This window comes from Heterodontus francisci, chromosome 7, assembly GCF_036365525.1.
Source record: "Heterodontus francisci isolate sHetFra1 chromosome 7, sHetFra1.hap1, whole genome shotgun sequence".
NCBI lineage: Eukaryota > Metazoa > Chordata > Chondrichthyes > Heterodontiformes > Heterodontidae > Heterodontus > Heterodontus francisci.
In genome coordinates this window covers 120838286-120982464 of record NC_090377.1, presented here as the reverse complement: position 1 = coordinate 120982464, position 144179 = coordinate 120838286, and the positions used below count along the sequence as shown (strand labels likewise).

At 43.5% G+C, this 144179-nt stretch overlaps 2 protein-coding genes across 7 annotated transcripts; one reads left to right on the top strand and one right to left on the bottom strand.

Annotated features, from left to right (window-relative positions):
* Positions 1 to 27608: 27608 nt before the first annotated feature.
* LOC137372289 (STE20-related kinase adapter protein beta-like) lies at positions 27609 to 73867 on the top strand. 6 transcript variants are annotated; one of them, XM_068036059.1, is made up of 13 exons: positions 27609 to 27641; positions 28207 to 28333; positions 34874 to 34929; positions 36570 to 36650; positions 43376 to 43472; positions 52116 to 52237; positions 56318 to 56426; positions 56555 to 56678; positions 58651 to 58822; positions 61413 to 61517; positions 61652 to 61890; positions 64274 to 64316; positions 66795 to 73867. In XM_068036059.1, exons 3-13 carry the CDS (start codon positions 34918 to 34920, stop codon positions 66942 to 66944), a joined length of 1254 nt encoding a protein of 417 aa, XP_067892160.1. In that variant the 5' UTR covers positions 27609 to 27641; positions 28207 to 28333; positions 34874 to 34917; the 3' UTR covers positions 66945 to 73867. The 6 variants fall into 6 exon arrangements, with proteins under 6 accessions (XP_067892160.1, XP_067892164.1, XP_067892162.1 ...); XM_068036061.1 differs by lacking the exon at positions 27609 to 27641 and adding an exon at positions 27672 to 27707; XM_068036060.1 differs by lacking the exon at positions 27609 to 27641 and adding an exon at positions 27718 to 27850.
* LOC137372288 (biorientation of chromosomes in cell division protein 1-like 1) lies at positions 72552 to 128536 on the bottom strand. The gene is made up of 8 exons (XM_068036057.1): positions 128460 to 128536; positions 127212 to 127289; positions 104764 to 104934; positions 101204 to 101332; positions 94434 to 94553; positions 84202 to 84408; positions 75730 to 75915; positions 72552 to 73889 (listed from the first exon to the last, which is right to left on the bottom strand). The coding sequence occupies exons 1-8, from the start codon at positions 128526 to 128528 to the stop codon at positions 73512 to 73514; spliced, it is 1338 nt and encodes a 445-aa protein (XP_067892158.1). The 5' UTR covers positions 128529 to 128536; the 3' UTR covers positions 72552 to 73511.
* Positions 128537 to 144179: the final 15643 nt, after the last annotated feature.

The following is a 144179-nucleotide window of genomic DNA, read 5'->3' as shown; positions in this document are numbered from 1 at the left end:
GGAATAAAAAACGATACTTGACTAAGGTTATGGAGCTAGCTCGGAACGTTATGGCCATGATGCAGAGCGTCCCTGTTTGTCCAGGGGGCTGTTTGATAGCCTGGATGTACTTTCTGCATTGTTAAACGACAGCGGCTTTCATCAATGAAAGTGATCGCACGTTGCTCCCATGCCCGCTGCCAGCCAATAATAATTTATGTTTAATCATGTGGAAACCAGCTCCCGACACAAAAGTGGAAGTGCCGGCCACTTCTACTTCCGTCGTACTGAATGGCGTGCCACAAATAAAATACCGGCTAATATGTCCTCCCAATCTGAGAATAAATTCCAGAATAAGCTGATGGGCATTGTGGATAAGATTTTCCATTTATGTGCTCGCCAGGCCCCATCCCCACTCAAAAATGTAATCCATTAAATTAAATCAAGGAAAAATTGTGGGCTGATGAGCAAGGAAGTGGAAAATCCTGTCCGATATCTTTTGACTCCCAGAAAGTATTAGGTAATGTCCATCACAGATGTTATGAGGCAAACATGAAAGTTTATGGACCCACAATAGCATATTAGACACACTGCAAACAGGAAAGCTCTGTAGAAGCATAAAAATTTACAGCAAAGAAGAAGGCCATTCAGCCCATTGTGCCTGTTCTTTTTAATTTACATAGAATACCAATGATGTCATTCGAGGTACTTGCCTATTGGAACTATTAAGCCTGACAATGTAAGGCTTTAACACACAATTGAGATTATGATAAAATACTCTGGATTAATGTCATTATCTACTGATGTCCCAGTGTGAATCAAGTTCATTAATATAATCAATATTTACTAAATATAAACTAAATATTTTTTTAAATTAAGACTTGCAGGTTGATGGGTCAATTTACAATGTCCAATTTACCTTAGTGTAGGTAGGTGGTAGGAGAATTGTGGGGATGTGGTAGGGAATATGGGATGAATGTAGGATTAGTATAAATGGGTGGTTGTTGGTCGGCACAGACTTGGTGGGCCATAGGGCCTGTTTCAGTGCAGTATCTCGAAATAAAATTTTTTAAAAAAATAAATAATAAAATAAAAAGACAAACTTATGGTTATGAACAGGTGAGAAAGGGGTCTAGGGGTCACTTTCAGCCTTCATCTGGTCTTACTGTAATAGGGTTTAATTTTAAACACACCATTGTTTTTTAGCTCCCCCTTGGTGAATCCTTGTTCATCGCTTTCCAATTATAAGGCAAAGAAACTAGCACAAACAGGCCTTCTTAGGTTTAAAGAAGAAAAGTTGAAATTTATTAAACTTAAACTCTAATTGTGTTAACGCCGACAGATACACGCCGTGCCCCACGCTAGCATGCACATGCAATACACACATGCAAAGAGACAGAAAAGAGCAGAAGAAAAATAAAGTGGAAAGGTTTGAGGTAATATCTGAAGAGTTGTTGTTAGGATTCTTCGAGCTCACTACAGAGTCCTTGATTGTAGGTAAATCTTGCTTTTTGTTGGAGACCAGTGTTCTTCTTAAACCTTGTTCGCTGTAGGAGACTTTTCTCTCTTGGGATTTATGTGTTTTCCCTGGATTCAGTGGCTTGGGAGAAAGTGAGAGAGTGACAGCCAGGAGAGCGCCTTTCTTGTTCCAGCTTCAGTTGCAAACTCCCATCTCAATTCAAACTGTCCTGTCTGTAGTTCAAAAAGCCTGGATCAGCAGGTTAATCATGTGACCAGCCGCTTTAACCAGTCCTGCATTTGTTGATTGCAAAGCTCTCGGTGGGGGAGGGGGGATGTAGTGCTGTCTCTTACCCTGACAAGATGTGGAACCATTGCCCAGACCAATCTCCGTTCATTGAATCAGTGAGCAATTCTTTTGTCTCTCCAAGCACGAAATTAATAGGCCTCATTCTTGGCAGGTGGAGGTCTGCATGACACCTCCAAACCCAGCAGAATGAAATGCGATTTTTTAAAGGTACATTTCATTAAAAGGGACTAGAGAGAAGATAAGGACAGGAAAACACACATGCATCTCTCTCATTCATTCAGAACCCTAACAATTGTGACAGCCTGTCTTTTCTTGGTGGTAGTGCTGCTTTAAATGGCCCTTTTGGCATCCTAATAGACATGTGGTTTTTGGGGAAGTTTTTTCAGTTTGCACATTTCCATGACTGCCGAGGGTCTCTTTGTTCTTATTGAGGTCTGCAGGGGGATGGTTAGATTTAATTAGCCCGAGTTTGGAGTTCTGCTCGGGGTGGCAGTTCCACTCTGAACTCTCTTTCAGTGCTTTGATGAGTCATGCAAGGGGTTTTCACCTCAGGGGATGGCTGGTTCCCTTTTTTCCTGACTGTGGGGGAGGTTTCTTTGCTAATCTTCCCTTTGTTCTCTGGGACACTTCTACTTCTACTTGCAGGTATTTGCCCAGATTCTGCTGCACTCCCCTGCAGCACTTTGACTAGCTGAGGCATCACTCTCATGGTTTCTCTGCCCTCTTGAGGACTTTCTTTGTCTCTGCAGGTTCCTGTAAATGCTATTATCCACTCTGGTGGGGTACTTCTAGTGTCTGCATTTACATAGGAGGATGTGGGGTTCTAACTTTTCAAATATTTTGGGGTTCGCTGACCGGACAGTAGGGGTTTCCATTCGGGATTTCTCCCGGCCTTCCTTTAACCTGCCCTCTTGGTCCCTTTTTCCCTGTTCCATTCTAACCTGTTACCTGTCTTGTGCCTGCCTGTCCCCTGTTGTTCTCAGCAGGGGCCCCTTGCAGTTCACCAGCCCTCTGCTAATACTGATACAGGACTTAGAGGTGCAGATTTCATTGTAGGTTGGGGTTTCCCTGCAACCTGGCACATGTGGCCATTCCGACAGTACTCCAGCATATTTTTGTGGAGTTTTGGCCAGTCAAACTGGTCTAAAAATAATAGGGTAAGAATAGTAGGGGATTTTAACTTCCCCAATATTAACTGGGATAGTCTTAGCACAAAAGGCTTAAAGGGGGTGGAATTCTTAAAGTGCATCCAGGAGAGCTTTTTCAGCCAGCACGTAGAAGGTCCTACAAGAGAAGGGGTGGTACTGGACCTAATCCTAGGGAATGAAGCCAGACAAGTGATAGAAGGGTCAGTGGGGGAGCATTTCGGGGATAGTGACCATAACTCTGTAAGATTTAAGGTAGTTATGGAAAAGGACAAAGATGGACTGGAAACAAAGGTACTGAATTGGGGGAAGGCCGATTTCAATATGATAAAACAGGATCTGGCCAAAGTGGACTGGGAACAGCTACTTGTAGGAAAGTCTACATCAGACCAGTGGGAGTAATTCAAAAAGGAAATAGTGAGATTTCAAGGCCAACATGTTCCCGTAAAGGTGAAGGGTAGGATCAACAGGTCCGGGGAACCCTGGATGTCAAGGGATATAGAGGATTGGATAAGAAAAAAAAAGGAGGCTTATGGCAGATTCAGAGCGCTGAAAACAGCGGAGGCCCTAAAGGAGTATAGAAAGTGTAGGGGGGGTACTTAAAAAAGTAATTAGGAGAGCGAAGAGGGGGCATGAGATAACACTGGCGGGCAAGATAAAAGAAAATCCCAAGGTGTTTTACAAGTATATTAAGGGCAAGAGGATAACCAGGGAAAGAGTAGGGCCCATTAGGGACCAAAGTGGCAATCTGTGTGTGAAGCCGGAGGATGTCTGTGAGGTTTTAAATTATTACTTTTCATCTGTGGTCACTATGGAGAAGGATGATGTAGGTGTAGAGATCAAGGAGGGGAATTGTGATATACTTGAACAAATTAGCATTGAAAGGGAGGAGGTATTAGCTGTTTTAGCAGGCTTAAAAGTGAATAAATCCCCAGGCCCAGATGAGATGTATCCCAGGCTGTTATGTGAGACAAGGGAGGAGATAGCAAGGGCACTGATGCAAATTTTCAAATCCTCTCTGGCCACAGGAGAGGTACCAGAGGACTGGAGGACAGCGAATGTGGCACCATTATTCAAGAAGGGTAGCAGGGATAAACCAGGTAATTACAGGCCAGTGAGTCTAACATCAGTGGTAGGGAAACTATTGGAAAAAATTCTCAGGGACAGGATTCATCTCCATTTGGAGAGGCAGGGATTAATCAGGAATACTCAGCATGGCTTTGTCAGGGGGAGATCATGTCTAACAAACTTGATTGAATTTTTCAAGGAGGTGACTAGATGCGCAGATGAGGGTAAAGCAGTTGATGTAGTCTACATGGACTTAGTAAGGCTGTGAATCTGAGTTCTTTTTGCCTTCAGTCTGGTTCAGTAAATATACCGAGTCGGATGTGTAGGTAAAATCAATTACTTTATTTGCGCAGTCGCCAGCGGACTTACTCTGAGAACAGCGGCACTGACTCCACCAGAGTCTGTCGGGTCCCCCCCCCCAGAGTAAGTAAAGTTTGTGATACAGGTACCACTGTTTATACATTAAGATTCATGCTACACCTCCTTGTTTAACCAATCAGTGTGGTACAATTCGACTTCACCCACGTGGTGACATGCAGTACATCTGTTACTGAGGTTACAATACACTCCATTCTCAATACATACTTGTTACTAATAAAATATTGTTTTGTACCAGCAAGATAAAACAAAGCGGATAAGCAAGCTAATTAACAAGAGCATAGGAATCATCAATAACCATGCTGGTCTCACTCCCTACATGGATCATGAGTCTGTCTCTACCCTGTGACAAGTAATTGCGGTGCATCCTGCTATCTCTATTAGGTGTACATTCCTGAGTGTTTCGTGCCATCTGCAGCAACATCAAGTAGTGGCAGTTCACGAAGATAAGAGGGGCCTAGCACTCCTTATCACTCACACAGGGATGGACATCATTTGATTCATATGAGTCCATCTACTTCAAACCACAGGGAGTCACACACTCAGGCCATAAAGAACAGATGTCTTTGCAATTACCAGTGTCGGCTAGTCTTTACTGTCTCACACGCTCTGCCTTTACTTTTAACTATTTCATTGTGGTTTCTGCCACTTAAAATCAAAGCTCAGCAAAGCTACTATTCCTAACTTGGCTATATTTCCCATTAAGCATAGTGCCATACCTTTCTGCTCACTTCCACAGTCCCCCCTTTTATCATTCTATGATAACCTTCTCTCTACCGATCAACTTGTATATGATTATATATCGTCACTAGGATTATATGGATCTATTTACTCAAATAACATTTAAACAGTAAAATATAAAAGCAAATAAAGAAAAAACTCAGCAACTGCTGAATCAGAAGGGTAGGCTGAGCCACCCTCTAACAAGGGGGCGTGTATTAGCCTGGTCATTATGTTTTTCATTCTAACTGTTCCCTAGGATTGTCATGTCTGGGTGATAAGAAGAGTGTTGTTGAAGTACAATGTCTCTCTCTCGCTGTACCAGCTGCAAGGCCAAGTTGCCTCTGCAGCCCTGAAGTTATGAAGTCATTTCTGATAAGCTGTCCCTCCCTGCAGCACTGAAGCTAGCTTGTTAGCAATACATGATTGATTAATTGTTCCATCTTAAATGTTCCCATGTAATTCTGTTCTTAAAAATTCTAAAATCTAAATTCTGTTCTCACAGTCCCTAAATTCTGTTCTCACAGTCCCCCCTTTGATTCTTCAAAACATGTGTAAAAATCATTCCCTTGATCCCACCTCGGTGCCTTTAATGGTCTCTATTTGTCTAGAAACAGCCTTCAACACCCAGAGGGGTCGCACTCAATACGTTGCCTGCTTGTGCCATAATAGGGGCCTGCGGGAACTCTGTAAAGGCATAAGTTTTGCAGGGGCTTCAACTATCTGCTTACAAAATAAAAGGTGGTACACTTGTACAATTACAATTTCATTTGCAAAGCATAAGCAGTGTAATATTGAAGAAAGCACAATTTAACCATCACTATTACATAATCAATCAATTGTGCGAACATAATACAGTCGCAATTTCATTCTTAGAGTATACTGATCTTTCACTAATTCATTTTAACAATATATGAATAGGTTATTCATTTACCCTTTTATGGCATAACTAATTGTCCCTCCTTTTACAGAGCAAGTTCGAACACTAATTGCTTTTCGGGTAGCTGTCCAACCTGTGTTCATACATCCTCTTACATCACCTAATTAATTTCTAAAGTTGCCAAATTAAGTAGGTCACATCTAACACCATGATACCCAAAACCACTATCAGGACATGGGAGATAATTCTAAACCAGGGGTGTATCTGCACGTCTGACCCCCAGTTCCATAAGTCCTCCTGCCAGGTAGAATCATTTATCTTGTCAATCTCATCTTGTTGCATCTTCGACTGTTGTTCCAAATTGTAGTACACTACAGCAATGACTTCTAGCTGCTGTCTCTCTTTACCCAAGCGTGTGGGCAATGGCTGAATAGTCAAATCCACCTTAAAACTTTCTGTCACAGTTATTGTTTCTGTCTTTTGCTTATGTATCTGTACCAACGCCATCTTCCCTACTCGGGTTGGTATTTGTGCGTTGAACCAAAATGTACTGTTTTATAGTTAGAATGAGGACGTATGACCACCTGGTTTTCCAGACTACACTCAGACAATGGACAATATTGTTCCAATTACCTCTTTTCCAATTTCCATAACATAGGGTAAAATATCATTGTATTTTATGTAATCTTTTCCCCTTATCACTCCTGTATTTTCTACTTTGTATAATTGCATCCCTAACTTATCTCTCAGAATTACAGGTATTCCCAACACTACTCCAATACTCATAGATCCTGTATTTACACATTCCTGATCTTTCCATACTTTAAATTTTCTGATTGGGCACCTGGTAATTTTATCATGTGTGTGACTAGTTAAGTATTCCAACTGGGTGTCATTGATCCAAACTGGCACCTGTCTTGCATCAATTTGCCTCGAATTTTCTCGAATTTGTTCTAACATTCCCGAACTGTATGTACTACAAACACTCTCATTATTTGAAATGTCACTGTTCACTATTATTATATGTTACTGGTTACTAAAAGAATATTTCTAGATAGACAAATTGTCTCCCTTGCCTTTGCTCTGGTTTTCATCCTCCTTCGCTGCACATATCGCCTGTATGAACGGCAAGCTAGTATGCCCCATATTATGGCCAGTATTAACTGTATTTTACTATGGAGGCACCGGTATTGAATCCGGTAGCAATGTCATTAACTATCCCTCTCCTTGTCTTATAAAGTTGATTCTGACCTCGAAATCTGACGGCACCCATGGCATTGGCAGCCTGCTGCATTACAATCTTACTTAATACACTATACATATTTCTTGCCTGTTCCGTACAATATCCCGGCATTTGCATCCCTGAGATATTGACCAGGACAGGCACAATCGCATGTTTAACATTATCATACAACGCTTCCCCTGGGCTCGATGTACCCACACACATCCATGTTCCTTTCAACTTTCCCTATCATCTGTTGCCCAATGGGAGGGGCACAAACAATTCCAAAGACACAGCTCTCAGTTACCCCGTCCCCTTTCTGTCTGGTCACGCAGTTAGCACGGTCACCTGTGGAACACCGTACACACTTCCCATCCAACATGTTGTGCAATGCCCCATAGTTCATATAGTCCATATTAATACTCCTTTCATTAATCCGTTGTGCATCCATTACCGGGTCTTTGTTCGGCAGGCCCCACAGCCACTGCAGTCCGGTTCTTTCCCATTCGCTACTAGTGGTTATATCTGTAATTTAAACACACTGCCCTGGTGGTCACCAGGTGTTAGTACTTGTCCATGTTGTAAGTATCCTCCAATGAGGGATACATGTCTACCTGTGGGGACCAAACATGTCCTGGGGAACCCAGGAGTTAATTTATATTCTTATCATCTCTACTCTTTTGAAATTATCTATATGGTCCGGTTGTGCTCGGGTTTCATTCCCCACAATCCTTGCCCAGTTAGTAACTCATCTAATAATAATCCAAATGCCCATCAATACTACCATTATTCCCTTGATTATATTTTTTCAGTTGGGACCATGTATTTCTATCGGCCCTTCCCTTTACCATTACTTTGTCTCCCACAACAGGCACCTTTGTCTGTTCCTCTATCATGTTTCTATAGAACCTCCTGCCTCACCTTGTGCAGTTGTCTGCACAGCTCCTTCACAAATCTTTAACCCTTTCTCTTGCGGGTCCTATTTCCTGCTATGACATCCCCAGGCAACCTCATTGCCCTTCCTGTCACCGTATTCATCAAGTCTTTCCTACTTTAGCTACACCACTCTGTCCTTTTTGTTCCTTTTTCAAAATATCCTTTACTAGCTGACTAAGAGTTCTCACATTCTGGTCCACATTTTCCAAATCTATAGTATTGACAATTGAAGTTCCCGTATTAAGGACTGTGGCTGCGTCATTCACTAAACTATGTTTATGTCTCTTTCCCTTTATTATTCCCTCATTACCAAATTCCTGTCTCAGCAATTGTTACAGTAATACCTTGTACAACTCTCGGGTCTTAGGGCACCAGCCAGGTAGCTGGATATCTGAAATATTCAATATTACCGGTACCAACTCAAGTTTTATGTTATCATATACAATTTTATTAGCTTTATTATCGCAAGTCCATTTTCTGGTCCTGTAGTCAAGGCCGGGCAAGGGAGACCAGTCACTTGTGGCTGTTGGGTCGTAACCTTACTCGTTAGTAATTAAAATGTGGGGGTAATCGTGGTAATTGGAGCTTGTTGTCCGTTTAATAAATTTTGAATGCTGGTTTGATTGTTAGCTCCTTCCCTTGTACACCCCTCCCCAATGATTTTGACACAAAAGGTCCCTTGAGGGCCTTTGCTGTCAAAAGCTGACACACCTGGTAGATTAAATTGTCTACTAAAATAAAAGCAAAATATTGCAGATGCTGAAAATTGTCTCATTGATAAAGATGCTGTGATATTTGATGTCTGCAATTAAGGTCTTAAATTCTCAAAGCTGCTGGATCTCTTGCTGTTGGATCAATTCTCACATGGCCTGTCGTCACCTGCTTAAAAACAACCCACAAAGAATCCACTGTGGCTCTGCCTCTGAGCCCAATGGGTTAATTTGTCCAATTCTATCTGTCAATTTAGAAATTTAAAATTTAACAGTGTCCAATATGTATAAATTTTACTTTCAGCAATGCAAAATTGTGTGGTGGGTTAAATGGAAAAACAGCAGCTGCAGCGGGGGTTTTTCAAGGGACGGAGCAAAATCGTCTCAGCTGCGTCACTTTACAAAACCTTTTTCTTCTCTGATCGGAAAAAAACACACTTCATTTTAATCTATCTTTTTCAATCCTTTCGGTATCCTTAGGGTTGCTTGCCTTTGAAGTTGAAAATGCCACGAATGCTTCCGTTACTTTCCAATTAACAAATCACATCTGCACACTTGCACTGGTATCCCACTGTCATGCCACATATTCTGAACTCTCAGGTGATGTTATCAAAAGATCAAATATCAGCGGTGAGGAAAAGGGGGGTGCTGGTGGTGTCTATCTGAGATCTTTGCTTACCTCCCCCTGCAGGGTCCTGATGTCTCAGGTTATGGCCAGACTTTCAAATGTAGCTCTCTTAAAAACTCATATCTCCAAGAGAAAACTATCAATTGCTAGTCTTATCTACACTTTCCTGACATTCACTGGAAAATTCGAGGCTTCTTGGAAATTAGCTGTTTATTTCACTATTTGTTTATCCCCGGAATTCCTTTATTAGCGCTTGCATCAGCCAGATCTGATTGCCAATTCCCATTAATTATAATTCTATTTCATTTTGAGCCCTGGAGAACCTTTACAATTAATATTAATAATTCCTTAAAACAGAAATCGAACATTTCCATTTGATTCCAGACATTAGTGTATATTGTTTATGTTTTTTTTAACCTTAGATGACATTTTAATTCCTTAAATCACTTGCCAAATTAAACTGGATTTTCAACATTTCAGATTATTCCAAATTCAAATAACAGTAAATTTCCCTTTGAATGCTTTAAATAACCACTCATATCAATTTAATTTTGTTTATTGATTCCAATTTCTTATGCCCAGACTTGGTTGTACTTTTTGTACGTTAAAGACAGAAGTGCTTGCAACTATCTCTCCTTCTCAAGCACTTTGTCTCATCGATAAGGATGGTTGCAGCAGGGTTAATTTCTTGCTTGGCTCCAAGGGGGCGGAGCAAAGCATTCTCCGCTGCGCCGCTTTACGTAACCCTTTTTTTTAATGGAAAAGAACTAAACTCCTTTTTAAATGTTTTTTTTTATCCTTAGGATTTTCAAACAACAAAATCCTTAGTAACATTATCAACTTCAAAGGAAACCATCTCCATCAGGAAAGACAGCATTTTAGATTAAACTCCAATTGTTTCCAAACTTATTTTTTCATCTTTTATAAGAGGTTTCTAATCCAAGGATGATTATTTTTTTTAACAAAGATGATTCCAAATTCCAATTCACTGCAATAATATTTAAAATCAAAACTGCCAATGTTATATGAGTGAGTCCTCTGTCCGGAACTGAAGACTCCTCCAAAACATGACATAATAAACTTGAAAGTTCATTGTGGCAACAAATGAAATTTCCAGTTCTTCAACTTAACAGGTCAATTAACCTTAATATTATTAATTCAATTCAGACTTATTAACTTATACTACTTATTAACTACACACAGAACAGAATAGCATGTGCTTATTTTAAAAGATAGGTAAATTATGGCATTTTCTTGTTCTTTCTTCAGGCGCCTTTTCAAATGACTGTAATAAAACCAAAAACTAAAGAAAAAGTTATTTAACATTCTTAACACAAAATAGTTAACACCTGCTTCTTAAACAAACTTTAAACAGACAGAATCTTTCCTATATCTCCTTTGTTTATCCTTCTCTCCCTTAGACCAATATCCAATTCCTGACATTTGCTACTTAAAACAGTCAGTAAAACATGTCTTTAATTTAAACTCAAAAACTAGAACAGATTTTAAACTGGAACTCCAATTAAAGCAGGAGTGGTAAACTTCAAATTGGATTTCTGCCAAACATCTTCAGACCTACAAGGCTGAAGCTTATCTCTTACAAAATTGTTCCTTGCCTTTTCACAGTTGCAAAACCAGCTTTTTAAAAAAAAAAAATTTAACTTAAAATATAATTCAATTTTATATCCCATTCCTGGGTGAACAGCACTAAATCGAAATGAACACACTCAACAACCACTTTTCACACTCATTCAATTCCAAACAACTTCGAAAATTGATTTCTGTAATGGGGAATTCAAAATACCAAATCTCTTTCAAACTTCCCTGTCCCAATGTCAAGGAACACACACAGGTTCAACTAATTCACAACCAAAACATGACTCAAGGTTCCCACAAAATATACACTTGTAAAAATAGAAAAAGTAACAGACTCATTCTCTCATCATTAAGGTCAGATAACAAAGAGTTAACGACAGTCAGTTGTGCAGAACACAAGCTGTACATCCCAGACATTCAATTCTATCGCGGAAGCTTCCAACATTCTCACATTCAAATCAAAGACACAGTAACTTGTTTTTACTCTAAAACATACCTATCTTTAAAACACATTTTTACCGTGGCGCTTCTGCATCTTTCTCAAGGGGTCAAACGGACGTGGGTCGCCTTTCTCCAGAGGACATGATTTACTTGTCCCCGGGGGCAACCCTTCTTCCTTACAAGCCGTCGAGCCCATTCTTCCTTCTACTTTCTCAAACCCTAGTTCTTTTCTATGAATCAAGCAGCATTAAAACGAAAGAAAACAAACAAGACACAAGAAAACGAATAGACACAGTAACACAAACAAAGGACGAACCACACACAAGGAGACGAACAGGCGCAGTCAATGTTGGGATCAACAGAATTTTTAGAGTCTTTTGGTTTCCCCCTTCACTAATCGGTATTCCTAATTTGAGGGCGTTTTCTTGCCAACTTGATAGGAGGATTTTATTTTTTTTCTCCTGACAATATTGTCTCCATAATCCAATTAATTCTTTGGCCCTATTGCCTTTATTTTGGTTCCATATTTTTTCTTGGGTTTTTTTAGTCACTTCCAAATCTTTTGTCCCCCCTAAGGGCCATTGATCTCCTAATTTCTTATTTAAGGCTGCCGATAATTGTCTGAAGTCTTTCCCTTTATCCGGATATTTATCACACAGTACTGGTAATGGACAGGATGAATCACTTGTATTATCTAAACAGTTTCCCATTTTCACAACAATCATCACGAACTATTATTACAAACTACAAACTGTGTTGTTCGCCCCTCCAGTCCAAGAGGTAAAATTTACTTACAAATTATTATCTAAACAGTTAAAATTACTTACAAATTATCTACACACTTATTCACAATAAAATAATAAAACCTTAATCTCAGCCGTTCTAAAACGACCTCACATAACCTTCAGTCGCGACCGACTTTAACTTTAACCTCAGTCCCCATCAGCCGTAGTCTAAACTATCCAACTGAACCTGACATAAAACTTTAACCTCAGTCCCCATCAGCCGTAGTCTAAACTATCCAACTGAACCTGACATAAAACTTTAACCTCAGTCCCCATCAGCCGTAGTCTAAACTATCCAACTGAACCTGACATAAAACTTTAACCTTCAGTCGTACCTACACCGACTGATCCTTGTCTTTCTAATCCGCCAGACTGATCGTTGATCTCGTCCAGACGATCTTACCTGACCATAAGCGAGTGATCAAACTTTTATCAGACTACGAGACAGGGGAAAACCGACGTGGTCACATATCAACTACTCACGTCGGGGGCCCATTTCCTCTCTCTCCGTCCTCTACTAGTCTGATTCTGATTTCGCTGATGATCGGCGGTCGTCTGTTGAGATCCCACTTCTGACACCAAAATGTGAATCTGAGTTCTTTTTGCCTTCAGTCTGGTTCAGTAAATATATCGAGTCGGATGTGTAGGTAAAATCAATTATTTTATCTGCGCAGTCGCCAGCGGACTTACTCTGAGAACAGCGGCACTGACTCCACCAGAGTCTGTCGGGTCCCCCCCCAGAGTAAGTAAAGTTTGTGATACAGGTACCACTGTTTATACATTAAGATTCATGCTACACCTCCTTGTTTAACCAATCAGTGTGGTACAATTCGACTTCACCCACGTGGTGACATGCAGTACATCTGTTACTGAGGTTACAATACACTCCATTCTCAATACATACTTGTTACTAATAAAATATTGTTTTGTACCAGCAAGATAAAACAAAGCGGATAAGCAAGCTAATTAACAAGAGCATAGGAATCATCAATAACCATGCTGGTCTCACTCCCTACATGGATCATGAGTCTGTCTCTACCCTGTGACAGGTAATTGCAGCACATCCTGCTATCTCTATTAGGTGTACATTCCTGAGTGTTTCGTGCCGTCTGCAGCAACATCAAGTAGTGGCAGTTCACGAAGATAAGAGGGGCCTAGCACTCCTTATCACTCACACAGGGATGGACATCCTTTGATTCATATGAGTCCATCTACTTCAAACCACAGGGAGTCACACACTCAGGCCATAAAGAACAGATGTCTTTGCAATTACCAGTGTCGGCTAGTCTTTACTGTCTCACGCGCTCTGCCTTTACTTTTAACTATTTCATTGTGGTTTCTGCCACTTAAAATCAAAGCTCAGCAAAGCTACTATTCCTAACTTGGCTATATTTCCCATTAAGCATAGTGCCATACCTTTCTGCTCACTTCCACAAGGCTTTTGATAAGGTCCTGCATGGGAGATTGATTAAGAAGGTAAGAGCCCATGGGATCCAGGGAAATTTGGCAAATTGGATCCAAAATTGGCTTAATGGCAGGAGGCAGAGGGTGGTGGTCGAGAGTTGTTTTTGCTATTGGAAGCCTGTGACCAGTGGTGTACCGCAGGGTAAAGCATGGCTACCCGACCCAAACACGACTAGACCCGACGACATGTTTCGGGTTCGGGTTCGGGTTTGGGTCCGGGTCCGGTCGGGTCTCTCTTCCGAGTCCAGAATTCGGGCTTGGGTCGGGTCGGGCTGGATGTGGACAGTGCTGCCTTGCTCCGGGAAGTAATCTTCAATTGAACATTCAGGTCAAGGCGGGAAACATGCAGTCCGGACTCCGCATTCTGTGGTGAGCGAGTGAGCATCTCTATGACATCATTGCGCTCATGCTGTAGCTTCCCTGCATCCAAAAGTGATTCTACACTACAGTGCACTATGGATGCTCATGTGTGAAAGTTGCTGGGGAGGGGGATGCATGCCGTTGGTTCCTGGTGACGAGATCAGCTCAGATTCCCAACTCCATCCGCACGATCTTGCAGGAATGGCCTGCTGCTGCAATGGATGAACAGTATCACAATATTTGGACAAGGTAGAGCACAATAACCTATTTGATATCATTAACTTTATTACGGTAGTCGGGCCGGGTTGGGCGAGGAAAAAAATTAAAGGGCCCAGGTCGGGTTCGGGTTGGGTGTGGTCGGGTTTCAATTTTATACCCGAGCAGGCCTTTACCGCAGGGATCAGTGCTGGGACCCTTGCTGTTTGTAGTGTACATTAATAATTTAGACATGAATATACGAGGGATGATCAGTAAGTTCGCAGATGACACGAAAATTGATGGTGTCGTAAATATTGAGGAGGAAAGCCTTAGATTACAGGATGATATAGATGGGTTGGAAGATGGGCAGAGCAGTGGCAAATGGAATTTAATCCTGAGAAGTGTGAGGTGATGCATTTTGAGATGGCTAACAAGGCGAGGGAATATACAATGGATGGTAGGACCCTAGGAAGTACAGAGGGTTAAAGGGACCTTGGTGTACTTGTCCATAGACCACTGAAGGCAGCAGCACAGGTAGATAAGGTGGTTAGGAAGGCATATGGGATACTTGCTTTTATTAGTTGAGGCATAGAATACAAGAGCAGGGAGGTTATGATGGAGCTGTATAAAACGCTGGTTAGGCCACAGCTGGAGTATTGTGTACAGTTCTGCGCACCACACTATAGGAAGGATGTGATTGCACTGGAGAGGATGCAGAGGAGATTCACCAGGATGTTGCCTGGGCTGGAGCATTTCAGCTATGAAGAGAGACTGGATAGGCTAGGGTTGTTTTCCTTAGAGCAGAGAAGGCTGAGGAGGGACCAGATTGAGGTATACAAAATTATGAGAGGCATAGATAGGGTAGATAGATAGAAACTTTTTCCCTTAGCAGAGGTGTCAATAACCAGGGGGCATAGATTTAAGGTAAGGGGCAGGAGGTTTAGGGGGGATTTGAGGAAAGGTTTTTTCACCTAGAGGGTGGTTGGAATCTGGAACACACTGCCTGAAGGGGTGGTAGAAGCAGGAACCCTCACAACATTTAAGAAGTATTTAGATGAGCATTTGAAACGCCACAGTATACAAGGCTACAGGCCAAGTGATGGAAAATGGGATGAGAATAGATAGGCGCTTGATGGCCGGCACAGATTTGATGGGCCGAAGGGCCTGTTTCTGTGCTGTATAACTTTGACTCTATGACTAATGCGGGCTTTGGTTTATCGTATACTGACATGTACAGCCACTGCAATCTCATGGACCCTTCTTAATATTTCTCTCCGGTACCTCTGCGGCACCACTAACTGGTGAACTACTGTCCACTCCTGGTCCTCAGGGCTGTGAGGAGAACTCCATTTCTCCATTTGCTCATCAGTACCTCATTCTTTAAATAGTAGCAGTCAGGGACTCCCTCTGCTTCAATTTCAGATTAGGCAGCCTGTGCTAACTCTCTCAATACTGGGTCAACACACTGAGCCTCAGCTAGGGAAATTTGATTAAATTCATTCCCTGGGTCTTCTACCTTTCCAAAGAAAGTCTCAGATAGACAGACTTCATGGTCATCTGCCTGCAATGCCAATTCAGTCTCCCCTGGGGTAGCTGGTTTGATCATGGCCTCATGCATTACACATTCAGGGAAACTGCAGGGCACCATCTCCTGCCACTGCCCTGTCTCTCTGACCTCCTGCGGTCTTTCTTTCACTACTGGGGAAGCTACCACCTTCATTCCCGCCAGATCATTACGTAGGAGCAGGTCAACCCTGTCCAGAGGCAAACTAGGTACAATCCCTACGGTCACCGGTCCCGAAACTAGGTCGCATTCCAAGTGCACACAGTGTAAAGGTATAGGCATACACTGCCCTCCAATACCATTCACCACCATTCTGGTGTTTACTGCACCCTCTGGGGGAAAGGTCAGGCCTTTTCCCAGTAAAACGGATCTAGTGGCCCCTGTGTCCCTGAGGATTACTATGGGCTTGCTTGCCCCACTCGAGGGGTATGGGGTTACTCTCCCTTCAGACACAAAATCCTGATAACCTTCAGGAATCCTCTTAAATTTTCCTGCATTTGCAGCTGCAAGCTTCCTGAGTCTCACTCTTACTGCAGTTAAAGCCACAGATTGTTCTACTGTGCTTCTTCAGAGTGGGTGTGCCCTGATTAACCCTACAGGTTTTCCCTTTAGTTTCCAGCAGTCAGCTCTTAAAGGCCCTGCTTTATTACAATGGAAGCACACAGGTCTCTGGGTCTCACTCCTACTTACAGAACCCTTTTTGGCTGGAGGAGGGGCCCCTGAGTCTCCTGCTTTTCTTTCCCTCCCAGGACTGCTTGGGCTTCTATCACCTTCCCACCCTTTGACTTTTTCAGATTTGTGGGGGTGATTAGGAAAGGTCTTCCCCTGGGAAACCAACTTATTTTATTTTTATTTAGAGATGCAGCACTGAAACAGGCCCTTCGGCCCACCGAGTCTGCGCCGACCATCAACCACCCATTTATACTAATCCTACATTAATCCCATATTCCTACCACATCCCCACAATTCCCCGACCTATACTAGGGGCAATTTATAATGGCCAATTTATCTATCCACCTGCAAGTCTTTGGCTGTGGGAGGAAACCGGAGCACCCGGCGAAAACCCACGCAGTCACAGGGAGAACTTGCAAACTCCGCACAGGCAGTACCTAGAATTGAACCCGGGTCGCTGGAGCTGTGAGGCTGCGGTGCTAACCACTGCGCCACTGTGCAAACTCATCGGCCAGCACTGCTGCCTGCCAGGCTTTATCAGCCTTCTGTTCCTCTTTGTGTGTCTTTATGGAGAGTGGGAGAAAGATTTTAAATTCCTCTAACAAAATTACTTCCCTGAGATTTTCATAGCTGAGCTGTACTTTAAGAGCCATCAGCCACTGGTCAAAAGCCAGCTGCTTACTTCTCTCAAACTCCAGGTAAGTTCGATCAGCTTGCTTCTTGAGAGTTCTAAACTTTGGCGATAGGCTTCCGGTACTAACTCATATGCCCCGAGGATAGCATTTTTTGTCAGTTCCTAATCAGATGAACTCTCAACTGGCAACATGGAATAAACCTCATGGGCTTTTCCTACTAATTTGCTCTGTAACAGCAGAGTCCAAGCCACAGCTGGTCACTTTAACTGCTTTGCCAATTTTTCAAAAGACACAAAAGACGCTTCCACGTCTCCCTCATTGAATTTTGATATCAGTTCGGAGAGTTTAAACAATTCTGTACCCTGTTCTGAATTACGCTCCTCCATATTGGCCATGCTTTCACTGGGGTTATTCTGTCGCCCCCTAGTTAACTCAAGCCACCTTAGCCCTCTCCCTTCGCATTCTTTCTGGAAGGTTCTTTCTCTCTCCTGTCTCTCCCTTTCTTTCTCCTCTCTCACTTTCTTCACGTTCCTTCTGGAAGGCTCTTTCTTTCTCCCTCTCTTTCCTCAAATTCAAGTTTCCTCTTTGCTAGCAATACCCTGTTGGAGTCTACTTCTAACTCTGTTTCTGCTTCTTCAGATTCAAGGGGAAAATGGTTTGCCACTAGCCTTAAGAGTTCAGACTTCCTAGCCTTGCCATGTGCAGTGATCCCACACTGCACAGCCATTTTCCTCCACTCCTCCATAGACAGTGCTTTTAACTTATCCCAACTGACTTCACTCTGTGTTACAACCGACCGCTCCTGTCAAAGCCCCCAATCAAAATAAACGATTCTGATTGTGGTGGGACCAACGCATTGTTAATTCAATCCCGTTGTTCCACAGATTGGCTAACATATCATTTAAAAATTTCCAAATTAAAGAGAGCCCCAGCCAAATTGTACCATTTATTAACCCCCCGAATGAGGCTAACCAAACCAAGTGTCTTTAAATCAACAAATTAACTCTTTAATTAGAAGAACTAAATTCTTAAACACTATGAAGATATAAACAACATTTAAAATAGAAACAATTAGAGTCCTTGCAAATTTACAGTCCAATGTTGCTTGAAGTCCTCACAGGATGTTGCTCCAGGTCCTCACAGGATGTTGCTTTCCTTCTCCAGCGAATTTCAACAATTACCGACTTGCGAACACTTTCAACAGAATCAATCTGACTTCAGAGTTTTTTGAAGGATAAAAGATTGTCACAGGCTAACTTCACTTTCTTCAATTTAAATTACCAGAGATCTCTGTTTTGGCTTGACTTCCTTTTTTGAATTTTGAGAGATAACAATTAAACAGACTAAAATCCTCTTCCTTCAGTTTAAATGGTTGAGAGCTCTTTTTTAGGTGTGTTCATGTGTCTCTGTCTTTTAGAAGAAACTGTCTTCGTCTCATAAGCCAGTTCAAAACTGAATTGCAACAAATCTATCACATCAGGCTCACTCCCAGTGGCTATATCCATGGTAACGAGAATGCACCCTTTGAATCGCAGTCTCCAAATGGCTGTTGCTAAAGCAATGAAAATGCACTTTCCTATAACTGCTAAGGCTTGCTGTTCTTAAAGCAATACTGATCCCTTGCAAGCCTTAAAGGCAAACCACATATTCCCAAAAAAACTACAGGACCGTGACACCTGGCTTGGGGAGCTACTAGCTTCAGTCGCAGACATGTTAGTATTCTAGCACACCCAATCACAAGAAAACCTGTATTGAAATTTTTTTTGTTTGGGATCAATTTAACTTCCCACTTCCAATTTCCTCATTTGGCTGTGGGTCAAATCCAGGACGCTAGCTCCCAAATTTCTGTTACAAAGAGGTGAGAAGGGGTCTAGGAGTTGCCTCTCAGCCTTTGCCTGGTTTAACTGTAACAAGGTTTAATTTTAGAAACACAGTGTTTTTAGCTCCCCCTCAGTGAATCAAAGAACAAAGAACAGTACAGCACAGGAATTCAGCCCTCCAAGCCTGCGCCGATCTTGATGCCTGCCGAAACTAACACCTTCTGCACTTCCGGGGCCCATATCCCTCTATTCCCTTCCTATTCATATATTTGTCAAGATGTCTCTTAAACGTCGCAATCGTATCTGCTTCCACCACCTCCCCTGGCAGCAAGTTCCAGGCACTCACCACCCTCTGTGTAAAAAACTTGCCTCGCACATCCCCTCTAAACTTTGCCCCTCGCACCTTAAACCTATGTCCCTTAGTAACTGACTCTTCCACCCTGGGAAAAAGCTTCTGACTATCCACTCTGTCCATGCCGCTCATAACTTTGTAAACCTCTATCATGTCGCCCCTCCACCTCCGTCGTTCCAGTGAAAACAATCCTAGTTTTTCCAATCCCTCCTCATAGCTAATGCCCTCCAGACCAGGCAACATCCTGGTAAACCTCCTCTGTACCCTCTCCAAAGCCTCCACATCCTTCTGGTAGTGTGGCGACCAGGATTGCACGCAATATTCTAAGTGTGGCCTAACTAAGGTTCTGTACAGCTGCAACATGACTTGCCAATTTTTATACTCTATGCCCCGACCGATGAAGGCAAGCATGCCATATGCCTTCTTGACTACCTTATCCACCTGCGTTGCCACTTTCAGTGACCTGTAGACCTGTACGCCCAGATCTCTCTGCCTGTCAATACTCCTAAGGGTTCTGCCATTTACTGTATACCTCCCACCTGCATTAGACCTTCCAAAATGCATTACCTCACATTTGTCCGGATTAAATTCCATGTGCCATTTCTCCGCCCAAGTCTCCAACCGATCTATATCCTGCTGTATCCTCTGACAATCCTCGTCATTATCCGCAACTCCACCAACCTTTGTGTCGTCCGCAAACTTACTAATCAGACCAGCTCCATTTTCTTCCAAATCATTTATATATACTACAAACAGCAAAGGTCCCAGCACTGATCCCTGCGAAACACCACTAGTCACATCCCTCCATTCAGAAAGGCACACTTCCACTGCTACCCTCTGTCTTCTATGACCGAGCCAGTTCTGTATCCATCTTGCCAGCTCACCTCTGATCCCGTGTGACTTCACCTTTTGTACCAGTCTGCCATGCGGGACCTTGTCAAAGGCTTTACTAAAGTCCATATAGACAACATCCACCGCCTTTCCCTCATCAATCACCTTCGTCACTTCCTCAAAAAACTCAATCAAATTAGTAAGACACGACCTCCCCTTCACAAAACCATGCTGTCTCTCGCTAATAAGTTCGTTTGTTTCCAAATGGGAGTAAATCCTGTCCCGAAGAATCCTCTCTAATAGTTTCCCTACCACTGACGTAAGGCTCACCGGCCTATAATTTCCTTGCTCACTACTCCAATTGTAAGGCAAAGAAATCAGACAGATTTCCTTAGATTTAAACAAGAAAGGTGGAAGTTTATTAATCTTAAACTCTAATCCGGTCATATGCGATAAACACACATGCAGAGAGAGACAGAAAAAGTAGAAAAGAATAAAGGGGAAAATTTGAGGCAATAGATGGGTTTCTATTTACTGTCATTTGAGTTTGATGTGGATGCTTTGATTGCTGGTATGTCCTGCAATTCTATGGGGCCAGTGCATGCTTCAACTTGTTTCGTTGTCGGAGTCTTTTCTCTCTTGAGGTTTACGTGTCTTCCCTGGGTCCAGTGGCTTGGAAGAAAGCGAGAGAGAGAGACGGCCAGGAGAGTGGCTTTCTTGTTTCAGCTTCAGTTGCAAACTCCCATCTCAATTCAAACTGTCCTGTCTCTACTTCAAAAAGCCTGAATCAGCAGGTTAGTCATGTGACCAGCTGCTTTAACTAGTCCTGTGTTTGTGGATTTCAAAACTCTCGGTGGAGGTGCGGGGCGGGGGGGGGGGGGGGGTAGCGGGGGGGTGTTGTGCTGTCTCTTATCCCGACAAGATGTGGAACCATTGCCCAGAGCAATATCTGTTGATTGAATCAACAAGCAATTCTTTTGTCTCTCCAGTATGCAGATGTTCTTCCAGCCAAGTGTCTTGTGATCTTCAAACAAGTCATTTCTTCACTCCAGCAACAGTTTAAAATCAATATAATAAAAGCAAAATACTGCGGTTGCTGGAAATCTGAAATAAAAACAAAAAATGCTGGAAATACTCAGCAGGTCTGGCAGCATCTGTGGAGAGAGAAGCAGAGTTAACGTTTCAGGTCAGTGACCTTTCTTTGGAACTCATTTCTTCGGAACAGTTCCGAAGAAGGGTCACTGACCCAAAACGTTAACTCTGCTTCTCTCTCCACAGATGCTGCCAGACCTGCTGAGTATTTCCAGCATTCATAGTTCAAAATCAATGTTCATATGACAAAATTAATAGACCTCATCTTGGCAGTTTAGGGTCTGCATGGCAAGTTGTTACGGCGACGTGATGTAACATTGGTGGTTCCCACTGTTCAACTCCACACCTGGCTGCAGCAACTGTATTTGTATTAAGAGTTTAGCCCCTTTGTGTTTTATTTTTTCAAATAAACAGACAGAGACAGGTTTTCTTGTAGGTTTTTAAAAACAGAAAGTCAATTGTTTATTGGTCAATACCCCTTATCGCAAAATTGTCGCAACCACATCCACTCACGCATTTGCTCACACACACATACAAGTAGAGAAGCAAAGAAGGTAGGTGGGTTTTAGTGGAGGGAGAAGGGTTATGATAAACCTGTTGAATTCTCTTGAGCCTCAATTTATAGAGGGTTGCAAGCCTGTGATGATCATGGATTTCTCTCCTGTTTGAAGGTTCTGTTGAAGATGGTGGGTCACTTCTAGCTTTCTCTCTGCTGTGTGATGTAGGTGTCGGATTTTTTCCAGCAGGGCATGTGCTTTCTGCCTTTCTGGAATGCCTGCAGTTACAAGTAGCTTCATCTTCTGGGTCAGTCTCGCTTTCTGTCTTCCTGGCTGTCTTTTTTTAAAAGGTAAAACTGTCACTTCTCACCTCCTGTTAGGAGACATTCTGGCTTCTTTCCCATGGGTGGGAGAGTCACTTACTAGCGGTCATAGGTTTAAGGTGAGAGGGGCAAAGTTTAGAGGGGATGTGCGAGGCAAGTTCTTTACACAGAGGGTGTTAAGTGCCTGGAACTTGCTGCTGGGGGAGGTGGTGGAAGCAGGTACGATAGCGATGTTTAAGAGGCATCTTGAGAAATACATTTCATTTGGGGAATGTGTGAGCAAGATAGATCCAAATTTGGTAGAAAAGGACTGGGACATGATACATGAATAGTCGCTGAGTACCTGCAAAGGTGTGCAACTCTTCATCATAACTGGAATAGAATTTGAAGAAATTTGAGGGAAGGATGAAGTGTGTTGTACATAAGATAGTAAATGGCATGAGAAAAGGCTAATCTGGAATACTAGTAAGAAGTAAGAAAGTCCTTGTCTGGGCACAAATGAACACATCCCATAATTGCAAATGTGATGAGAAAGGAATTGTATTTGTCTTTGCAAAAAAGAATAGCAAGTCCGAGGATTGGGAGTGTTTTAGAAATCAGCAAAGGGCCACCAAAAAGTTGATTTAAAAAAGAAAAAAAAGAATATGAGAGTAAACTAGCCAGTAATAAAAAAAACAGATTGGAAGAGCTTTAATAGGTATATATAAAGGAAGAGAGTAGCTAAAATAAGCATTGGTCCCTTCGAAGCAGAGACAGGAGAAATTATCATGGGAAATGGCAGAGGCATTGAACAAATATTTTGTGTCTGTCTTCACAATGGAAGACACAAATTTCATACCAGAAATAGACGGTAACCCAGGAGCTGGGAAGAGAGAGGAAATTAAGAAAATTAATATCATCAAAGAAAAAGTATTGGGGAAACTTAAGGGACTAAATTTAACAAATGTCCAGGACCTAATGGTCTACACCCTAGGGCTCAAAAAGAGATAGCTGCAGAGATAGTGGGTACGCTCGCTATGATTTTCCAAAATTCCTTAGATTTGGGAATGGTCCCATCAGATTGGATGTTGGCAAAGAAAGGAGAGGGAGAGAAAACAAGTAACTACAGGACAGTTACCCTAACATCAGTCATTGGAAAAATCCTGGAATCTATTATTAAGGAAGTCTTAACAATGCACTTAGAAAAGCACAGTATGATTAGAACAAGTCAACATGGTTTTACTAAAGGGTGGCACAGTGGCGCAGTGGTGAGCACTGCAGCCTCACAGCTCCAGCGACCCGGGTTCAATTCTGGGTACTGCCTGTGTGGAGTTTGCAAGTTCTCCCTGTGTCTGCATGGGTTTTCTCCGGGTGCTCTGGTTTCCTCCCACAAGCCAAAAGACTTGCAGGTTGGTAGGTAAATTGGCCATTATAAATTGCCACTAGTATAGGTAGGTGGTAGGGAAATATAGGGACAGGTGGGGATGTGGTAGGAATATGGGATTAGTGTAGGATTAGTATAAATGGGTGGTTGATGGTCGGCACAGACTCGGTGGGCTGAAGGGCCTGTTTCAGTGCTGTATCTCTAAAACTAAATCCACTTGACAAATTTATTAGAGTCTTTTGAGGATCTAACTAGTAGGGTAGATAAAGGGAACCAGTACATGTAGTTTACCTGAATTTCCAAAAAGCATTTGATAAGGTGCCATGCCATTATTAATAGGCAAGATAAGGGCTCATGGAATTGCGGGTAATATATTAGCATGGATAGAGAATTGGTTAATGGACAGGAAACAACGAGTGGCCAAAAACAGGATATTTTCAAGTTGGCAGGCAATAAATAGTGAAGTGTTGCAAGGATCAGTGCTGGGGCTTCAGCTACATTAATGACTTAGATGAGGAGACAGAGAGTAATGTATCTTAAGTTTGCTGATGATACAAAGGTAGGTGGAAAGTTGAGCTCTGGGGAGGATACAGAGAGGTTGCAAAGAGATAAGAACAGGTTTAGTGAGTGGCAACAAGATGGCAGATGGAGTATAATGTAGGAAAGTGTGAAGTTATTCACTTTGGTCATAAGAATAGAAAAGCAGAATATTTTTTAAAGGTGTGAAACTTATAAGTGTTGATGTTCAAAGAGACTTGGGTGTGTTTGTACAAGGAACACAGAAAGTTAGCGTGCAGGTACAGCAAGCAATTAGGAAGGCAAATGGCATGTTGGCCTTTATTGCAAGGGGATTGGAGTACAGGAATAAAGAAGTCTTGCTGCAATTGTACTGGATTTTGGTGAGACCACATCTGGAGTAATGTGTGCAGTTTTGGTCTCCACATTTAAGAAAGGATATACTTGCATTAGAGGCAGTACAACAAAGGTTCAATAGATTGCTCCCTGGGATGAGAGGCTGAGTAAATCGGGCCTATATTCTCTGGAATTCAGAGGAACGAGAGGCGATCTCACTAAAACATACAGGATTCTGAAGGGGCTGGATAGGGTAGACACTGAGAGATTGTTTTCACTGTTGGAGGAATCTAAAACGTGGGAGCACAGTCTCAGGATAAGGGGTTGATCATTTAGGACTGAGATGAGGTACATACTTTGTTCAAAGGGTTGTGAATCTTTGGAATTCTCTACCCCAGAGGGTTGTGGATGCTTTATCGTTGAGTATATTTAAGGCTGGGATAGACAGATTTTTGGTCTCGCAGGGAATCAAAGAATATGGTGAGCAGCCGGGAAAGTGGAGTTGAAACCTAAGATCAGCCATGATCGTATTGAATGGTGGAGCAGGCTCGATGGGCCATATGGTCTACTCCTGCTCTTATTTCTCGTGTTGATGTGTACTACAATAGATTAAACAGTGACAGTAGGATAACGGGATACACATTTATACTAGTAAAATGCTTTAAGACTGATGTTCTTCCCGCAGAGTGATCAACACTTGGGTTAGACTTTCACGCAGAGTGGTGGAGGCAAAATCTGGAATCATTTATGAAACAGTTAGTTGCAGCAAAGTGGGAGGTGGAGGGTTGTTCTGGATGAATGAATTAAGATGGCCTTCCTTATCCATAAACATCTTGAGTTGGTGACTTGCTTTCATTGAAACAGTGAGGACATTTGATGGCAGGGTAAAATAATAAGATAGTAAATGGCATAGGTAAAGCTAGAGCACTACCATAAATAATACTGTGGAAAAGAACAAGGTGACACAGGGCCAAACGAGCAAAAGGTAACATTAGGATTGATATCAAGTGGATCTTTACCACCACCTCTAAGGATGTTGTCAGCGGAAGTAAAAGGCCCTTTTTTTTGGATAGACTGGTGCCTGCCGAACAAGGCACTGGTCTTGCACTGGCACTTGTCAGCTTGAAGTTATGGTTACCAACTGTGCTTGGACATATTCAAGGAGGTTTCATCACATGACTCCCAACTGTCCAACCACCACGCTCCCGCTATCAGCCATCCTTTAAGACACGCCACCATTCCGATTGGAAAAAGAACAGAGTCTTGATTACTCAATTGGATGAATTTTGACTGTAGGTCAAACAACCATTTTCCCCCATTCCCAAAACTTTTATAACTAAAGAAAGTGTTCAAAGCTAAATGAAAAATCCCAACTTTTTTTAACACTGTGATTTGCCTCCTGGTTTTTGCTTGCAGCGTAGAGTCATAGAATAATTTACGGCACAGAAGGAAGCCATTCGACCCATTGAATCCATGCCGGCTCTTCATGGAGCAATTCAGTCAGTCCCATTCCCCCACTCGATCCTCGTATCCCTGCAAGTCTATTTCCTTCAAGTCTCATCCAATTTCCTTTTGAAGTCATTGATTATCTCTGCATCCACCACCCTCATGGGCAGCGAGTTCCAGGTCGTTACCACTCACTGTGTAAAAAAGTTCTTTCTCATATTCCCCTGCATCTTTTGCCCAAAACCTTTAAACTGTATCCCTTAGTCCTTGTACCATCAGTTAATGGGAACAGTTTTTCCTGGTCTAACTTACCTAAGCCTGTCATAATCTTGTACATTTTTATTAAATCTCCCCCCAATCTCCTTTGCTGTAGAGAGAACAACCTCAGCCTATCCAACCTAATCTTGTAACAAAAATGCCTGGAACCATTCCGGTAAATCTCCTCTGAACCCTCCCAGGGACCCTCACATCTTTCCCAAAGTGTGGTGACCAGAACTGGCGCAATACTCGAGTTGGGGCCTAACCAGACCATTATAAAGGTTCAGCATAACTTCCCTACTTTTGTACTCACCAACTCTATTTATGAAATTCAAGATTCCATATGCTTTACTTACCACCTGGAGACCCCAGGAAAGTCCTGGAGGGTTGGAAACTTGAAGTTGGCTCATTTAATTGGTGATGATTAAAAGATAGACTTGCATTTGTATAGCACCTTTCACGATCACCACGTGTCCCAATGTGCTTTACAGCTAATGAAGTACTTTTGAAGTGTAATCACTGTTGTAATGTAGGAAATGCGGCAGCTAATTTGCACACAGCAAATTCCCACAAAAAGCAATGAGATAATGATCAGATAACATGTTTTTGTGATGTTGATTGAGGGATAAACACCTGGCTAGGTGATAGGTGATAACACCCTTGCTCTTCTTCAAAATAGTGCCATGGGATCTTTTATGTCCACTTGAAAGGGCAGATGGGGCCTCAGTTTAACATCTCATCTGAAAGATGACACCTTTGACAGTACAGCACTCCCTCACTGGAACATCAGCCTAGATTGTTGCGCTCAAGTTCTGGAGTAGGACTTGAACCCACAACCTTCTAATGCAGAGGTGGGAGTGCAACAACTGAGCTATGGTGACATTGGTCTGCTCCTGGGATTGGCCAAGGTGGCCATTAACAGGTCCAGACAGAGCATAGTCAACGGGGGTATGAATCACTCCGCCTGCCTGTCTTCTGTGACTATGTTCATGCCCGGCTATCCTTGGGGATGAGGAACTGCCACTTCGCTTGAAGGCTTTCTGCAACTGGTGGTCACCAGAGGGACTGGATGCTTAGTCATTGAGTGCATTCAAGACAGGGATTGGTATTTTTTTGGATACTAAGGGAATCAAGGGATATTGGAATAGTGCAGGAAGGTGGAGTCGAGGTGGGTAATTAGCCATAATCCTGTTGAATGGTGAAGCAAATGGCCAATTCCAGCTCCTATTTCTTACGTTAGGGCCACAGGGAATAAAATGTATAATCTGACAAGTTTCCCATGTTAACTTTTTCCTAATTTGGGAACTTATTGTTCGTGTCCCTTCCCCCAAAAAAGGAAGTGGTGGGGTGAGCACTTTATGGAAATTCAGCTAGATGATTTACAATCGTCCAGATTGATTGAACAGAAGAGCGGAGAGTAAACGGTCAGAAAGATTTAAACCCGGCTCGAAATATAACGGTCGCCACTCGTGCTTTTTTGAGTACCGCGCGCCTGGAGCCGGCATCTGGTCGAGAATAGGGAGGGGGAGGGGGATAGCCGCGCTCTCGCGAGATTTGGTACGAGGCGATGTTAGTGGGTTGCTGTAAATTGGGGAGGGGGTGTTTTGTGACGTTACAAGAAGCCCGGGGGGGGGGGGCGGAGTCTCTCCCTGGTTCAGGTGAGAGAGAAGCAGCCGGAGAGCAGAGGGACGGGATGGGCTGGAGATACAGGCTTGGGTTATGGGGTGGGTAGTAGGAGCAGGACGTGTGAAGAGTGAAAAGTGAGCGTGGCTGCTGGGATGGAAAGCTCGGCGTCTGTCTGGGCTCCGAGTGTCCCGGTCCCTCGAGCCGGGCCTCTGGCCGCTCCAGGAGGGCTTTTGTCACTGAGGTATCAGAGCGGCAGGCACATGGGTCAGATAGAGAAAGGAATTTAAAGTCGTGCGTGATCCGAGGGAGTGATCTCTCTCGGTGTTGAGGGAAATTTTCTGGGGTGGGTGGTGGGGGTGTCTATGCTTTAAATGTCTTGGATCATTAGAATCTGTGGTAGGCATCTTTTGTACAATTGCAAAACAAAACTCCCGTTCCCTGTGTAGTCAGTCATTCGTTACACATACAAGGTGTCAACTTTTTGTATTGATGTAAGTTGTTGACTTCAATGACCCGCCTCCACTTAATTGGGGTGAGTGAGGCGGCTTATTTTCCATCGAATTCTGTGGTTTAGTGTTTTGTTATATTATTTTACAGTGTCTTCGAATCAAGTAATTGGAAGAAGTTCATTCCATTTTCACGAATCCAGTGTGTTTTTGAAAGGCATAACTACTCTGTTTCCGAGATATTGTTCACATTCCTTACAAATGATGCCGTACATTTAGTAAGTGCACTTAACTGACATGGATACCACACCAATGCTTATTTATATTTTAATAACAGATCAAATTTCAGCAGCTTGGATCTTTATTAGCATAAAATTGTAAAGTCTGGACATATAGGATTATGTATAATATTACATTCACTTTTTAGTACAAGTTAAATAATGTGAGGAAGTAGTTTCTGTAATTAGCCCTGTATATCTGTTTATTTTGTAGCAAAGTGTACGATTTTTGACCTGTTTCTATCGCTATTTTTCTGCTTGACAACAATGGTTTTTGTGGTAGCTTTGGAAAAATGCATCAGTGTGTGTGTGTGGGGTACTGAGTTATAAAAGCCAGGAAGGTGGCAAGTTCAACCCTTGGTCTGTGCTGAGTGAGCTACACTAAGAATCAAGGACAAAGAAGGGGTAGGGGGTGGAAGGGAGAATCAGTTTGCCAGGGTTCTTACCCAGATTACTATTACAACAAAAACTTACATTTATGTTAATAAAAGCAAAATACTGCGGATGCTGGAAATCTGAAACAAAAACAAGAAATGCTGGATTCACTCAGCAGGTCTGGCAGCATCTGTGGAAAGAGAAGCAGAGTTAACGTTTCGGGTCAGTGACCCTTCTTCGGAACTGACAAATATTAGAAAAGTCACAGATTATAAACAAGTGAGGTGGGGGTTGGGCAAGAGATAACAAAGGAGAAGGTGCAGATTGGACCAGGCCACATAGCTGACCAAAAGGTCACAGAGCAAAGGCAAACAATATGTTAATGGTGTTTTGAAAGACAAAGCATTAGTACAGATTAGGTGTGAATATACTGAATATAGAACATCAGCAAGTGCAAACCTGAAGAAAAACAACCTGAAAAAAACAGTGGGTAAGCAAACTGAACAAACTAAGATGAAATGAAATAAATGCAAAAAATGTAAAAAGGAATGCAAAAAAAAGGAAGAAAAATTAACTAAAAATGACTAAAAATGAAAGTAAAGTGGGGGGCTGTCATGCTCTGAAATTATTGAACTCAATGTTCAGTCCGGCAGGCTGTAGTGTGCCTAATCGGTAGATGAGATGCTGTTCCTCGAGCTTGCGTTGATGTTCACTGGAACACTGCAGCAATCCCAGGACAGAGATGTGAGCATGAGAGCAGGGGGGAGTGTTGAAATGGCAAGCAACCGGAAGCTCAGGGTCCTGCTTGCGGACTGAGCGGAGATGTTCCGCAAAGCGGTCACCCAGTCTGCGCTTGGTCTCCCCAATGTAGAGGAGACTACACTGTGAGCAGCGAATACAGTATACTACATTGAAAGAAGTACAAGTAAATCGCTGCTTCACCTGAAAGGAGTGTTTGGGGCCTGGGATAGTGAGGAGAGAGGAGGTAAATGGGCAGGTGTTACACCTCCTGCGATTGCAAGGGAAGGTGCCCTGGGACGGGGACGAGGTGGTGGGGGTAATGGAGGAGTGGACCAGGGTGTCGCGGAGGGAACGATCCCTTCGGAATGCTGACAGGGGAAGGGAGGGGAAGATGCGACTGGTAGTGGCATCACGCTGGAGGTGGCGAAAATGGCGGAGGATGATCCTTTGGATATGGAGGCTGGTGGGATGAAAAGTGAGGACAAGGGGAACCCTGTCACGGTTCTGGGAGGGAGGGGAAGGGGTGAGGGTAGAGGTGCGGGGAATGGGTCGGACACGGTTGAGGGCCCTGTCAACCACAGTGGGGGGAAATCCTCGGTTGAGGAAAAAGGAGGTCATATCAGAAGCACCGTCATGGAAGGTAGCATCATCAGAGCAGATGCGTCGGAGACGGAGAAACTGGGAGAATGGAATGGAGTCCTTACAGGAGGTAGGGTGTGAAGAAGTGTAGTCGAGGTAGCTGTGGGAGTCAGTGGGCTTATAATGGATATTGGTAGACAACCTATCCCCAGAGATGGAGACAGAGAAGTCGAGGAAGGGAAGGGAAGTGTCAGAGATGGACCATGTAAAGGTGAGAGAAGGGTGGAAATTGGAAGCAAAGTTGATAAAGTTTTCGAGTTCGGGGCGGGAGCAGGAAACGGCACCGATACAGTCATCAATGTACCGGAAAAAGAGTTGGGGGAGGGGGCCTGAGTAGGACTGGAACAAAGAATGCTCGACATATCCCACAAAAAGACAGGCATAACTAGGACCCATGCGGGTACCCATAGCGACACCTTTTACTTGAAGGAAGTGCGTGGAGTTGAAGGAGAAGTTGTTCAATGTGAGAACAAGTTCAGCCAGGCGGAGGAGGGTGGTGGTGGATGGGGACTGGTTGGGCCTCTGTTCCAGGAAGAAGCGGAGAGCCCTCAAACCATCCTGGTGGGGGATGGAGGTGTAGAGCGATTGGACGTCCATAGTGAAGAGGAGGCGGTTGGGACCAGGAAACTGGAAATTGTCAAAATGACGTAGGGCGTCAGAAGAGTCACGGATGTAGGTGGGAAGAGACTGGACCAGCGGAGAAAAGATAGAGTCTAGATAGGAAGAAATAAGTTCAGTTGGGCAGGAGCAGGCTGACACAATGGGTCTGCCGGGACAGTCCCGTTTGTGGATTTTGGGAAGGAGATAGAAGCGGGCTGTCCGGGGTTGCGGGACTATGAGGTTGGAAGCTGTAGAGAGAAGATCTCCAGAGGAGATGAGGTCAGTGACAGTCCTTTGGACGGTGGCTACATTTACATTTTACATTTATGTTGTATGTTTAATGTAGTAAAATGTCCCAAAATGCTTCAGAGTGTAATCAGGCATAAATTGACTGAGCCAAAGGTTTTAAGGAGGAACTTAACGGGGAGAGAGAGTGGGGTGGTGAGGTTTAGGGAGGGAATTGTAGAGCTTGGAGCCTAGATAACTGAAGGAATGGCTGCCAGTGGTGATTTGAAGGAAGTGAAGATTGAAGAAGAGGTCAGAGGAGGAGGAACACAGAATTCTAGAAGGGCCGGAGGTGTTAGAGAGATGGGAAGTGATGAGGTTACAGAGGAATTTAAGCACAAGGATGAGAATTTTAAAATTGATGCTTTGCTGGACTGCGAGCCAAGGCCGGTGAGCAAGCACAAGGGTGATAGATGACCAGCAGATATGATATGGGCATTAAACTTTTGGATAAGCTTAAGTTCATGGAAGATGAGAGGCTGGTCAAGAGGGCATTAGAAAAGCCTACTATCCAGTACCTTGTATATACGTAGAAAAGTTGACAGAGGGTCAACAGGATGGTGTTTCCTGTAATCTCTGATTCTTTCCCCAATGTCAGCATCAGGAACAACCTGTTGATAAACAAATTAACCATACCTATGAAGAATGGCTTTTGGGTGAAATGAGGGTGAAAAGCACTGGTCAGGAGAGAATAGGGAAATTAATGATCAAGCTAAACATCTCTGTACATTTAAAGAGCAAGTCTGTCCATCCTATATTTCGGCATGTCTTGTCTTTTTTAGATCTTTGTTGCTGTGTTTTCTGCATTAAAATTGTTATTCGGAGGTGGCGCAGTGGTTAGCACCGCAGCCTCACAGCTCCAGGGACCTGGGTTCGATTCTGGGTACTGCCTGTGTGGAGTTTGCAAGTTCTCCCCTGTGACCGTGTGGGTTTTCGTCGGGTGCTCCGGTTTCCTCCCACAGCCAAAGATTTGTGGGTGATAGGTAAATTGGCTGTTGTAAATTGCCCCTAGTGTAGGTAGGTGGTAGGGAATATGGGATTACTGTAGGGTTAGTATAACTGGGTGGTTGTTGGTCGGCACAGACTCGGTGAACCAAAGGGCCTGTTTCAGTGCTGTATCTCTAAATAACGGGGAGTAGAAATTCTGTATGAAATTCTTTAGCGCTATTGTGTTGTTCACAGTGACTTTGAAGAGTTCCCACAATATTAGCAACTACAGAGGATAGACTCTGTTGCAAAGCTGGACAAGAAAGGGAGATGGAATTGACAGGGGTGTGGGATGGTGTAAGGATGTTAATATTCGCTCTGTTAGAGAGTGTGGAGGCGAGAGACATAGATCTATGACTGGTTTCTAAAGAGACGGTAAACATTGACATTTCTTTTGTGCTACTGTGTTTCGAACATCAACAAATTAATATATCTGAGGTTCTATAGAACTCTGTAAGCCATTAAAAAGAAACAAACATCACAAATTACTCTAGTACTTTATAGATGATTATGTAATAGTGATATTATTTGCCCATAGAGTTACCTGCCCTTTAAGTTCACTCTAGTACCAGCTGCTGCTTAAAACCTATAAGGGCTTATTTTTCTTTTCCAATTTTCTTTATCCATTTTATTGCCATTGCTGTGGCTGTTTGGTTTCACTCAGTAACGGAAGGGATGTAGGATCAAAAGTATTACAGCTTTATATATTTTTTATAGAGGACTACAGAAAAATCTAACGTTATGTGGGAGTCTTTCAAACGTCAGCTGATTAGAATCCAGGACCAGCATGTTCCTGTGAGGAAGAAAGACAAGTTTGGCAAGTTTCGGGAAGCTTGGATGACACGGGATATTGTGAGCCTAGTCAAAAAGAAAAAGGAAGCATTTGTAAGGGCTGGAAGGCTAGGAACAGATGAAGCACTTGAGGAATATAAAGACAGTAGGAAGGAACTTAAGCAAGGAGTTAGGAGGGCTAAAAGGGGTCATGAAAAGTCATTGGCAAACAGGATTAAGGAAAATCCCAAGGCTTTTTATACATATATAAAGAGCAAGAGGGGAACCAGGGAAAGGGTTGGCCCACTCAAGGACAGAACTGGGAATCTATGCGTGGAGCCAGAGGAAATGGGCGAGGTGCTAAATGAGTACTTTGCATCAGTATTCACCAAGGAGAAGGACTTGGTGGATGATAAGCCTAGGGAAGGGAGTGCAGATAGTCTCAGTCATCTCATTATCAAAAAGGAGGAGGTGTTGGGTGTCTTGCAAAGCATTAAGGTAGATAAGTCCCCAGGGCCTGATGGGATCTACCCTAGAATACTGAGGGAGGCAAGGGAAGAAATTGCTGGGGCCTTGACAGAAATCTTTGCATCTTCATTGGCTACAGGTGAGGTCCCAGAGGACTGGAGAATAGCCAATGTTGTTCCTTTGTTTAAGAAGGGTGGCAAGGATAATCCAGGAAATTATAGGCCGGTGAGCCTTACGTCAGTGGTAGGGAAATTATTAGAGAGGATTCTTCGGGACAGGATTTACTCCCATTTGGAAACAAACGAACTTATTAGCGAGACAGAGCATGGTTTTGTGAAGGGGAGGTCGTGTCTTACTAATTTTGATTGAGTTTTTTGAGGAAGTGACGAAGATGATTGATGAGGGAAGGGTGGTGGATGTTGTCTATGTGGACTTTAGTAAAGCCTTTGACAAGGTCCCGCATAGCAGACTGGTGCAAAAGGTGAAGTCACATGGGATCAGAGGTGAGCTGGCAAGATGGATACAGAACTGGCTCGGTCACAGAAGACAGAGGGTATCAGTGGATGGGTGTTTTTCTGAATGGAGGGATGTGACTAGTGGTGGTCTGCAGGGATCAGTGCTGGGACCTTTGCTGTTTGTAGTATATATAAATGATTTGGAGGAAAATGCAGCTGGTCTGATTAGTAAGTTTGCAGACGACAAAGGTTGGTGGAGTTGCGGATAATGATGAGGATTGTCAGAGGATACAGCAGGATATAGATCAGTTGGAGACTTGGGCGGAGAAATGGCAGATGGAGTTTAATCCGGACAAATGTGAGGTAATGCATTTTGGAAGGTCTAATGCAGGTGGGAAGTATACAGTAAATGGCAGAACCCTTAGGAGTATTGACAGGCAGAGAGATCTGAGCGTACGGGTCCACAGGTCACCGAAAGTGGCAACGCAGGTGGATAAGGTAGTCAAAAAGGCATACGGCATGCTTGCCTTCATCGGTCGGGGCATAGAGTATAAAAATTGGCAAGTCGTGTTGCAGCTGTACAGAACCTTAGTTAGGCCACACTTAGAATATTGCATGCAATCCTGGTCGCCACACTACCAGAAGGACGTGGAGGCTTTGGAGAGGGTGCAGAGGAGGTTTACCAGGATGTTGCCTGGTCTGGAGGGCATTAGCTATGAGGAGAGGTTGGAAAAACTCGGATTGTTTTCACTGGAACGACGGAGGTGGAGGGGCGACATGATAGAAGTTTACAAAGTTATGAGCGGCATGGACAGAGTGGATAGTCAGAAGCTTTTTCCCAGGGTGGAAGAGTCAGTTACTAGGGGACATAGGTTTAAGGTGCGAGGGGCAAAGTTTAGAGGGGATGTACGAGGCAAGTTCTTTACACAGAGGGTGGTGAGTGCCTGGAACTTGCTGCCAGGGGAGGTGGTGGCAGCAGATACGATAGCGATGTTTAAGAGACATCTTGACGAATATATGAATAGGAAGGGAATGGAGGGATATGGGCCCCGGAAGTGCAGAAGGTGTTAGTTTCGGCAGGCATCAAGATCGGCGCAGGCTTGGAGGGTTGAATGGCCTGTTCCTGTGCTGTACTGTTCTTTGTTATATTGGGCTGTGTTTGATCTGCAGCTGGAGAAAGCAGAGGACCGTCTTTCACATATTTACTTCTCATTTTCAGGATAGCTGTGCTCATGCGTGTTACCAAATGTATCAGGAGCTTCCATGCCTTTTATGGTAAGTCATCCCACACTTGTTACAAAAATGCCTTATTAATACAACCGCAGTCGTGTTTACCTGAACAGGTAACAGTGGTTGTGCATGTTGCTCATCGTGTTACCAGGGTGTAGAGTACAAAATTTCCTCAACAGTGAGGAAATGAATAGCTCACAACAGGAAATAAATTACACTCTTGGCAAATGTTTTATAATAGTAATACTTTCCTAGTTGTGCTGCAGCTTTTGATTTTTCCGCACCAGTCCTTATCCATGGCTGAAAGACTAGGCTGTGACCTGCTCCCAGATCTCAGCCGGTGTTGTGCAGCTGGCAATAGGATATATATGGGAGGCTGGAGTAGGGGTGGGTAATGCTTGCATTTCCTCTTCTGTTCTCTGATCAGTTCCTCTCGGTGATGGCCTGGCAGAGATAGAGAACTGTCTGTAAGACCACCCTGTTGCTTCATGTGTCAGAATTTCTAACCGTAACTGCTCATAGATCCTGTGTACCATCACTGAACACTGCTGTCCTGTAACTGCAATAAATAACTAGCAGTTTCCCTCTTATTTTAAAGAGGCAAGGTAAATGTTGCCTGCATTAGCATGAGAATAACTTCCTCAGACTTTAGAAGTTGTGGGAACGAGACTGATGGGGATTGGGATGGTAACCGCACCAAGGTTTGGTACTCAAAGGGGATGTGGGAGAAAAGAGGAAAGATGAAGAAATGTACCACTTCATAATTTGAAAGAATTTTATTATATCATCATTTTTTCCAGGGGAAAAAAGCCCCAGTCTGTTCAGATTTTCCTGACACTTACAACTCCTCAGTTCTGACATCAATCTTGTAAATTTTTGTTTTTGCACAATTCTCCAGTGTCTCTGGAGAGATATAGAAGACAGTTTAAAACCAAAATGAAATATAATGCATGAACATATACAGGGCAAGAGTTGGGAAAGAAATACAGACCTAGGGAAAGGAATAAAGATAACTAATCAATCAGCTGCAAATGGGGGAAAGTAGTAAAATGGAAACAAGATGTGGGCAAATTTACAATATTTCAGGTAAAGAAAGACCAAGAATAAAGTGATTGGGGGAGGGGGGGCGGGGGGAGTCTGAGATATGACTCAAGTCATGTCAGTTTAATGGTCCTTTTTTATTATTATAACCTCTCTGTAGCACAAAGCTCATGACTGAGGGTCTAATTAAGGGCTCCAGTATGACTCGGCTGGCATTGTTAAGACTTGGGTCAACAATTTTGGCTATTTAACATATTAAATATAATATTACAAATATACAGGCACTGGAGAATAGTGCAAAAATGATTTACAAGGTTGATCTTGGTACTGAGAGGTTATAAATATCAGGAAAATCTAAACAGGTTGTGGCTGTTTTCCCTACAAAAGAGGTAGCTGAGAGAATCTAATAGTGGCCTTTAAAATTATGAAGGGGTTTGATGGGGTATATGTAGATGATGTTTCCATTTGTGGGAGTCCAAAACTAAAGGCCATAAATGAGTCACTAATAAATCTAAGGAATTCAGGAAAAACTTCTTTACCCAGAAAGTGATTAGAGCATGGAACTTGCTACCACGTGGAATAGTTGAAATGAATAGCATAGATGCATTTCTAGTGGAAACTAGATAATTTTCTTTCCTCTTAAGGACTGTTCCTGCATTTCTGGGACAGAAGTAGAATCAATTGATGCTGGAAGCCAGGTAGACAGGAGAGACCGTCTGCATCTGGTAGGTTGTAACTTTTACAAGATGTTAATGCTGCAGGGAAGGTAGGCATACATAACTGGGAGTGGTGGGAGATATATGTTTGGTTTAGTCTGGCTTGCAGGGATTTCTGAGTCTTCAGTAAGGAGGTGTTACCTATACTGTCCCAGACATTAACCATTTCAAATCCTTATACTACATTGTAGGGCTTGAGAGTCCCTTATCAAGTCTCACTTCAGTTCAGAGCCATACTCTGGATGTAACCAGAATGAGTGACTCAACACCAAATAATGTGTTACAATAGTAATTTTATTGAGTAATTATTAAATAATAAATAGGAAAGAAAGATTTCTTTATTAAAAAGAAAGGAAGGAAAAGAGTATAGAAAGACTAAAAAAAAACTTACAGCACAACTGCTATAACCCCAAGTTAGTCTGTTCATGACCACTCACTAAAATGGTAGTTCCCCTTGGTACATACATCACCAAGTCTCTGGAGAACCTGCACAGGGGTGGACTCTGGTCAGTCATTCCATTGACGTCCCTTCCTCTGTAGTCTTCAGTGGTTGACTAGTCCATTCTGGCTACAGCCCCTAGGATGTTGTGCCCCTTTTAAGTCCAATTTCTTGCTCCATTCCAGCTTTCCGAGGCCCCCATCAGACTTTCTCAAAACAGGAGTCTGACAACCATGAGTCCTTATCGAGTTCTTCTCACAGGCACTATGAGGCTGCTCAGGTTGTTTATACATTCTTTGATGGTGTCTCTCACTTGCCATCAATTAGGTTATATTGTCCATCAATTAAACTCCAACTTCTGACTCCACACCATAGTGGACCACCCTATATGCAAGGCTACCCATTGTCCTGGCTTGTAGTTCAAGGGTCAGCGAATACGGTAAGAACTGACTTCTGTTGAAAAAATGGGAAACTACTGTTATTTTTAAGAGAAAAATGGTAGTTTAGACACAACAACAGCTGCGAACATGGCCTGCTTTGGTCAGTGTGAAAGCAAAAGGAAGGAGTTCTTGGGGGAGAAACAATTTCATAGTTAATAATATTACTACTGATTGCCATTGATTGCATAATTGATTACTTGACTTAATCAGAGCACAATCACACGTAGTTTTAAATCAATGTCTACAAAGAAACCTTTAAAAATTCACCATGTTTAATACAAGTCTTTTTTTAAAATTGAGAGCAAAGCAAAAGTAAAATGCAAAAACATAAAAGTACAAAAAGTAATGGCTGCAGGCATGAGGGCTACATACAGCATCTCATTTCCCCCGCCCCCCAAGTCTATCCATACTCATCTTTACATTTACATACTACCCCGACTCTCTGACATCACAGGTTCAGTCTGTCAGGTGGCTTCACATCTCTCCCTTATCGTGTCCTTGTCAGACTCAGAGATCAGTACTCTTTCTCTGAACTCTTTTTTTTCTTCTTGACTTGGATGGCCTTCATTGAGGTTTGTAGTATCAGGTGCTTTCTGCATTTCAGGATCAACATTTGGTTCATCCTTATGTATGACTGACTGACATCTTTGAATAGAAATAAGGGCCAGAATTTTACGCTGGGCGGACGGGAGCCGGACTCCGATGTAAATGTCGGTACCAATCCCGCTCCCAACCCAGCCTGGGGATCCGTCCCGTATTTTACGGATCCCCAGGCTTTAATTGGCCCGAGGTGGGACTTCCACCCACTTAAGGGAGGAGGTCCTGCCTCACCGGGAGCAGTGGCTACTGCTGAGACTGCAGCTCAGCTGACCGAGGAGGACGCAATGGAACCGGGACAGAAGGTAAGTTTGGGCAGCCTCACCAGGGGAATCGGTCGTGCCCTGGTGAGGCTAGGGTGGTCGTTTGGGGGGGGGGGGCGCGTCCTGGTTCCCAGGGTTGGGGTGGGAGGTGGGGGCGGCCCTCAATCGGGCACCCTGTACCCAATTGCCTGGCCCCCCCCCCCCCCCACCCTGGGGTGCGGAAATGCCGGCAGCTGTAGCTGGACGGCCTTTCACGTCCCCAGCACACCTGCTTGCTGCGGGTAAAATACCCGTGGAGGCGGGCGAGGGCCCTTAAGTGGCCACTTAGGGGTCTTGATTGGCATCGGGCGGGCCGTCTCTCACCCCCCCCCTTGCCGGATCAACGTAAAGTTGGTCGGAGGTGGAATCGGGGCGGTGAGGCCTCCCGAAGCCTGCCACTTAATTTTATGCCGCCCCCACACCACCATTCGACCCGCTGGGGCAGCGTAAAATTCCAGCCAAGATTTCTCCTGTTTCTTATGTACCTTCTGAAGTATGTACTAAATAAGATCTCTGTTGATTATCATCTCTCTGGACGATTACTCCTTCTCTGCCTTGGTCTCGTATCCATACCTTTTATCCTTCCATCAACTTGGGTAGGTTCCTGGTACAATATCTCCTGTTATTGAAAACAATAAGCTTTTAACTATAAGACTTTTTTTCTATCTTGAACTTTGATAATCCTGAACTTCTAGCCTTGGAAGTAATTTTTTGGGTAGGATAGGAACTTGTCTTTTGAGCTTACTTCCCATCACCAGTTCTGATGGTGCTAATCCACATTGCAAAAGAACAGATCTGTCATTTACGAGTGCTGTTTGAAAATCTTCTTTAACAGTGCTTTTGATAGTTCTGACTCCTCTTTCAGCTTCACCATTAGATTGATGATATCTAGTGGAACTTTTACATATCCACAGTTTCCCACAAAGTGTGTGAAGTAGTCATTTGCAAATTGAGGACCATTATCTGACACAAATTGTCAGGAATGCCATGTTTTGCTAAGATCTTCTGTAAAACTTGAATGACTGTACACAATGAAAACTGAGACAAACGTTTGATTTCGACCCACCTTGAAAAATTGTCTATGACAATCAGGTAGGATTTCCCATTAAACATGGATAGATCCATCCCCAGACGTTCCCATTGTCTGGTTGGAAGTTGGGTTGAGATAAGGAGTTCCCTCTAGTCTGGTCTGTGCACTGCACATACCTACCAATTAGAAATCATGTCTTCTATATCTCTTGATTTTCCCGGCCACCACACAGACGACTGAGTCCATGCTCTGCATTTCGTGGTACACGTGTGCATTTTGTTGTGTAGGATGGTCAGCAGTAGCTCTAGACAAAGCATCTGCTGACGTTGGGAGTTTGCCCTGTACATATACCGTTTTATATGTGAATCTCATTAGCCTCAACTGGAATCTCTGGATTCTTGGAGGCATTCTGGTGAGTTCCTTTTTCATCAAGTAAGGAAACTAGGGGTTTGTGGTCTGTCTCTGTGACGACCTTTAAGCCAATGATATAATCAGAAAATTTTTCGCAAGCCCACGTGACTGCGAGAGCTTTTTTCTGCATGACTGTGTACCTCATCTCAGTCTCAGACAACGCTCGAGACACACAATAAACCTGTCTACAACATCCATCTGGCTGTTCTTGAAAAAGGACTGCCCCCAACCCTGTAGATGAGGCGTTTTCTGCAATTGCGGTTGGTAGTGAGGGGTTATAAAGCACTAAGATATCTGGCAAAATTAGCATTTCCTTGATTGTTTCAATGCCTGCTCCTGATTAGTAAGTTTGCGGATGACACAAAGGTTGGCGGAGTCTGATTAGTAAGTTTGCAAACTTCCCAAATGGCCAACTTTCTTGCATTGAAAGCATTCTGCTTTGTTTGCAGGGCACTTTTCGCGACTGTGGGTCTTTTTGCTGCCACAGCACTGGCAGGGTTTCTGGCGTCTTGAAACTTCCCTCCCAAGTATGCCGCCTTTCCTGGTGCTGCTTTTACAGTCCTCTATGCTTAAGGAACTGTATAGCTATTTCTGGTATAATCCTTGTAAATCTTATTTGCATCCTCTCCAGTGCCTCTATCTTCATAATATGGCGACCAGAATTATACTCCGTACTCCAGGTGTGGTCTGACCAAGGTTCGATACAAGTTTAGCTTAACTGCTTTACTTTTCAATTCTGTACCTCTAGAAATAAACTCTAGGGCTTTTTTTTTATGGACTTCTCAACATGTGTCGCTACTTTTAGTGATTTGTTTATTTGTACTTCCCAGATCCTTTTGCTCCTCTACAGCATTTTGATTATTATTTTCTAAGGAATATGAAACCTCCTTACTTTTCTTGGCAAAATATATTGAGTGGAGTGTCCCAGCGATCAACATTAGGGAGATGTACTGAGTGAATTGTTCCAGCGATCACTGCTGGGGAGATATTCTCATTGGAATATCTTGGAGATCTTTGCTGAGGAGCTGCACCGTGTGGATTGTCCCAGGGATCTATGGCTGGGTTGATCTATTGAGTGGGATATCCCAGGGATCAGTGCTGCAGTGAGTGGAGTGTCCCAGGGTTGTTTACATCACACTCGGAGTACTGTGAGCAGTTCTGATACCACAATTAGGAAAGATATATTGGCCTTAGAGTAAGTGCAGCATAGATGTACCAAAATGATGCTTGGGCTCCAAGGGTTAAGCTATGAGAAGAGGTTAATTGAACTGCAAATAAAATGTTGCTATGGGTACCCACATGGGTCCGAGCTTTGCCTGTCATTTTGTGGGGTATGCCGAACATTCCTTGTTCCAGACTTACTCAGGCCCCCTCTCCCAACTCCCTTTCTGGTACATTGATGAACGTATCAGTTCCGTTACCTGCTCTCACCCGGAACTGGAAAACGTCACCAACTTTGCTTCCAATTTCCACGCTTCTCTAACCTTCACATGGTCCATCTCCGACACTTCCCTTCCTCGACTTCACTGTCTCCATTTCTGGGGACAGGCTGTCTACTAATATTCATTATAAGCCCACAGACTCCCACAGCTACCTCGACTACTCTCACCTTGCCTCCTGTAAAGACTCCATTCCATTCTCCCAGTTTCTCTGTCTCTGTTGCATCTGTTCTGATGATGCAATCTTCCACAACGCACTTCTGCTATATTTTCCTTTGTCCTTAATGAGGATTTCCCCCGAACTGTGGTTGATAGGGCCCTCGACTGTGTGTCTGAACCATCTTCTGCACTTCTCTCATCCCTCCTCCTCCCTCCCAGAACTGCAATAGGGTTCCCCTTGTCCTCTTTCCATCCCAACAGGCTCCATATCCAAAGGATCATCCACCTTCAGCATGATGCCACCACCAAGCACATCTGCCCCTCTTCTCTGTCAACATTCCAAAGGGACCGTTTTCTCTGCAACACCCTAGTCCTCTCTTCCATTACCCCCGACACCTCATCCCCCTCCCACTGAAGGGGGCAACACAGGATTCTCAGGGAGTGCTTTTTCCGGCTGTTAACTCTGTTTCTCTCGCCCAGATCTTGCCAGACTTGCTGAGTTTTTCCAGCACTTTTTGTTTTAAGTAAACTAGCGTTGTATTCCTCGGAGATAAGAAAGTTAGGGAGATGATTTGATCAAAGTTTTCAAGATATTATGGGAACAGATAGGGTAGATTGGGAGAACCAATTTCTACTAGTTAGAGTATCTAGTCTAAAAATTAGAACCAGAGTGAAATTGGGAAGCACTTCACACAAAGGATGGTCAAAGTTTAGAATGCTCTTCTGCAAATGGCAATTGATGCTAGATCAGTTAATTTTTAAAAATGAGATTGACTAGCAAAAATCTATTAAAGGTATCAAGGGATATGGGCAAAATCAGTTATATGGAGTTAGGTCACAGATCAGCCATAATCTGATTGGATGGCAGAACTGGCTAAATGGCTTACTTCTGTACCTGTGTTCCTATAATGTGTTTTGCAATTATTGGATTTAAAAATGCTGCAGGTTTTCTCAGGAATTGGTGACTTAAGGACTGAATTTTCCCAGTTGGATCGCGCACCAGGCGTTGGTCTCCATTCCAAGCCAGGAACCCGGAAGTTGCCGTGGCAGGACATTGGCTGCCTCCGGGAAGATTGTAACCAATTAAGAAGCCACCTCCAGGAACTGTGTGCAATTAAGGACGGCGGACGGACCGTGGAAGTGGGAGGCCCGATGGGAGGGCCCGCAGCGATGTCTGGGCGGCAGTCTTACAAGGAGAAGTGGGTGCTGCTGAGGCATGCAGGAGACTGCGAGGATGCCTCAAAATACAGGTGCTTTCTGCAGCACTGGGAAAAATGAAAAATCACACACGGCCACAGCTGTCATGCCATCGGTGTGGAGGGGAGCTGCTCCACAGGATGGTTTACGGCTGGGACCGTGGCATTTGCATCCTAGCGGGTCCATGCAGGGCTGATTGAGTGGAGGCGTTAATGACCTGCTGGCGAGAGGCCGCCTCCAGTTGTTTTCCAGGCTCAGTGGCGGCCTGTCTGTTGTTGGGAAGGTCCCGGTGGTGACATCAACGTTCCCCCATTTGGCTGATTAATGGGCCTAATTGGCTACCTGCTGCTGCCAGGTGGGTAGTCCCTGCTGCGTTGGCCCTGCCTCTGACAAGAACGCTCAGAGGCAGGAATGCTTCAGGTACTTAAGCAAAAAGTTATTTTGCAACTTTGCTCCTAGTCCAGTCTTTGTGGGACTGTAAAAATTCAGCCCACGTGTCTAAAATGCAGCGCACCTCAGATATTTGGTTAATTCAGTGATCCTTGTGCAAGTAAGCTCTTTCAATTTTTTTTTCCTTTTTCTCTCTCATCTGCCTGGCACCAAAGTTTACCTGGGAGTGTTTAACACTGCAGATGCATTACAAGCAAGAATAACATTTAATTCACTGCAGTTACTGTCATTCTCCTTCCTGTAATATGTGTTTTCTTTTCCTCCACGCAGAGGGATGAGTTTTCTGTGCATTCAAAGAGATCTCTGCAAGATGCAACGATGATGTACACTACCAGTGCCAGTCACTATGAGCTTCTATCTGAACTGGGTAAAAATACCTACTAAATTTGATTCATTCAGTAATACCACTGTAGACATAGTGCTTGAATGTTAAATCATAGAAAGTTACGTCATAGAAACAGTCCATTTGGCCCAGCTAGTCTGTGCTAATTTCTTTCTTCACGATACCTAGTATAATCTCACTCTTGTGTTCGTTGCCTAAACCCTTCTATTTTTTTTTAAGCAATTTCTTTTTGACATAATTTATGGACTCCATGCGATCTGTGGGCAAGAATTCTACATAATCACTCTTAAAATAAATGTTATTTAAACCTAAAGTAGTGCCTGCTCTAGATACTAGAAATGTTTTAATCCAATTTCTTGCCCCCTGCTCCCTTCTTGATGCACAGGAGTGCAGTTCTATTGGTGACAGTAGCCCTTTGTATCTTGTACACTAGACATTTTTCAGGTTGAGTCAAAGTGGCACGTGTAGGCAGGCTATTTGACGGTGGATGGCATTACCACCAATCAAATCCTGTTCTCAACAGATATTCACATGCACACAGTTATAGCAGATTTGACTAGATATTGATGAGAAGTGACAAGTATTCCTGAATTTCATCCTAGTACAAGGTGTCTGAAGCCAACAGGAGCACCCAATCTGTCCTTTGATGTTTAATAAATAATTTGCATTTATATAGCCCCTTTCATGCCCAATGGACGAATAGCACCATGTGACCTTTTAGATGTACCTGAGTAGGCAGATGGGACCTCAGGGTAACCTATACTCCATTAGATGTCTATTCTCTCCCGTGACAATGTAGCTGTCCCTCCGTACAACGCTAAAGCATCAACTAAATTATGTATTCAAATCTTGGAGTGGAGCTTGACCCGACAACCAGTTTACTGAACAGGGGTAGAACATTGTCACTTTCTGATGACACATTTACCCATTAGGTACGTCATTAGGATTTAATCTTTTTAGTAGTGCCAGTAATGATCCAAATTTTTTTATTCTTTCATGGGATGCCAGCATTTGTTGCCCATCCCTAATTGCCCTTTGTTTACGCACTAACTCTTAAAGAATCCACGGAGTCCAATTGGTGAAAGGTATATCAATATTTTATGCACACACTAAATCATCAAATACAAGCTCTCACTGACTTGCATAGTATACTACCCGTCCAGGCACGAGGTGATCAGTCTCGGACTTGCGGCTGTTCTCTGAGCCCTTGGCTCAGGGGTATCTTCTTGAGTGTTCTTCCCCAGGGTTCTCGTGCCTTTCCCAGTTTCAGTCGGGTTAAATCTTGTTTCCAAGACCTTCCCCTCTTACTTACTCAGGGGTCTGGAATAATGACATAATGATAATTCCTTATTTGGCTCAGTGAGAACCTGTTCAACATTTTACAGTTTCCCATTGTCTACTGTGAGTCTAATCATATCTGGTGTCCATAGTGACATCTTTATCTGGTACGTGCATGGACAGTGTCTGGGATCATCAGTATGTCTTTTCTATACTGTCTACAATTCCTCGGCCATCTGTGTGCTGCGGCCCCTTTCTACCCGGCACCCCCCCCCATGCTTTAACACACTGTTCATTGTTGTGTGACTAGCCCCTTTGTTTCAACTATGTTCTTATGTGGTTTTACTATGTGTTTTTACTGGGTCTCCAGTCCTCCCTTTGCTCCTGTAGGGCTATGCCCAAGAGGCTAGAGGCTAGGAATCCTGTGGCGAGTAACTCACCTCCTGACTCCCCAAAGCCTGTCCACCATCTACAAAGCACAAGTCAGGAGTGTGATGGAATACTCTCCACTTGCCTGGATGGGTGCAGCTCCAACAACACTCAAGAAGCTCGACACCATCCAGGACAAAGCAGCCTGTTTGGCACCCCATCTACAAACATTCACTCCCTCCACCTCCAACGCACAGTGGCAGCAGTGTGTACCATCTACAAGATGCACTGCAGCAATGCACCAGGGCTGCTTTAGACAGCACCTTCCAAACCTGCGACCTCTACTAACTAGAAGGACAAGGGCAGCAAATACATGGGAACACCACCACCTGCAAGCTCCCCTCCGAGTCGCACACCATCCTGACTTGGAACTATATTGCCTTTCCTTCACTGTCGTTGGGTCAAAATCCTGGAACTCCCTTCCTAACAGCACTCTGGGTGTACCTACATGACCAGGACTGTAGCGGTTCAAGAAGGCAGCTCACCACCACCTTAAGGGCAATTAGGAATGGGCAATAAATGCTGTCCTGGCCAGTGACACCCACATCCCATGAATGAATTTTTAAAAAGCTGCTGTCTCTCTTTACCCAAGCGCGTGGGCAATGACTGAATAGTATATTTGTCTTCCCGGAAGTAATTTATCAAGTTCTCTTTAATACTTTCTGTCAAAGTTATCATTTCTGTCTTTCGTTTATGTATGTCTACCAACTCCATCTTCCCAACTCTGGTTGGTATTTGTGGGTTGAAACAAAACGTACTGTTTCTCACCGGACAAGTCCAGTTATGTCCATACTGGTATTCCTTTGCTATGGTGGTTAAGCAATATCTCCCCTTTCCCATATAGGCCGCATGGGTTAGCCCTTGACATTGCTTTCTTAGTTTCCATGGTGCAATTTGCAGTGGCATTAAATTCACATTTTGACTCTGCTGTTTTGTATATAGGATGAGGACATATGATCACCACCTGGTTTTCCAGACAACACTCAGACAATGTTGTTCCAACTACTCTTTTCCAATTTCCACAACATAGCGTAATATATCATAGTATTTTATGTAATCTTTTCCCCCTTATCACCCCCTATATTTTCTACTTCATATAATTGCATCCCTAACTTATCTCTCAGAATTACAGGTATTCCCAATACTACTCCAATAGTCATCGATCTTGTATTTACACACTCCTGACCTTTCCATACCTTAAGTTTTCTGAGTTGGCGCCTGGAAATTTTATCATTTGTGTGACTAGTTAAGTACTCCAACTGGGTGTCATTTATCCAAACTGACACCTGTCCCTCATCAACTTGCCTCAAATTTTCCTTTTCTTTGTCCTGTCACTGCGTTCGTCAAATCCTGTCCTACTTTAGCTACATACTCTATCCCTATTGTTCCTTTTTCAAAATATCCTTTACTGAGAATTCTAGCCTTCTGGTCCATGCTTTCCAAATCTATAGTATTGACAATTGAAGTTCCCGCATCAAAAACTGTAGCTGCGTCATTCACCAAACTACGTTTACGTCTCTCTCCCTTTATTACTCCCTCATCACCGAATTCTTGTCTTAGCAATTATTGCAGTAGTACCTTGTTCAACTCTCTGGTCTTCTCAGGGCACCAGTCAGGTAGCTGGATATCTGAGATATTCAATATTACCGGTACCAACTCGTGCTGTATATTATCATACACAATTATATTAGTTTTTATTAACGCAAGTCCATTTTCTGGTCCTGCAGTTAAGGCAGGCCAAGGGAAATCAGTCGCTTGTGGCTGCTGGGTCGTAACCTTACTCGTTGGTAATTCAGATGTGGGGGTACCGTGGGGGTTGGTTCTTCTTGTCCATTTAATCTCATGACCTGGAATAGGAACTGTCCTTTTTTATTTTCTCCAACACAATAGAACCAATAGCCCCCATCATTGTGTGGTTTCACACATATTGATCGTTTTTTACAGTCTTTAGCAATATGGACCAGAACCCATTGCTAATGTCCAACACAGTAAACCACTTGGACTGTTTTTGTTTTTTTTGTTTTCTAAAACTTTGATTGTCCTCTTTAAATATCAGAAATTCCCCTTTGAGTGCTTTCAATAACCACTCATATCAATTAAATTTTGTTTATTAATTCCAATTTCTTATGCCCAGACTTGGTGGTATTAATTTTTTTTTACATTAAAGACAGAAGTGCTTGCAACTCTCTTTCTAAAGCACTTTGTCTCATTGATAAAGATGCTGTGATATTTGATGTCTGCAATTAAGTTCTTAAATTCTTAAAGCTGCTGGATCTCTTGCTGTGGCATCAATTCTCATGTGGCCTTGGGATGTAGCGTCACCTGCTTTATAAAAAAAAAAAAATCCATTGTGGCTCTACCCCTGCGCCCAATGGGTTAATTTGTCCAATTATATCTGTCAATTTAGACATTTAAGATTTAATAATGTCCAATATATATAAATTATACTCAGCAATGCAAAAATTATGTGGTGGATTAAATGGAAAAACGATAGCTGCAGCAGGGTTAATTTATTTGTTTGTCTCTCGGGGTGGAGCAAAACATTCTCAGCTGCGTCATTTTACGTAACTTTTTTTTCTGATCGAAAAGAACTACGCTCCATTTTAAACTTTTTTTCAATCCTTTTGATATCCTTAGGGTTTGAAAACAACAAAATAATTCGTAACATTATCAGCTTCAAAGGAAAGCATCTCCATCAGGAAAGACAGCATTTTATATTAAACTGCAATTGTTTTCAAACTTTTAGCGTCTTTTGTAAGAGGTTTCTAATCCAAGGATTTTTTTATATAACAAAGATGATTCCAAATTCCAATTCACTACAATAAATGTTTAAAAATCAAAACTGCCAATGTTATATGAACGAGTCTTGTGTTCGGAACTAAAGACCCCCCCCAAAACTTGACATAATAAACTTGAAAGTTCATTGTGGCCACAAATGAAATTTCCAGTTTTCTCGACTTTACAGGTCAGTTAACCTTAATAGTATAAACTTAATTCAGACTTGTTATCTTATAATACTTATTAACTACACACAGAACAGAATAGCATGTGCTTTTTTTAAAAGAAAAGATACATTATGCCATTTTTCTTCTTCCTTCAGGCACCTTTTCAAATGAATGTAATAAAACCAAAAACTAAAGAAAAAGTTATTTAACATTCTTAAAACAAAAGATTTAACTCCAGCTTCTTAAACAAACTTTAAACGGACAGAATCCTTCCCATATCTCCTTTGTTTATTCTTCTCTCCCTTATACCAATATCCAATTCCTGATATTTGCTACTTAAAACAGTCAGTAAAACATGTCTTTAATTTAAACTCCAAAAAAAAACATGAACAGATTTTAAACTGGAACTCCAATTAAAGCAGTGTTTTAAACTTCAAATTGGATTTCTACCAGACTTCTTAAGACCTTCAAGGCTGAAGCTTTTTACCTCTTAGAAAATTGTTCATTGCCTTTTCACAGTTGCAAAACCAACTTTTAAGATAAAAATAAAGCTTTCACTTAAAATATAATTACATTTTATATTCAATTCCTGGGTGCACAATCTTAAATTGAAATGAATACACTCAACAATCACTTTTCACACTCATTCAATTCCAAACTTAGAAAATTGATTCCTGTAATGGGTTATGAATTCAAAGTACCAAAATCTCTGTCAAATTCCCTGTCCCAATGCCAAGGAACACACAGGTTCAATTAGTTCACAACCAAAATAGGTTCTCTCAAAATTTACACGTGTAAAAATAGAAAAAGTAACACATTCTTTCTTTCATCATCAAGGCCAGACAACAAAGAGTTAACGACAGTTAGTTCCACAGAACACAAGCTGCAAATCCCAAGGACATTCATTTCATTCGTGGAAGCTTCCAACATTCGAATCAAAAGACACAGTAACTTGTTTTTACTCACTTGAAATTTCACTAAAACATAGCCTTTTTATGTCACTCTGCCATAAACTTTTGTCATGGAGCCCTCTGGCCTTACCTGCCAATTTGGCCCGATTAAAATCGTCATTGTCATCATTCCCCCTATCTGCAAAAGTGCATACTATGCCCCTCTGTGCTGAGAGTTGAGACTGTAGTTTACTTATCTCCTCCTGACATTTGGTATGATCCGCTGACTGGTACACCCGCTCCTTCTGTGAGTGGTGCAGAGCCGTCAATGCGATCTGTAAGTCAGATCATTTCTGTTCCACTCCTGTGAGCTGTTCTTTCACCTTGTCCGCTTCCCTCTCAGCCTTATTACGACTGTACTCAGCCTTTTCAGCCTGAGACTAGAATTGGATTAAATGCACCACCTGTGCTGCACTAACTGTTTATGCCTTCAGCCCTTATCATGCCACTCATTCTTTTCTTTTTCTGACTTTTGCAACTCCTGCTTCAATCTTTCAACTTTACTCTCTTTTTCATCTAATTCCCTCATACAAGCAGTGACTTTCACTAACTTAGACGCCCATTTGGCTTGTTGGGTACACGCATCCTCCCAATGCTGTACCCCAATGGACCCCTCGCCTGTGTACTGTTTAACTGCAAACTCTATCCACGAGGGCCACTTGCCCTTCAAATATTTCTGGAGTTCCAACTCCCACTCTGGCCTGGCCAGGGCCATAATTACTCAAAGGTTCACCAATCTGATCCATCAGACTCGTAACTTTGTTTATAAATGAGTTCGAACTCGGCAAGGCTCTTCAAAATAACTTAAAATAGCACTACATCCGAGTCCCTGTTCGGGCGCCAATTATGTTGTGCTTAATACGCACTTACTCTTAAAGAATCCACGGACTCTGACTGGTGAAAGGTATATCAATATTTTATTCACACACTAAATCATCAAATACAAGCTCTCTACCCATCGGCACGAGGTGATCTGTCTCGGACTTGCGGCTGCTCTCCTGTTCTCTGAGCCCTTGGCTCAGGGGTATCTTCTCGAGTGTTCTTCCCCAGGGTTCTCGTGCCTTTCCCAGTTTCAGTCAGGGGTTAAATCTTGTTTCCAAGACCTTCCCCTCTTACTCATAGTTGTCTGGAATAATGGCATAATGATAATTCCTTATTTGACTCAGTGAGAACCTGTTCAACATTTTACAGTTTCCCATTGTCTACTATGAGTCTAATCATATCTGGTATCCATAGCAACATCTTTATCTGGTTCGTGCAGGGACAGTGTCTGGGATCCTCAGTACGTCTTTTCTATACTGTCTACAATTCCTCGGCCATCTGTGTGCTGCGGCCACTTTCTACCCAGCCCCCGCCATGCTTTAACACACTGTTCATTGTTGTGTGATTAGCCCCTTTGTTTCAAATATGTTCTTATGTGTTTTTACTGGGTCTACACCTTGACAGCTTCCTAAGTCATTTCAGAGTCAACCACATTGCTGTGGTTGGGAGTCACAGGTAGGCCAGACCAGGTAAGGACAGCAGATTTCCTTCCCTAAAGGACATTAGTGAACCAGATGGGTTTTTATGACAATTGATCATTTCATGGTACCATTACTGAGAGTAGCTTTGAATTCCAGATTTTTATTAATTAATTGAATTTAAATTTCACCAGCTGTCATTCTGGGATTTGAACCTATGTCCCCAGGGCATGAGCCTGGACCTCTGGTTACTAGTTCAGTGACATTGCCACCAAGCCACCACCACCACCTCTTAATTTAAACTATATATAGTATATATAATTGCACTGCACACACACAATGTGATGATTTGTCAATCTAGAAATTTATACCATGCCTTGGATGATATAAATGTCTGAGGAGTGGGGGAGGAGGGCACAAGTAACTTATTTGATTTGTAACGAAAGGATTTACATTTATACAGTACCTTGTCAGGTCTTCAGGATGTTGCAAAAGACTTCAAAACTAATCAAATACTTTTGAAGTATAGTCACTGTTCAAATGTGGCAGCCAAATTATGGATGGGAAGATCCCACAAACAGCAATGAGATAAATGACCAGCTAATCTGTTAATGGTTTTGGTTGAGAGATAAGTGTTGGCCATGGCATCAGCTCTCCTTCAGATAACGTCATGGGGTTTGTTTTATATCTACCTGAACTGGCAGACAATTTAAGATTTTGCTTGAAAGATTGTATGTGCTGAAAGACACAGTCTGCAGAATACAATGTGTAAGACATGGCATTGTATGTACTATGGCCTTATATTGCCACAGGCTTGGCTGGCAGCCAGCTGTAGGCTTTGTGTTGATAAGGATCAACAGGCAGGCCCATTACTGTTTGCACAGTCTTTCTTCTGTATTGCCATTTATATTGCACCTTCCACAAATACCCAAACATCCCAAAGTGCTTTACAGCCAGTGGAGTGCTTTATGAAGTGTAGTCGCTGTTGTACTGTGGGAAACACAGCAACCAGTTTGTGTACAGCAAGGTTCCACAAACAGCAATGAGATAATGATCAGATCAGCTGTTCTTAGTGATGTTTGTTGAGGGATAAATATTGACCAGGATACTGGTGCAAACTCCCCAGCTTTGTTTTGACTAACACCATGGGATTTTTTTTTACTTGAGTGGGTGAATGAAGCCTTGATTTAATGTCATCAAAAAGATGACACCTCTGACAGTACTCTCTTTACTGCAGTAGAGTGTTAACCTGTTTGTCTGTGCAGTACTAATGTGAGGTAGGGTAACTGAAATAAAGGTTGCTTCTCTTAAGACATGTTTTTAAAGTGATATAAGTATGCAAATCCCAAACTTAGTTGTAGCAGCTACCAAAATGAGTATTAACATGGTACCCTACATTTTAACACATGACCTTGAGTATACTTCCTTTGTGATGGGCAAATGGAAAACTGGCAGGATTTAAGTCACATCAAGCTTTAGAACTACAAAATTATTCTGGAGACCATTTGCATTTCCTATCTAATGCAGAGTGTTTTTCCTCTGGTTTTACTGCGACTGTGGAAGCTAAGAATCTGATTATTGTATCTTATTTCTTTTGTGTGTTAGGAAAGAGTTTTAGTAATCTAACCACAGTGAACCTGGCTAAACACATCCCATCTGGTAACATGGTGGTTGTGAAACGCACTAATATGGACACCTGTTCTGAAGAGAATCTGGCTTCCTTGCAGGTCAGTATAATAGAAAAGCTAAGAAGCAGAGTACTTTTTAAATGCTGGTTATTGAGCTCATCACTTTTTAAACATTGAATGATTGCATAGATCTGAATAAGTATCCCGACGTGCATCTCTGAACTGTTGCTCAGCCCCCTCTTCCCTGAATCCACTGTTCCTCTTCACGTGTGAATGTTGGTGATCTATTTGACCTTGGAGTACATGTTGTTCCCTCATTTGATGCCCATAAACAAACATACACTTTCCAGTAAGTGGTTGCTGGATAGTAATCAGGACATGAAATCTGCCTGACCATCCTGTCCCACTACTTTCCTTATACAGGAGTGTTGAAGCCAGTTGTAGCGCACAAATTGGTATCTGGGCTAAAATCAGGTAATCAGTCTTCAAACTGACTATTCAATGAATCATTTAGACGCTTTGTGCAACATGACATTACAGTAGTACGATTTTTCCAGAGATCTGTAAGTTTTATAATAAAAAGCAGCCAAAGAAAAGTTATTGCTCGCATGTTAAGGGAAGAGGGTAGCCTGCTCCCCATGTGCAGGAAACTGTGCCTTATTCATAAATAAAGACAGAAAATGTTGGAAAGCCCAGCAGGTCTGGTAGGATTAGTGGAGTGAGAAACAGAGTTAACGTTTCAGAACTGGGAAAAGTTAGAATGTAATCAAAGCAAAATACTGCAGATGCTAGAAATGTGAAATAAAAACAAAGTGCTGGAAATTCTCAGCAGGTCAGGCAGTATCTGTAGAGAGAGAAGCAAGGTTAACATTTCAGGTCTGTGACCTTTCATCAGAACTGGAAAAGGTTAGAAAAGAATTGGGTTTTATAGAGTCATAGAGAGATATAACACCGAAACAGGCCCTTCGGCCCACCGAGTCTGTGTCAACCAACAACCACCCATTTATACTAATCCTACATTAATCCCATATTCCCTACCACATCCCCACCATTCCCCTACCACCGACCTACACTAGGGGCAATTTACAATGGCCAATTTACCAATCAACCTGCAAGTCTTTGGCTGTGGGAGGAAACCGGAGCACCCGGCGGAAACTCGTGCAGTCACAGGGAGAACTTGCAAACTCCGTACAGGCAGTACCCAGAACCGACCCCAGGTCGCTGGAGCTGTGAGGCTGTGGTGTTAATCACTGCGCCACTGTGCTGCCCCAAGCAAGTCAAGGGGGTTGGTGGGGTAGAGAACAAAAGGGAAGGTATGTGATGGGGCAGAGGGCAGGAAAGATTAAATGACAAAGCTGTCCTGTGACAAAGGCAAAGAGTGTGTTCATGCTTGTGGTGAAAGACAAAGCATTAGTCCAAAGAGAGTGTTAATAGCAGAATAATGAGCAACTCTGTCTACATGAAAAACAGGCACATGGTTAAAAAGTAAATAAATAAATAGGAAAAAAAGGCCAGTCATGCTCTGAAATTATTGAACTCAATGTTCAGTCTGCAAGGCTGTAGAGTACCTAACCGAAAGATCAGCTGCTGCTCCTCAAGCTTGCTTTGACATCACTGGAAAACTGGAACAGGCCAAAGACAGAAAAGTGGCCATAAGAGTGGGGGGGAAACATTGAAATGGCAAGCGACCGGAAGCTCAGGGTCATGCTTTCGGACTGAGCGGATGTGTTCTGCAAAACGGTCACCCAATCTGCGTTTGGTCTCCCCAATATAGAGAGGCGACCGCATTGTGAGCAGCGAATACAGTATACTAAATTGAAAGAAGTGCAAGTAAGTCACTGCTTCACCTGGAAGGAGTGTTTAGGGCCTGGGAGAGAGAGGAGGTAAAAGGGTAGTTATTAGACCTCCTGCAATTGCATGGGAAGGTGCCGTGGGAAGGGGACGAGGTGTCTGGGTGATGGAGGAGTGGACCAGGGTGTTGTGGAGGGAGCGATCCCTTCGGAATGCTGACAGGAGGAGAAGGGAAGATGTGTTTGGTGACATCACCCTGGAGATGGCGGAGGACGATCCTTTGGAAGTGGAGGCTGGTGGGGTGGAAAGTGAGGACAAGGGGAACTCTGTCGCAGTTCTGAAAGTGAGGGGAAGGGGTGTGGATAGAAGTTCGGGAAATAGGTCGGACACAGTTGAGGGCCCTGTCAACCATAGTGGAGGGGGGGGGGATTCCTCGGTTAAGGAAAAAGGAAGACATGTCAGAAGTGCTGTTGTGGAAGATTGCATCATCAGAACAGATGCGTCGGAAACCGAGAAACTGGGAGAATGGGATAGAGTCCTTGCAGGAAACCAGGTGTGAGGAAGTGTGGTCAAGGTAGCTGTGGGAGTCGGTGGGCTTATAATGAATGTTAGTAGACAGTAGTGGAGACAGAGAAGTTGAGGTAGGGAAGGGAAGTGACGGAAATAGACCATGTAAAGGTAAGAGAAAGGTGGAAATTGGAAGCAAAGTTGAAGTTTTCCAGTTTGGCATGAGAGCATGAAATGGCACCGATTCAGTCATCAATGTACCAGAAAAAGAGTCGAGGGAGGGGGCCTGAGTAGGACTGGAACAAGGAATGTTCGACATATACCACAAAAAGACAGGCTTAACTAGGACCCATGTGGGTACTCATAGCAACACCTTTTATTTGAAGGAAGTGAGTGGAGTTGAAGGATAAGTTGTTCAATTTGAGAACAAATTCAGGCAAGTGGAGGGGGGTGGTGGTGGATGGGGACTAGTTGGGCCTCTGTTCAAGGAAGATAAAGAGAACCCACAGACAGTCCTAGTGGGGGATGGAGGTGTAGAAGAAAGTTAGAAATGTAAGCTTTTAAGTAAATGAAATGGGGGACGATGGGGATAAAGAACAAAAGGAAGGTCTGTGTAGGGTGAAAGACAGGAGGGATTAAATAACAAAAGTGTTAGTCATGCAGGGCCAAATGGAGTGGCAATGGGGCAAGAAAAGGAACAAAAGATGTGTCCAGAGCAGGTGTGAATGTCATAACGATAAAGAGCTGCAGGAGTAAGAGAAAAACAAGGGTAAGACCGAAACATGCGAAGAAAAGGAAACAAAGTGGGGGCAAAGATTATGGTCTGAAATTGTTAAACTCAGTGAGTCCGGAAGGCTGTAAAGTACCTAATCGAACTTGCATTATTTCTCGAGCTTGCATTGAGCTTCGTTGGAGCACTGCGGTAGGCCGAAGACAGAGGTCAACATGAGAGCAAGGTGGAGAATTAAAATGACAGGCAACTGGTAGCTTGGGGTCATGCTTTCAGGCTGAAGCGGTCATCCAATCATTGTTCTTCCCAATGTAGGCCAGACCACATTGTGAACAGTGAATACAGTATGCTAAATTGAAAGAAGTGCATGTAAATTGCTGTTTCACCTGGAAGGAGTGTTAGGGGGCCCTGGACAGTGAGGAGAGAGGAGGTAAAAGGGCAGGTGTTGCATCTTCTGAGTTTGCATGTAAAGATGCAGTGGAAGGGAGTGATTGAGGAGTGAACCAGGGTGTCGTAGAGGGAACAGTCCCTTCGGAATGCTGCAAGGGGAGGTGAAGTTGTGTTTGCTGAAGGTGGAGGTGGCTGGAAGTGGACCTTAACTCCATTTCCTCACACCCTGCGTCCTGTAAGAACTCCATTCCATTCTCCCTATTTTTATGTCTCCGTTGCATTTGTTCTGATGATGCAACCTTTCATACCAGCACTTCTGTTATATCTTCCTTTTCCTCAACCAAAGACTTTGTCACCATCCCGCAAACCCCCCCCCCTCCCCCAAACCCACCACCTTGGTCAGCAATATCAGTTCCATTTCCCACGCTTCTGCTCTCGCCCCTTCCCCTCCCTCCCAGGACCACAATAGGTTTCTCCTTGTCCTCAGCTTCCACCGCACCAGCCTCCTTTATTCAAGAGTCTTCCTCCTCTATTTCTGCCACCTCCAGATCTGGTGAAAGGTCATTGTCCTGAAAAACTCAGTTTCTCTCTCCACTGTTGCTGCCAGACCTGCTGAGTATTTCCAGCATTTTCTGTCTTTATTTCAAATTTCCAACATCCACAGTATTCTGCTCTTGTGCATTATTCATGTTTCTCTGACCATGGCCACAGTGCCCCCAGTGTGACACATTTTACCTAGAGAATTCACGCTTTGCTTTCAGAATGAGCTTCTTGTCTGGCGATTGCTCCGGCACCCAAACATCCTGCCACATAGAGCTGTTTTCACAGAGGGCAGCGAGTTGTGGGTTATTATGGCATTCACTGCTTACGGTAAGATAAAACCTTGACGGGGGCTTCCTCTGTTACGATCTGCTGTGTGTCCTACATTTTGTACTTAAAAGCTGCTTTTTAATCAATATATATACATGTCCTAAGCTGGCCTTTCTGACCTTGTATAGGTTCTGCCAGCAGCCTCCTAAAATTGTATTTTACTCAAGGCATGAGTGAAAGTCTCATTGCACATATTTTTTACGGAGTCTTGAAGGCATTGGAGTATATTCATCGAAAGGGATGCATTCACAGGTAAATTAAGATTTTAAGACAATTAGTCTTTGTTTTTGTAAGAGCTTTCTCTCCCCCCACCCCTGGCCAAGTTTTATTTTAAGTCTCTCACTGTGTCACTGTTATGTTTTTATGCTTTCCACAAACAGGTTTTTGGGGAAGGTCCAATCTGATGATCATTTTTAACTTGTTTTCATTTTTGAGCATGCGTTCGACATTAGTGTTGTTAAACTGTGTCGTGCTTTGACTCTTTAGAGGCAGTTCCCTAAGTGATAAATCCAGTGATCTTGTGGTTCTCCATTCATATCTATTATAAAAATGCGACTAAAATTGCAAAGAGAGTGACCAGTGTAGGCAAATAGTGTGAGATATCTCCTAAAAGGTGTAATATTCAACAACAACTTGCATTTATATAAAACGTTTTACATAGTAAAATATCCCAAGGTACTTTGCAGGAGTGCTGTATGAGACAATTTGACACTGCGGCATGTGATGCTAGGACAGATGACTAAATGGTTGGTCAAAGAGGTAGCTTTTGAGGAGCATCTTAAAAGATGATGGGGAGGTGGAGAGATTTAGAGAAAGAATTCCAAAGCTTGGAGCCTAGACAGCTGCCAATGGTAAAGCATTGAAAATCAGGGATGTGCAAGAGACTAGAATCAGAGAAGCGCAAAAATCTTGGAGAATTGTAAGACTGGAGGAGATTACAGAGATAGGAAGGAATGAGATCATCCTGGGTATTTTGAATTGGGAGAGAGTGTTGTCTGCATTTGTTCTACTAAAGCCTATTCTCTTAATCCAGTTACAGAATAAGAGGTTTTTTTCTCTCCAACAGTATAAATGTTGCTGCTTTCCCATGATCCAAATGAGAGGAAAAGCTTTTTTACGCAGCGAGTGGTAATGATCTGGAACTTGCTGCCCATGAGGGTGATGGGACCAGAAACAGTTAATGATTTCAAAAGGAAACTGGATGGGCACTTGAAGGAAATAAACTTTCAAGGCTACAGGGACTGACTGGATAGCTTCGCAGTGAGCCAGCATGAACATGATTGGCCAAATAGCCACCTTCTATGCTGTATATTACTCTATGATGGTGCCATGAAACTATTACTAAGACTAGCTTTCAATTTCTGTTTTTAAAAAATTATTTAAATTATTAATTATTTAAATTAAAATTCTGCCAGCTGCCATACTGGGATTTGTACCTATGTCCCCAGGGCATTAGCCTGGGCCTCTAGATTATTTCAATTTCATTACCAATATGGCACCATCTCCCCTCTTGCATTTGCTTAATGTTTGTTTCCTTTGCTGTACATTAAGACAGATCTAAGCTTGCTGTCTACAATGATTTGGTCAAAAATTGGCATTGTTCGAATACTGCACTTTCACCCTAATCTAGAGAGATCTTCTTTTCACTTAAGGGTTTGTTTGCCCTGTGTGCTATTCTTAGCGTGCCAGTTAACATGTTCGCACTGTGTTCCTGTACTGTTTTACTTTAAGGCAGCTGTTAGCCCATTTAATAAATACAAGATGCAAATGTTGTTTTAGATTTAGACAATATTTAAAAAAAAAACTTTGTACCTAAATTAGAAATGAAACAGCCTGAATTAGAGTTGTTAAAGCGGAGCTAAGGGAATGAGTAGTAGTTTGTAAAAAAAATATATATATATTTTTTCCTGAAACAACATGGATTTTCTCTACATTAACTATGTGCATGTAATTTCCTTTGGCTTCTGTCAGTAAAATGGATCTCTGCAGATGTAGAATTGGAGGGGCAGTTTGTTGTAGACTGAAGTCTGCTCAAAAGTGCATGAGACTGGTCCATACTGATTCTACCTCCAAATTTTGACAGCCATGATTAGAATGAAATTCATCTCCACTCTGTAGGCTGGATTTGACTCTGATGCTGTTTCTTCAGAAAACATTTTCAAGTACAGTCAAGCTGAGCTCATCAGCTTCTAAAAAATTTTTTTTGTTCTTTTTTCTTCAACAGGAGTGTTAAACCCAGTCACATTCTTATATCTGGGGAGGGACACATTTATCTCACTGGTCTGCATGGTCTTTGCAGTATGGTCACAGATGGACAAAGGCTAAAAGTTGTGTATGATTTCCCAGAGTTCAGTGCTTCTGTTTTGCCTTGGCTGAGCCCTGAAGTGCTCCAGCAGGTAAGCTGCTGGCTTACCTATAACTGTAACTTGCCTTCTTGGTTACTAAGGTAATTTAGTGTGAAGAATGCAGAATAACTGGTTTATCTATTTCAGCATAGTATTTTGCAAGTAGTTTCAATGTACCACATTCAGAGTATAAAGTCTGCAATTGTTCATCTGTGTGTTTCAGACAGAGTTAGTAGTTTTGTGTTTTTAAAAAAAAAAAGCAAATTTTTACTTCCTTGAAACTAATATATTTCACAAGTATAGGGCAGGAGCCTGTTCCACTCTTCAATTAGCTCATGCCTCATTTATTTTTTTTTTGTTTGCTGGGCATGATTTTAGGAGGTGCAGATTTGCATCTGCACCCCCTTTCGACCTCGTAGGCTGGTGTACAGAGGAAGGTCGAAAGTCTATACGTCTGGGGCCTATTCGGTTGCAGGAGTTGCCGGAAAGCGCTATTTGAGGGAAACACCAACAGCCTAATGGAACTCCACTCCGGGTTTTGTCGGGTTTGCTCCCTTAGCCAGTAGCACTTGATAATGTTGTTAATGTTGAAGGCATTGACTGGCAAAGCCCCAGATCGTCACAAAAGTGTGTGATCTTGTCCTCCAGATGTGCGAAGGGGGCACCTACAGGTCACTGCTTCCCACCTCCAGGTTAGCACCTCCATCCCTTCCTCTACCTTGGGTCTATGGTGACAGACAATCTGTCTCTTGATGCAGAGCTCGATATGCGCATAACGAAAGCAGCTACCACCTTTGGCCAATTTGCGAAATGCACATGGGATAACACCAAACTGACCCTTAGGACCAAGCTGATGGTTTATAAGCCCTGTGTTCTCAGCACCTTGCTGTATGGATGTGAAACATGGACAACTTACAGCTACCAGGAAAAGAAGCTCAATAATTTCCATCTTTGTTGTTTGTGGTGCATTATGGGGAAATTCTAGCAGGACAAAAGTCTCAAATGTGACTGTCCTCTCAAAGGCAGAGCCCCCAAGTGTGTTGGACTAATCGGAGGCGGCTCCGCTGGATCAGACATCCAGAGAATGGAAGACGGTCACATACCCAAAGACCTTGTGTATGGTGAGGTAGTTGGGGCCAGATGACCAGTGGGTCACCCAAAGCTCTGCTTCAGGATGCTTGCAAGCGTGACATGATGACCCTAAATGTCGACTATCATACTTGAGAGTCACTAGCTGGCAAAAGAGGGCAATGGCAATACATCCTGTGGACTGATGTGCGCTGCCTCGACGACTAGTTACTACAGCAGCTTGGCAACAGGTGCCAATGTCAAAAACAACTCTGCATCACTTAGCAGATTCAAGTGCAGCACTTGTGGCAGAACCTGCCCCTCAAGGATTGGCATTCACAGCCATCAGCAAAGGTGTACCAAGACACCCCACCTAAATGGATTGTTTGCTGCTTGTCCATCACCTTTCTTAGAAGGAAGGATGCCAACCAAATCATTTTGTATCTTAACTCCATCTACCTGTCTTGGTTCCATGTTGCTTAATACCCTTGCCTAACAAAAATCTATCCATCTCCGTTTCGAAATTTTCAGTTAACCAGCAGCATCAACTGCTTTTTGGGGGAAAGAGTTCCAGGCTTCCACTACCCTTTGTGTGAAATGCTTCCAAATATCACCCCTGAAAGGCCTAACTTTAATTCCCCCAGCAGAGGAAATAGTTTCTCTCTAATCCTTTAATCATCTTAGGCACCTCAATTAGATTACTCCTTGATGTCCTATAGTCAAAGGAATGCAAGCCTGGTTAATACATTAAATAAAATCAAAATACTGCGGATGCTGGGAATCTGAAATAAAAACGAGAAATGCTGGAAATACTCAGCAGGTCTGGCAGCATCTGTGGAGAGAGAAGCAGATTTAACATTTCAGGTCAGTGACCCTTCTTCAGAACTTGGTTAATACAACTTGTCTTCACAAGTATACTCAGAAGCAGAATTCTCTTCCTGCTGTTGTGAAGCGTGAGGAAATCTTGTTTTGTAACATGGCAGTTTATTTCTCCATGTTGAAAAGCAATGTTTTTGACATGGGCATGCTTTGTGTTTTTCTTTTGTAAATGAAGAGAGAGAAAGGGCTTTGAGTAGGTCATGTTATCCAGACTACCTACCTGCCTGCAAAGTACTTGACAGGTGCACATGGTGGAGAATACTCAGCGAAGGATTCTGTTTCAGGGCCAAGATGAGCAGTAGGAGGGCAAGAGAATTTAATTTGCAGAGCTGCCTCCCTCCTAACTGACTGGGCCAGTTTCTTGAGCAACTTCCTGAGCAATGCTTTAAGTGTTGGCGTGGGAGGCGAGAACAGAAATCTGGCACGGATCTTGTCAAATTTTGCCTCTTGCCTACTAACCTATAATGGGAATAAAGGCTGAGCAGAATGTGAATCAGACTATGTCCAACACACTCAAAGGAAGCTGACTGCCACTGTGTTTTGAATGTAAGGAAGGAAGGAGCAAATTTTTAAAATTTATTTTGGTATGCTGTCAGCTGGTTTTCAATCCATGTGAATAAGTTGGAGTTTAGATATCCTTCCCCATTACCTTCCCTTTGAGCTTCAAATACTGTGCCTTTCTCTTGCACATCAGGACTTGCATGGATATAATGCGAAGTCTGACATCTACAGCCTTGGGATTACAGCGTGTGAGTTAGCCAGAGGCCAGGTTCCCTTTCAGGATATGCGGCCTACGCAGGTGATCTTTTCTTATTCCTTAATGTGGAGCACTGTACCTTAATATTGTGTATAATGGAGGCTGATACATTGATGAAGGGGGAGAGAAGAACAATTGAAAGTATTGTCTATTGACTACTTTAATATTTCTCTCAGATGCTGCTCCAGAAGTTAAAGGGCTCATTGTGTCTAGTCGACCTCAGTTTCCCTCCAAAGGAACTAGTGATGAAGAATTCCCGGTCTGGGGTGGATTCTGGAATTGGAGAGAGTGTTGCCACCTGCAGCATGATGAGGGCAAACACAAATGAACAATCACGGGGTTCAATGAATAAAACTTTCTCTGCAGCCTTTCACAGCTTTGTGGAGCTCTGTCTGCAGAGAGAGCCTGAAAATCGGTATGTCAAATCATTCTTCGTTTGGCTAGAATAAATACATTTCTCTTTGGCATTTTATTTCTTACTCTTTCTTCATCTGTGCTGCATATCATCTGTCTGTATCCCTTGCTATCTGCGGGGAAGTTTCTAGCCTCTATTCGCCATGGCACCATGGGTTGAGACTGAGGATTGTGAACACATGCTGCACCACTGTTGTAGGTTTAAATGCACCCATGTGTTCAAAATGAAACACTTGCATTTATATAGTGCATTTCACATCCTCAACATCCCAAAGCACATTAATCAATTAAGTTTTTTTTTAAAGTGAAGTCACCATTGTAGGAAATGCAGCAGCCAGTTTGCACATAGCAAGATTCCACAAACAGCAATGAGATAATGACCAGATGATCTTTAGAAGTGTTGTTGGTTGAGGGATAAAATATTGGCCAGGACACCAAAGAAAACACTCCTTCTCCTCTTCAAAATAGTGCCTTGCGATCTTTTATGTCCAACTGAGAGAGCAGAAAAAGAGCCTTTGTTTAACAGCTCAAACCTCAGTACTGCACTAGAGTGTCAACCAGTTTTTTTCAGCTCAATTCGCTGGAGTGGAGCTTGAATCCACAACCTCTGACTCAGAGGTGAGAGTGCTGCCACTGAATCATGGCTGACACAGTTAACAAATCCAGTATTAATCTTTCTGATAAACTAGTGGGCAATAGCATTATTCTGCACTAAACTAAACAGACTTAAAAGATGTCATGTTTGAACTCTTGTCTGTGGTGAATTAGCTGATCTCAGTCAGGCAGCACTTGAGGCTGACACCTGAGCTGGAGGAGGGGAAAAATTAGCTCAGGTTTTCCACTGCTGACCATGGTCCAGCAACACCATCTAGAAAGAGGATATCAGGCATGAACAGCATTTCAGAATAGCCTGCTGAGATTAAGTATCCTTGCTCGTAAATGTAGAACTGCCACTGAGCCAGATATCAAGGCTGCCTAAGAACTAGGTCCCAGCAAGAGGAGTAGTTCAGCGGGAACTGGAGAGGTGTCTAACAGATGTTGGCAACCTTTTTAATGATCAACAGCCATAAAAATAAATTGCACACTGACAAATAATCGCTCCTGGTCTAACATCGTATGATTTCCTCAGTTGTATTAGTTCCATCTACGAAAGATGATGGACATGGAGCAAACAATCCACTTAGGTGGGGTGTTTTGGTGCACCTTTGTTGATTGCTGTGAAGGCCAATCCTTGAGAGGCAGGTTCTGCCACTAGTGCTGCATGTGAAGCTGCCAAATGATGCTGTGAGTTGTTTTTGATGCTGATGCCTGTTGCCAAGCTGCTGTAGCAACTGGTCGTAGTGGTAGTCCACACCAGTCCACAAGATTCACTATTTCCTTCTTTTCGCCGGCCAGCTAATTATCTTACAGCCCTGATAACTGAAAATAAATGCTATTTTGTATTCTTGGACTATAAAGTGAGTTCCGTCCAAACTTTGTCTGCCTATTCATGCCAAAAATACGTAACGAGACGAGAAAACAATGCACAGTAGGATAAGCGTGAAGAAGTACCGCATGCAACATGGTCTTATTTGGCCCAAATACAAGGGGCCATTGAGAATCAGTCAGACTACCTTCCAGAATCAATGGCACCGAATCCCTTTAACCAGTGCAATTGATCCCTTGCAATCAGGTAAAATTAATCATCAATTGGTTGACTGTGGGAAGGAGCTGCTGGACACTGGCCAACTATCTTCGCTGTAAAACATCTACCTTTCCGTTACCTCACGGTTAATTTCTCTCCGTCATTTAATGTATTTAGTTCTTTCTGGAACACCAATAATTTGAAGGAAATGCAATATTTTACAGAAGCATGAATACAGATTGGGACTTTAATTGCAAGAATCAAGTTTCCAGATTTGTCTTTTGGTTAAACAACAACTTTATGTAACATTTATGTAGCATCTTTAATAAAACATCCCAAGGCGCTTTGCAGGTGTATTATCGGGCAAAATTTGACTGAGCTACAGAAGGAGTTATTAAGACAGGTAACTTAAAATCTTGGTCAACAGGGTAGGTTTTAAGGATCCTCTTAAAGGAGGAGAGGAGGAAATGGTGTGTAGTGGGAAGAAAATACAGTCTACTCCTGGTAATTCAAAGTTTTATATCCAAAAGGAATGGAATTATCCAATAACTTAAATTAAGCAATTGCATTAAAATAGCACCAAAGATCATTTTAAACCTGGAATTCAGACTAACCAGTAATTTGATTTGTGGCTTTGAATTAATGGGATTAGTTTGTCTTTTTATAAAAAAAAATTGATCTAGAGAAGTTTTTTTTGTAACTACTAAACTGACCAACTTTATTTGGATTAAATAAATAATATGCTTCTCTTCTGTTCCAGACCATCAGCAAGCATGTTGTTAGCCCACCCCTTCTTCAAACGGGTGCGTATTTACTCTGGTTATATTCTGTATGTGGAAGATGTTGAAAATAGACAGGAGGTGCCTTGAATCTCGAGAGAGAGGCATTTTATAGGGTGGAGGACACTTGGTTAGATTTCCAGCATTTACAGTTTTTTAAAATCTATGGCAAAATAAATGTCAAGAAGATCACCCCCCTCAAATCTAAATCGGGACACAATCACTGACCAACGCAAGCAACTGGACCACTGGGTGGAGCACTACCTAGAACTGTACTCCAGGGAAAATGTTGTCACTGAGACCACCCTCAATGCAGCCCAGTCTCTGCCAGTCATGGATGAGCTGTATCTACAGCCAACAAAATCGGAACTCGGTGATGCCATTGATTCTCTAGCCAGCGGAAAAGCCCCTGGGAAGGACGGCATTACCCCTGAAATCATCAAGAGTGCCAAGCCTGCTATACTTTCTGTACTCTATGAACTGCTTTGCCTGTGCTGGGACAAGGGAGCAATACCACAGGACATGTGCAAAGCCAATATTATCACCCTCTAAGAACAAGGGTGACCGCGGTGACTGCAACAACTACCGTGGAATCTCCCTGCTCAGCATAGTGGGGAAAGTCTTCGCTCGAGTCGCTTTAAACAGGCTCCAGAAGCTGGCTGAGTGTGTTATCCTGAGGCACAGTGTCGCTTTCGAGCAGAGATCCACCATTGACATGCCAGCTACAGGAGACATGCCGTGAACAACAGATGCCCCTCTACGTTGCTTTCATTGATCTCACCAAAGTCTTTGACCTCGTCAGCAGACGTGGTCTCTTCAGACTACTAGAAAAGAGCGGATGTCCACCAAAGCTACTAAGTATCATCACCTCATTCCATGACAATATGAAAGGTACAATTCAGCACAGTGGCGCCTCATCAGACCCCTTTCCTATCCTGAGTGGCGTGAAACAGGGCTGTGTTCTCGCACCTACACTGTTTGGAATCATCATCTCCCTGCTGCTCTCACATGCGTTCAAGTTTTCAGAAGAAGGAATTTTCCTCCACACGATCAGGTGGCAGGTTGTTCAACCTTGCCCGTCTAAGAGCGAAGACCAAAGTACGGAAAGTCCTTATCAGGGAACTTTTTTTTTTTGCTGACGATGCTGCATTAACATCTCTCACTGAAGAGTGTCTGCAGAGACTCATCGACAGGATTGTGGCTGCCTGCAATGAATTTGGCCTAACCATCAGCCTCAAGAAAACGAACAACATGGGACAGGACGTCAGAAATGCTCCATCCATCAATATCCGTGACCACGCTCTGGAAGTGGTTCAAGAGTTCACCTACTTAGGCTCAACTATCACCAGTAACCTGTCTCTCGATGAAGAAATCAACAAGCGCATGGGAAAGGCTTCCACTGCTATGTCAAGACTGGCCAAGAGAGTGTGGGAAAATGGCGCACTGACACACAACACCAAAAGTCTGAGTGTATCAAGCCTGTGTCCTCAGTACCTTGCTCTAAGGCAGCGAGGCCTGGACAACGTATGTCAGCCAAGAGCGACGTCTCAATTCATTCCATCTTCGCTGCCTCCGGAGAATCCTTGGCATCAGGTGGCAGGGCCGTATTTCCAACACGGAAATCCTCGAGGCGGCCAACATCCCCAGCATATGCACCCTACTGAGCCAGCGGCGCTTGAGATGGCTTGGCCATGTGAGCCGCATGGAAGATGGCAGGATCCCCAAGGACGTATTGTGCAGCAAGCTCGTCACTGGTATCAGACCCACTGGCCGTCCACGTCTCCGCTTTAAAGACGTCTGCAAACGCGACATGAAGTCCTTGACATTGATCACAAGTCGTGGGAGTCAGTTGCCAGTGATCGCCAGAGTTGGCGGGCAGCCATAAAGGCGGGGCTAAAGTGTGGCGAGTCGAAAAGACTTGGCAGTTGGCAGGAAAAAAAGACAGAAGTGCAAGGGAAGAGCTAACTGTGTAACAGCCCCGACAACCAATTTTATCTGCAGCACCTGTGGAAGAGTCTGTCACTCTAAAATTGGCCTTTATAGCTACTCCAGGCGCTGCTTCACAAATCACTGACCACCTCCAGGCGCTTACCCATTGTCTTCCGAGACAAGGAGGCCAAAGAAGAAGAAATCTATGGAAAAAAAATGTCTGTCTAGACATTTGCAATTTAATTTGTTTCTATTGAGAAACATATGCAGTGAATAAAACCCAATTTCTCGGTGGGGCGACAGGGTGGGTGCAACTTGTATGAATATCAGTAAATTGTATTGGATTCTGTCACTATAACAGAAGTATGTGTAAAATTCGATGTTCACTATCGTAAGCATTACTTTTGTTTAACACCTTTTATAATATTTTAGTCAGTACTAAGATTTAAATGAAGATTTTATCTGTTGCATTGGAGATTGGCTTCAGGCATTTTGGAAGCCCTCACCATTGCAGACTGCCTTCCTGTGACTGGTTTTAATTTATCCCTCTCTTTTCTCCTCTTCTCTCTCCAGGTGAAAAAACAGACCAAGAAGACTCTGATTAATCTGCTTCAACCAGCGGTGCCGCTCTCTGGTTCTCAGGCCAAAGCAGGGACCTCACAATCCCAGAGAGATGGCCCAATCAGTCCCTTACAAGAGCTAGATGGTGACTGGGAATTTTAAAATTTTTACCCAACTTGTTTTCCTCTTTATCAAAAAGTAAACAAAATGTGTTTGAATTGGAGACAACTTATGGCAGTTGTCCATTAAGGTAACTGAAGGCATGGAAAATGGCCTGTGATAAAATTGGTCAGTTGTCATTGTTACCCTTGTGTTAAACATATTGTACATGGAGTTGCTGACCTGCATTACAGGGCTCCATCTCTGCTGTAAATCGAGATCAAACATTTACACAGCTTAATCCAAAATGATCCTGCAGTCAGGTTGGAAACTTACTTATTACAAGTGGTATATTTTGTTCTTCTGTATTATTTTAATGCCTTGAAAGGTAATTTGGAATATTAGCATCTACAGTTGCCCAAGGTATTCAAACTGGCTTCATGTACAAGCGCACAAATATATTTTTGAACATATCTTTATATCTTCTGTACAGGTGCAACATTAAAGTTGAAGCTGGGTGTATTGTAACACACTCTTATGGTGATGTGTTGGTGCACTAGTGAATTCTATGTGCCCTAGAAGGTTAAACAAAGATTTGAACCTGCAGTTTCCTCTGTTTTGTGTCCCTAATTTTGCCACACCATGGTGTTGGGCTGGGGTGGAGACCAAGCACAGAGCAGAAAAGCACTGAGCTTTTCCAAGTAGAAATTGAAGGAGAAGACAAACTGATAAGCAAGTTACCTTGAGATATTCAATTGCAATGTTTGGGAAGCTACCCACCCTCCTGGTTGGGATGTACCAAGTGAAGGCATATCTGCCTTTTTAAGGAAAGGAAAAGCTCAAACTTTATCTCTTTTTCCTGTCTGGCAGGAGTTTATAAAGTACTGGAGCAATCAGTTTCCGTTGTTTAAAATGGGACCCAAGCTCTAAAGGCGTGTGCGCTGCATTTACACTATATTTTACCTTTCTTGTATCGTTTAACAAAAATGTACCAAAGTGCCTTTGGGCGGTTTCTGATGCGAGGCTCAGTTATGAAGCGTAACTATTATGGGTAATGTGAAAGTGAGAGTTTCAACTGGTTCCAGAACTTTCATTTGGCTTTTCAGTGTGGAACCTCCGTTTCTTCAGGTTAATAACACTTACTGCTTTTTTCAGCAGATCACATCTTCATGAACAGCACATTTTGAATGAAATTCTTATTGTGTATGTACTTCAGCTCCCAGCTGATTATTAGTATAACTAGATTGTTTGTTTGGTTTAGGTGTGGGGAGAGTTTGTTCGCAGGACCTGGAGAAAGTGCTGATGTGAAACCTGATGAGCAAAACAAATTGTGTAGGTGGGAGCAGGAAGTTACAAATAGCCATATGGCCGATTGAGTGAGCAAAACTGTCAGACTGAATTCAGAGTTCAATGTGGAGAATTGTGAGGCCATTCACTTTGGATTCAAGAAAGACAAATCAGAATCTTTTCTTAATGGAGGGAAGTTAGGAGATAAGGAGGAAAGAGATTTAGGGCTCCATGTGCACACATCAAAAGCTAGTTCAAAAGGCACAAAAAATAATTAAAAAGGCTAATGGAATGTTGGCCTTTATCTCCAAGAGGGCTGGAATTCCAAAGTGAGTCTTCAGTTGTACAGATCCTTAAGGCCTCATCTGTTGTACTTTTCTGTTTGGGCACCGCATCTCGGGAGGATAGATTGGCCTTTTTGAAGATGAAGTGCAGAATCAACAGAAAGACACCAGGGCTGAAAAGGGTAAATTATGAGGATGGGTTGCATAAATTTGGTTTGTACTCCCTTGAGTTTAAATGGTTCAGTTTTGAACTAATGGGTGTTTCAAATGATTTTACATGTGGGCTGTGTGCCTCTCTGTGCCATAACTCCAGTAAGGTATCCCTTCTACCATCATTTTTTTTGTATCTGTTAAAGGCGCAGGAATTACTGTTAATGTTTTTATATTTTATCAAAAGAACTTGCAATGCAAATGGTATACACAGTTCCTGATCATTTAGATTTATATATAACTGAACCATGCCACCAACAGTCTGATAATTTCCTTTACAGTTATGCAGTTGGGTTCAACGATGGTATAGCGCTTGGGTATATCCCATCATTACAGTTTTTTTTCTCCCAGTGAAATCGGGGTCTGCTATGCAGTGTAATATCCCATTAAATTATTGTTTTCTGGGACTGTTGGTATGTATTTCTGCCTTTTTAAAAAATATTATTTTGAGGTTAGTACTGGTGCTTTTGAACAAAGGAATTGTTACCAAAAATGTTTGTTGATCTCATGTTCTTTGTTGTCCAGTAAAGAGTGTTTAGCATTGCAAGTGATTACTTCTATCATTCAAAGGTGTGAACAATATGATTTGGTCACATTGCTGTACAGTAGGTAGAATTATATTGTTGATGACATGGTCCAACCTCCCCATACTGGAGGCATGTATCCACAATTCCAAACAATTGTAGTACAAAGCTATTTAACAGTCTTGATGTTTTGAAGACACTATGCAGGATGTGACTGAACATGATTTGGCCTGTAAGACCAAGCTAATATAAAAGCTGTACAATAAACAATTCATTAAAACAGTATTTATGACAAGCTGGAGAGGCTCTGTGAGCCAGTTTAAATTCTTTGATTGTAGAAGCTTTTTTTTTTGTAGTAAAAATGTGCCCCCCCGGACCCAACCAGTTGCATTCATCTGGTGTTTCTCTTTGCATTCATCTGGTGTTTCTCTTTGCATTCATCTGGTGTTTCTCTTTGCATTGCTCCAAGTTATTTTCAGCTTTTTTTTTTCCTTCATCTCTGCCACAACAGCTGGTGGTGGTGATGATGATGATGAGCTGGCCACCTGCTGCCAGGCCTCTGCCATTGACTCAGTAGCAGGACAGCAAGAGAGGCGATAGAGAAATTAAACTAATCCTTTATCTCTCACACTCCCATTATTTCTGATCCTTCCCTTCAAGATTTCTTCAATGCTTTTTTTTCAACTGAAATTATCAATTTATTGAAAGGTGTGCCTTATACATACTTCCTGGAATTTTGCGAAGGAGGAGGAATCAACCATCACCTTATAACAAAGCAGATTTTCTTTTTTGTCTTAAGGGATCCAAAAAATAATTTTTGATGTTACTTGGTATCTTGGGTATATTATATGGTGTAAAGTGGTCTTAAGTCAGGATCGGTCTTGCTGCAATTGGGCATGTGATCAAAATCTGAACCTTTGGCAAGTATGTTCATTCAGCTTTAGATACTTAACCTGACCATGAGGGATGTTTGGGGCCGGGGTCACGATTAAATGTGTCCAGAGGAATATCAGGCATTTGGGTTTTTAAATGTTTAGTTAATGGTCTTGCAACAAGTTTTGAGATTTTCTACAGAATCCTGAATGAGTCTATGGATGGACCAATACAGATTTGATAGAGGAAAACACTGGGTACCTCTTAGCAGCTCCCACTATTCCACAATCCAGGAAGACTCCATCCACAAGTCAGCAATGAACAGTTTCCCTTGCATGTAACAAAAAGGGTGCTCCATTGTTTTCTCCTATTGTGCAATCTATTTCATACCCTAATTAAAAAATCAATCAACCAATTTATTATCTTTTTTTAAAAAATCTGCTTAACTGCCCATTATTCCAAAGAGTCTAACTGTATATATGCTTTTGTTTCATGTCAGTATTATAATTAGGGGGCTGCCTGAGAGCAGATACTTTGTGTGAAACTTCCCCCTCATTAAAATCCACTCCAGTGATGTCGTAAATAGGATAAATAGATTATGGGTAAATTTACGTTCCTATGTAATGCAAAGTGGACAAGCCATCACACTGTCACAGGAAGGGAGGTTCTACACAATGCTCTCTGGTTGCTTCAACTAGCATAAAATGGGATAACTAAAGGTGATCAAGACCTCTTTTATTAATATAACAATTAGACTTACATAGATCTTGAAATGAGACACTATTCAGCCCATCATTCCTGCTGCTTCCACACTCCAGGGAGGACCACCTTGATGATCTAGGAATGTAAATTTCTTAACTCCCATGTGAATTAAACAGATCTATGACAAAAGAGAGCACTTGTAGCTATGTAGCACCTTTCACAACCCCTGGGCACCCTAAAATGCTTGACAGCCTTGTTTTTGAACTGTAGTGATTTATACTATTTTTAATTCCCTTTCCAGAACATAAGGAAGCAGCCTACCATTTCGTTAGATTATTCTTAAATATGTGCTATCAGTGAAACACTAAAGGCATTTGAACTACTTTTTAAGATACAGCACTACTGTGTTAGTAAGCATTTGTGATATGATGAGGTTGCAAAAACTTCAGAATTGGCTTCCTATAAATAAGAGTACTGGATGATAACTTGTAAAATATGGAACCTATTGCAGACGTGAGATACCAAATAAGTAGGGTGTCCGATGTTTTTGTGTATAGGAAAAATTCTACATTTTACCTCTGAATATCATTTCATATATCACACACCTGATGTTAAATGTGATGTAAGAAAAAGGTATTTCTTTTAGAAATTTGAACCATTCTCAGCCCACAGTTAAATGTTTTCAGTTTGAGAGACTATTTTCACCTTGGAGCAATCTGACTACTATCTTGAAAATCTTGCATATTAATATAAATACTTGAAGCTATGTGTACACCACAGAGGTGAAGATAAAGGGAAGACTCCTTCACGTGCCTGAAGGAATTTATAGTTAATACTATATACAATAATGAAGGCTTAATAACTGGAATGATTAACATTTCACAAGGCCACATACTTTGAATTGTTAGCTTCATGCCCTTTGGATCCCTTCTGTTGGAGATATTTTAACAGAATCGTAGTGTTTTTATATTTCAAAACATTAAATTGAAAAGAAAATTTCAATTACTCATTTTACAAGTGTCTGAAATTTTGCTGCGATAAAGCAGCAATCCTTGAAGCTGAGTTTAACAAGGAAACTTGTTGCAAGATCAATGCTAGTAAGATCAAAGTGCTGAACCTTTCTATAAATCACTGTTTTTCATACAAATGTATGACTGTAAGCACAACGTATAACTACCTATATAAAACACAATAAAATAACTTGTGGCATGTGTTGCTAAACCCATGTGTAGCTGTGAGTAATTGAGGCTTGGAAGCAGAATGAGGCCTGACACAATGCTGGCTGCATTTGTTGCAGTGACATTGACTTTTAAATGAAAGCATCTTCATTTCTATTGCTGCTTTTTTTTGTTTGGGGAGAAATAAAGGAGCCACCAGTAATATTTTTCTTCTACTACTACTTCCTCTTATGCCATTCCCTAAAAAGAGTGGTTATATATAGTTTGAAGGAAATGGTTGAAAATGAGTGTGTTTGTGGTATCATCATGACCACTTTCAGAAGTGATAAGGTAACATGACCATTTTTTACTGTATTCTATTGATGTGACCTAATTGTTTGGACAGCATGGTCTTTGAGATCATTGTCAGTTTGTTAGAGCTCTGTATATGACTTTTAAACAAGGAATTATCTGGAATGATTGATATGTCAAAGTTTCATTTAGTGTGAGTAAGTAATTCAGCTGCTATTCCATGATGAAAGACAGACTTGCATTTATATAGTGCCTTTCACAACCTCTGGATATCCCAAAGCATTTTATAAAGTACTTTATAAGTGCTGTATTGTAGGTAATGTGGTTGCCAATTTGCACAAAGCAAGCTGCCACAAACAGCAGTGTAATAATGAGAAAATAATCTGTTTTTGTGATGTTAGTTGAGGCATATGTTTTTGCCAGGACAACTCGCCCACTTTTCGAATGGCATCGCATGATCTTTTACGCCCACCTGAGAGGGTAGACAGGACTTCAATTTAATGTTGCAACCGAAAGGCAGCATCTTGGACAGTGAAGTGCTACCTAAGCACTGTACTGAAGTGTCAGCTGAAGATTTTGTGCTTAAGTTTCTAGAGTGGAACTTGAACCCATGATTTTCTGACTTAAAGGTGAAAGTGCTAACTGAGCCACAGCTGACACATTTTGGCATGTGCCAGGCTGAGAGTTGAGGCAGTAAGCTAACCTCTTACTGCTACAGTACTTTGGCTACCAATGATTTAGTTATCAGCCGTGCTCCAATTCTTTACGGAGAGGTACAGATGAGGGAAAACCATGCAGTCCATCCTTTCACAGAAGCCTCTAGCCTCCCCATTAAACATAACTGTCTATTGAATCATTCCAAGAGTTTTTGCCTCCACTGCCCTAGCCAGGCATTCATTTTGATGGGAAGTTGTTTGCCAAACAAAGTAATTGGTAACTGAAGTAATTGGGTGTGCGGGTGAGTGAATATAATTTTACTGTCACTTAGTTATATATTTGGGAATTAAAAGATAGTTAAAATATTCTGTCAAGCACATAGTACAGAGCTCAAAGGAGAAATGGGTAACTAACTGGAGTTTTATGTTACAAATCTACTTTGCATTCAAGATTTAAGCTACAGTTGTCAAATTTGGTAGATTTATAAGGACAAACAAAAAAATACTTAAAACAAGGCACCACAGTATCTTAGAACATAACTACATAGAGAAATTTAAAAATTAGTGCATCCCTGTCCTTTCAGCATAAATGTGCATCCTTGCAGTGATCTTGTATTGAGCCATCTTAGGGTGTTTTTTTGGAGGGCTGTTGTGATGGTGTGTCCTGGGGTACCACTTCTTCTACATCATCACTTCGCTGAATATCTTGCTTGGGTGCTGTGCTATTGACTGCATTATTGAGTGTATTTAGAATGCGCTCAGAATCTAGCCTCTCCACAGAAGGCTCAGCCTTTCGTATATATCTGCATGTTGTCCGTGCCTGGGACGCCTCCTTTGTGGATCGTGCCTTTGCTTTGGGATGTTTTGTAACAACTTTTTTATCTTGTTCTAATACATATTTGTGCATTTTGAAGCCCAGGGTGCCTTGCTTTCGGTCTGTCACCACTACTTCTGGAAATAAAATAGATTTTCTACATCTGTCACCAGTTGATGAACGGCGTTTCTGTGTTTTTTTTTGAAAAAAAAGGAACAATTATTTGTACGCATTTCCCTGATTTTGGATATTTCATCTCTGGCATTGCAAATGCAGCTTGTAACGAAAATGTATTTGTTGCCTGGATATTTCTGACATTTTGAACAATGTTTCGAGGTTGCTGATGAGAGCTTAAACCATCTGAACTAGGGTTATTGGAAGGGATCAGCAAAAAAACACAAATCGAATACATCACAATTTTTAATGTCCTTTTTTTTGGATTATTTTCTGTCCCATTCCTCATCCTTGACCATTAAACTTAAATTCTAAGTACAAGAATTAGTGGATGTTGAGAATGGCACTTGGGCTGGATTTTGTGCTGGAGGCAGGGCTCCTGGCATTGAGCCGAAAAGGTGGGGGAAAACCCTGCCTTTACCTTTTAATGCCCTGCCGAAGCAATTCCCCTAGTCTTTTCAAATCAGAGTTTCAGGAGCTGGGATCCCTGTCCCTTTTAAGGATGGATCCCGCCACCATGAGCTACCAGCCAAGCAAAGGTCTGGAGGTTCAGCAGTAGCGGAAACGCCACTGGGCGTGGTGGCCACTGCCAGGAATGCAGAGGACTCGGGCCCAGTGCTGGAACCAGGGACCAGTGGTAGATGAGGTTGATCACTGGCACCAGTCCAAAAGGCCCTGAAAAAGAGGGGGGTGGGGTGGGGGGGGAGAGAGGGTGTGTGGTCATGCAGTCCAGGGTCAGTTGGGAGGGTCCTGGTGCATAATGTACCCGGTGGGGGTCCTCTGTGGGCCACAAATTGTTCACAAAGGAGGGGACCTCCCAAGCCCACAGGGAGGGCGCCTCGTGTTGCAAGGCATCCCCCTACGTGGCAGCGGAACCTCCCCAACCGCCACCACCACCCCCCCCCCCCCCCCCCCCCACCTCCTGGCCCCAGCTGCTGGTAACATCCCAGCAGCAGCAGGAAGAGGCCCTTAATTGGCTGGCAATAGGCAACAATTGGCCTTTGGCTGGGAAGGCTGTCGTCTGCCTATCCCGCTCCCTGGCAGATCACTTGGTAGGGAGGGGACGAGCCCTCCGTACTCCCCAGCACCCAGGGTGATACTCCATGCCCCCCACCCCCAAACCTTGGGGGTCACAAAAAATCCCAGCCGATGTGTTTGCCTCCCACTTTTCTTATTGGGTGGTGTTCAACTAAGGAGAAGCTCTTACCCATGAAGGAAGAATGTTTTTATATTTGGAAAAGTTCAAAACTTTGTGCCATACATCATGGCTGGCAAGACTTACAACTTAGAATAAAGTTGTCCGTTCTGTGCCCTGCTGCTACTGAGGACTGGCCCTTGATGCCTAGGCAACCTAGTCCCGTTTGCAGTTGTTATTTGCTGGCTTGCCCTGTTGGAATTTTGCAGTCTTGAAGGTTTGGACAAAGCTGCTGTTTCATTGGTGGATGAATTCTAAATCACAACACCTAGATCTGTTGATAGCTTCAGCTTGAGCTGAATTGAAACTTCACAGGTGGCCTTACAAGGCTTTCATGGTATGCGCATATGTGGCCCATGATGGGGTGAATAGAAAAATCCTTGAGTAAACAGAAAACCTCTGGTGTCTGCCTCTATATAGTGCATTGATCATCAACAATATATAAATCACACAAGTGCTTGAACCTATGCCATGTCAAGTCACGGTAGCGTGATAGAGGACACTTATCAGAAGTCACAATATGCTGCAAGGAAGAGGGGAAAAAAAGTACTGCGACTTAGCCGCTTCACATTTTGTGCTGCTTGAGCTCTCTACAAGCTCTTTTTTTCCCCTCTCCTTGCCTCCTCTACCTGCACTGAGAAAGTCTTCTGTACGTCTCACCTGTTCTTCAGAATCACTTGCTTCCATTTCCAGTTCTTTCAGCGCTGAGGCAATCATAGATTCAAAAATATCTTCCTGCTGATGAGCCTTGATCACTGCAGAGCTTGTTTGATCTCTTGTGGGATCTGATGCTTTTCTGGACTCTGGAGCTTCTGATGGATATGGAGCTGTACCTGAGTCTGTACCCTGAAAATAAAACTATGCATTAAAATATGAACACAGCAGTTAGAATTTTGACAAGTGGCAGGGATTTTAAAAATTAGCAACCAAAGGGAAAGTCACAAGAATCTTCAATAATACAAGCATGAGAGAGAAATTCTGAAGTAACTGTGACTTCAGCACAAACTGATGAATGATTAGGAAACAGCCTCAGTCCAAAGGTCCATTGCAACACTCCAAATAGCTGTTCTGAATGAGATCAGCTAACTCCTCTCAGATGGGGAAATCAAGCCTGGGATTTTGTAGTTTGTAAGTCTTTGTCCTAGAACAGGTAGTATTTTCACCCACTAGACTTTGGGTATCCAAAGAGTCACATTCCAAACTGAAAGTGCTAAACTGATTTTTGTGCCTGTGAGGTTATCTATGTTCGAAGATGAAAAAGGGCCGTCATTTTTATTTTTGTGGGGCAGTTTGGTAGTGGTATTGGGGAGGTTATGATAACTTAGCAGGGGACTGGGAACTAGGAGATAATATTAGGAAGAAAAAAACAAGATGGATAAAGAATTGGGAGAGACCGATAGCTTACTGATAGACCATTTCTTACTGTAGTGCTATTAGATAGTGGCAGAGGAAGACAGTCATGTCACTGGACTAGTATTCGGGGTGGGTGGGCAAACCCACTTTGGTAGTCAGCAGGGCCTGGGGCTGCATGTTGTCCCTATTGAGGATGGTGGCCTGCCCCCAAGAGCTGCTAGCCAATCAGAGGGCTGGCAACTCAGTAGCGACACCGGTGGGGCTGCACCTGGAAGATGAGGGCACATTGACAGTCTGCCCTCCAAGCCACGTAATTGGAGTCTGGGGGTGTTGGGGCTAGTGAAGTAGGCCCCCGGGGGGGGGGGGGGGGGGTGGCAGTGGTGTGTGGGGGTAGTCGTTAGGCTGCCATGGTTTACCTGGTGGTCTCTCCATGTACAGAGGACCCCCCCCCTCCCCCCCAAACTGCTGGTAAAATGCCAGCAAAGGCAGGAAAAGGCCCTTAATTGGCCACTTAAGTGGTTCAATTAGGTTCTGGGAGGGAAAGCTGTCTGCTACCTTTCCAGACACTAGCAAGATGACTTGAGTGTGGGAAGGCGACTGGCACACCACCCTCTGCCTTCCTGTGCCAATTTGCCAGGTTTCCTGCCTCCCTACCTGTCCCCAGAGAGCAGGTAAAATCCAGCCCAGTGCTCGAGAGAGAGAGAGAGAGGAAGACGCGGAGGCGTCAAGGGCAGAACCATTTGGTTCGGGTTAAGAAACAATAGAGGTACCCTTATACTTTAGGGTGTATTCTATAGGCCATCAGCTAGTGGGAAAGATATAGAGGAATACACTTGCAAGGAAATTACAGAGATGCAAAAACTATAGAGTAGTTATACTGGGGGACTTGAATTATCCTAATCCAGACTGGGATAGTAATGTAAAAGTAAAGAGGGAAAAGAGTTTCTAAAGCGTGTTCAGGAGAATTTTCTATATCAGTGCCTTTCCAGTGCTGGATCTGATTCTAGGGAATGAGATGAGACAAATGGATCAAGTTTCACAGGGGAACATTTAGGGGACAGTGATAGTATAAGGTTTAGGTTAGCTATGGAAAAGGGCAAAAGAGTAATGCAGAGTAAAAATAATTAATTGGTGGGAGGGCCAATTTCAGTGGAATGAGAATGGATCTTGCCCATGTAAATTGGAATCTAAGATCGTCAGGCAAAACTGTAATTCAACAATGGGCTGCATTTAAAAATGAGATAATTCCGGGTATAGTTGAGTACATTCCCATGAGGGGGAAAGGTAGGGCAAACAAAGCCAGAACTCCCTGGATGGCAAAAAAGGTAGAAAGTAAGATAAAGCAGGAAAAAGGTGAGTATGACAGATGTCAGGTTGATAATACAAGTGAGAACCAGGCTGAATATAGACAATTCAGAGGGGAGTTGGAAAAAAGAAATAAGAGACTGGCAGGCAACATAAAAGGGAATCCAAAAATCTTCTATAGGCATCTATATAATAAAAGGGTGGTAAAAGGAGGTGTAGGGCCAATTAGGGATTTCTGCATGGAGGCAGAGGGCATAGCTGACACTAAATGACTACTTTGACAGCATTATCTTCCTTAGGAAAGGCAGATGCAATGTTGTAGTGAAAGAGAAGATAGTTAAGACACTGGATGGCCTAAAAATTGATAGAGGAGGCTGTCTACTTAAAGTTGAATATTCACCAGGATTGGATCAGATGCATCTGAGGACACTGAGGGAATTAAGAATGGAAATTAAGGAGGCACTGGTCATAACCTTCAAATCCTCCTTCGATAGAGGGGTGGTCCCAACTGGAGAATTGCACATGTTACATTCTTGTTCAAAAGGGTGTAAGGATAAACCCAGCAACTTCAGGCCAGTCAATTTAACTTCGATGGGGGGGGGGAAAGCTTTTAGAAACCATAATCTGGGACAAAATTAACAGTCACTTGGACAAGTGTCAATTAATTAAGGAAAACCAACACTGATTTATTAATGGCAAATAGTGTTTAATGAATTTGAGTTTTTAAAATTTTATTTTAGAGATACAGCACTGAAACAGGCCCTTCGGCCCACCGAGTCTGTGCCGCCCAACAACCACCCTTTTACACTAACCCTGCAGTAATCCCATACTCCCTACTACCTACTTGCACTAGGGGCAATTTATAATGGCCAATTTACCTATCAACCTGCAAGTCTTTGGCTGTGGGAGGAAAACGGAGCACCCGGCCAAAACCCACGCAGTCACGGAGAACTTGCAAACTCCGCACAGGCAGTACCTCAGAATCAAACCTGGGTCCCTGCATCTGTGAGGCTGCGGTGCTAACCACTGTGCCGCTGTGCTATTCTGCCACTGTGTGTTTTTTTGATGAGTTAACAGTTGATGAGGATAATGTGGTTGTACATGCACTTCCAAAAGTCATTTGATAAAGTGCTACAAAACAGGCTTGTCAGCAAAGTTGAAGCCTGTGGAATAAAAGGGACAGTGGCAGCATGCATACAAAGTTGGCTGAGTGACGGGAAACAGAGTAGCGGTGAGTAGTTGTTTTTTGGACTGAAGGAAGGTATGTCGTGGGGTTCCTGGGTGTCAGTATTAGGGTCACTGCATTTCTTGCTCTATATTAATGACCTAGACTTGGGTGTACAGGACACAGTTTCAAAATTGCAGATGACATAATACTTGGAAGTATTGTGAACTGTGAGGAGGATAGTGATAGACTTCAAGAGGACATAGACAGGCTGGTGGAATGGGCGGACACGTGACAGATGAAATTTAATGCAGAGAAGTGATGCATTTTGGTAGGAAGAACAAGGAAAGGCAATATAAAAGAAAGGATACAATTCTAAAGGGTGCAGGAGCAGAGGAACCCGGGGGTATATGTGCACAAATCGTTGAAGTTGGCAGGACAGGTTGAGAAATTGATTAATAAGGCAAACAGGAACCTGGACTTTATAAATAGAGGCATAGAGTACAAAAACAAGGAAATTATGATGAATCTTTGTTAAAAACTACTTTGGCTTCAACTGGAGTATTGTGTCCAATTCTGGGTGCCACATTTTGGTAAGGTTGTGAAGGCATTGGAGAGGGTGCAGCAAAGATTTACAAGAATGTTCTGGGAATGAGAGACTTCAGTTATGAAGATGGATAGCTAAGCTGGAGCTGTTCTCTGTAGAGAAGAGAAAGTTGAGAGGAAATTTGATAGAGGTGCTCAAAGTAATGAGGGTATGGACGAAGTACACAGAGTAAAACTGTTCCCAGTGGTGGAGGAGTCAAGAACCAGAAGGCAACGATTTAATGTGACTGGCAAAAGAACCAATGGTGACATGAGGAAAATCTTTTTTTTTATGCAGTGAGTGGTTAGGATCTGCCTGAGTGTGTGATGGAGGCAGATTCAATTATGGCTTTCAAAAGGGAATTGGATAATTATCTGAAGAGAACATTTTTTCCGGGATGCGGGGAAAAGGGAGGGGAATGGAACTAGCTGAGTAGCTCTTGCACATAGCCAGCATGGCCATGATGGGCCAAACGGCCTCCTTCTGTCCTGTAACCATACTATGTTTCTACTTTTATCTAGCTGCACAGGCTGCTTTAGGTCACAGGCCTTAGCCTCCATTGGTCTGTGCTCTTTGTCTTTAAATAGACTACAGTTCATTACTCTCACTGCCTCTCTCTCTCTACCTCTTCCTGTCTCTCTCTCTCTCTCTGTTTCTCTCTCGCTCTCTCTTTGTGTCTCTCTGTATGTGTGTGTCTCTCTCCCTGTGCCATGACTCTGTCTGTGTGTCTCTCACACCATTTCTCTCTCTCTGCCTCCCCCTGTCTCTACCTCTCTCTCTGTCTCTTTCTCTCTGCCTCTCTTTCACTGTCTCTTTCTCTCTGCCTCTCTCTGTCTCTGCCTCTCTTTCACTGTCTCTTTCTCTCTGCCTCTGTCTCTCCCTTTCTCTCCCTCTCTCTCCAATTGTCGGTCTGTCCCTATCCATCTCTCTCTCTCTCTCTCTGTCTATCTCCCTTTGTAGTCTATTTGTGTCTTCCTCACAGCTTATTGTCTCACCTAACCTTGTATCTCTCTCCTTCGTCCTTTCTCAATCTCTCTCTCTCTCTCTCCCTCACCCCAATGCAGCAGTTAAGACAGTATTTGACCATGCCTCTGTTTATATCATACTCGGCTCTGTCTCTGGTATAAAAATGGTTAAAAAGTGTTTTAAAATGGATCCCCTACATTTTGTATGTACAAGTGGAACAAAATAGCTGATTTCACAGAGGACCCAGATTTTCACACGGCGTGACAAGTTCTTCCTGGCTGTGAATTTGGTAGAGCCCTAAACATAAGCATTGGGCCAAACTAAGTGGTGGTTGGTGGGGGAGGTGGGCTGAAGGGATCATAAATAGTGTGTTAAAGAAGCATTTGAAATAAAATGTCAAATACAGTCATATAAAGCTCTGGAGAAATTAGATAGTTTGAGCATTCATGAGTTAGATGCAAATGATGTCAGAATTTCAGTTCAAGGGCCAAAAGGAATGCTGAAAGGACTGAATAGAATAACAAAGAGGGATGTGACTCTGTTCACAAGGACTCATGATAATGATCAGGCAGCATAAATATTAAATGCTGCCTGAGTTGATTACAACAGGCATGTTCATCATGCAGCCCCTCCTCTGCATGGCCTTTGCTGGGTGTGATCAGGCCTTTTGATCTGCTGTTTCTAATTAGCATCAGTAATACCATTATCATTGATGACCCAAGGCAGTAGACCATGACATCCTGAATCAAACAAATCTTCACCAAACGAAGGAAAACTCTGAAATCACACCAGGCTCCAAATAAACTCCATTGCGCTGTGTACATACAAAATCACCCCACACCTGTCTCGACCCTTCAACTTTTAGTACACATCATTGACCCCTTCCTGCTGGTCACTCACTTCCTGGTTGATTTCATCAGGTGTGGTCCCACTTTTCAGTAGTTCTGGAAGTACCAGATCACCTATGAATGAACTTTCTGAACTTGAAAATTGTTCCCCTAGAGATTTGTCTCTGTTGGAGTCCAGTCTGCAATTGGTTCCTGATGGAACTTTGTGTGTTTATAAGCAGAAGTTTCAGCAATGATCAGGCAGAAGCAGCTTTTGGGAGGTCTTTATACTAACTGGCACTGGGGCTGTTCAAGCTTTACATAGAATTCAAGGCAGTGAAAATAGCCAGTCGGCTCAAGTGATCTATGCCTGTGTTCATGCTCCACATGAGCATCTTCCCAACTACCTTCATCTAACTTTATCAGCATAACCTCCTATTCCTTTCTCCCTCATATATTTATCTAGCTTCCCCTTAAATGTATTTATGCTATTCACCACTACTAAACCATGTGGTAGCAAGTTCCACATTCTAACTAAGGGTAAAGAAGCTTCTCCTGAATTCCCTTTTGGATTTATTAGTGACTATCTTACATTTTATGGATTCTACTTTTGGTCACCCTCCCCCTCCCCCCACCCTCCCTCCACAAGTGGAAAAGATCTGCCATACATCTACCCTTTTAAACTCTTCAATAATTTTCAAGACCTCTATTAGGCCACCCTTCAACCATTTTTTCTTTAAGAGAATACAGGCTCTAGGCCTTTCAATTTACCATCTCTAATTATTGTCAGTGATACCCATGCTGCTTGATGACCTGAGCCAATTGATCGAGACACCCTGAATAAATCAATGTCCACCAAAAGTGGAAAAACTCAGAAAAGACAGCCAGGGTACAAATAAATTCCATTGCGCTGTTTATGTACAAAATCACTACACACCTCCATGTCTGACCCTTCAACTATTAATATACATCACTGACCCCTTCCTGCTGCTCACTGTTTTCAAGGTTGACTTTATTAATTGTGGTCCCAGTTTTGGGCAGTTCTGTAGGTACTCACGAATGGTGTGGAGCTCTCTGTAGTTACATTAAACTGTGCGTCACTCTCTGCACTTGAAAATTCTTCCCTTGGAGTTTCATTTCTTTCCAAGTCCAGTCCGGAATTGGTTCCTGATGGAGCTTTCTTTGTTAATAAGCAGAAAGGTTTCAGTAATGATCAAGCAAAAGCAGCTTTAGGGAGAGCTTTTATACTTATTGGGACTGAACCTGTACTGGTTTTACTTAGAGTTACGTAGAATGCAAATACAGTGAAACTGATCCATGTCAGTGTTTATGCTCCATACGAGCATCCTCCCACCCCTCCTCATCTAACTTTATCAGCATATCCTTCTATTCCTTTCTCCCTCATGTGTTTGTCTATCTTCTGCTTCAATGCATCTCTTCACCTCAGCTACTCCATGTGGTAACAAGTACCACATTCTAACCACTCTCTGGGTATGGGCAGCACAGTGGCGCAGTGGTTAGCACTGCAGCCTCACAGCTCCAGGGACTTCGGTTCAATTCTGGGTACTGTCTGTGCGGAGTTTGCAAGTTCTCCCTGTGTCTGCGTGGGTTTTCTCCGGGTGCTCCGGTTTCCTCCCACCGCCAAAGACTTGCAGGTGATAGGTAAATTGGCTGTTATAAATTGCCCCTAGTGCAGGTAGGTGGTAGGACATATGGGATTACTGTAGGGTTAGTATAAATGGGTGGTTGTTGGTCAGCACAGACTCGGTGGGCCGAAGGGCCTGTTTCAGTGCTGTGTCTCTAAATAAAATAAAAAGAAGTTTGTTCTGAATTCCCTACTGGATTTATTAGTGACTATCTCATTTCCCCATATATGGAAAATCTTCTATGCCTCTACCCTTTTAAACCCTTCCACAACCTTAAAGACCTCAATCAAGAAATCCTGCAGCCATCTCTTTTCCACGAAAGAAAAAGTAAACAGCCTCAGCCAGTTCAGTCTTTCCTGGTAGATTCAATCACTCAGTTCCGATATTCTTGTAAATCTTTTTGGCAACTTTTCCAGTGCTTCTGTATCCTTAATAGAACGCTGTTCTGGTCTTTATATTCTAAGTGTGGCCTAACCAAGGTTCTCTATGTTTAGCATAACTACTTATCAATTCTATCCCTCCAGAAATCAATGGCAGTCTACTTTTCTAATGGCCTTATTAACTTCTGACAATAATTTTAGTGATTAATATTTTTGTATCTAGATTCCTTTGTTCCTCTACCCAATTCCGATTCTTATTTTCCAAGGAGAATGTGGCCTTCTTATTCTTTCTACCCTCCTTCATAGTTGACTCTTGAGTGTAGGTCTTCCAGGGCAAGAAACCAAAGAACAACTCTATTTAACCTGGATAGGGGTGGCGGTGGTAGTGTGTGAGCTGGGGTGGGGGAAAGGGGTTATGATCACCAAGTTAAACATTGGAAATAATGTCATAAATACAGTCACATGCACCTGAAAAATTTAAAATTTTGGATATTTATGGGTTCGATGCAAATGTTGGGGGATCATTCTAGTGCAAGTCCTAAAAGGAATTCTGACAAGATGGATTAAAACAAAAAGGAGGGATGTAACTCCTAAGAAATAGTCAAGATAATGATCAGGCAACACAAATATTCCATGCTGACTGAGTCAATTGCAACAGCCAAGTTCAGTGCAGGCACCACCCCTTGCATGTCCGTTTCTGGATGGGTTTGGATGTCTAGGCCTTTCAGTATGCTGTCTCTAATTAGCATTGGTGATACCAATATTGCTTGATGACCTGAGGCAGTGGAGTTAGACATCCTGAATAAATTACCCATCACCAAAAGAGGAAAACCTCCAAAACCACAATGCACTGTGTAAGTACACACCTATTCCAATACTTCAACTTTTAATGCACATCACTGACCCCTTCCTGTTGGTCACTCTCTTCACGGTTGACTTCATCAGATGTGGCCCCAGTTGTAGGCAGTTTTGTGAGTACTGGCTCATCCACCATTGATGCGGAGATGTTTATAGTTTGATTCAGTGGTGTGTCACTCTCTACACTGGAAGCTTGTTCCTTGAGAGGGTTTGTTGTCTGGACCTGTCCCTTGTCGCGTTTTGTCAATGGCTCCTGTATTTTTAAGCAGAAAGGTTTCAGCAATGATCAGGCAGAAGCAGCTTTTGAGAAATCTATACTAATTGGGACTGAGGCTACTCTAGTTGGGCCAGTCGGCCCAACTGATCCATGTCAGTGTTTATGCTCCATACGAGCATCCTCACATCCCTCTCCGTCTAACTTTATCAGCATAATCTCTTACTCATTTATCCCTCGTATTTATCTAGCTTCACTTTAAATGCATCTATGCTATTCACCTCAACTATACCATGTAACGAGTTCCACATTCAAATCACTCTCTGGGTAAAGAAGTTTCTTCTGAATTGCCTGTTGGATTTATTAGTGACCATCTTATATTATGGCCTCAATTTTTGGACTACCCCAAAAGTGGAAAAATCTCTGCATCTACCCTTTTGAACCCATTCATAATCTTAAAGACCTATATCAGGTCACCCCTCAACCTTCTCTTTATACCATCTTTTCCAGTGCCTCTCTATCCTTTTTATAATATGGAGATCAGAACTGTGTACAGCCAGTCTAATCAAGATTCCATACAAGTTTAATATAATTTATTTAGATTTCCATCCTTTCCCTCTAGAAATGAACCTTTTACTTTTTTAATGATATTATTAATTGCATCACTACTTTGAGTGATTAGTGTTTCTGTACCCTTACTGCATCCCCTCCTCCCACCGGCACCATCCTACACCTGTGTAGGGGCCCCAACAACCCCACTGCCTTGTGGGCGTCTCGGGAGAGACCAAGGCTAAGGGAGTAAACCCAAACAGAAAATCCGGAGCGGAACCCCGTAGGCGGTCATGTGTCACCTTTGGCATGTTTCCGGCAGTTCCTGCAGCCATACTGGTGCCAAACGTCGTGTCCTGCACTCCTTTGGACCCCACCAGAAAGGCCGAGAGGGGGGTTTTGACGACTGGGCAACTCTCAACCTCCATAAATTTGCCCAGGCATGCGCCATGGAGAGGTCACTCCATAGTTGCCTCACAGCGACTAAAACAACACGGAAGGCAGCAGTTACGGGTTATAAGTCCAGATAAATTGGCGTAGAAACTGGGCGCCACGGGTTGCCTTTGTCGGTGGGAGAGGTCATTGCACCTCACTGGACAGCTACAGCCCGCCTCAAACCGGGCAGCCCCCGGTCAATAAGGTTCTGTCCCGCCACAGTCTGCCTGCTTCAATGGGTGCTTGGAGCTCAGGGTCATTGCCCGAAAGGTGGACTGATACACCGCACCAAACAACATGAAAAAAGGAAAGAAGGTACCAGCCCTTCGCTTTGCAAGCTGGAACGTCAGAACTATGTGTCCTGGCCTGTCGGAAGACCTTACACAAATCAACGATTCTCGGAAGACCGCCATTATTAACAACGAGCTCAGTAGATTCAATGTGGACATTGCAGCACTTCAGGAGACTCGCCTCCCCGCGAGTGGCTCTCTAGCAGAGCAAGACTACACCTTCTTCTGGCAGGGCAGGGATCCTGAAGAACCAAGACAGCATGGAGTGGGCTTCGCCATCAGAAACTCCTTGCTCAGCATGATAGAGCCTCCCTCAAATGGCTCGGAACGCATACTGTCCATCCGACTGCTCACCACCTCTGGTCCAGTACACCTACTCAGCATCTATGCTCCAACACTCTGCTCCGCACCTGAAGCTAAAGACCAGTTCTATGAACAACTCCATAACATCATTAGCAGCATCCCCAACACCGAACACCTATTCCTGCTGGGGGACTTTAATGCCAGGGTTGGGGCCGACCATGACTCATGGCCCTCCTGCCTTGGGCGCTATGGCGTTGGAAGGATGAATGAGAACGGGCAGAGACTGCTTGAGTTGTGTACCTATCATAACCTCTGCATCACCAACTCGTTCTTTCACACTAAACCCTGTCACCAGGTTTCATGGAGGCACCCAAGATCACGTCGTTGGCACCAGCTAGACCTCATTGTCACAAGGCGAGCCGCCTTAAACAGTGTTCAAATCACACGCAGCTTCCACAGTGCGGACTGCGACACCGACCACTCCCTGGTGTGCAGCAAGGTTAGACTCAGACCAAAGAAGTTGCATCATTCCAAGCAGAAGGGCCACCCGCGCATCAACACGAGCAGAATTTCTCACCCACAGCTGTTACAAAAATTTCTAAATTCACTTGTAACAGCCCTTCAAAACACTCCCACAGGGGATGCTGAGACCAAGTGGGCCCACATCAGAGACGCCATCTATGAGTCAGCTTTGACCACCTACGGCAAAAGTGCGAAGAGAAATGCAGACTGGTTTCAATCTCATAATGAAGAGCTGGAACCTGTCATAGCCGCTAAGCGCATTGCACTTTTGAACTACAAGAAAGCCCCCAGCGATTTAACATCCGCAGCACTTAAAGCAGCCAGAAGTACTGCACAAAGAACAGCTAGGCGTTGCGCAAACGACTACTGGCAACACCTATGCAGTCATATTCAGCTGGCCTCAGACACCGGAAACATCAGAGGAATGTATGATGGCATGAAGAGAGCTCTTGGGCCAACCATCAAGAAGATCACCCCCCTCAAATCTAAATCGGGGGACATAATCACTGACCAACGCAAACAGATGGACCGCTGGGTTGAGCACTACCTAGAACTGTACTCCAGGGAGAATGCTGTCACTGAGACTGCCCTCAATGCAGCCCAGCCTCTACCAGTCATGGATGAGCTGGACATACAGCCAACCAAATCGGAACTCAGTGATGCCATTGATTCCCTAGCCAGCGGAAAAGCCCCTGGGAAGGACAGCATTACCCCTGAAATAATCAAGAGTGCCAAGCCTGCTATACTCTCAGCACTACATGAACTGCTATGCCTGTGCTGGGACGAGGGAGCAGTACCCCAGGACATGCGCGAAGCCAACATCATCACCCTCTATAAAAACAAAGGTGACCGCGGTGACTGCAACAACTACCGTGGAATCTCCCTGCTCAGCATAGTGGGGAAAGTCTTTGCTCGAGTCGCTCTGAACAGGCTCCAGAAGCTGGCCGAGCGCGTCTACCCTGAGGCACAGTGTGGCTTTCGTGCAGAGAGATCGACTATTGACATGCTGTTCTCCCTTCGTCAGATACAGGAGAAATGCCGTGAACAACAGATGCCCCTCTACATTGCTTTCATTGATCTCACCAAAGCCTTTGACCTCGTCAGCAGACGTGGTCTCTTCAGACTACTAGAAAAGATCGGATGTCCACCAAAGCTACTAAGTATCATCACCTCATTCCATGACAATATGAAAGGCACAATTCAACATGGTGGCCCCTCATCAGAGCCCTTTCCTATCCTGAGTGGTGTGAAACAGGGCTGTGTTCTCGCACCCACACTTTTTGGGATTTTCTTCTCCCTGCTGCTTTCACATGCGTTCAAATCCTCTGAAGAAGGAATTTTCCTCCACACAAGATCAGGGGACAGGTTGTTCAACCTTGCCCGTCTAAGAGCGAAGTCCAAAGTACGGAAAGTCCTCATCAGAGAACTCCTCTTTGCTGACGATGCTGCTTTAACATCTCACACTGAAGAATGCCTGCAGAGTCTCATCGACAGGTTTGCGTCTGCCTGCAATGAATTTGGCCTAACCATCAGCCTCAAGAAAACGAACATCATGGGGCAGGATGTCAGAAATGCTCCATCCATCAATATTGGCGACCACGCTCTGGAAGTGGTTCAAGAGTTCACCTACCTAGGCTCAACTATCACCAGTAACCTGTCTCTAGATGCAGAAATCAACAAGCGCATGGGTAAGGCTTCCACTGCTATGTCCAGACTGGCCAAGAGAGTGTGGAAAATGGCGCACTGACACGGAACACAAAAGTCCGAGTGTATCAGGCCTGTGTCCTCAGTACCTTGCTCTACGGCAGCGAGGCCTGGACAACGTATGCCAGCCAAGAGCGACGTCTCAATTCATTCCATCTTCGCTGCCTTCGGAGAATACTTGGCATCAGGTGGCAGGACTATATCTCCAACACAGAAGTCCTTGAAGCGGCCAACACCCCCAGCTTATACACACTACTGAGTCAGCGGCGCTTGAGATGGCTTGGCCATGTGAGCCGCATGGAAGATGGCAGGATCCCCAAAGACACATTGTACAGCGAGCTCGCCACTGGTATCAGACCCACCGGCCGTCCATGTCTCCATTATAAAGACGTCTGCAAACGCGACATGAAATCGTGTGACATTGATCACAAGTCGTGGGAGTCAGTTGCCAGCATTCGCCAGAGCTGGCGGGCAGCCATAAAGACAGGGCTAAATTGTGGCGAGTCGAAGAGACTTAGTAGTTGGCAGGAAAAAAGACAGAGGCGCAAGGGGAGAGCCAACTGTGCAACAGCCCCAACAAACAAATTTCTCTGCAGCACCTGTGGAAGAGCCTGTCACTCCAGAATTGGCCTTTATAGCCACTCCAGGCGCTGCTTCACAAACCACTGACCACCTCCAGGCGCGTATCCATTGTCTCTCGAGATAAGGAGGCCCAAAAGAAAGAAGAAGAAAAAAGAAAAGACCCTTACTTAGATCCCTTTCTTCTCTACCCCATTTTGACTTATTTTCTGTGGAGTATGTGGCCTCCTTATTCTTCCTATCCTGCTTCATAATTGACTTTGCAGTGTAGGTTTTCCAGTGTCAAGAGTCAGAGAACAATTAGATTTAACTATATGCATTTGACCAAAGTAAGGGGGAAGTGTGGTTGGGAAAGGAGTCATAAATACAGACACTTGCAGCTGTGGAGGAATTAGTTTCTTTGGGCATCAGTAGGTTAGATGCAAATGATGGAGTACAGTTTCAGTTCAAGGGCCAAAAGGCATTTCAAAATCAGTGAATAGAACACAATAAAGGGATGTGACTCCTTTAACAGGGTTTCCTAATAATGATCAGGAAGCTCAAATATTCCGCACTGCCTGTGTCAATTGCAACAAACGTGCAGTGTGTGCCCCACCCTGCCTGCCTTTTCTCGGGCATAAGCAGATGTCCATGCCTTTCAATCTGCTGTCTCTAATTATTGTTAGCAATACCAACGCTGCTTGATGACCCAAGGCAGTAAATCTAAACATCCGGAAAAATTCAACCTTGACTGAAAGAGGAAAAACTCCAAAATAACACCCAGGCTACAAATAAACTCTATTGCGCTGTGTATGTACAAAATAACTACACACCTGTCACAACCTTTCAATATTCACTATGTGCACACACAATGAGGGTAGCTGAGGCTTAAGAGCACAGCAAGAGCAGAACCAGTGACTGAGCGAGGCGGGGATAAAAGGAGTGGGAACAGAGAGAGCAGGAGCAGAAAATAATCAAGGAATGAGTGACACGACAGCAGGTAGGTGTTTGGTTGGTATTGCCCTTTCTTGTGCTCTTTATGCTCGGGCAGAGGCTTTAACTGAGAGTTGGGAAACTATAACTATTACTTTATTAAATTAGTAACCTAAACTAGATAAACTAATTAGTTAATGAAACTAAAATTATCAAATGAATAACAACCTTAAATAATTAAATATATAAAACAAGTTTAGGAGGGATGGCAGGGCAGGTGGTCTGTTGTAACTGCAGCATGTGAAAGTTGCTGGAGACCAGCGAGATCCCTGATCAACCACATCTGCAATAAGTGTCTGCAACTTGAGGAACTTCAACTCAAAATTATTGCGGTGAAGCCCAAGCTGCAGACATTGCAATGCATCGGGAGGGAGAAGGGTTATCTGGACAGTTTGATGACCAACAAAATGATAAAGAGGGAGAAAATACAATTTGAAAGTAAACTAGCAAGAAATATAAAACGGATTAGAAGAGCTTCTGCAAGTATGTAAAAAGGAAGAGATTAGTGAAAGTAGACGCTTAGAGGCCGAGACAGGAGAAATTATAATGGGAATAAGAAAATAGTGGAAACGTTAAATAAGTATTTTGTATATATCTTCACAGTAGAAGACACAAGAAGCATGCCAGAGATAGTGGGGAACCAAGGGTCTACTGAATATAAGGAATTTAAAGTAATTAACATTTATAAAGAATAAGAACTGGATAAACTAATGGGACTAAAGGCTGACAAATCCCCTCAATCTGATGGCCTGTGTCCTAGGGTTCTAAATGGGGTAGCTGCAGAGGTAGTGCATGGGTTGTGATCTCCAAAATTCCCTAGATTCTGGAATGATGCTAGGATTGGAAGCTAGCATTTGTAACGTTGCTATTCAAGAAAGGAGGAAGAGAGAAAACTGGGAACGACAGACCAGTTAGTCTAACATCAGTCGCCAGGAAAATGCTGGAATCATGGTTAAGGAAGTAATAACAGGGCAATTAAAAAATCATAATATGATTAGGCAAAGTCAACATGGTTTTATGAAAGGAAAATCGTGTTTGACAATTCGATTAGCTTTTTGAGATGTAACTAGCAGAGAAGATAAAGTCCAATGAGTGGATGTAGTATATTTGGATTTTCAAAATGTATTCGATAAGTTGCCACCACTAGGTCGTTGCACAAGATAAGGGGTCATGGAGTTTGGGAATATATTAGCATGTATAGAAAATTAGTTAAAGGACAGAAAACAGTAGGAATAAACAGGTCATTTTAAGGTTGGCAGTCTGTTACCAATGGGGTGCTGCAAGGATCGATGCTAGGGCCTCACCTATTTAGAATCGATATTAGTGACTTGGATGAAGGGACAAAGTATAATGTATCCAAGTTTGCTGATGATGCAAATCTAGGTGGGAAAGTAAGGAGAACACAGAGTCTGTAAAGAGAGATAGGTTAGGTAAGTGGGCAAGAAGGTGGCAAATTGAGTATAATGTGGGGAAATGTGAAGCTATTCACTTGGTAGGAAGAAGAGAAAAGCAAAATTTTTTTTTAAATGGTGAGAAACTATTAAATGTTGGTGTTCAGAGGATTGTACACAAAACACATAAAGTTAACATAGGTGCAGCAAGCAATTAGGAGGGAAAATGGTATGTTGGCCTTTATTGCAAGGGGGTTGGGGTATAAGTAAGGAAATCCTGCTGCAAATTTACAGGGCTTTGGAGAGATCACAACTGGAGTGGTCTCTGTACCTAAGAAAAGGTATACTTGCATTAGAGGTGGTGTAATCTGGGATGAGAGGGCTGACCTATGTGGAGAAATTGGTTAGAATGGGCCTATACTCTCCGGAGTTTAGAAGAATTAGAGGTGATCTCACTGAGAGGGCCTGCCTAACAAGAGAGATGTTGAGGGTCTGTTTGCCCTGCCTGGTGAATACAGTATTACAGACATAGTCTCAGGTAAATGGTTGGCTATTTAGGACTGGGATGAGGTGATGTTTCTTCACTCAGATGGTTATTAATCTTTGAAATTCTCTATTCCAGAGAGCTGTGGCTGCTCAGTCATCGAGTATATTCAAGACAAAGATTGAAATTGTTTTGGACTATATGGAAATCCAAAGATGAGGCTTGTGCAGGAAAGTGGAGTTGAGGTTAAAGATCAGCCATGATTTTACTGAAAGGCGGAGCAGGCTCAAGGCCTACTCCTCCTTCCATTTTTTATGATTACTGATCCCTTCCTGCTGGTCGCTTTCTTCAATGTTGATTTCATCTGGTGCGATATCAGTATCTTAGAAGCCAAGAATGGTCTGGTGATTTCACCATGTGCTGTTACATTCTTAGAGCTTGTAATTGGTGCTAATGAGGGTATCTTTTCTGCCAAAGTTAGACAGTTTACAATAACTATACATTCCTTCAAGGCACAAAACCCCCCAAAATAAAGGCAGTCAACCGTGGATAACAAAGGCAGTTAAGGATTGTATAAGATTAAAAGAAAAGGCCATTAAAGTTGCCAGAAATAGTAGTAAACCTGAGGTTTGGGAGGATTTTAGAATACAGCAAAGGAGGACGAAGAAACTGATAAAGGGAGAATAGAATATGAATGTAAACTAGCAAAAAACATAAAAACGGACTGTACTGTAAAAGCTTCTACAGGTAGGTAAAAATGAAATGTTTGGCGAAGACAAATGTGGGTCCATTAAAGGCAGAGTCAGGAGAATTTATAATGGGGAGCAGAGAAGCTAAATAATTACTTTGTGTCTGTCTTCACTGAGGACGATACAAAAAATTGCCCAGAATTCGAGATCCAAGGGATTAGGGGGAATGAGGAATTGAAGGAAATTAGTATTAGTAAGAAGGTTGTATTGGAGAAATTAATGGAGTTGAAGGCTGATAAGTCACCAGGACCTTATATTCTACATCCCAGAGTGTTGAAAGAGGTAACTGTGGAGATAGTGGATGCATCGGTGATCATCTTCAAAATTCGATAGATTCTGGAATGGTTCCTGCAGATTGGAAGGTCTCAAATGTCACCCCACTATTTAAGAAGGGAGGGTGAGAGAAAACAGGGAATTACCCACTTGTTAGCCTTACATCAGTTGATGGAAAATGCTAGAATCTATTCTAAAGGATGTGATAAATGGACACTTGGATAATAATGATCTGATTGGGCATAGTCAACATGGATTTATGAATGGGAAATCATGTTTGACGAATCTGTTGGAGTTTTTTGAGGATGTTACTAACAGAATTGATATAGGGGAGTTGGTGGATGTGGTATACTTGGATTTTCAAAAGGCCTTTGATAAAGTCCCCCACAGGAGGTTGGTTAGCAAAATTAAAGCACATGGGATAGGAGGTAATATTTTATTATGGATTAAGGATTGGTTAACAGGCAGAAAACAGAGTAGGAATAAACGGGTCATTCTTGCATCGGCAGGCTGTGACTAGTGGGGTACCACAGGGATCAGTGCTTGGGCCCCATCTGTTCACAATATATGTCGATGATTTGGATTTGGGGACCAAATGTAGTTTTTCCAAGTTTGCGGATGACACAAAACTAGGTAAGAGATAACATTATTTCAGAGCATGACAGCCAGCTCGAGGAACAGCATCTCATCTACCGATTAGGCACACTACAGCCTGCCGGACTGAACATTGAGTTCAATAATTTCAGAGCATGACAGCCCCCCACTTTACTTTCATTTTTAGTCATTTTTAGTTATTTTTTCTTCCTTTTTTTTTGCATTCCTTTTTACATTTTTTACAATCTTTTTTTGCATTTATTTCATTTCATCTTAGTTTGTTCAGTTTGCTTACCCACTGTTTTTTTCAGGTTGTTTTTCTTCAGGTTTGCACTTGCTGATGTTCATTATTCAGTATATTCACACCTAATCTGTACTAATGCTTTGTCTTTCAACACACCATTAACATATTGTTTGCCTTTGCTCCGTGACCTTTTGGTCAGCTATGTGGCCTGGTCCAATCTGCACCTTCTCCTTTGTTATCTCTTGCCCAACCCCCACCTCACTTGTTTATAATCTGTGACTTTTCTAATATTTGTCAGTTCCGAAGAAGGGTCACTGACCCGAAACGTTAACTCTGCTTCTCTTTCCACAGATGCTGCCAGACCTGCTGAGTGAATCCAGCATTTCTTGTTTTTGTTTCAGATTTCCAGCATCCGCAGTATTTTGCTTTTATTTTATGAGGTGCTCAAAGTAGGATAAGGTGCCAGCGGAGTAAGGGGACAGAGTAAGGCAGATTGATGCCTGATATCTGGTCTCCCTCACTTAATTACAGCCAATGAGGAGTATTAGAAGTGCAGGTTGCACATTTCAGTTATGATGATGATCAGACAGTACAAATATTACATGCAATTGGAGTCAATTATAACAGGTGTATGCAGTGCGTGCCCCACACCCTACGTGCCCATTTCTGGGCATGAGCAGATGTCCAGGCCTTCCAATCTGCTATCTCTAATTATTATTGGTGCTACCAATGTTGCTTGGCAACCCGAGGCAGTAGATCGACACATCCTGAATAAATCAACCTTCACCGAAAGAGTAAAAAGTTCAAAATCACGCCCAGGGTACAAATAAACTGCATTGCACTGTACGTTCAAAATCACTACGCACCTGTCCCAACCCCTTAACTTTTAATATTTATCACTGTTCTGTTTCTGCTCGTAGCTCTCCTCATGCTTGACTTTATTAGCTGTGACCCATTTTTGGACAGTTTCATTACCTGATAGTCTGATGATGTGGAGGGTTCTGAAGTTTCCTCTTGTTCCATGTCACTTAGAATTGATGATAATGAAGGTTTATAGCTTGATAAGTCCAGACTGGGACGTCCTACTGTACGTTTCTGTATTTAAATATAGAAAGATATGCTTTTTAAGCAATGCTGCATATATTTTTCTATGACTCTGTTCTGCCTCCTAAATTGAAAAAAGGGAGAACAGTGAGATCTAGGGCATATTTATACATTATGAAAAATAGGAAGCAAACAAATACTGAGCCATGTGATTTTCACAACTGTCAGTGTGTTTGATTCACCATTTACTGGGGAAGGAATATTGACCATCTACTGGGCATTCAGAACAAGGTAGATGAATTGATGGCACAAATGGAAGTAAACAGGTATGACCTAATTGCCATTACGGATGCATGGTTGCAGGGAAACCAAGGCATTTAGGAAGGATTGGAAAAAAGGACAAGGAGGTGAGGTAGCACTATTAGTAAAGGATGAGGTCAGTGTATTAGTGAGAGAGGATCTTAGATGGAGCTAAGAAACAGCAAGGGGCAGCAAACATTGGTAGAGTTGTTCATAGGTTGCCAAACAGTAGTGATAATGTATAAATCAGGAAATTAGAGGTGCATGGAACAAAGATATTACAGTAATTATGGGGGCTTCAATCTACATATAGACTTGGTAAACCTAATTAGTACTAATGCTGTGGAGGACGAATTCCTGGAATGTATGCGAGATGGTTTTCTAGAAGGCTGCGTTTGCTGACAACGCAACCACTAGGTGGTGCAGTACTTGCACATGTGCAAATGCAGGTTCTTCAACTGGAACGTCAGTGTCTGCGACATTCAGGTAGCTGCCAGGATTGAAGATGGCGCTGCTCAATTTATCACAGGAAATGCTTATGGCTAGATCGTTCCAGCAAACTAACCTTACACTATGTTGGATGGAAGCCCAGTAATATGCTACGATCTAGTTATAGGATACTAACTGTAATTCTCCGATCCATTTAATATTTCAGTAATCCTATTAAATACAAAAGGAATTTTATGATTGAATTTCCATTGGAAGATAGCGAATTGGCACCCCAAACGATGGAAAAGAAGAACAGACAGAGGATAAAATGTGCTGCCAATTCGTGATCATGATCCGTTTATATGACTGACCAGGACTGATTTCACCCGAACACAGCTACTAGCTCCTGCCCCACTGGCAGCTCTCCCCCCCTCGACAACGCGCTTTCTCCCCCCCTCGACAACGTGCTTTCTCCCCCTCCTCCCCACCAGCCACTTCCCCTCCCGCCCTCAGCCACTTGCTCCTGACCTCGCTGCTCCCCCCCACTTCCCTGGCTGATTGTTCCCCGCTCGTGCCACCCTGCTCTCTGGTTGGTCGCTCGCTCCCTGGCCCCTCTCCAGCCCTCAGCTCTAGGCTGGGCAGCTTCCTTCCTCTTGGCCACTCGCTCCCACATTTGATCAGTCACTATGTGCCGCCTGAAGAAGCAAGGCGGGCCGCAAGCAACGAGGGGGTGATGTAGGAGCGAGTGGCCGAGAGGAGGGAAGCAGCGCGGCCTAGACCTAGCAGCTGGGTGGGGGGTGCAGGGAAGCGGGGAGTGAGCGGCTGTAGAGTGGGGTGGCGCGAAGCAGCGAACAGTCGGCCAGGGGAGTGGGGGGTGGGGGGAGCAGGTAGGTCTGGAGTGAACGGCTGAGAGAAAGCAGATTCAAGCCCTGGAGTGAGTTGCCAAGGGGGGAGAGCGGCTAGTGGGGCGGGAGCGAGTGACAGGGATCGAGCTCCAGCCTCAAAGTCTCCCATTCAGCCGCTCCTTCCAGCCGAGTGAGGGCTGGATACCTGATGACACTTTATCGTGCATGCATGAAGATGGACCAGGCGCAGATACGTGATGACCTAATCCCGCGCATGCGCCACTTAGTCCTGGCGAGATGTAGCTGCGCATGTGCGCAGCTTGGCCCACTCTAATGTTGTCAGCGGGCCGCTGCATTGTCAGGAATCACTTTGTTTCTAGAACAGTATGTTGAGGAACCAAGTAGAGAACTGGCTATTTTAAATCTGGTTTTGTGCAATGAGAAAGGGCTAATTAATAATCTAGTTGTAAAGGAGCCTCTAAAAAAGAGTGACCACAATATTTTACATTAAGTTTGAAAGTGATGTCGTTCAATCTGAAACTAAGACCTTAAAACTAAACAAAGGAAACTACGAAGGTATGAGGGGCAAATTGACTGTGGTAGGTTGGGAAACCACATGAAAAGGTATGATGGTAGACAGGCAATGGCTAACATTTAAAGAATTAATACATGGTTTACAACAACGTTACATTCCTTTGGGGCAAAAAACCCAGCAGGGAAGGTGCTCATGGCTAACTAGAGAAGTTAAAGATTATATTAGATCAAAGAAGACGCTTATAATGTTGCCAAAAAAGTAGTAAGCCTGAGGATTGGGAGCATTTCAGAATTCAGTAAAGGAGGACCAAGAATCTGATAAAGAAAGAGAAAATAGAATATGAAAATAAACTAGGAAGAAACATAAAAACATACTATAAAAGCTTCTTTAGGTATATAAAAAGGAAACGAGTAGCAAGGACATATGTGGGCCCATTACCGGCAGAAACAGGAGAATTTATAATGGGGAATAAGGAAATGGCAGAGAAACTAAACAAATATTTTTTGTCTGTCTTCATAGAGGAAGATATAAAAAAACTCCAAGGAATACTACAGAACCAAGGGACTAGCGAGAATGAGGAACTGAAAGAAATGAGTATGAGTACAAAAGTAGTACTGGAGAAATTAATGGGACTGAAAGTGGATAAATCCCCTGGACCTGACGATCTACATCCCAGAGTGTTGAAAGAGGTGGCTGTAGAGATAGTGGATGCATTGGTAGTCATCTTCCAAAATTCTATAGATTCTGGAATGGTCCCTGCAGATTGGAAGGTAGATAATATAACCCGACTATTTAAGAAAGGAGGGAGAGAGAAAACGGGGAACTACAGACCTGTTAGCCTGACATCAGTAGTGGGGAAAATGCTAGCATCTATTATCAAGTATGTGATAACTGGCCACTTAGAAATAATGCTAGGATTGGGCAGAGTCAACATGGAATTATGAAAGTGGAATCATGTTTGACAAACCTGTTAAGAGTTCTTTTTAAGGATGTAACTAGCAGAATAGATAATGTTTCTCTTTCCACAGATGCTGCCAGACCTGCTGAGTGGTTCCAGCATTTCTTGTTTTTATTTCAGATTTCCAGCATCCGCAGTATTTTGCTTTTAGAATAGATAAGGGGATGTGGTGTATTTGGATTTTCAGAAGGCTTTCGATACGTCCCACACATAAGGTCAGTAAGCAAAATTAGAGATTGGGGTAATATACTGGCATGGATTGAGAATTGGTTAACGGACAGAAAACAGAGAATAGGAATAAGTGGATCATTTTTGGATTGGCAGGCTGTGACTAGTGGGTACTGCAAGGATCAGTGCTTGGGCCATTCACAACCTATATCAATGATTTGGATGTGGGGACCGAAGGTAATATTTCCAAGTTTGCTGTCACAAAACTAGGTGGGAATGTGAGTTGTGAGGAGGATGCAAAGAGTATGTTTAAGACACAGATCGATAGATTTCTAGACATTAGAGTCATAGAGTTATATAGCACAGAAACAGGCCCTTCGGCCCATCGTGACTATGCCAGCCATCAAGCGCCTATTTATTCTAATCCCATTTTCCAGCACTTGGCCCATAGCCTTGTATGCTATGGTGTTTCAAGTGCTCATCTGAATATTTCTTAAATGTTGTGAGGGTTCCTGCATCTACCACCACTTCAGGCAGTGTGTTCCAGATTCCAACCATTCTCTGGGTGAAATTTCTTTTCCTCAAATCCCCTCTAAACCTCCTGCCCCTTATCTTAAATCTATGCCCCCTGGTTATTGACCCCTCAGCTAAGGGAAAAAGTTTCTCCCTATCTATCCCATCAATGCCCCTCATAATTTTGTATAATCAGGTCCCCCTCAGCCTTCCCTGCTCAAAGGAAAATAACCCTAGCCTATCCAGCCCAGGCAACATCCTGGTGAATCTCCTTTGCACCCTCTCCAGTGCAATCACATCCTTCCTATAATGTGGTGACCAGAACTATACACAGTACTCCAGCTGTGGTCTAACTAGCGTTTTATACAGCTCCATCATAACCCCCCTGCTCTTATATTCTATGCCTCGGCTAATAAAGGCAAGTGTCCCATATGCCTTCCTAACCACCTTATCTACCTGTGCTGCTGCCTTCAGTGATCTTTGCACAAGTACACCAAGGTCCCTCTGACCCTCTGTACTTCCTAGGGTCCTACCATCCATTGTATATTCCCTTGCCTTGTTAGTCCTCCCAAAATGCATCATCTCACACTTCTCAGGGTTAAATTCCATTTGCCACTGCTCCACCATCTTACAAGTACATCTATATCGTCCTGTAATCTAAGGCTTTCCTCCTCACTATTTACGAAACCACAAATTTTCATGTCATCTGATATATTAAAGATATCAAGGGATATGGGGATAGTGCGTGAAAATGGCCTTGAGGTAGAAGATCAGCCATGATCTAGTTGAACGGTGGAACAGGCTCGAGGGGTGATTCGCCTGCTCCTGCTGCTATTTCCTATGCTCCTAAGTTTCCTAACTGTGGACATATGACCCTTTTATAAATCCATTCATTGCAGTTCTTAAGAACGGTGAGAGGAGGTTTGTCTAATGCATAGAAAGCCCTACTTGTTGATAGACAATCCATTACTTTGGAGTTTTATCTCTTGAGTGTTAAGGTAGTTGATTAACTTGGAACATTTCCCCCTACTTCCCTCAGGTTAGTTATTACCAGCTGCGCCATGCAAGTAACTAGCATGCCATCTGTCATATAGAAGTACAGGGGTCAAGTAAGTATCATACGATCACGTTTGAGATCATCTGCCTTTTGGTGCCAGGGAGGACCAGATCATAAAAATGTGATTTCAGGGGAACAAACTTCTCTCTTCTTCTTTGGCCTCCTTGTCTCAGGAGACAATGGGTAAGCGCTTGCAGGTGGTCAGTGGTTTGTGGAGCAGCGCCTGGAGTGGCTATAAAGGCGAATACTAGAGTGACAGACTCTTCCACAGGTGCTGCAGATAAAATTGGTTGTCAGGGCTGTTTCGCAGTTGGCTCTCCCCTTGCGCTTCTGTCTTTTTTCCTGCCAACTGCTAAGTCTCTTCGACTCGCCACACTTTGAAACAAACTAAAAGAAATGAAATGACCGGCATTGTTGAGACACAACCGGGACAAAAATATGGACCCTAGACCCTAATTTCTGGAATTCCCTGCCTAATCCTCTCCGTGTCTCTACCTCTCCTTCCTCCTTTAAGACGCTCCTTAAAACCTACCTCTTTGACCAAGCTTTTGGCCATCTGACCAAAATCATGAAAGGTCTGGACAGAGTAGATGGGGAAAAACTGTTCCCATTGGCGGAAGGATCCCGAACAAGAGAACACATATTTAAGGCGATTGGCAAAAGAAGCAACGGCGACATGAGGAAAAACTATTTTACGCAGCGAGTGGTTAGGATCTGGAATGCAGTGCCTGAGAGTGTGGTGGTGGCAAATTCAATCAAGGCCTTCAAAACAGAATTGGATAATTACCTGAAGAGAAAAATTTTGCAGGGCAACGGGGAAAAGGCAGGGAAGTGTGACGGGATGAGTTGATCTTGCAGAGAGTGTGACGGGCCAAATAGCCTCCTTCTATGCTGTAAACATTCTATGATTCTATGATATCACTTTACGTAGCTCAGTGTCAAATTTTGCTTTATAACACTCCTGTGAAGTGCCTTGGGACATTTTTGGACAATTGCAAAAGGACCTAGATGGACTACAAGATGGGCAATTAGTGGCATATGCCATTCAAGATGGAAATGTGTGAAATAACACATATTGAAAATATGAATAGGAAAAGGAAATACACTTGAAATGGTAAGATATTAAATGCAGTAAAGGCCTGAGGGATCTTGATGTGCAGGATACACAGATCATTAAAAGTAGCAGCACAGGTAGATAAGGTAGTGAAAAAGGCCAAATGGAATCCCTGAGTTTGTGGTTGGAAGCACAGAGTACACAATCAAGGAGATACTGTTAAACCTGTACAAGACATTGGTTAAGCTATGGTTAGATTATTGTATATTGTTTTTGGCACTATAACAGGAAGTTGTCTACCATTTAAGAACTGCTGGCTCTCTTTGTAGCATCACAGAAGCCTGAAATCTGGTTCCTCCCGACACCTCTCTTTACAGGCGTGCAGTCAATGAGCAATGCGGGTAGTGCTGGCTGCATGTCTCACTCATGGTAATGATCAGGCTGCAAGAATGAATATTACATGCTGCCTGAGACAATTGAACAAGGATGTGCAGTGCACACTCCATCCTCTGTATGCCCCATTCTGGGATGATCTGATTTACAGGTCTTTCAATTTGCCATCTCTACATATAATTAATGATACCAATGTTGCTTGATGACCTGAGGCAGTAGATCAAAAAAATCCTGAATAAAGCAACCATTAACAAAAGAGGAAAAGCTCTGAAAACACACTCAGAGTACAAATAAACTCCATTGCGCTCTGTATGTAGAAAGTCGCACCACACCTGGCCTGCCCTTTCAACCGTTAATACACATGGATCACTGAGTCCTTCCTGCCTGTTGCTCTCTTTACGATTTACTTCATCAGGTGTGGTTCCAGTTTTGGGCAGTTCTGTAATTACCTTATAAGCTGGGACAGATTTGGAGGTTCTAGATTTATCTTGTTCTATGTCAATCAGTGTTCTTACAAATGAATCTGTTGGAGTTCCAGTGCTTGACCAGTCTATACTGTGATGTCTTGGTGATATTTTCTGTATTGATAAACAGAAAGATATGATTATTTTTAGCAATGCTGCATATATTTTTCTATTACTCTGCACCACTTCCTACACTGACCAAGACAAACCAGTGAGATATGGGCCATATCTGTGCATCGTAAAATAGCATGCAGCCAATGAGCAATGTGGGACCACTGGCTGCACACCTCACTCATTATATTACATCCTGCCATTACATGCTGCCTGAGCCAGCTTGCATGTGCAATTTGTGCTCCACCCTCTACGTGTCCATTTCCAAGCATAATCAGATGTTCAGGCCTCTCAATCTGCTGTCTCTAATCATTGCTTGATGACCCAAGACAGTAGATCCCGAATAAATCAATCTTCACCAAAAGAGGAAAAACACCAAAGTCACACCCAGCATACAAATTAACTACATTGTGCTGTGTATGTACAAAATCAGTACACACCTGTCCCGTTCCATCAACTTTTAATGCACAAGGATCACTGACCCTTTCCTGCTGATCATTCTCTTTATGCTTGACTTTGTCAACTGGGGCCTCAGTTTAGACCAGTTGAGTAAATAACTTATGAGCCTTTTTAGAAGTTGCATGTTGTTCTGTGTCACTCTCTGAATCTAAAATTGATGATCCTGAAGCTTTTTCTGTTGATGAATCCATACTAGATTGTGTTTCTGAATATATCTATTTTTAGCCATGCTACATTTATTTTTCTATTACTCTACACTGCTTCCTGCACAGAACAAGGCAGGCCACTGAGATCTAGGGATATTAATGCATTGAAAAATAGGCAGCCAAATTAACTACTGTGCCCTTTGATTTTCACAACTGCTAGCGTGTTTACTGGGTAATAGCCTCCTTAGATGCCGTGGAGAAATGAGGTGCCTCCCACAACAAATCTGAGTGGGCAGGTTGATGTGATTGTTCCATGGACTAAGATTTATGGCTACAATTGCACTTCAGGTGACCTCATCATTCATGCCCAGTGCAGATTTGGTTCAGTGCTGTCTGCAGGGGAGGTGGAAAGCAGGGACCTCTGTTATTTATTTTATTTAGAGATACAGCACTGAAACAGGCCCTTCGGCCCACCGAGTCTGTGCCGACCATCAACCACCCATTTATACTAAGCCTACATTAATCCCATATTCCTACCACATCCCCACCCACCTATACTAGGGGCAATTTATAATGGCCAATTTACCTATCAACATGCAAGTCTTTGGCTGTGGGAGGAAACCAGAGCACCCGGTGAAAACCCACGCGGTCACAGGGAGAACTTGCAAACTCCACACAGGCAGTACCCAGAATTGAACCGGGGTCGCTGGAGCTGTGAAGCTGCAGTGCTAACCACTGCACCACTGGGTTGTTGGGTTAGTGAGGTGTTGGTTCTTTATGCTGAATGTGTCCCATGATTCCATTTGGATAGTGGGTTGTTACCAGCTACATGAATATTAGCTGCTGTTTCTCAGAATGGTTAGCGTACTTTTAAGTGCTTTCATTGTGGGTTTTCACGTCATCGTGAATGGGAAGGTCGGTGTTGATCATGACTTTTTCCATCTCATGGAGCACGATGGAGTCATGGTGAATATCAGGTAGAATAAAGTGTGGTAGCAACGGGAGCCACTCAGGTGGAGTGGAATAAGCGTCCCTGATGGTCTCATGGCGACATTAAGCTGCAAGTCCATGATCTGTATTTGATGGCTGTAGGACCATGAGGTAGAGCAGTATTTTGCAGCAGAGTAGACCAGAATGCTATCCATCATATAGATGTACATGGGTCAAGTGACTAAAATGCTCAGCTCTGAAATCAGTTGGACAATGATGCCAGTGAGGAACATGCCATAAAAATAATTCCAGTAGGATCAATGTAAAAGTAAAAGAATTTAAATGGTCTGTATTGCTGAGATAGCTGGAACAAAAATGCACAGAAAAAACTGGTATTATTAAATATGCAGGAAAAAGTATATACTCAAGTTAGTTTAACTTAAGTTACAGGCCAGATGCTTAATGTATTCTTAGAGAACATCTAAAAAGAATGGAGGGAATACCAGCATGGCTTCTGATCCACATTCCCAAGGTCTACCTGCTTTTCTTCCACCACATTACCAGGCTACGTCAACCCTCTGCATTTGGCTAGATCTTCCATAATACGCAGTCATGCGGCTAACTACTCAGTGCATATTGAACAGAATGGTCACCATGCTACATGCAAAGCCTTGAGACAGGTTGGAGCTTGATTCTTCCATGCTCCGCGAAGTTGTGTGTGAAAGCTCACTGGCAGGCACCCCAGTGCACCTGGCCATCAGCCTGCTTTGGTATCCTTTCCCTCTGCTGCAGAAGTAGTATGTGGTCTCACCCTTCCAGGACCTGGCGCTTGTGGCGTTGTATCCACTTGCCTAGTTCCTGGGCACTTCTACCTAGTGAGTCACATAAATGACCTGGACTCAGGAATTGGAAGTAGAATTTCAGAATTTATGGGTGGCATCAAATTGGCAGATGGAGTTAGTGCGAAGGACTGCAACAAAATACAAGAAGGCATAATAAACTTGAAGAATGGGTGTATTTTGGCAGGAAGAGTAAAGAGACTACAGTTCTTTGAAAAGTAATGGTCTAAATGGGGTGGAGGAGCAATGAAATCTAAGGTTACAGATTTACAATAATTAAAAGTAATAACACAATTGAACAAGGCAATAAAAAAATGCAAGTAAAGCACTGGGGCTCATTCCTAAAACTTCAATTTCTAAAGGGCGTGATGTGGACTCGCGTGACACAACCTCAACTCCACTATTTAAAGGGACACATTTGGAGTTGGCAGGCTCCTGCCTTCCACATACCCTGCAAATTCTTCCCACTGATAGCAGTGTTGATGGCTGGAGGGCTTCCAGCCCACTGAGGGGGGAGAAGAGGTTCTCCCTTCTCCCATCCAGTGCCTGCACCAAGGCCTCTGTAACACCATTTGAAATTATCAATGTCCTCTCAGTAGTTACTTCAGTCAGAAGTTTTTCCAGAGTGTATGCAGCCAGGATGCATCTCCTGTTTAAGAGCTGCTGGCTTCCTTGAAGTGGTGTCATAGATGCCTGACATCTGGCAACCTAAGAGCAATGAGGGAGGACTGGCGGTATACCTCTCACTCATGGCAATATTACATGCTGCCTGAGTTAATTACAACAGGCGTGTGCAGTTTGCGCCCCACACACTGTGTGTCCATTCTCAGGTGTGAACAGGCGTCCAGGCCTTTCAATCTGCCATCTCTAATTATCATTGGTGATACCAAAGTTGCTTAGTGACCTAGGGCAGTAGAGCGAGACATCCTGAATAAATCAACCTTCGCCAAAAGAGAAAAAAACACACCCAGGGTACAAATAAACTCCATTGTGCTGTGTATATAAAATCACTATGCACCTGACCTGACCCTTCAACTTTTAACATCCATGGATTACTGACCTGTTCCTGTTTGTTTTTGTTGCCTTCATCAGCTGTGGTCTTAGTTGTGGGCTGTTGATTTTCATACGACAAAAAGATGGCGACTTCTTTAATTTTATCTTGCTCTGTATCAGTCATTAATGAAGAGCTCACATTTGACAAATCCTGACGATGAGTTTCTGCTGAATATTTCTGCATTCAAAAATGATTACTGTTAGCAAGGCGGCATATATTTTTTGAATACTCTGCACCACCTCCTACACTAAATAAGGCAGACCAGTGAGATTTGGGGCATATTTTGCATTTGATTTTCAGCGTGATAGATTCACCATTTACCAGGCAATAAGTGTTAACAGTGAACATTTGAATCTTTTATAAATCCATTCATTAGATATTTGAGAATGGTGAGAGGAGGTTTATCCAATGGATAGAATTAATTACATGATGATGTTGAACAGTTCATAATTTTGACCTTTTATCTCGAGTGTTGAGGGTACTTAATTGAGTCAGGACATTTCTGTCCACTTCTCTTAGGTTATTACCAGCTACACCATGCAAGTAACTAGGATTCTATCTATCATTCAAAAGTACTATAATGTGTTCAGCTATGAGATCATCTGGCTATTGGTGCTAGTGAGGACCAGGACAGGAAAAATATGATTACTGGCAGATCAAACTAAAAGAAGTTAAATTGTCCATAATGCTGAGAGATGGCTCGGGCATAAACATATAGAAAATTCTGGTATTATTAAATATGCAGTGCAAAGTATATATTCAAGTTAGTTTAACTTAATTTACAGATAAGGTGCTTAGGGGCCGATTTTCGCCAGATACTTAAGTACAAGCACTAAAGAGCTTCCAAGATGGCTCTTGAACTGCAATGCCAGTTTAGCCTGTGGTTAGCACAAAACAATATCTTGGTAAGCAAGTTGAAGCATGCGCTAAGAACGCCCACCCAGAGGGTCATTAAGGGGCTGATTGTCACTTAAATTGCCTGCTAATGCTCACCACAGAGGCACACGGCATTTTGGTGGCTAACGCTTGAACTAACACCCTCTCTGAAGAGCAGATAGCTGAACAGGAGTAAACAGGTTGTTGCCAAGAATTTTGAGCACTACTTAAACAAACATAGCTTTCACTGTTCATTTGCTGCTGGAGATTTGAAGGCGACGTTTGAAACACATTGGGATGCTTTCTGAGACATTATGTCAAGACTTCAACAATCTATCAAAATTTATTCTGGGAATTCTCTGAGGATTTCACCGAGAAAGAGTAAGTGCTGTGCTACTCTACCTTATTGAACACCTTATATGAGTCACCAGGAGAAACTAAGTGCTTGGTCATGGGCATCTTGCTAGTGGACCCCTTGGTCTGCAGGAGGACTGGAGGGAGATGAGGCCAGACTAGCACCAGCTGCTGCAGGAGAGAGGGACAGGAAGACAAGGTGAACTCTTTCCACCCACCCCCCACTCCCCCCTTCCTGGGTGTATAGGACATCCCTCTTCCTCTGGACATCCTCCACCTGGGCGTCCAGTGCTGCATCTGAGAATCTGTTCACCATCTCCCTCAGTCCCTCAGTCATCCTGAAATGTGCTGTTGTGTGTCAGCCTGCGCACTCCACACTGTCAGAATGTGAGTGCGAGGAGCCCACGTCCACTATTTCACAAAAAAATGCTTCTAATCAGCGCTTGAGTGCTAAACCTGCAGGTGTCTATTTTAATGCCTCCCAGCAAGTTCAAATTACAGTAATCAGCAATTAGGACCAAATATTGCAAGTTAAAGCCAGATGGTCAAACAGGCATGTCTGATTAGCACAGCACCCACTCAGCACCTGTTTTCACGCTTGTACCAAATTAAGTCCCAAAAAGTATTGTCACCAAGCATCTAAAAAGAACAAAGGAAGTCACAAGATAGCTTCAGGTCTGCACCCTTGGGGTCTCCCGCCTTTCTTCCACAGCGTTCCTGGTCCCTCTCCTTTTTCCATATTTTCCATTCTGTGTTAATGGAGCTAATCTCCTAGTCCACATTGCTCAGAATGGTCTCCTATGCGAAGCCTTGCGCCAAGTTGGAACTGGACTTCACCATGCTCTGTGACATTGTGCGCAAGCTTGTAGCAAGCTGCCTAGGGCACCTAGCATTTTCTGGTAAATGCCCATTGACCTTCTTTGGCACTGACTTTGAGAGCCCAGAATACCAGCGTCCTCTGCAGCAGAAATAGTATGCAACTTCGCCCTCTGAGGAACTGGCACCTGTGGCATCATATGCACCTGCCTATCTCCTGGGCAGTTGTGCCTGGTGCGTGACCGTGTTTAGATATCTCCTCCAACCCAATCCCTCAGAGCCATGTGGTGCAAGTATCTGAGCTGGTGCTTGGGAGTTTCAGAATGAGTGACAGTGCTTCTTCCAGTGGGCTGGCCTCCTCTTCTTTCACTGAAATGACAGAGAGGGACTGGGGTTAGCTTGTGATGTGAAGGGACAGCAGAGAGAGAGAAGTGAATGGTGAACACATCTGCAGCTGGTCACGCAGAGTTTGTAGGATGAGATAGAAATTTGAAGGGACAAAGAGAATTCAATGTAAAGAAACCCTGTGCAATGCCTCTTCCAGCAATTGCCATGTGTTTAACTCTGCCCCTTGCCCATGATAGGCAGCACACCTTCAAGGGGGGAAGGTGTGGAGGTCAGCTGTACCTCCTCTAATGCTAGCCTGCTATCTCGAGCTGTGCATCCCCACCTCGTGTAGGAAAGAAGTGTGTTAGTGAGCATCTTGTGGGGTGTCATATGGCTATCATGTAGAATAGCTGATACTGTGTAAGCTTTAAGTTGTAGGTAAGAAGGGACCTATAGACCAGTTAGCCTAATGTCAGTGATAGGAAAGATAATGGAATCTTTTCTCAAAGATATAATAGAAATATATCCAGAAATCAAACTTATTAAATAAAGAATAGAATGGATTTAAAAACAGAAATTCATGTTGGACCAACTTCATTAAAGTTTGGAAGAAGTAGCTGAAAGAGTAGATAAGGGTAATGTAGTAAATGTACTTGGATCCTCAAAATACTTTCAAAATGTACTGCCTAGTAGACTCATGACTAATGTCATAAGACGTGGAGTGAGGGGACAAGTAGCAGAGTGGATAGGAAGCTGGCTACAAAACAGAAAACCAAGAGTAGGGGTTAAAAGTAGTTACTTAGACTGGCAGCAGGTGGTAAGTAGTGTTCCACAGGGAGCACTGTTATCCATCATTTACATCAGGTCTCAGGAATACGAAATGGGCTGGATTTTACCAGCACTTTGGGGACAGGCTGGGAGGCGGAAAGGCTGGCAAAATGGCGCAGGAAGGCAGCGTGTGGTGTGCCCATTGTCTTCCCATCACCATGCCATCTTGCCAGCGGCAGCAAAGGTGGCAGATGGCCTGCCCGCTCGGACCCCAATTGCGCCACCTAAGTGACCAAGTAAGGGCCTTTTCCTGCCTTTGCTAACATTTTGCCAGCCTTGGGGGGGGTCCTCTGCTGTGTGGGGAAACCGCCAGGTAAACCCTGGCAGCCTCCCAGCAGGCTCTGGAAGGCAGGGGTCCTCGTCTTTGGGCACTCTTTTACCCACCAAGGGGGCCCCCCCAGCAACAACAGCCAGCCCCCCGGCACCAGCACTGCCTGTGCTCAGTGACTCTCCCTCCCTTTCACTGGGACCTGCCTGACTGGCCCTGACACCACTCAACTGCCTGTGAGGGCACATGGCCTGGGAGTTTAAAAACATTAAAAATATTAAGTATTAATAACAAGGAACGAGTGAGTTGCTGGTGAGTTTTATCCTTTATTTTTAAGTAAGGTTTATTACTATTGGTAAGGTTTATTAGTATTAGTAGGAGGATTTATCTGTCATACCAAAGTTTATTTTCCAATAGATAGAAGAATGGCAGGGCTGCTCCTACTTCTGAAGTGCACATCCTGTGTTATTTGGGAACTCCAGGACTCTCCCCATGTCCTGGATAACCATTTGTGTAGGAAGTGTCATCAGTTGCAGTAGCTCAAGCTCCAGGTTTCAGAACTTGAGCAACAGCTGGCATCACTGCAGTGCATCCGTGAGGTTGACAGCTTCATCGACAGCAAAGATGTGGTCATTTCGCAGCTTAAGAGTATGTAGGGAGCGAGGGAATGGGTGACCACCAGATAGTCAAGAAGAAACAGGCAGGTAGTGCAGGAGACCCCTGAGTGCGTTTTACTCTCCAACCGGTAATCAGTTTTGAAAACTGATGCAAATGGTGGTTCATTTGGGGAGTGCAGCCAGAGCCAAGGCCATGGCACCATGGCTGGCTCAGCTGCACAGGGGGGCACAAGGAAGACTGGAAAAGTGATAGTGATAGGATATTCGATAGTCAGTGGAACAGACAGGCATTTCTGTGGTCACAGACGTGAATCCAGGCAGGATGGTGTGTTGCCTCCCTGGTGCGAGGGTCAAGGATGCACCCTGAGAGGGGAGGGTGAACAGCCAACAGTCGTGGCCCACATTGGTACCAACCACATAGGTAGGAAGAGGGATGTGGCCCTGCAGAATGAGTTTAGTGAGCTAGCTAAGAAATTAGCAAATGGGACCTCAAAAGTAGTGAGCTTCGGAGTACTCCAGTACCACGTGCAAGTGAGTATAGAAATAGAAGGATAGTGCAGATGAATGTGTGGCAGGAAAGACAGTGCAAGAAGGAGGGCTTTAGACTCCTGCGACACTGGGACCAGTTCTGGAGAAATGGGACCTGTACAGGCCGGATGGGTTGCACCTGAACAGAGCAGGGACAAATTTCCTTGTAGGGCGATTTTCTAGTGCTACTGGTGAGGGTTTAAACTAACTTGGCAGGGGTGTGGGAACCAGGAGCTAATACAAGAGAAGGAACACCAAGGTTCACAGAGAACTGGAGGAGACAGATAGCACTAGAGTAGGTAATAGTAAAGTATTAGGTGGGGTCAGGGTGAGAGTGTTAGCCGGTACTAGAGAAGGAAGTAGTTCCATATTGGACAGGAGTGAACTGAGAAGGACTACGAGGAATGCAAAGATAGGATTACAATGCATGTGTGTAAATGCACAAAGTGTGGTGAATAAGGCTACAAGCACAAATAGCAATTTGGGAATATGATGCTGGGCAATAATGGAAACATGGCATAAAAATGGCAAGGACTGGGTGCTTAATATACAAGGATTTAAAGTGTTCAGAAAGGATAGAAAAGGAAAAAAAGGAGGTGGGGTGGCATTCCTGATTAGCAATTAATATTGAGGTGTTGGAAAGGGAGGATGTCCTTGAAGGGGCAAGAACAGAATCAATTTGGTTAGAGTTGAGCAGCAAAAAGGATATGATCACGCTACTAGGGTATTCTATAGGTCTCCAAATGAGAGAGAGGTAGTGGAGCAAATGTGCAGGGAACTCATAGAGATGTGCAAGAACTATAAAGTGGTGATATTGGGGACTTTAATTGCCCATATATGATTGGGTTAATTTTAGAGTAAAGGGTAAGGAGAGGGAGGAATTTCTAAATTGTGTTCAGAAGAACTTCTTTGATCAGTATGTTCTCAGCCCAACTAGAAAAGAGACATTGTTGGATCTGGTGCTGGAATATGTGATGGGCCAAGTGGACCAAGTGTCTATTGGGGAGCACTAGATCAGGGTATCATAAGGTTTAGACTAGTAATGCAGAAAAGCAAGGAGAAAAATAAGGTAGAATGTCTGGATTGGAAGAGGGCTAATTTCAAGGATCTAGCCAGGGTAGAATGGAACCAAAGACTGACAGGAAGAGCTGTATTGGAACAACGGGTTGTCTTTAAGGAAGAGATGCTTCAGGTACAGGCAAGGAACATTCAGCAAGGGTAAAAGGTAGGGGAACCAAGAGCAAAGCTCCTTGGATGACAAGCGAGATAGAGATTCGGATGAAACAAAAAATAAGAGGGTGTATAATGCATGTCAGATGAACTCATCAAGTGAAAACTATGCGGCACAGTGGCGCAGTGGTTAGCACCGCAGCTTCACAGCTCCAGCAACCCGGGTTCAATTCTGGGTACTGCCTGTGCGGAGTTTGCAAGTTCTCTCTGTGACCGCGTGGGTTTTCGCCGGGTGCTCCGGTTTCCTCCCACAGCCTAAGACTTGCAGGTTGATAGGTAAATTGGCCATTATAAATTGCCCCTAGTGTAGGTAGGTGGTAGGGGAATTGAGGGAAGGTGGGGATGTGAGAGGGTAATGGGATTAATGTAGGATTAGTATAAATGGGTGGTTGATAGTTGGCACAGACTCGGTGGGCCGAAGGGCCTGTTTCAGTGCTGTATCTTTAAATAAATAAATGTACAATAAATTGAGACGGGAAGTGAAGAGAAAATAAGCCTGGCAAAGAGAGAACATGAGAATAGACTGGCATTCAACATAAAAGGAAACTCAAAAGATCATCTACTGGCATGCAGAGAGGAAGAGGTGGACAGAGAGGGTAATATATGCATAGGGCAAGGCTGTTATACTTAATGAGTCCTTTGTATCAGTGTTCACTAAGAAAATGGAATCTGACAAAATATCAGTAGAAACAGAGAGAGTAGAGGCAATTGAGAGGATAGAGATTGGGGGAGGTACTAAAAGGTTCAGTTATGCTTAGGGTAGATAAGTCACCTAGGCTGCTAAAGGAAGTGAGGATGGAGATAGCGGAAGGGCTTGCCATAATCTTCCAATCTTTCCTGGATACAGGGGAAGTGCCAGAGAATTGGAGAGTGGCAAATGTAGCACCCTTATTCAAGAAAAGGTGTAAGGACAGTCCTAGCAACTACAAGCCAGTTAGTTTAACATCAGTGGTGGGTAAGACTTTCGAAACAGTTATCATGGACAATATCAACAGACATTTAAAGACGAAAATGGGAGCAGGAGTAGGCCATTCGATCCTTCAATATGACCATGGCTGATCATCCAAACTCAGTACCATGTCCCCGCTTTCTCCCCGTATCCCTTTAGCCCTAAGAACTATATCTAACTAATTCTTGAATATAATTAATGATTTGGCCTCAACTGCTTTCTGTGGTAGAGAATTCCATAGGTTCACCACTCTCTGGATGAAAAAATCCCTCCTCAACTCAGTTCTAAATGGCTTACCCCTTATCCTTAGACTGTGAACCCTAGTCCTGGACTCCCCCGCCATCGGGAACATGCTTCCTGCATCTAGTCTGTCCAGTCCTGTTGAAATTTAGTAGGTTTCTATGAGATCCCCTGTCATTGTTCTAAACTCTAGCAAATACAAGCCTAATCTACTCAATCTTTCTTCATTCATCAGTCCTGCCTTCCCGGGAATCAGTCTGGTGAATGTTAGTGAATCAAGTTAATTAAGGATAGTGTCATGGTCCTGTAGTTTTTTTTACGGGAATATGCGGTTTGCCTTTTAGGTTTGCAAAGGATCAGTATTGCTTTAAGAACTGGAAAACCTCAGGCGTTATAGAAAGGTGCATTTTCAGTTGCTGTTAGAAATAGTAATTTGGAGACTCCAATTCAAAGGGTGCATTCTCGTTACTATAGATACAGCCATGAGTATTAAGCGATACATTTGTTACAATTCAATTTTGAACTGGCTTTTTAGTTGAAGACAGTTTGTTCTAACAGAACAGGACGCAGACAGCTGTGGTGTTAGCACCAGAAAAAAGAGCTCTCAACCATTTAAACTGAAGGAAGAGAAACTTAGTCTGTTTAATTATTATTATCTCTCAAAATTCTAAAAAAAAGTCAAGCCAAAACAGAGATCTATGGTAATTTAAACTGAAGGAAGGAAATTTAGACTGTGACAATCTTTTATCCCTCAAAAAACTCTAAAGTCAGATTGATTCTATTGAAAGTGTTTGCAAGTCGTTAATTGTTGAAATTCACTGGAGAAGGAAAGCATCACCTACTGCTGAAGTTAGACTACAGACTGTTCTATTGTGGAAGAATCTTTTTTCCTCACATTGGACGACTGTGAGGGCTTCAAGCAACATTCTGTGAGGACTTCAAGCAAAATTAGACTGTAAATTTGCAAGGACTCTAATTTTTTTCTATTTTAAATGTTGTTTATATCTTCATAGTGTTTAAGAATTTAGTTCTTCTAATTAAAGAGTTGATTTGTTGATTTAAAGACATCTGCCTTATCTGGGGGTTAATTGATGGTACAATTTGGCTGGTTCAGTCTTTAATTTGGAAAATTTTAAGTATGTTAGGCGATCTGTGGAGCGACGGGATTGAATTAACAGTGCTTTTCTCCCACCACAATCAGCATCGTATATTTTGATCGGGGGCTTTGACTGGAGTGGTCGGTTGTAACATATTTATTGGGGGCTCGTCTGGGATTTGAATAACACGTTAATTGGGGGTTCACTCAAGATTTGAATCACATATAAATTGGGTTTCTCAGGATTTGAATCATATCTTAATTGGGGGCTCGCTCGCAGTTGAAATCATATTTAATTCAGTGGCTCGCATCTGGGATCAGAGACTTGTTGGGGTACGCAAAGTTACTGCAGAGGAAAAGGCTCTGACAGAGAGTATAGCAGACCAGGCTATAGCTTTAACGACAGCTGTGAATGTGAAACCAGATACTAAAACTAAGAGGAGTGTAGAGGTTAAGAATAAAATACCTGAGAGTTATAATGAATTTTTGTCAAAGGGGGGAGTAACTCCGTATCCTGTAAGTGAGACAGGAAAACCTATCATTATACTCAGGGATACAGGAGCGACCCAAACACTTTTGCTGGGGAAAGATACAAGGTTTCCACCAGAGAGTGCCTTGAATGCTAACGTTTTAGTAAATGGAATTGGCAGGGTGTGTATACCCGTACCTTTGTATAAAGTATGCCCAGAGAGTGACTTAATATCAGGGATAGTAACTGTAGGTGTTGTCCACAGTTTACCAGTAAAAGGAATTGATCTACTCCTATATGGCTGGATCAAAAGTATCAGTTTCTCCTATAGCTACAGAGGAACTAACTGAAATTAAGGAAACGGAGCAATTACAGAAGCAAGTTCCGGGAATATTTCCTGTGTGTGTATTTCCGAGCAATGGCTAAACAGGATCCATTGTCGGAGGTAAAAGGGGCACCACAAATAGATAATCAGGCATCTGAAACCTGACTTGGGGATTTAGATAATCCAAATGAGATGTTTAACTGATCATCTGTCACTGCAGCACAGCAAGCTGATCCAGAGATCTACCAAATAGCACAGACGGCTCTGTCAGAAGCTGAGGTGAAAGGAGTTCCGGAAGGCTATTATATGGCAAACGTGGTTTTGAGGAGGAAATGGAAACTGCCTCATAGGCCTGCTGACGAAGACTGGACATTTGTTGAACAGATAATGGTACCACCTAAATATCGACAAGGATTATTAAGGTTAGCAGACGACATTCCTTTTCCAGGACATAGGGGAATTCGGAAGACCAAATCACACAGAAGCAAACATTATTACTGGCCAGGTCTTACAAAGGATGTGAGACAATTTTGTAGGACATGCCACACCTGTCAAATGGTGGGAAAACCAGAACCTACCATAAAACCAGGGGATGAGGTATTAGTGTTGTTACCATCACAGGGAGAACCAGTGAAAGCACGGTTCTGTGGCCCATATAGAGTGATCAAAAGAGTGGGTAAGGTAGATTACTTGATTGACCCCCCTGATCGCCAGATGAAGAAACGGTTGTGTCACATTAATTTGTTCAAACCATATTACCACAGGGAGGAGGATAAGCCAGCACAGGTATGTCAGGTAATCGGGACAGTGGAGAAGGAAAAGGATAGTGAGGATGAGGGAGAAGTAGGCCTAGGAACTTCTCAGATTGAACCTTCAACTATCCAATCAGTGAATGCAGAATGGCAAGGAAAATTAAACAATAGGCAAAACAGCGTGAAGTCCTAACCAGGGCTTTCACAACGTTTCAAAAGGTTTGTAGGGATTAGCCGGGATGTACAACCTTAGCCACACATGAGGTGGGTATAGGGGGAGCCATTCCTTTAAAACGATATCATTGTCGCCAGACAGATAGGCCCAAGTGGAAGCAGAGGTACAATGCATGTTGAAGGGCAGCTTAGTTGAACCTAGTCAGGACAGCTGGAATTCGCAGATGGTCTTGATGACTAAACCTGGTGGGACGGTCAAACTTGCACAGATTCTAGAAAAGTCACTGTGGTAAAGAAGGCAGACTCCTACCCAAATTCTCATTTAAAGGACTGTATCGACAGAGTGGGCAACACAATGTGTCTTAAAGAGACAAATGTGATGGATGGATACTGTCAAATTCCTTTGACACCCCAGCGTAAGAAAGAATCAGCTTCTGTTGCACCGGACAGTGTTTTCCAGTTTCAAGTGATGCCACATAGGTTAACGGGTACTCTAGAAACTTCTCAGAGAATAGTGAACCCAGCAGTGGTCAGTGCTCCTAGCTGTGCAGCTCACCTGGCTCAGGTGATGGACAATAGGGACACTTGGAAGGATAACACAAAACAATTGGAAGATTATGCTTGTAAATTTGAAATGGGTTAATTGGAACAACCTTTTGAAAATTTAAAGCCGAAATGTTCTGGTGGAACTTCTGGCTATAGTCTAAACATTTTTTAGAACTGTGTATATCCATAAATGCGTGAAAAAAAAAGTTAGCATTTTTTCAATTTGTATTTTTTTTACTCATTGTAATGAAATGCATTTCAGGAATGGCATTTCATTCCGCTCGGGGCAGAGGTGTCATGGTCCTGTAGTTTTTTCCCCCGGGAATATGCAGTTTTCCTTTAAGGTTTGCAAAAGATCAGTATTGCTTGAAGAACCAGCAAGCCCTCAGGAGTTATAAGAAGGTGCATTTTCGTTGCCTTAGAAACAACCATTTGGAGACTGCGATTCAAAAGGTGCATTCTCGTTACCATAGATACAGCCACTGGGAGTGAGTATTAAGTGATGCATTTGTTACAATTCAATTTTGAACTGGCTATTTAGTGGAAGACAGTTTGTTCTAACAGAACACAGACACAGGGGACACTGACAGCTGTGGTGTTGGCACCTGAAAAAAAGAGCTCTCAACCATTTAAACTGAAGGAAGAGAAATTTAGTCTGTTTAATTATTATTATCTCTCAAAATTCTAAAAAAAGTCAAACCAAAACATAGATCTCTGGTAATTTAAACTGACGGAAGGGAAGTTAAACTGTGACAATCTTTTATCCCTCAAAAAACTCTAAAGTCAGCTTGATTCTATTGAAAGTGTTTGCAAGTCGTTAATTGTTGAAATTCACTGGAGACGGAAAGCATCACTTACTGTTAGAGTTAGACTACGGACTGTTCTACTGTGGAAGAACCGACTGTGAGGACCTCAAGCAACACTGGATTGTAAATTTGCAAGGACTCTAATTTTTCTATTTTAAATGTTGTTCATATCTTCATAGTGTTTAAGAATTTAGTTCTTCTAATTAAAGTGTTAATTTGTTGATTTAAAGACACCTGGTTTGGTTAGCATCATTCGGGAGTTAATAGATGGTACAACTAGGCTGGGTTTTTCTTTAATTTGGAAAGTTTTAAATGATATGTTAGGCGATCTATGGAGTAACAGGATTGAATTAACAGTGCGTTTCTCCCACCACAATCATAATCGTATATTTTGATTGGGGGCTTTGACTGGAGCGGTCGGTATCCCTGTATCCCTTGATTCCTTTAGCCCTAAGACCTATATCGAACTCTTTCTTGAATATATTTAATGATTTGACCTCAACTGCTTTCTGTGGTAGAGAATTCCACAGGCTCACCACTCTCTGGGTGAAGAAACCCCTCCTCATCCCAGTCCTAAATGGCTTACCCCTTATCTTTAGACTGTGACCCCTGGTCCTGGACTCCCCCGCCATCGGGAACATTCTTCCTGCATCTAGTCTGTCCAGTCCTGTTGGAATTTAGCAGGTTTCTATGAGACCCCCCTCTTTCTTCTAAACTCTAGCAAATACAAGCCTAATCGACCCAATCTCTCTTCATACGTCAGTCCTGCCATCTCAGGAATCAGTCTGGTGAACCTTGGTGAATCAAGTTAATTAAGGATAGTCAACCTGAATTTGTACAAGGCAAATCCTGCTTGACTAATCAAACTGAATTTTTTGATGAAGTAAAAGAGAAGGGAATGCGGTGGATGTTGTTTATTTGGATTTTAAGAAAGTGATAAGGTACCACATAAGGCTACTTAATAAAACCATGGAATAAAAAGGTCAGTGTCCAATTCAACAAAAAATTGCCTTTTGGACAGAAAAGAGCGAGTCGCAGTAAATGGCTGCTTTTCAAACTGGAGGACGATAGACAGTGGTGACCCCAAGGGTCAGTGCTGGGGCCACTGCTTTTTTTGCTATATATAAATAACTTGGATCTTGGAATACAGAGTAGAATCTCAAGATTTGCCAACGACACCAAGCTTGGAGGTTCGGCAGATAGTGAGGATGATATGAACCGCTTGCAACAGGACATAGATAGGCTCGCAGAATGGGCAGAGAGGTGGCAGATGGAATTTAACACTGACAAGTGCAGGGTGATATATTTTGGCAGAAGGAGCAGGGAGCGACAACATATACTTAATGACACAATTCTAAAGAGTGTGCAGGAGCAGAGGGACTTGGGGGTGCATGTGCATCTTTGAACGTGACAGGACACATGGAGAGAGTGGTTAGTAAAGCATATGGGATCTCGGGCTTCATAAACAGAGGCATTGAGTACAAAAGTGGGGAGGTTATGCTGAACCTTTATAAAGCTCTGGTTCGGCCCCAACTAGTGTATTGTGTCCAGTTCTGGTCACAACGCATTAGGAAGGATGTGAGCGTCCTTGAGAGAGTGCAGAGGACGTTTACCAGAACGGTTCCAGGGATGGAGAATTTTAGTTACAAGCTTAGGTTGGAAAAGCTGGGTTTGTTCTTCTTAGAACAAAGGAGATTGAGGGGAGATTTAATGGAAACGTACATGATTATGATAGGCTTAGTTAACAAGGAAAATCTCTTCCCATTAACAAATGGTACAAGGACTACAGGACACAGATCAAGCACTTTGGGTAAGAGATGTGGGGGAATATGAGGCACCGCTTTTTTATGCAGGGGGTGGTAATGACCTGGAACTCACTGCCCACAAAGGTGATGGAAGTGGAGAGAATCAATGACTTTAAGAGGAAGTTTGATGGTCACTTAAAAGAAATAGACTTGCAGGGCTACAGAGATCAAGTGGGGGTGGGACTGACTGGATAGCTCAGTGGAGAGCAGGCATAGATTTGATAGACCAAATGGCCTCCATCCCTGCCGTAAATGACTGTACCCTGCAGGTGCAGCGGCCACCACAAGTGGTAGCGCTACTGAGGTTGCTGAGCTGCTGGCCCTCTGATTGGCCTGCAGCTTTTGGGGGCAGGGTGCCATTCTTAATAGGGCTGGCAGCCCTGGCAACGGCCGCTTAATTGGCTGCCGCCCCCAAGGTGCAGCCCCATGTCCCACTGACCGTTGAAGCAGGGTCGCCACCTGCTTTTGGACCCGGTGACAGGACCCCTGACGCCTCCATAAAATCCAGCCAGTAATTATAAAATTTGGGGATGGCACCAAATTGCGGTGGAGTATGTTTAATATGGAGGACTGCGAGAAGATACAAGAATACATTAATAAACTGGCAGAATGGGTGTGTAAATTGTAATTGAATTTCAATATAGATTATTGTGAGGTGGTGCATTTTGGTAGGAAGAATAAGGAGGCTAGAGTTCCTTGGAAAATAAGAGTCTAAATGGGACAGAGGAGCAATGGGATCTAGGAATACCGATTCTGAATTTGTTATTTTTCTTTCATATTTGGGATGTGGGCATCACTGATAAGGTCAGCATTTATTACTCATTCCCAATTGTCCTTGAGTAGGTGGTGGTGAGCCATATTCTTGAACTGCTGTAGTCCATGTTGGGAAGATACACCTATATTGCTCTACCTGGGGGGACAGGGGAGTTCCAGGATTTTGACCCAGCGACAATGAAGGAACTATGATATAATTCCCAGTCAGGATGGTGTGTGACTTGGAGGGGAAATTGCAAGTGGTGGTGTTCTCATGCACCTGATGTCCTCGTTCTTCTAAGTGGTAGAGGTCTCGGGTTTGGAAAGTGGTGTCGAAGGAGTCTTGGCGAGTTGCTGCAGTGCATCTTGTAGATGGAACAAACTGCTGCCATTATGCACTGCTTGTGGATGGGGTGCCAATCAAGCAGGCTGCTTTATCCTAGATGGTGAGTTTCCTGAGAGTTGTTGGAGTTGCACTCATCTACACAAGTGGGGAGTATTCCATCATACACTTGATTAGTGCCTTGTAGATGGTGGAAAGGCTGTGGGGAGTCAAGAGGTGAGTTACATGCCACAGAATTTCATGCCTCTGACCTTCTCTTGTAGCCACAGTATTTATGTGGCTGGTCCTATTCAGTTTTGGTTAAAGGTTAATCTCAAGGATGTTGATGCTGGAGGATTTAGCGATGGTAATGCCGTTGAGGGTAAATGGTTAAACTCACTCTTGTTGGAGATGGTCATTGCCTGGCACATGTGTGGCACGAATGTTACTTCCCACTTATCAGCCCGAGCCTGGCTGTTGTCCAGGTCTTGTTGCATGCAACCATGAACTATTTCAGTATCTGAGGAGTTATGAATGGAACTGAACACTCTGAAAAGCTTGAGGCAATATCTGAAGAGTTTTTATTATGGTTCTTCGAGATCACTGTAGAATTTAGGGCGGCACAGTGGCGCAGTGGTTAGCACTGCCGCCTCACAGCTCCAGGGTCCCGGGTTCGATTCTGGGTACTGCCTGTGTGGAGTTTGCAAGTTCTCCCTGTGTCTGCGTGGGTTTTCTCCGGGTGCTCCGGTTTCCTCCCACAAGCCAAAAGACTTGCAGGTTGGTAGGTAAATTGGCCTTTATAAATTGTCACTAGTATAGGTAGGTGGTAGGGAAATATAGTGTCAGGTGGGGATGTTGGGTAGGAATATGGGATTAGTGTAGGATTAGTATAACTGGGTGGTTGATGGTCGGCACAGACTCGGTGGGCCGAAGGGCCTGTTTCAGTGCTGTATCTCTAATCTAAATCTAATCTAATCCATGATTGTAGGTAGATCTTGCTTTTCGTTGGGGCCCAGTATTCTTCTTACACCTTGTTCACTGTAGGAGACTTTGCTCTCTTTGGGTTCATGTGTCTTCAATGGATTCAGAGGCTTGTGAGAGAGAGCTGGGAGCAGACAGGAGAGATCCTCTCAATCCAGGAGCAAACAGTCTTTCTGAGTTCAAACTGTTTGTACAATTCAGAAAAACACAGGTTGCCAAGCAGGTTAATCATGTGACTAACTGGTCTGACCACATCTTGGATTGTATCACCTTAGCGGTCTCTGGAATGCTCCTCTTACACACAATACCTGGTGATCAAGGTCCATTGTGGATTGAATGTGTCAGGGAATGATGTCATTCCAATCACTGTTTGTTAATATGCAAATGTCTTTTCCAGCCAAGACTGATCTGTATAATCAGTCCTTTCTTCACTCCAGAAACAGTTTAAAATCAATGTTCATGGCAAAATTAATGTGCCTCATTCTTGGCAGGTGGGAGCCTAGCATGACACCTCCACACCCAGCGGAATGAAATGCAATTTGAGAAAAGGCACATTTCATTAAAAGGGTCGGGAGAAAATATAAGATACAGAAAAAAAATGTGTTTCATTCACAAATCCTAAAACTTATTAAAACTGTCCCCCTTTTGACATCCCAGTAAACATGTGGTTCTTTTTTGGGGAAGTTTCTCCTCCATTTTCCCATTTCTACGGCTGTCGAGGGTCTTTGTTCCTGCTGAGGTAATTTTTTTTCAGGAGAGTCAGTAGTGGGCGGGTCTATCCTGAACTCTCTTTCAGTGCTTTGCTGAGTCATGCAAAGGCTTTTGACTTTGGAGTTGGGTGGTTTTCTTTGGATCTGACTGTGGGGGAGGATTCTTTGTTAATCTCCCCTTTGTCCCAGAGGACACTCCTGCTTGCAGGTATTTGTGCAGACTCTACGGTAATCCCCTGTGGCATTTTGATTAGGTGAGGAATCACCCTCATAGTTTCTCTGCCCCCTAGAGGTCTTTCTTCGTCTCTGCAGGTTCCTGTAAATGCTGTTAGCCACTCTGGTGGGGTGCTTCTAGTGTTTGCATTTACATAGGAGGATGTGGGGTCTAACTTTTAACATTTTCCGGGGTTGGCTGACCGGACAGTCATCCGGGATTCCTTCCGAACTTCCTTTAACCTGCCCTCTTGGTTACTTTTTCTCCTTCTCTTTCTAAACTTTTGCCAGCCTTGTGCCTGCCTGTCCCCTTTAGTTCTCAGCAGTGCTCCCTTACAGTTCACCAGCTCTCTGTTGGGGGGTCCTCCTAACACTGGTACAGGACTTAGGGGTGCAGGTTTCACTGTAGGTTGGGGTTTCCCCTCAACCTGACACATGTGGCAACTCCTGCAAGTACTCCACCATATCTTTGTGGAGTTTTGGCCAGTCAAACTGCTGTCTTATGTGGGCTTTGGTCTTTCGTATACCGGCATGTACAGCCACTGTAGTCTTGTGGGCCCTTCTCAATATTTCTCTCTGGTACCTCTGTGGCACCACTAGCTGGTGAACTACTGTCCACTCCTTGCCCTCAGGTCCGTGAGGAGAACTCCATTTCCTCATCAGTAACTCATTCGTTAAATAGTAGCAATCAGGGACTCCCTCTGCTCCACTTTCAGACTGGGCAGCCTGTGCTAACTCTCACAATACTGGGTCGGCTCGCTGAGCTAGAGAAAATCCGTGTAATTCATTTCCTGGGTCTCCTAACTTTCCAAAGAAAGTCTCAGACAGACAGACATGGTCATCTGCCTGAAGTGCCAATTCAGTCTCCTCTGGGGGAACTGGTTTGATCATGGCCTGATCCACTACACATTCAGGGAAACTGCAGGGGTCCGTCTCCTGCCACTGCCCTGCCTCTCTGACCCCCTACCTCCTGCGGTCTTTCTTTCACTACTGGGGGGGGGGCTACCACCTTCACCCCCTGCCAGATCATTACCTAGGAGCAGGTTAACCCTGTCCACAGGCAAACTAGGGACAATCTCTACAGTCACCGGTCCCAAAACTAGGTCGCACTCTAGGTGCACCCAGTGTACAGGTACAGGCATATACTGCCCTCCAATACCATTCACTACCATTCTGGTGTTGACTGCACTCTCTGGGGAAAGGTCAGGCCATTTCCCAGTAAAAGGGATCTAGTGGCCCCCGTGTCCCTGAGAATTGCTCTGGGCTTGCTTGCCCCATTTGAGGGATTTGGGGGTACTTTCTCTGCACACACAAAACCCTGATAATCTTCAGGAACCCTACTAAATTTTCCTGCACTTGCAGCCGTTAAGCCTCCTGGGTCTCACTCTTACTGCAGTTAAAGTAATAGCTTGTTCTGCTGTACTTTCCATCAGGGTCCCTTCTTCACTGAGCAGGTGTACCCTGAGTAACCATGCAGATTTTCCCTTTAGTTTCCAGCAGTGCCCTGGAATTCCCTGCTTTATTACAAAAGAAGCACACAGGTCCCCAGGTCTCACTCTTGCTCACTGCACCTTCCTTTTTGGCGAGAGGAGGGCCCCCTCTGTCTCCTGCTTTCCTTTCTCTCCCAGGACTGCAAGGGCTCCTATCACCTTCCCACCCTTTGTCCTTTTTGGATTTGTGGGGGTGACTAGGAAACTGACTTATGAATTAAAGCAAACTCATCGGCCAGAACAGCCACTTGCCGGGCTCTCTGGATGCACTGCTCCTCTACATGGGTCTTTATGGAGAGTGGGAGAGAGCGTTTAAGTTCCTCTAACAGATTTCCTTCTCTGAGATTCTCATAACTGAACTGTACTTTAACAGCCTTCAACCACTGCTCAAAAGCCAGCTGCTTACTTCTTTCAAACTCCATATAAGTTTGTTTAGTTCCAGGATTTTAGAGAGTTCCAGGATTTTGACCCAGCGACAGTGAAGGAACAGCGATATAGTTCCAAGTCAGGATGGTGCGTGACTTGGAGGGGAACTTGCAGGTGGTGGTGTTCCCATGCATTTGCTGCCCTTGTCCTTCTAGTTGGTAGAGGTCGCGAGTTTGGAAGTTGCTGTCTAAGGAACCTTGGTGCATTGCTGCAGTGCATCTTGTAGATGGTGCACAATGCTGCCACTGTGCATCAGTGGTGAAGGGACTGAATGTTTGTAGATGGGTGCCAATCAAGCGGGCTGCTTTGTCGAGCTTCTTGAGTGTTGTTGGAGCTGCACCCATCCAGGCAAATGGAGAGTATTCCATCACAGTCCTGGCTTGTGCCTTGTAGATGGTGGACAGGCTTTGGGGAGTCAGGAGGCGAGTTACTCGCCTCAGGATTCCTAGCCTCTGACCTGCTCTTGTAGCCACGATATTTATTTGGCTACTCCAGTTCAGTTTCTGGTCAATGGTAGCCCCTAGGATGTTGATAGTGGGGGATACAGCGATGGTAATGCTGTTGAATGTCAAGGGGAGATTCTCTCTTGTTGGAGATGGTCATTGCCTGGCACTTGTATGGCGCGATTGTTACTTGCCACTTATCAGCCCAAGGCTGGATATTGTCCAGGTCTTGCTGCATTTCCACACGGACTGCTTCAGTATCTGAGGAGTCACGAATGGTGCTGAACATTGTGCAATCATCAGCGAACATCCCCACTTCTGACCTTATGATTGAAGGAAGGTCATTGATGAAGCAGCTGAAGATGGTTGGGCCCAGGACACTACCCTGAGGAACTCCCGCAGTGATGTCCTGGAGCTCAGATGATTGACCTCCAACAACCACAACCATCTTCCTTTGCGCTAGGTATGACTCCAGCCAGCGGAGGGTTTTCCCCCTGATTCCCATTGACCTCAGTTTTGCTTGGGCTCCTTGATCCCATACTCGGTCAAATGCTGCCTTGATGTCGAGGGCCGTCACTCTCACCTCACCTCTTGAGTTCAGCTCTTTTGTCCATGTTTGAACCAAGGCTGTAATGAGGTCAGGAGCTGAGTGGCCCTGGCGGAACCCAAACTGAGCGTCACTGAGCAGGTTATTGCTAAGCAAGTGCCGCTTGATGGCACTGTTGATGACACCTTCCATCACTTTACTGATGATTGAGAGTAGGCTGATGGAGCGGTAATTGGCCGGGTTGGACGTGTCCTGCTTTTTGTGTACAGGACATACCTGGGCAATTTTCCACATTGCCGGGTAGATGCCAGTGTTGTAGCTGTACTGGAACAGCTTGGCTAGGGGCGTGGCAAGTTCTGGAGTGCAGGTCTTCAGTACTATTGCCGGAATATTGTCAGGCCCATAGCTTTTGCAGTATCCAGTGCCTTCAGTCGTTTCTTGATATCACACGGACTGAATCGAATTGGCTGAAGTCTGGCATCTGTGATGCTGGGGACTTCAGGAGGAGGCCGAGATGGATCATCAACTTGGCACTTCTGGCTGAAGATTGTTGCAAATGCTTCAGCCTTATCTTTCGCACTGATGTGCTGGGCTCCCCCATCATTGAGGATGGGGATATTTGTGGAGCCACCTCCTCCAGTTAGTTGTTTAATTGTCCACCACCATTCATGGCTGGATGTGGCAGGACTTCAGAGCTTTGATCTGATCCGTTGGTTATGGGATCGCTTAGCTCTGTCTATCGCATGCTGCTTACGCAGTTTGGCATGCAGATAGTCCTGGGTTATAGCTTCGCCAGGTTGACACCTCATTTGAGGCATGCCTGGTGCTGCTCCTGGCATGCCCTCCTGCACTCTTCATTGAACCAGGGTTGGTCTCCTGGCTTGATGGTAATGGTAGAGTGGGGGATATGCCAGGCCATGATGTTACAGATTGTGGTTGAGTACAATTCTGCTGCTGCTGATGGCCCACAGCACCTCATGGATGCCCAGTTTTGCATTGCTAGATCTATTCGAAATCTATACCATTTAGCACGGCGGTAGTGCCACACAACACGATGGACGGTATCCTCAATGTGAAGGCGGGACGTCGTCTCCACAAGGACTGTGCAGTGGTCACTCCTACCAATACAGTCATGGACAGAAGCATCTGCGGCAGGCAGATTGGTGAGGACGAGGTCAAGCATGTTTTTCCCTCGTGTTGGTTCCCTCACCACCTGCCGCAGACCCAGTCTAGCAGCTATGTCCTTTAGGACTCGGTCAGCTCAGTCAGTAGTGGTGCTACCGAGCCACTCTTGGTGATGGACATTGAAGTCCCCCACCCAGAGTACATTTTGTGCCCTTGCCGCCCTCAGTGCTTCCTCCAAGTGGTGTTCAACATGGAGGAGTACTGAGTCATTAGCTGAGGGAGGGCGGTAGGTGGTAATCAGTAGGAGGTTACCTTGCCCATGTTTGACCTGATGCCATGAGACTTCATGGGGTCCGGAGTCGATGTTAAGGACTCCCAGGGCAACTCCCTTCCTACTGTATACCACCGTGCCATCATCTCTGGTGGGTCTGTCCTGCCAGTGGGACAGGACATACCCGGGGATGGTGATGGCAGTGTCTGGGACATTGTCTGTAAGGTATGATTCCGTAAGTTTGACTATGTCAGGCTGTTGCTTGACTAGTCTGTGGGACAGCTCTACCAACTTTGGCACAAGCCGCCAGATGTTAGTAAGGAGGACTTTGCAGGGTCGACAGGGCTGGGTTTGCCGTTGTCGTTTCCGGGCCCTAGGTCGATGCCGGGTGGTCCGTCCGGTTTCATTGCAGTATTGATTAAAGAGAGCATTGCAGTGCTGGAGAAAAAGGATGTCCCAGAGGGATCGAGGACAGAATCGGTTTGGCTAGAGCTAAGGAACAAAAAAAGTGCAGTTACATTGCTCGGTGTTGTCGAAAGGCCACCAGCTAGTGGGAAGGACATGGAGGAACAAATTTGCAAGGAAATTAAGAAAAGTGAAAAAATTATAGGGTAGTTATAATGGGGGACTTTAATTATCCAAACATAGACTCAGATAGTAGTAGTGTGAAGGGCAGTGAGGGGCAAGAATTCCTAGAGTGTGTTCAGGAAAATGTTCTACCACAGTACGTTGCTAGTCCAACAAGAAAGGAACACTGCTGGACCTGGTTCTTGAGAATGTGGTGGGCCATGTGGATCAAGTATCAGTAGGAGACTATTTAGGGGATAGTGATAATTGTATCATAAGGTTTAGGCTGACTATGGAAAAGGACAAAGAGCAATCCAGGGTAAGAATAATTAACTGGGGGAAGGTCAACTTCAATGGGGTAAGAATGGAGCTGGGCCAATAAATTGGAGTCAAAAGCTGGCAGGAAAACTGGTAGATGAACAATGGGCTACCTTCAAAGAAGAGATAGGTTGATAGGTTAATTGGCCATTATAAATTGCCCCTAGTATAGGTAGGTGGTAGGGAAATATATAGGGTCAGGTAGGGATGTGGTAGGAATATGGGATTAGTGTAGGATTAGTATAAATGGGTGGTTGATGGTCGGCACAGACTCGGTGGGCCGAAGGGCCTGTTTCAGTGCTGTATCTCTAAACTAAAAAAAAGATAGTTCGGGCACAGTCAAGGTATGTTCCCTTAAAGGGAAAAGTAAGGCAAACAAATCCAGAGCTCCCTAGAGTACAAGAGCAAGGAAGTTATGTTGAACTTGTATAAGACACTAGTTTGGCCTCAGCTGGAGTATTGCGTCCAATTCTGGGCACCACACTTTAGGAAAGATGTGAGGGCATTGGAAAGAGTACAGAAAAAATTCATGAGAATGATTCCAGGAATGAGGACTTTCAGTTATGAAGATAGATTGGAGGTTAGGACTGTTTTCCTTGGAAAAGAGAAGATTGAGAGGTGATTTGATAGAGGTATTCAAAACTGTGAGGGGTCTGGACAGAGTAGATAGAGAGAAACTGTTCCCATACACGAACGGATCGAGAATGAGAGGGCACAGATTTAAAGTATTTGGTAAGAGAAGCAAAAGTGACAGGAGGAAAAACTTTTTTACGCAGCAAGTGGTTAAGGTCTGGAATGCACTGCCTGAGTGGAGGCAGGTTCAATTGAAGCATTCAAAAGGAAATTAGACAGTTATATGAAAAGGAAGAATGTTCAGGGTTATGGGGAGAAGGCAGGGGAATGGAACTGAGGGAATTGCTCTTTCAGACACAATGCGCGAATGGCCTCCTGTGCTGTAATGATTCTGTGATTCTGTGAAGTTGGAGCTTGGCTCCTCCAAGCTCTGTGGCATCGTGTGCAAGCTCACTGGCAGGTTGCCCAGTGCACCTAGCACTTCTTGGTTGATGCCCTTCAGCCTGCCTTGGGATCCTTAGCCCTCAAAGCCAGCACGAGTGCCCCTGCAGCAAAAGTAGTATGTGACCTCACCCTCCGGTGAGTTGGGGATATCTGTGGCGTCTTTTCCACCTGTTTAACTCCTGGCCACTTCTGCCAAACGTGTAGACATCTCCTCTAACTCAACCTCTAAAATCAACATGGTGCAAGTATCTGAGCTGGCACTTACATGGTTTGGATTGAATGACGGTTTATCTTCCTGCAGGTCGCTCTCCTCTTCTTCCATTTTTGTCGGGACTTCCGCATTCTCCAAACATGAAATGAAAGAGAGGGACAAGGGTTAGCTTGTGGTGTGACTGAAGAGCACAGAGAGATAGACAAGTGGGTGGTGAAAGCAGCGGCAGCTGGTCACACAGTGTGTGTAGAGTGAAACATAAATCTGAAGCAATAAAGGGGGTTGAGAATCTGCGGCAACGCTCGACCAATTCCAACCCGCTGTCTTGAGCTGTGTGCCACCTTCTGTTGCACGAAGGAAGTGTGATCATGAGAGTCTTGTGATTTGTTTGTACCTTTCATAGAAGAAGAGCTCATAATCTATGTGTAACATGCAAGTTGTAGGTTAGTAAGGAACTGTTCAACAGTTAGCTTAACATAAGTGGTCAGAAAATAGTGGACTTTTTACCCAAAAGATAAAACAGAAAAACATCTAGAAACCGAAAATATAATAGAATGAATTTCAAAATGAAGGGTCATACTTGATTAACTTCATTGAATTTTTTGAAGTAAGCAAAAGAATAGATAAGGATAAAACATTAGATGCAATGTACTTGGATTTTTAAAAAAGCCTTCAATAAGGTACTGCATGGCAGACTCATGATTAAGGTCAGAACGTGTGGATTGAGGACACAAGTAGCAGAAAGGATAATGAGGTGGCTATTAAACAGAAAACAGAGCAGCTGTTAAAGGTTACATCTCCCCTTTCAGAAGTGCTCACTGTCTTTAAGTAGATGCATGAAATCTGCTCCCCTCCCTCACAACCCTTATATGAATGCAGCCAATGAGCAACACTGGACACTCAAGCTGCACACCCCACTCCATTAGATTATTACTTGCTGCCTGGGTCAATCACAGAAGGCATGTGCAGAGCACAAGTGTGTCCTTTTCCAGGCATGATCAGATGCCCAGGCCTTTCAATCTGCCTTCTCTAATTCTCTTTGGCAATACCAATACTGCTTAATGATCTAAGGCAGGAGATCAAGACATCCTGGTTAAATCAACCTTCAACAAAAGAAAAAAAATGTCTGTAATCATACTCAGGATGCAAGTAAATACATTTCTCAGCATATATACAAAATCAGTACACAACTGTCCCAACACTTCAACTTTGAACACACATCACTGACCCATTCTGGCTGGTCCCTCGCTTCATGATTGGCTTCATAATGTGAGGCCCCAATTTTGGGCAATTGATAATTACCTCATAAAGTACGAATTGTGTGGGGATTCCTGGAATTCTATCTTGCCGTATGTCACTCTGCGGAGTCATAAATGCTGTTAATGAAGGGCTAATTCTTGAGAGATCCAAATTTTGATGAATTCCTGAATACTTCTGTAGTGATAAAGAGAAAGATATGTTTTTAAAATTCATTCATGGGATGTGGGCGTCGCTGGCAAAACCAGCATTTATTGGCCATCCCTAATTACCCTTGAGAAAGTGGTGGTGGTAGCTGCCTTATTGAACTGCTGCAGTCCATGTGGTGTAGGTTCACCCAATATAGTCATGGGCTGATACAGCTGTGACAGGTAGATTGGTGAGGACTAGGACAAGTAGGTTTTTCCCTCTTATTGGTTCTCTCACCACCTGCCACAAGCACAGTCTCAAAAGAACAAAAGAACAAAGAACAGTACAGCACAGGAACAGGCCATTCGGCCCTCCAAGCCTGCGCCGATCTTGATGCCTGCCGAAACTAAAACCTTCTGCACTTCCGGGGACCGTATCCCTCTATTCCCTTCCTATTCATGTATTTGTCAAGATGCCTCTTAAATGTCGCTATCGTACCTGCTTCCACCACCTCTCCCGACAGCAAGTTCCAGGCACTCTCTGTGTAAAGAACTTGCCTCGCATATCCCCTCTAAACTTTGCCCCTCGCACCTTAAACCTATGTCCCCTAGTAACTGACTCTTCCACCCTGGGAAAAAGCTTCTGACTATCCACTCTGTCCATGCCACTCATAACTTTGTCAACCTCTATCATGGTTCTATCTATAAACATATCTCACAGATATGTCCTTTAGGACTCAGTCAGTAGTGGTGCTACAGAGCCACTCTTGGTGATGGACATTGAAGTTCCCGACCCAGAGTACATCCTGTGCCCTTGCTAAACTCTGCTTCTTCCAAGTGGTGTTCAACATGGAGGAGTATTGATTCGTCAGTTAAGGAAGGACAGTAGGTGGTAGGTTTCCTTGCCCATGTTTGATCTGAAGCCATGAGACCTCATGTGGTCTGGAGTCAATGTTCAGCACTCCCAGGGCTACTCCCTCCCGACTCTATACCATTGTGTCACCACTTCTGCCAGTGGGACAAGACATAGTCAGCATTGGTAATGGAGGAGTATGGGGCATAGACTGTAAGGTATGATTCGGTGAGTATAACTATGCCAGGCAGTTGCTTGACTAGTCTGTGGGAAAGCTCTCCCAATTTCAGAACAAGTCCCCAGATGTTAGTGAGGAGAGCTTTGCAGATACTGAAGTAGTCCATGTCCATGTACAACAAGACCTGGACAACATTCAGGCTTAGGCTGATAAGTGGCAAGTTACATTCGCACCACACAAGTTCCAGGCAATGACCATCTCCAACAAGAGACAATCCAACCATTGCCCCTTGACATTCAATGACATTACCATCACTGAATTCCCCACTATTCACATCCTGGGGGTTACCATTGACCATCAACTTAACTGGACTAGTCATAAGCTGGTAACAGGAGGTAGAAAAGCAGCACGTGACATCAGAAGGCAGGCGAAACAAAGGTGAGCATCAACTGGGCTTAGAATGCAGAATGTCAAGAAGACAAGTTTAAGGACACTCCAACTGAATACAGGCAGCATTCGCAACAAGGTAGATGATTTAAAGGCCCAAATAGACGTAAATGAGTATGATCTAATTGCCATAACGGAAATGTGGCTATAGGGTGACCAAGACTGGGAACTGAACATTAAAGGATGTTCAACATTTATGAAGGACAGGCAAAAAGAAAAAGGAGGTGGAGTTGCGCTGATAATAAGGGATGGGATCAGTACATTAGTAAAGGAGGATCTCAGAACAAAATGTGGAATCTGTTTGGGTGGAGCTAAGGAACAGCAAGGGGCAGCAAACATTGGTAGGAGTTGTTTGTAGGCCACGAAACAGTAGTGGTACTGTGGGACATGGTATTAATCAGCAGATTAGAGAAGCATGGCTAATACAGTAATCACGGGTGATTTCAATCTGTATATAGACTGGGTAAACCTAATGAGCACTAATACTGTGGAGGATGAGTTTCTGCAGTGTGTTGGGGATGGTTTTCTAGAGCAGTATGTTGAGGAACTGACTAGAGAACAGGCTATTTTAGATCTAGCATTATGGAATGAAAAAGGGCTAATTAATAATCTTGTTGTAGAAGAACCTTTAGGGATAAGTGACCATAATATGATAGAATTTTACATAATGTTTGAAAGTTCAATCTGAAATAAAAACAGAAAGTGCCGGAAATACTCAGCAGGTCAGGCAGCATCTGTGGAGAGAGAAACAGAGTTAATGTTTCAGGTCTGTGACCTTTCATCAGAACTGGCAAAAGTTAGAAAAGAATTGTTTTAAGCAAGTGAGAGGGGTGGGTGGGGGTAGTGGGGAAGAGAATAAAAGGGAAGGTGTGTCATAGGGCAGAGGGCAGAAGAGATTAAATAACAAAGCTGTCTGGGGAGAAAGGCAAAGAGTGTGTTAATGCTTGTGGTGAAAGACTAAGCATTAATCCAGAGAGAATGTTAATAGCGGAATAATGAGTAGCTCTGTCTACATGAGAAACAGGCACATAGTTAAAAAAATAAAATAAAATAAAATGAAAATATAAAAATATAAAAAAAGGCCAGTCATGCTCTGAAGTTATTGAACTCAATGTTCAGTCAGCAAGACTGTAGAGTGCCTAATCGAAAGATCAGATGCTGCTCCTTGAGCTTGTGTTGATGTTTACTGGAACACTGGAGCAGGCCAAAGACAGAAATGTTGTCATGAGAGCAGGGTGGGGAGTTGAAATGGCAAGCGACTGGAAGCTCAGGGTCATGCTTTCGGACTGAGCGGAGGTGTTCTGCAAAGTGGTCACCCAATCTGCATTTGGTCTCCCCAGTATAGAGGCGACTGCATTATTAGCAGCGAATACAGTATACTAAATTGAAAGAAGTACAAGTAAATTACTGCTTCACCTGGAAGGAGTGTTTGAGGCCTTGGATGGAGAGGACAGAGGAGGTAAAAGGGCAGGTATTACAGCTCTTGCGATTGCATGGGAAGGTGCTGTGGGAAGGGGACGAGGTGTTGAGGGTGATGGAGGAGTGGACCAGAATGCTGGCAGGAGAGGGGAAGGGAAGATGTGTTTGGTGGTGGCATCACGCTAGAGGTGGCAGAAATGGTGGAGGATGGTCCTTTGGCTGTGGAGGCTGGTGGTGTGGAAAGTGAGGACAAGGGGAGCCCTGTCATGCTAATTCAATCTAAACTCAGGGTGTTAAATTTGAACAAAGGAAATTATGAAAGTATGAGGGGCAAATTGGCTGAGGTGAATTGGGAAAATACATTAAAAAGTATGACAGTACATAGGCAATGGATAGTCTTTAGAGAAATATTACATAGTTTACAGCAACTATACATTCCTTCAAGGCACAAAAACCCAGAAAGTAAAGATAGTCAACCGTGTATAACAAAGGAAGTTAAGGATTGTATAAGATTGAAAGAAAAGGCCTATAAAGTTGCCAGAGGTAGTAGTAAACCTGAGGATTGGGAGGATTTTAGAATACAGCAAAGGAGGACAAAGAAACTGATAAAGAAAGGGAGAATAGAATATGAATGTAAGCTAGAAAAAAATATTAAAATGGACTGTAAAAGCTTCTACAGGTAAGTAAAAAGGAAATGTTTGGCTAAGACAAATGTGGGTCCATTACAGGCTGAGTCAGGAGAATTTATAATGGGGAACAGAGAAATGGCAGAGAAGCTGAATGATTACTTTGTATCTGTCTTCACTGAGGAAAATACAAGAAATTGCCCAGAATTAGAGATCCAAGGGATTAGGGGCAATGAGGAATTGAAGGAAATTAGTATTAGTAAGAAGGTTGTATTGGAGAAATTAATGGGGCTGAAGGCTGATAAGTCCCCAGGATCTGATATTCTACATCCTAGAGTGTTGAAAGAGGTAGCTTTGGAGATAGTGGATGCATTGGTGATCATCTTCCAAAATTCCATAGATTCTGGAGCGGTTCCTGCAGATTGGAAGGTTGCAAATGTCCCCCCACTATTTTAGAAGGGAGGGAGATAGAATACAGGGAACCACAGACCTGTTAGCCTTACATCAGTTGCTGGGAAAATGCTAGAATCTATTCTAAAGGATGTGATAAATGGACACTTGGATAATAATGATCTGATTGGGCATAGTCAACATAGATTTATGAATGGGAAATCATGTTTGATGAACCTGTTGGCGTTTTTGAGGATGTTACTAACAGAATTGATAAAGGGGGTCGTGGTATACTTGGGTTTTCAGAAGGCTTTTGATAAAGTTGCCCACAGGAGGTTGGTTCGCAAAATTAAAGCACATAGATTAAGGATTGATAACAGGCAGAAAACAGAGTAGGAATAAACTGGTCATTCTTGTGTTGGCAATCTGTGACTAGTGGGGTATCACAGGGATCAGTACTTGGGCCCCAGCTGTTCACAATATATATCAATGATTTGGATGTGGGGACCAAATGTAGTATTTCCAAGTTTGCGGATGACACAAAACTAGGTGGGAATGTGTGTTGTTAGGAAGATGCAAAGAGGCTTCAAGGGGATTTGCACATACGGTGAGTGGGCAAGAATGTGGCAGATGGAATATAATGTGGAAAAATGTGAGGTTATCCACTTTGGTATGAGAAATAGATGTGCAGAGTATTTCTTAAATGGTAAGAAATTAGAAAGTGTAGATGTACAAAGGGACCTGGGCATCCTTGTCAATAAGTCACTGAAAGCTAACATGCAAGTGCAGCAAGCAATTAAAGAAGGCTAATGGTATGTTAGCCTTTATCACAAGAGGATTTGATAACAGGAGTAGTGAAGTCTTGTTTCAATTGTATAGAACCTTGGTTAGACCGTACCCAGAGTACTGTGCACAGTTTTGGTCCCCTTACCTTTGGAAGGATATCATTGCCATAGAGGGAGTGCAACAAAAGTTCACCAGACTTCACCAGGATGGCAGGACTGTCCTATGAAGAGAGATTGGGGAAACTGGGCCTGTATTCTCTAGAATTTCGAAGAATGAGAGGTGATCTCATTGAAACTTACAAAATACATAAAGGGATGGACCAGGTAGATGCAGCTAAGATATTTCCCCTGGTTGGGAAGTCTAGCACCAGGGGACACAATTTCAAAATAAAGGGGAAGCCACTTAGGACAGAGATGAGGAGAAATGTCTTTACTCAGAGGGTTGTGAATCTCTACCCCAGAAGGTGATGGAAGCTCAGTCATTCTGTTTAAAGCAGAAATTAACAGATTTCTGAATACAAATGACATAAGGGAGTATGAGGCTAGTGTGGGAAAAAGGCATTGAAGTGGATGATCAGCCATGATCACATTGAATAGCAGGGCAGGCTTGATGGACTGAATGGCCTACTCCTGCTCCTATGTTCCTATATAAGTACTGTGGCTACAAGAGCAGGTCAGAGACTGGGAATTCTCACCTCCTGACTCCCCAAAGCTTGTACACCACCTACAAGGTACAAGTCAGGAGTGTGTTGGAATACCCTCCACTTGCCTGGATGAATGTAGCTACAACAAAAGTCAGGTAGCTTGACACCATCCAGGACAAAGCAGCCCATTTGATTGGCACCCCAACCGCCACTTTCAACATTCACTCCCTCCACCACTGGCACATAGTGGCAGCAGTGTATACCATCTACAAGATGCACTGCAGTAACTCACCTAGGCTCCTTCGACAGCACCTTCCAAACCCATGACCTCTACCACCTCGAAGGACAAGGGCAGCCGATGCATGGGAACACCACGACCTGCAAGTTCCCCTCGAAGCCACACATAATCCTGACTTGGAGCTATATAGCCATTCCTTCACTGTAGCTTGGTTAAAATCCTGGAACTTGCTTCCTAACGACACTATGGGCGTACCTACCCCACATGGACTGCAGTAGTTCAAGAACACGGCTCACTACCACCTTCTCAAGAGCAGTTAAGGATGGGCAATAACTGCTGGCCTTGCCAGTGATGCCCAGATCCCATGCACAAAGAAAATGTTTTTGGTGTGTAGTTAATACAGAGGACTACAACAAAATACAAGAAGACATCAATAAACTTGCAGAATGGGTGTGTAAATGGGAAATGACTTTCAACATATACTATTATGAGGTTTACATTTTGGCAGGAAGAAAGGAAAATTAATCCATTAAAAATGCAAACGAAGCATTGCAGTTCATCCCCAAATGTTCAATTTCTAAAGGGTGTGATGTGGATCTCCCTGGTACACAGTTGGAGTTGGCAGGAAGAGAAAAGAAATCTCACAATGGCTTCTAAACACTTTTAAAAGTTGTTCCCTCTTTACTGCCACCTCCCTTGATGTGTTGCTGGAGGGCTGTGAGGAGGAGGACTGAGATACTCTTTCCCAGCAATAACAGGAAGAAACCTGCAGCTGAAACCAAGAAGGCACGGTTGGAGGTGGTAGAGGAAGTCAGGAGAAGGAGCATAGTGGCGCGCTCCTGGATTCACTGTCGGAAGTGATTTAATGACCTAAGCTGGTCAGGAATAGTTAGGACAGTGGCATATTCACTTATAAGCTGCTATGCAGATCACCCCACCCCGCTCCTTGCTCATTCTGCCTTCTCAAGCCTACTGCAGCACATCATGCCTCACATTCTCTTACATTGCAGGCATACCTATCCTCTTTCTATGCACTTTCTCATCCATCCACCATTCCCACTCACCCCCATCCTTATGCAATTTTATTTCTCTCCCACACAGTCACACTCAACAAGTGCACTCCATTCATTAACTGAACTCATGCCGTTACTCTCACTCACAGGTCTGTGCTTTCAATCCTTGCAGGAGAAGACAGCACAGAACACCAGAGAGAGGGAGGTGGCCTTCCATCGATTTCCCAATTGACAAATGCAGAGGAGGAGGCATTGGAATTTCAGCGCCCCTGGTTGTCCGAGATGGAGAGACGAGTCGCTCCCGGTTACCTGATGACACAATGAAATAAAACCCACCTTTCACACTCAGTCATGTTAACTTGGTTTCAAACCTCGCAAAAAAAATTAAAAGGTACCGTGCATTGAACTAAACAGGCCATGCACAACAAAAAAAATTTAGATGGATCATTGTCAACCCTTCAACTTTTCGCACACATGGATTATTGACTTCTTCCTTCCGGTCGCTGTCTTCACAGATGACTTCATCAGGTGTAGCCCCAGTTTTCGGCAGTTCTGTAATTACCTTATGCCCCAAGCCAGGTTTTAAAGTTGTTGTAGAATTATCCTGCTCTTCGTCAGCCTCTTCACTTAGATATGATGTTGAAAGATCTATGCTGCTATCCAGACTAAGATGGTGCATCTTTAATTGAAAAATAGAAAGATATGATTATTTTTAGCAATGCTGCAAATATTTTTCTATCAATCTGCACCACCCCCTATACTGAACAAGGCTGATCAGCGAGATCTAGGGCATATTTATGCATTGTGAAATAGGAAGCAAAGAGAACTACTCAGCCATGTAATTTTCACAACTGTCAAGCCATTTGCCCTTCACTGGGCAAGGAATGTTAACTGTGCACATATGAACCTTTTATCAATCCTTTAATTAGATTTATTGAGAATGATGTGAGGAGATTTGTCTAATGGGTAGAATGACCTACTTGTTGAGGTCAGACCCTTCATAATATTGGGGTTTTGTCTCTTGAGTGTTGAAAGTAGTTGATTGACTCGGGACATTTCTATTTACTTCCATCAGGTTTTTATGAGCAGCATCATGCAGGTAACTAGGGTTCCATCTGTCATACAGAAGTACAGGGGTTAAGCAACTATGATACAATCAGCTTTGATATCTCTGGCTAGTGACGCCAGTGAGGACCATGCCATAAAAAAAATACCAGTAGAATCAAAGTAAAAGAAGCAAAAATGGTCTGTATCATTGAGATAGCGAGACAAAAATACATAGGAAAATTTGCCTTTGTTAAATATGCAGGGAAAAGTATGCACTCAAATTTATTTTAACTTAAGTCACAGACAAGATGCTAAAGGTATTGTGAGAGAACATCTAAAAAGAACAGAAGGAACCCCAGCATAGCATCCAATCCGCACCCCTGAGGTCTACCTGTCTTTCTTCCACCATGTCCCATGGCCAAGACATCCCTCTCCAATTTTTCAGATTTACCATGTTATGTTGCTAATGGAGCTAATCATTCGGTGCATATTGGACAAAATGCCTTAAATACTCTGTGCAAAGTCTTAGGACAAGTTGGAGCTGGATTCCTCCAAGTTCTGCGACATACTGTGCAAGCTCACTAGCAGGCTACCCAGTGCTCAAAGCACTTCCTGCTTGACCTTCATCAGCCTACTTTGGTATCCTGGGCCCCCAAATCAGCAACCTGCAGCAGAAGTATTATGCAACCATGCCCCCTGGTGATCTGGCACCTGTGGCACTGTAAGAACCTGACTAGCTCCTGGGCACTTGTGCCTGGTGAGTCACCACATGCAGACATCTCCTTGATTCCAACCTCTAAAAGCCGTATCTGAGCTGGTGTTTGCGTGACTCAGATCAAGTGACAACGCATCTTCTTGTGGGCTGGCCTCTTACTCTTTCACTGGGACCGGGCTTCCACATTCTTTAAACATGAAATGAAAGAGAGCGACAATGATTTGCTTCTGATGTGAAGGGAAAACAGAGAGAGAGAGAGTGAGGAGTGGGTGGTGAAAGTATCGGCAGCTGGTCACACAGAGTGTGTAGGGTGAGATAGAAACCTGAAGGGACAAAGCTGATTAGGCATGAACAAACACTGCATGACACCTCCTTCAGCATTGGCCGTTGCCATGGCTTCAACTCTGCCCCTGCTTCAAGGGAGGAGAGGATGTGCAGGTGAACTCAACGTCCCCTAGTGCAAACCTACCGTCTCGAATTGTGCGTCACTTTCTTCTGCACGAAAGTGTGTTAGTGAGAGTCAAGTGAGTTGTTTGGAAAATGTGCTTGTCATGGTAGGAAAGCTCATAATCTGTGTGTTTGATGTAAGGAAGGGGTGAGAAAGGAAATATAGAAAAGTTAGCTTAACATCAGTGGTAGGAAAGATAATACACTCTTTACTTAAAGATATAAAAGAAAATTGAAAATAGAATAAAGAATAGAATGGATTTCAAAAGGGAAGGTCATGCTTGACCAACTTCATTGAATTTTTTGAAGAAGTAACTGATAGAGTAGATAAGGGTAATGCAGTAGATGTAAAATGCTTAGTTTTTCTGAAGGTCTTCAATAAGGTACCGCACAGTAGACGCATGATTAAGGTCAGAACATGTGGAGTCAAGAAACAAGTAACAGATGCATAGTGAGCTGGCTTCTTCTTCTTCTTTGGCCTCCTTGTCTCGAGAGACAATGGGTAAGCGCCTGGAGGTGGTCAGTGGTTTGTGCAGCAGCGCCTGGAGTGGCTATAAAGGTCAATTCTAGAGTGACAGACTCTTCCACAGGTGCTGCAGATAAAATTGGTTGTCGGGGCTGTTACACAGTTGGCTCTCTCCTTGCGCTTCTATCTTTTTTCCTGCCAACTGCTAAGTCTCTTCAACTCGCCACGCTTTAGCCCTGCCTTTATGGTTGCCTGCCAAATCTGGCAATCGCTGGCAACTGACTCCCACGAGGTCCCACAGCTGGCTACTAAACAGAAAACAGGGAGTAGGATTTCAAGGTATTTACTCAGACTGGCAGCAGGTGGGAAGTGGTGTTCCACAGGGCTGGGTCAGAGAATATTTTTAAGGTTGAGTTAGATAGATTCTTGTTTCACAGGGGAAATCAAAGGTTAGAACTGGTAGATAGGAAAGTAGAGTTGAGGCCACAATCAGATCAGCCGTGATCTTATCAAATGGCAGAGCAGGCTGGAGGGGCCGAATGGCCGACTCTTGCTCCTAATTTGTATGTCCATATGTTTGTATGTACCTGGACCTCTCCCTCAGTTCCTCAGTCATCCTGAAATGTGCTGTTGTGTGTCAGCCTGCACACTCCACACTGTCAGAATGTGAGTGCGAGGTGCCCACGTCCACTATTCCACAAAAAAATGCTTCTAATCAGTGCTTAGGTGCTAAACCAGCAGGTGTCTATTTTAATGCCTCCCAGCAAGTTCAAATTACAGTAATTAGTAATTAGGACCAAATATTGCAAGTTAAAGCCAAACGGTCAAACAGGCATGTCTGATTAGCACAGCACCCACTCAGCACCTGTTTTCACCCTTGCACCAAATTAAGCCCCAAAAAGTATTGTTAGCGAACATCTAAAAAAAACAAAGGGATCTGGAGGAAGGTTATGCTTGGAACTCCTGGAGTCTAAATGCCTTTCTTTCCCCATATTCCAGGGCCATGGCAAGCCATTCCACTCTTCCAGATTATTCATACAGTGTTATTAAAGGAGCTAACCGCTCATTCCATGTTGACAGAATGGTTTCCTATGCGAAGTCTTGAGAGAAGTTGGATGCGACTTTGGACTGAATTTAGTTGAGGCGGTGGGGGTCCTGACGCCAAGCCAAAAAGGCAAGGGGAACCCCACCTCGGACCTTCGGGGAGCCATCATCATAGTTCAACAGCGCTCGGGCATTCAGTACAAAGAACAAAGAACAGTACAGCACAGGAACAGGCCATTCGGCCCTCCAAGCCTGCGCCGATCTTGATGCCTGCCGAAACTAACACCTTCTGCACTTCCGGGGCCCATATCCCTCTATTCCCATCCTATTCATATATTTGTCAAGATGTCTGTTAAACGTCGCTATCGTACCTGCTTCCACCACATCCCCTGGCAGCAAGTTCCAGGCACTCACCACCCTCTGTGTAAAAAACTTGCCTCGCACATCCCCTCTAAACTTTGCCCCTCACACCTTAAACCTATGTCCCCTAGTAACTGACTCTTCCACCCTGGGAAAAAGCTTCTGACTATCCACTCTGTCCATGCTGCTCATAACTTTGTAAACCTCTATCATGTCGCCCCTCCACCTCCGTCGTTCCAGTGAAAACAATCCGAGTTTATCCAACCTCTCCTCATAGCTAATGCCCTCCAGATCAGGCAACATCCTAGTAAACCTCCTCTGTACCCTCTCCAAAGCCTCCACATCCTTCTGGTAGTGTCGCGACCAGAATTGCACGCAATATTCTAAGTGTGGCCTAACTAAAGTTCTGTACAGCTGCAACATGACTTGCCAATTTTTATACTCTATGCCTCGACCGATGAAGGCAAGCATGCCGTATTCCTTCTTGACTACCTTATCCACCTGCGTTGCCACTTTCAGTGACCTGTGGACCTGTACGCCCAGATCTCTCTGCCTGTCAATACTCCTAAGGGTTCTGCCATTTACTGTATACTTCCCACCTGCATTAGATCTTCCAAAATGCATTACCTCACATTTGTCCGGATTAAACTCCATCTGCCATTTCTCTATGGTTTTCTGTGTTAGGGATATGGGAATTGTGCAGGAAAATGGCATTGAGGTAGAAGATCAGCCATGTTCTAGTTGAATAATGGAGCAGGCTCGAGGGACCGAATGGCCTACTCCTGTTCCTATGTCCCTGTGTTAACTGCATGGTGCTGGGGTCTCCGTCCCTTTAAGGATGGGGAACCCGCCTCCAAGAGCTGCCAGCCAATCAGAGGGCTGGCTGCTCAGTGGTATCGACAGCACCACCAGGAGTGATGGCCACTGCCAGTTATACACCAGGCCTGGGACCAAGGTGAGTGTGGCAGAGCCACAGATTGCCCACGGAGGAGGCCAGCAACACCCCACCTCCCAACCCCACAGGGAGGCCACCTTGTTTTACTGGGCGACCTCCCCGCATGGCCGAGTTCCCCCCCCCCTCCGCACCACTGGTTTAATTCCTGTGGTGGCAGGAAGAGGCTCTTAAGTGGCTAGTGGTTGTCCACTTAAAGGCACACAACTGGCCTCTGGGCGGGAATGCCAACTTCGGCATTTTCTGCCCCCGACTTAACTGCAGTACGATGGAAGGCAATGGGCCTTCCGTCCCCGACCTCCCGTTGCAATTCTATGTTGCCCCCCTGCCTCCCTGCCTGTCTCCTGAGGCCCATTAAATTCCGCCCACTGTGTACAAGTTCACTGGCAGGCAGCCCAGTGCACCTAGCATTTTCTGGGTAGAAGCCCAGATGCTTATTTGGTATCCAGAGCCCTCAGAGTCAGCATCAGAGTCCCCTGCAGCAGCTATAGTATACAGCCTCGACTTCTGGGGAGTTGACACCTGTTACGTCATATCCACCCTTCCAGATAAAAGAGAAAAGCCATGCTGTGCACAGTTCTGGTTTTCATATTACAAAAAAAATATACAGAGGCACTGGAGAAGGTACAGAAAAGATTTACAGGGATGATCCCCAGAACTGAGTGTTTATAACTATCAGGAAAGACTGAACAGACTGGGGCTCATTTCTGCAGAATAGAGAAAGCTGAGGGGTGACCTATCAGAGCTCTTCAAAATTATGAAGGTGGTTGATCAGGTGGATATAGAGACAATGTTTCCACTTGTGGGGAGGAGACTAAAACTAGGAGTCATAAATATGATCGTCACTAATATATCCAATAAGGAATTCAGGAGAAATTCCTTTTCCCACAGACTGGTTAGAATATCGAACTTGCTATCACATGGAATACTTGAAGCGAAGAGTTGAGATACATTTAAGGAGATGCTGTATAAGTAGATAAGGGAGAAAGGAAGAGAAGGATATACCGATAAGGTTAAATGAAATGGAGTCACAGGAGTATAAACACTGGCATGGGCCTGTTGGGCCCAAAGTGCTCTGGGTCTTCTGATTAGTGAGGCTGCAACTGGTAGTTGCGAGCAGACTGTAAGAAACCAGCATTCTTACCATAACATCTCCATCGAAATCCCACAACTTTTTTCTGCATTGCAGCAAAGTCCTGGGTGCTGGCTCCTACCTTTTGAATACCCTGTGATTCCTTCCCACTTTTAAAATTTTCTTGCCTCCACCGCGCTTCCCCAACCCCCCTGCCCCACCCCTCTTTCTCTGGCTCTGTATTTTCTAAAAAGCTGTCCATCTCTAACATCTTCCAGTTCTGATAAAAGGTCATCGACCCGAAATGTTAATTCTGTTTCTCTCTCCACAGATGCTGCCAGACCCGCTGACTGTTTCTGGCATTATGTGTTTTTATTTATAATGAGGAACCACTCTAGTGCCAGTCCTCTGTGTCTGGCTTGTGTGCTCCTTTCCCTATCTTAGTGCTCCTACGAGATGTTTCCCATACTCGGCAATCTCTTCCCACTGACAGTGGTGTTGACGCCTGGAGGGGCTTCCTGCTCCCTGGGGAAAGAAGAGGATCTCCCTCCTCCTGTCCACTGCCTGCACCAGGGTCTCACTACCAGCATTGGAATATCCTGGTGCTATCTCGGCACTGTGCCAGCCACAACTCTCCTCCCAGCAGCGGTTCCTTGCTATCTGTAGCCAGAATGCCCCTACAAACATACCAAGACCAGCCGGTCCATCATATGAACACATGAAGCTGACAGGGAGGAAATGACCAGTGTTCCATCGAGCCTGCACCACACCATGATGGCTGGAGCAACATGACTAAAGATTTCCTATGCACACCGCCATCCGCCCCTCCCGGAGCTTACAATCTCCTGGGAGAGGCATAAAAACATCAAAAACCCATAGGAAATAAGAGAACTAATACACTGTAAAATTCCTCTCTGACCCTCTCTGGCAGTCAATACAGTTCAGGAGAGCACGTGCTACCTATCAAGACAGTTACCATCCATATGATGCGACCTATGTCTAAGTTAAGAATTGGTGCAGCATCCTTTTGCAGGCAAAGATAGAGTGAGAATCCAGCACACCAGCTGGCAATGTATTCATGAGACTGACTACTCTCTGGGAAAAGGAGAAGCACCTAATGTCTAGTCTATTCTTATCCTTACATAGTTCAAACCTCCCTTCAAGAGGTTCTGGCTGTCTTTCGGTGGCATTATAGATGCTGAAAATCAGGCCCTCCTCCCAAAGGCATGCAGCCAAGGAGCAGTTCAGGTAGCACTCATTGTGATATTCGCGCTGCCTGAGTCAATTGCAACAGTTGTGTGCAGTGTGCACCTCAATCCCTGTGTGCCCATTTCTGGACGTGGTCGAATGCCCAGGCTCCTCAATCTGCCATCTCTAATTATCATTGTGATAACACCTACATTGCTTGATAACCCGAAGCGGTAGATTGAGACATCCTGAAAAAATCAAACTTCACCAAAACAGGCAAAATTCCAAACTCACACCCAGGGTACAAATAAACTCCATTATACTGTGTATGCACAAGATCACTGTCCCAGCCCTTCAACTTTTAATGTACATGGATCACTGGCCCCTTCCTGCCAATTGCTCTCTTTATGTTTGACTTCATCAGCTGTGGGCCCAGTTTAGGGCAGTAATTACCTGAGTAGTGAAGAATGGTATGGACATTTTAGCAGTTCGATCTTGCTCTATTTCTGAGCTTGTACTTGTTGATGTAGATAGTTTAGTTCCTGAATCCAGATGGGAAAGAATCTAAATCGAAATATATAATTATTTTTAGCAATACTGCATATATTTTTCTATTAATCTACATTGCCTCCTACACTGAACAAGGCAGATCATTGAGATTGAGGGCATATTTATACATTACCAAATAGGAGGCAAGGATAACTATTGCGCCATTTGATTTTCACCTCTGCCAGAATGAGTGATTCACCATTTACTGGACAAGGAATGTTTGTTGTAAACATATGAAACTTTTATAAATCTGTTTATTAGATTTCTTGAGAATGGCGAGAGGAGGTTTGTCTACTGGATAGATTCGATTTGTCATACAGAAGTACAGGGGTCAAGTGACTACAATAATGGTCAGTTTTGAGATCTCGGCTAGAAATCTGGTCGTGTAAACCTGCTGCCACTTCCTGGGAGCATGATGCACTGTTGGCCACTTTCTACGTGGCCCGTGCGCATTGCAGCAGGAGAAGGATGCATGCAGATGCGTCCCCTTTGTGCCCCAGCAGGCTTTGTATCGCCGCTATCCTGACATCACACAGTCCAGACAAACTGGCTGCTGCATCGCCAGGATTCCAAATTTGAACCGCACATGTCTTGTGTACACATCGTTCACCATTGTTCAGATCTGGAGTGAGGCTGCAAAATAGGCCCTATGCTAGCATTCCTTAAAGGGCTAGGTGCGTGAATTGCAAGTAAGGTAATATTTGACAACTTTTTGACTGCAAACCGTCTGGAAGTTGTTACGACCAGGTGAGAAAGGTGTCTAAGGGTACCTCTCAGCCTTCACCTGGTCTTACCGTAACAGGGTTTAATTTTAAACACATCGTGTTTTTAGCTGCCCCTTGGTGAATCCTTGTTCATCTCTTTCCAACTACAAGGCAAAGAAGCCAGCACAAACAGGCTTTCTTAGGTTTAAAGAAGAAAAGTTGAAATTTATTAAACTTAAACTCTAATTCGGTTAACGCTTACGGGTACACAACGTACCCATGCTAGCATGCATACACGATATACATATGCAAATAGAGACAGAAAAGAGCAGAAGAAAAAATAAAGTGGAAATGTTTGAGGCAATATCTGAAGAGTTTTTGTTCTGGTTCTTCGATTTTACTGTAGGTAGATCTTGCTTTTCATTGGGGTCCAAGATTCTTCTTAAACATTGTTCGCTGTCGGAGACTTTTCTCTCTTGGGGTTCATGTGTCTTCAGTGG

Bases quoted from the DNA above. Each gene is read 5' to 3' on its own strand.
- LOC137372289 (XM_068036059.1), top strand. The intron at 56,427-56,554 runs GTAAGATAAAAC...GACCTTGTATAG, and splicing joins TATGGCATTCACTGCTTACG to GTTCTGCCAGCAGCCTCCTA. The intron at 58,823-61,412 runs GTAAGCTGCTGG...CTTGCACATCAG, and splicing joins GCCCTGAAGTGCTCCAGCAG to GACTTGCATGGATATAATGC.
- LOC137372288 (XM_068036057.1), bottom strand. From the start codon at position 128,528: ATGACTCCGCAGAGTGACATACGGCAAGATAGAATTCCAGGAATCCCC. The intron at 101,333-104,763 runs GTCAGTAATCCA...TTATCAATACAG, and splicing joins ACAAAAACAAACAGGAACAG to AAAATATCACCAAGACATCA. The intron at 84,409-94,433 runs GTAATGAAACTG...TTAAAAATACAG, and splicing joins CCACATCATCAGACTATCAG to GAGCCATTGACAAAACGCGA.